Raw genomic sequence first — 134,104 nt, 5'->3', positions numbered from 1 at the left:
TTCTTGTGAGCTTTAATTTGAGAATCTCCCTCTATCAGCTTTTAAACCAGGATTGATGTTTTTCTAAAATATATGCTCTAGTTCAAACAGGAATTATTTGCGGGACGTTCTATGACTTGTGTTATGTAGGAGATCAGACTTTATACACATGTATGTATGTGGGCCAGATCCTCAGCTGGTGTAAATCAGTGAAACCAGCGGAGGTATGGTGATTTACACCAGCTCAGTATATGGTCCATCTATTTTTCAGTGTAAATAATATCTGCCTGATTGCACTGAGGTTTTACTCCAGGAAGCTAGGCTACAATCTTTGAAAATGTCATCATCCATTTTCAAACACTGAAATCCCACAATTCCGCTAGTATGTTTGAAAGCAATTTCCACTTTGGCCCAGTTTCTTTATTGTTACTATTTCACTTCTTTGTAAAAATGAAATATATTTCATCTCACTCTGTGCACTCAATAAAATAAATCTAAAAGGACTTTCTCAAAGTCAAAGGTTTGATGGGCTATATAATAGTAATCTGTCTCTCTCTTTGATTTAATTAGAATGAAAAGAAGCTACATTTAAAAGCAGAAATATACTGCTGGGAAAAATCAGGCATTGGGAGGTGGATGGATGCCATGACCTAATAGTTCCTTTTCTATCTCTAACTGCTCTGATTCTCCAAACGCTCAGAGCACATGATTTAGTTTGCTTTGGTTTCTTGAGCCAGTTGTAATACAGCAAAATATCTATTTGTAACCATAGGATTTACGTTAGAAACAGACAATAGCAACTAGAGGGTGGATACCCACTATCAATTAGAAGTACCATTAGTGGAAAAGGAAGGAACCACTCAGATGTGCATCAATGTGAAATGAAAAATGGCATGGAGAAAAATGCAAGTGATATGATGTTTAGTTCAAGTAGCAATTAATTCCAGGAAGTCCTATGGACTGTGTTATATATGGGGTCGGAGTAGATGATTACAATGTGCCTTCTGGCTTGATAATCTATAAATCTACAAAACCCACCCCCAAGAACTGTGGGGAAGTTAGGTATCAGAGGGGTAGTCTTGTTAGTCTGTATCCACAAAAACATGAGGAGTCCAGTGGCACCTTAAAGAATAACAGATTTATTTGGGCATAAGCTTTCGTGGGTAAAAAACCTACTTCTTCAGCTGCATGGAGTGAAAATTACAGATGCAGGCATTGTTATACTGACACATGAAGAGAAGGGAGTTACCTTACAAGTGGAGAACCAGTGTTGGCAAGGCTAATTCAGTTAAGGTGGATGTGGTCCACTCCCAATAATTGATGAGGAGGTGTGAATACCAAGAGAGGGAAAATTGCTTTTGTAGTGAGCCAGCCACTCCCAGTCCTTATTCAAGCCCAAATTAACGGTATTAAATTTGCAAATGAATTGTAGTTCTGCAGTTTCTCTTTGAAGTCTGTTTTTGAAGTTTTTTTGTTGAAGGATGGCTACTTTTAAATCTGTGCTTGGATGTCCAGGGAAATTGAAGTGTTCTCCTACTGGCTTTTGTATGTTATCATTCCTGAGGTCTGATTTGTGTCCATTTATTCTTTTATGTAGAGAATGTCCAGTTTGGCCAATGTTCACGGCAGAGGGGCATTGCTGGCATATGATGGCATAGTAGATATGCAGGTGAATGAGCCCCTGATGGTGTGGCTGATGTGGTTGGGTCCTCTGATAGTGTCGCTAGAGTAGATATGGGGACAGAGTAGGCAACAGGGTTTGTTACAAGGATTGGTTCCTGGGTTAATGTTTCTGTGGTGTGGTGTGTAGTGGCTGGTGAGCATTTGCTTCAGGTTGGGGGCTGTCTGTAAGCAAGAACTGGCCTGCCTCCCAAGGTCTGTGAGAGTGAGGGATCGTTTTCCCGGATAGGTTGTAGATTGTTGATGATGTGCTGGAAAAGTTTTAGCTGGGGGCTGTACATGATGGCCAGCGGTGTTCTGTTATTTTCCTTGTTGGGCCTGCCCCTGCTTCTTCTCTGCCTCCGCCAGGAGCAGCGAGCACGCTGACTCCACTCCTCCCCAACCCCCTCCCTCGCAAGGGCCATCAGCTGATCAGACAGGATGACAGACAGGAGGAGGAGGAGGGGCAGGAACCCAGCACACTGCGGGAAGAGGCCAGGGAGTTGGAAGGATCAAGATTCTGCCCCCTGCCCCTTACCCTCTGCCCCCGCAGGAGGGGGCGGAGGGGGCGGAGGGTGGAGAAGAGCAGGCCGGGCTGGGCCGGGCTGGGCAGGATTTTTAATGGCACACTGCTGCCTGCCAGAACTCTGGCAGGCAGCAGCGTGCCGTTAAAAATCGATTTGTGTGCCGTCTTTGGCACGCGTGCCATAGGTTGCCGACCCCTGCTGTATACCATAACTAAGGTATATTCTAAATGGTCAGATTGATATTATGTAAAGAAAAAATGGAGAAAAAAAACCATGAAAGAAGATTTTGAAAAGGTCAAGTTTCTGATCCCAGATCTGCAGGGCATATTTCCTCCCAAAACATGCTGTGTGTGCCTGATTCAAAGCCCACTGATGTCAATGGACAGACATCCATTGATTTCAATGTTCTATACTTTGGATAAGGCCTATATGTAAATGAGACAGCTGGGTCTTGTGTCCAGGGAATCACAAGATGAATTGGGATTTCCAACCTCTTTGTCTGAGGGAAGAAAACAGTAACTGTTCCCTGCATTCTAACTGTTGAGAATATTTTGCTAGCTTGGCAGCTGGTAGTGTGGGAAGCTAAGATGTTTAGGTTTTTAGGATGGGTTAATTAGGCTTTGAGCTTTGTTTTGAGAAGTTGGCCTTGGCTAGTTCTATGAAGTTACAGCTGCGGGTGTGTTAATTTTGTTAACCAATTAGCAACTGCTTGCTTGCCTGCTTTAAGAGTATAAAGATGTATGCTGGAGAGAAATAAATGACTTTTGCTGCCAATCAAACTGACTGAAGAGCTTTGTTCATATACGCCTGCGATGCAACAAATGGTGACCCCGACGTGATTGAATGAGGACAGTGTTGGTGGCCTGAACTGAAAAGAAGAAAAGGAGGCGCACCTGAGTCTCAGTGTCGAGCGGCTAGGAGCCGCAGGGCGTCCGAAAAGAGGGGCGCACCTGAGCTCAGTGTCGAGCGGCGGCCGCAGGGCGTCCGAAGAGAAGGGCGCACCTGAGTTCAGTGTCGAGCGGCTAGGAGCCGCAGGGCGTCCGAAAAGAGGGGCGCACCTGAGCTCAGTGTCGAGCGGCAAGCCGCAGGGCGTCTGAAAAGGGAGGCACACCCCAGCCCAGAGGTGAGCAGCTAACATCAATTCAACATGGGAACCGCTGCATCAGCGGAAGAAAGGACGGTGCATGAATATCTGATGCGCATCGCGGAGCGGCAGGGAGAGAAGCTCCCCTCTGATACGTTATCCCGTCTGCTGCGGTGGGGACGGAGAAGGGGACTTTCTGTTCAACCAAGTACAATTTTTGATAAAACTGTTTGGGAGCGGCTAGGCTCCGAGCTTTGGAAGTCGGTGGCTCAGGGCGATAAGGAGGCCTTCTCCCTGAGTCCAGTATGGAATAAGGCGAAGGAGATAGTAGAAACTCTCGCGGCCGAGGCAGGAGTGCAGGCGGCCCTTTCTGAGCTCTGCCGCCCAACGCCCGGAATGCCTTCTGTGTTGCCGGTTGGAGCCAGAGAGTTTTTCGGTGGTGAGGACACGGTGATACCTTTGGCTTCCGACCCCTTCCCCATGGATGATGTTGCCCCTGCTACGGTCCCACTACCCTCCAATGTGGCTATCGGCCCCGACATGATTGATTCTGCTACGGTCCCGTTACCCCCCAATACACCCGAGCCTATGGAGACAGCCTTGCCGTATGCACCCCCTCCAAAGCCATGCCGTGTCCACGGGGCCTGGGGGTGCCACGATTGCGGGGGGACAGAGGAGGCTCGGGTGGAACATGTGCCATCAAACCCATATCCCGATTTGACTACGTTTACTCAGTTTACTCAGTCTGCTGCCTTCTATAAGGAGATGGAGCGCCAGGGTCGACAGCTGCAGCATATATGTGACAAGTTGGACCAATTGGAAGGTTTTCCACCTGGATCATCGCGATCGCACCTTCACAAGTGCTTTCATTCGACTCTCCCCCCCGCCCCGCCTGGCCCTGGGGACCCTCCAACTGGGGACCCTCCGGATCCGGTACAGCGCTGGCATGGGGTTTTAAGAGAAGCCATCCTTGAAGGTCTAACACCTGAGGCCTTTCCGGTGATTACGCCAGACCCTCAACACCCTAATTATAGACGGTGGGCCCCTTTGGACTGGAAGTTGATCCGTGAGGCACAGAAATCGATCATGGCTTATGGACTAGATAATCCGTATGTACAGTCTATCATTGAACAGGTATTTGCTGGCCAAGCAATGTGTCCGTACGATGCGATTAAGCTAGCTGACATGCTTCTTACACCTACACAGAAACTGTTGTGGAAAGATGATTGGGCTAAGAGAGTTGACTTGGCTCTTGTCCGCAATTTGGATTTACCGGATGATGATCCTCGGCGCGTGGCCACTACTGATATGCTTTTGGGAGCCGGCCGCTTTGTTGACCCGCATTTGCAAGCCCGCCTCGATCCCCGGATCCTGCAGCAGTCGCAGGAACTGGCTTTGGCTGCCTTTAAAGCGGTGCCCCAGATGGGAAAGCCGAGCCCTCCCTACGCTAAAATTATGCAAGGCCCATCGGAACCTTATTCCACCTTTTTGGATCGCCTTCGAGAGGCTATTGATAGCTCTCCTAATCTGACGCCAGAGGCCAGAACTGCAGTTGGACTTGATCTTGCAACCCAGAATGCAAATCCCACTTGCCGCCGTATATTAGCCACCTTGCCCAAGACTGCGACCCTGATGGAAATGATTGAGGCATGTGGTAGGGCCGCTATGCTTGAGGAGACGGATAAGGCAGCAATTCATGCTAAGGCACAGGCCTCTGCACTGGCCGTGGCGTTACAACCCCTGCTCGGGCGACAGCGGGGGGCTAGAAAACCGACCCGGCCAGCCGGCCCCTGTTTTGGTTGCGGAAAACCCGGGCATTTCCGGCGGGACTGCCCTATGCAAAATGAGCAGCGGGCCTCTGATGTGTTACCTGAAGCTGCAACTGGCGCTTGCACACGATGTGATAAGTTTGGACATCGCGCCGCCGACTGTTGGGCGCGTTACAAGAAGGATGGAACACCACTGCCGGGAAACAGATCACGGAGCGCCCCTCGGAGGAGCGCGATGACACAAGTGCCTCCAACCAGCAACCCGGCTGCCTGGAACACCTCACCGGAGCAACCCGTGGCAGTGCCGGAGTGGACTTGGCCACAGCGACAGATGTAGTTTTACAGACTGACGAGGTTCAAGTTCTTCCTTCCAACACCGATGGCCCATTAGGATTTGGATTGAGTGCCCTTTTGATTGGCCGTTCGTCAACATCGAAACAAAGTATTTTTGTTTTGCCTGGCCTTATTGATGCCGACCATACGGGGAATATTGAGATAATGGTACGCGCCCTTTGTCCCCCTGTGACTATAACTGCTGGTACACGTCTTGCTCAGTTAATACCTTTCGAGGGATGTGTGCCCCGATCGACCCCGATTGACCGCGGGTCTCGAGGGTTTGGATCCACTGGCCCTCCCCAACCTGCCTTTGCTATGGACATTACTTCGCGTAAGCCCATTCGAACTGTTCGGCTTCAGGGATCCGATGGGCGGCAGATCACTCAGGAAGCTTTTATTGGGGATGCAATGCAGAGTGGGGTAACTGAGGCACCTGGGACGACAGAGGTAGAAGATACTGTGTTTACCTTGGAATCAGCGCCCACTGAAGCGGTTGCAGCTGAGGCCCCCATGCAGAATGATGTAGGAGATGCGCCATCTAACCTAGTATCAGAATGCCCAGGGGCAGTTGTAAATGGGGCCCCTCTACAGAGCGACATGTGTCCTCAAGAACTGCCTGTGTGTGGAAAGGGAGACGAAGAGGAGCAAGAGAATTTAGCTGTGCAGCTGGCAGATACTGGCTCACCCATTTTTAGTATTGAAAGCTCTGGGGCTCAAAAAACATTTGTGCCTGTTACAGCTGCAGCAATTGAAGAACAAATCATTGCAGAAACTGTAACATCTATGGAAACCTCAGCTGAAACTTTAAAGCCTTTAGAAGCAGTGCCTGGAAAACTATTTCCTGAACTAGTCCAAGATATTACCACTGCTCATTCGGGATTTGAGGCTGCAAACAGTAGGACTGAAGAAACTGCAACAGTGTCAGTATTAGAGATGACTGCTGCAATGGTGGATGGAATGACTGAGAAAGCAACAAGATGTACACACCCTGAGCCCCTGGAGGACAACTGCTTGTTAGCTGTGCCAGGATCCTTTTTGTTTGATCCTCCCTGAATGATTTAATTGATTGAGATAATTTTTGCTTTGCCTGAATGTATAGGATGATGTCCTGATAATTTCCCCCGTAGAACTTGAACCACGATGGTGGTGGAACAGGAGAAAAAACACTCACATCATTGATATTGCCAATGTCTAGAAATTCCTGACTAAAAAGACATTGAGAACTGACCCTGGTAAAGAAGCAAAGAATTGCACACTGGCAGGAAAAAATTTGGGACTCCTGCTAAAAACTGTGGTATTGATTGGATTTTGGGGTTTATTTTGCAGGCTGCGCCCTGTGTTGTGGAATTTTTTTTTTAGCATGTATTGCCCTCCCTAATTGGATTGTAAATGATATTACCCCTCCCCATTACTAACCCCTGTTTTTTAGAGCCTATTTGTTTTTTGTTTTTAAAGTTTGAGAAAACTCGGCCTAAAGGTTTGTTGAGTATTCTTAAAGCGGGGAGTTGTAGGCATAAATCTAGGTAATTTGGGAGAATGGCTTTGAATTTATGTGACCCAAAATACCTTTATGTAAAGTGCTTTGGATCGGGCCCAGGCAGGCACGCAATAGATAGAGAACTTGAAGAGGAAAAAAGGATCGGGGCCAGGCGGCGGGCAACAGACAACAAGCTTGGAATACTGGTTGATAACCTTGAGGGTGTAGTTGATAGAAAAGGTAATTAACTACTAGCGAGTAATGTTAGGCAGAGTACAAAGTTAACTCTGTGGTTGCTGGAGGGAATAGCAGTTGAATTTTGTAAAGATGCTAAAGAGAAAAGTTTTTGGTGTTTTTGAAATGTTTGTAAATAAATTTAGGCAAAGAAATTAGTTTGCAATTGTTTGGTTATAAATAATTTTGTTGCATTAGTTGAAGCTTGTATATTGTGCTATGTAATTGTAATTGTATTAGGCTAAGGGTATATAAGTGGTGATTTTTTTGGGGGGGTTTAAAGGTAGAAGTTAATAGTAAGAACCCTTACGCTGTGAATAGCTTTGAATCTAGAAGTAAGTTAGGATGCAATTGTATTACTGTAAATGATTTAATTGATGATGTAATTTTTTTTTGCCTGATGGTACTAAGGGTATTTGTATATTGTATGTAATGATTGCTTGCCCAGTAGGGGTAGTTTTGTTTTGTTTTTTAGATATTAAGAAAATTGGTGTTAGCTGCATAGCATTTTATGTACCATGCATTTATTTATAGAGTTAAATTTATGTTATGTGTCTTATGTTTTGTTTTGTGGTGTTTGTTTGTTTGTTTTTCTGGCCAGAATTGTCTTTTGCGTTTTATGTGGTTTATGTTGTGTTTTTCTAGGACCCCCCCTCCCTCAGTGTCAGTTTGATCACCTGACATCTGAGGGATGATTTGGTAATAGAAGTTTGCCACAAGTTGGTGTGCTATAGAGAAGGGGGGACTCCTGTAGAATTTACACCATTTATTTGTTGTGCTTTGTTTTTGTTTGGTGTTGTTGGGGTTATGTTAAGAATTGCATGGTTATATAGGTTGGCTTTATAAAGTTTTAGTTTTGGCTTGTGATAGATTGTGGTGTTATGCTGTAATAAGTTGGAAATGTTTTGCTTATGTTTTTATTCCTTTTTTCTTTCCCTCCTTTTTGATTTTGGGTAGAGGGGGGAGGTGTTGAGAATATTTTGCTAGCTTGGCAGCTGGTAGTGTGGGAAGCTAAGATGTTTAGGTTTTTAGGATGGGTTAATTAGGCTTTGAGCTTTGTTTTGAGAAGTTGGCCTTGGCTAGTTCTATGAAGTTACAGCTGCGGGTGTGTTAATTTTGTTAACCAATTAGCAACTGCTTGCTTGCCTGCTTTAAGAGTATAAAGATGTATGCTGGAGAGAAATAAATGACTTTTGCTGCCAATCAAACTGACTGAAGAGCTTTGTTCATATACGCCTGCGATGCAACATCTAACAGTGGTGGAATGTGAGTAGGAACATCATGAATAACTACTGCCTAGAGTAATGCTGAACCACTCTTCGGTCCCACCCAGATAAGTTTGTGAAAACAGTTTGAACAACAGGGGGAAAATTATCAGTTTGCACACAATTCATGAACAGAAATCAAAGGATTTTGTTATTTTCCACAAATGTTGATTGAGATGAAGAAATTGTTCACAACGTATAACTCAACCAGTTCTCACCACAGATAGCACTACAATATTCTACCTATGGGATAGTGTGTTAAGCTACTGTTGCTTTGTGAATAACTTTCCTTGCTTTTCTTCCACATAATGGAGGCTGTTTCTTTTCTGCTCCCTTCCACCCCTTTGTACCATTGGAAAAATTGTTGAACCTCTAATTATTGCAGCTAGAAATTCTATTCTCACTAAAAGGATAAAACTAAGATACCCTCATTCTAAATGTACCCCTATACACTGCTGACTTATCGCCATGTCTCATTGATCCTGAAACCTTGAGTCAGCATATCTGTTAATTAATTAGAGAATTCTCATCTTTCTGAGGATTGAGAATCAACTGGCAAAAAGCCAGCACCACCATGTAATATATTTTGCTGCCATCAGATGTCCTTTATAGTTATAAATGGTCTTATTATTTCTGTATGATATATCCATCAGACATTTTAGGCCTATAAACAGAATGCCAGCTCCTATTTTTTCTTGAGGGGGTAAAATTGACTAAAACAAAATGCTAATATCTCCCATGGATCATTTAAAAACATGCATTTTGCAGTCATTGAACCCTTCGCGATCCTCTCCTGACATGATCCAACTTCCATTGACTTCAGTGGAAGCTGGATCAGATCCATAGTGAAACAGCAGCATATCATATATCAGAATAATCAGAAGAAACAGTCTATGTCCAGATTTCTGATGTCAGCCTCTGACATATGGTTCTATGCTCTTCGTGTTCAAGTTGGGAAGAACAGGCACTGGAATTGCCTCTACCCTACTTTACCCAGTTACATTGTCTTTTTTCACCATTGTCCCTTTTTCTCAGACAGCATGCCACTGGCTCACAGCCAGTACATGTGTGCCAATGTACTCTGTGCCAATATACTCTGCCTCGGAATGGCTACTAGGAGCAACCATGTTGCAGTGGCAGTTCCTCGGAGTATCCAGGCTGATACTGTCACAGTTCTGGGCAACTGCACCTGTTTTGCCCCTCTGTGGTCCACCAGGGGCACCCAATTTTATTTTAGGCTCCCCTCCCAGCTCCTCAGCAGTCACCTCTCTTGGGCAGAGACCCATGTCTCTCTGGCTCCTGAACGGGTTTTTTTCCAGGCTGCAGAGTTCCCTGCCTACACTGTGTCATTTCCCAACAGCCAGACTGCCTAAACAGGTCAACATTTATGCACTGTTTTCTGTTCAAAGGCTATAAAGAGCTGCAATTGCCAGCAGTTATGAGTTACCACGCAGCTCTTTCTAAGCAAGCACATGGAGGCAGCCTTATGGAGGTTCCATCAGGCCCCAAGATCAGCATCATTGTATGTGGGCCACTTCCATTCCTGGCAGCAGATACAGATTGGAGTGAAATGCCTCCCCCTGCCCACAGGACTCAATGCCTTTCCTGAACTTTGAATTCAGATTGACACTTGACTTAGTGAGCAGCAAAGGGATAGGAGAGAGGCCCCATTTCACACCCAGGCTATACCTCCAATCCTGCAACCTCTACATGCCTGAGCCCATGAAGGTGGACTTAGAACCAGTCTGGCTAGATCCTTCTGAATGTGAACGTCAATGGCAAGATAATTTTATGCTTTTCTGTGGCAGCATAGGCCACATAGTATCTGCCTAGCTAAAGTCCCCAAACCACGTGGCTTCAGGAAACAGCCCCACCAGCTTCAATAAGGGGGGAAAACCTGGGTAACATAGAAAATCCCAATGGGCAAGCCCTTCCAGTCAAACACCCCACCTCTTTGAGCTCATCCCCTCACCCTACATCTCCAGCTACAACTCTGACTTTAGAACTCCAAACAAGCTGTTTCCCTCCAGTGGGCCTTGATTGACTCCAAGGCAGGGGATAATTTCATGGATGGCACCATAGCCCAAGTACTCTGTCTCCCCATACAGCCCAAGGCCATCCCTGGCCTGGTTGAGACTGTTGATCCCTCACTCCTCACCTCCTAGTCAGGAAAGCATGGTTCTGGAAGTGGTAATCTGGGAACACCATGAATTCCTTCATTTCAGCCTAATCTGGTCTCCACACTTTCCTGTGATACTTTGAATCCCCTGGTTGGCCAAGCATGACCTGAGTATATCCTGGCAGCAGCACCTTGTGATGTTTAGCTTGGAGTACTGCTGAACCAATTGCCTTTTGGCCCCCAGGTCTAAATTCCCAGAATCCATGGCCAGACATCCCACCCAGGCTTCATGTATTGTGAGGGGTGCATGAGGTTGAGCAGCAGAACAGACTTCCTTATTTCTAAGGAAGATACCAAGAGCTCTAAGAAAGACATACCAAAAGTTAGCAGATGTGTTAAAAAAATAGAACACAGACACCTTGTCTGCCCACCATGAATATGACTGCCCAATAGACTTGCTACCTGGTGTCAAGATACTGTATGGGTGAGTATACTCCATGTTGGAGCCTGAACTGGCAGCTCATAAGGAATATATTAATGAGAATCTAAAAAAAAGTTTCATCCAACAGTCCAACTCTTCAGCCAGGGTCTCTTCATAAAGAAGGATGAATCTCTGAGACTGTGCATGCCCTAAAAGAAAATCACTGTGCAAAAATTCACCTGATCCTGGAGCTCCTAGACCAACTAAGCACAGCCTGGATATTCACCAAGTTGGATCTCAGGGATGCCTACAGTCTAGTCAGGATTTAGCCAGGGGATGATTGGAAGCCCACATTTTGAATACCAGGTGATGCCTTTGTCTTATCAGCGTGCCTGCCATCTTTCAGTACCTGATCAAGGACGTTTTGTGGGTTATATTGGACCACTAGATGATATTTTAATCTGTTTCAAGGATCAACCCATGCATGAGCAGCATATGTGATGTAGTAGAAAAAGAGAGCCTGAGACCTGAGCCTTGTATAAGAGGCCTGAGACCTGAACTAAAGTAGTAGTCCTATCAGGCTCTGCTGATATAAAGCAAAGCTAGCAAAAGTAAAGCTATGAGAAGAAGGCAGGCCCTGTTACAAAACATGCCTGCTCGCAAGTTCACAGAACCTGACAAGAACAGGGCTGGTATTGCAAAAACACACACATTCCTAAGAAGTGTTAGGCACACACTCACACAAGCACATTCCAGAAAAGTAGTACCAGAACACCCTGATACAAGTATGGTACAAACACTCCCCAAAGATAACAGGAACACATTGACCCCTCTTAAAGTAAAGGTCAGGATGACAGTGTTATGGGTAGAGATGTTTTGACCAAACCAAAATGTACAAGATAAAGGGTGATAATTAACCACATCAGAAGGGCAATATGTAACTTGTTTGTATCGGTGAATAAAGAGAGGTTTCAGAGGTAGTGTCTTTGTCTGGCCTAAGGGGGAATGGAAAGCCCTGCCATTCACTGAGCTGACCCATTGTTATGGGCATAAATGTGCTAGTGTAACTGTAGAATCTATGGAGACCTAGGATGATGCTTCATCTCCAGTATGGATAATCAAAAATCATTGCTAAGCCCCAGAGAAGGAGTCTCAACTAGCCAATACAGGATGATCCTGCTGTGACGTAGGATATACCCATTCTAGGACTTTACCAGTGAAGAGGCAAATGATCAGGTTTACCTTGGCCTGGTCTATCATAGAATCATAGAACCATAGGGTTAGAAGGGACTGTAAGGGTCATCCAGTCTAACCCCCTGCCAAGATATAGGATGTATTGTGTCTAAACCATCCAAAACAGATGGGTATCCAGCCTCCTTTTGAAAACCTCCAGTGAAGGAGCTTCCACAACCTCCCTAGGCAGTCTGTTCCATTGCCCTACTGTTCTTACAGTTAGGATTTTTTTTCCTGAGATTTAATCTAATCTGCTATGGTGTAGTTTGAACCAGTTGCCTCTTGTGCTGCCCTCTGTGACAAGAGGGAACAACTTTTCTCCATCTTTTTTATGTCCCCGACCCTTAATCTCCTCTTTTCCATACTAAACATACCCAGCTCCTTCAGCATTTGCTCATATGGCTTGCATTCCATCCCTTTGATCATCCCTTTGGATCCTTTCCAGTGTCTCTACAGCCTTTCTATACATTGGTGACCAAAATTGGACACAGTACTCAAGCTGAGGCCTAACTAGCGCCAAATAGAGTGGTACTATCACCTCCCGTGACTTGCATGCTATGCCACTGTTAATGTTGCGTAGACATAAATAGAAGCCTGCACTGATATACAAAACCACAAAACTTGCTGTGGGTACCATCAAAACGCTCCAATAAAGACATGGTGGGCTCAGATCCTCAGGGGGCTGCAGGCTGTGAGGCTAGGGAAGGCATTCCCATTTGTATCCCCCTAATCTGTTCCTGAAGGCTGTGGGTTTCCACATGGGGGCAATCCACTCTGGCCTGGTGTTCCTCTTATGGGAGAGTGATTTGCTCCAGGGGACTCAATGTTGGCCCTGTGGGTTCCATGCCCCTTTCCTTGGAGCAAGGGTGAGACCAGGAGGAGATTGAAAGGTAATCTGAGCGAACTGTAATGCCTGGGAGTCAGGCAGGTCAGAGGGCAGTCCTGATCAGTGGTCAGAATTCATGCAAGGGGTTCAATCGCCAGGAGATCCAACCCAATAGGAAGGTTCAGTGAAACAGCTGGCGGGAACAGGGGAAGGCAGCATGGCAGGATCAGGTGTGTGTGGGGTCAGGTGGAGTGGCAAGGCCAGGTCAGCCAGGGTGACAAGGCAGGGTCAGATGGGCCCAACCAGCAACTAGCCAGCAATGGCTTGTTGCTCAGACAAGACCAGAAGGGAAGCAAGAAATTTATGTATAGAGTCCAGCCAGTTAGGGTGAAGCCCATGTGGCCAATCAGGAAGGAGGTCACGGAACCCTGGAAGTTGTCTCACAGAGGTCTGTGAATTCCCTGGAAATCCAGTGTGCTGGGGTGGCATGATGGCCCTGGCTACTTCCCCGAAAGCCCAGTGGGACTGTGTTTGAGCCCAGGTTCCTGACATGTAGAGTTCTCTCATGATGTCACATCTTAAATGTTCTGGGATTATTGTGTGGTCCCTCTTCACACACACATCTCATCCCTTCCATGGTGGTAGGTAGGGTGCCACTTCCTGTAGCATTTGTTACTTGGAGTCTGGACAACCTGGAGTATGATTTGTTTTACTTCCTTAGAACCTTGTTCTTTTTGGTGCTTTGCTGTATTGCAAAGCCATCCATCAGTAGTGGGAAGGTATTGCAGCATGCTGATAGACTCCCACAGACTCATCTTTGTTGTATCGTGGAAGATATACCCTAATTAGTGTATCAACATGCAGTAGTGACTTTCCTGGGCAGTCTTTTGTCTTTACATCATACCACTGGAGTCTTAGTAACATATGTTGCAGTCGCTTGGGTGCACTCAGCAGTGGCTTTTTCATGATGCTCTCCAGTAGTTTGTGAACAGATGGCACATCCACTGGGTGCCCGGAAAGTGAACTGGTGAAATCGTTCTGTTCAAAGAACATAGCCAGTAGCTCCTTTTCTAGCTGAGCATATAACTGTTCTGTATCGGTCGAAGCTCTACTGATAAATGCTATGGGCTGCTGGCTTTGCATCAGTGATGTTCCTAGGCCTGCTTCGGAGGCATCATGCTGTAGCTCCAGCTGCTCTGCAGGGTTGTAGTACTTTAAGTCTGGTGCCTCCCTTACGATTTTGTTCACTCTTTGAAATGCCAATTTTTGAGCTTCTGACTATTCTCTTGCTGTATCATTTTTGTGTTAACTGTTCCTTTCACAGGTTTCTAATAGAATCGGGAAAGACAGCTGGCTATCACTATAAATTATTTAACTCTTTTCACAGCCTTTGGTCTCGGCATTTCCTTAGTGGCTCTCAGCTTCGCGGCTGCAGGCCAGAGTTCCTCTGCAGTCGACAGATGTCCAATGCAGGGGACCTCTGACTTTTGGGTGCCTCCTCTAAGCTCTTCCCTCCTGCAGTCTGTGCTCCTCCATTCAAATTCCATACAGGTGGAGCCAAGAGGTTTAATTACATGTCTTCCTATTAGACTGGCAAATTTTCTGCCAATCCCTGTTGATACTGAGAAGTCAGAAGGTCTGATTTGGGCCTAAAGATGCTTATACATAAAGGTAAAATGGGTACCTGGAGATATGAGTATTAGCACATAGTGTGCTGTTCACCACTTCTGATAGAGTCCCCAGTTGAACATAAGTTCCTTGCCCATGAAACTGGGGTTCTGGGTTTCCTCATAAACCATAAAGAGAGAAAAATGTGTTACTTCTTTTGCTCAAAATACATCCCCTCAAATACAGTCACACCAAAACATATCCAAGCAGTGGGGACCCAGCTTTCATAGATGCTTCCTCCAAAGTTCACACAAACATGGTTGTGTAGGTATAAGGTGAGGGCTCATAAGTGGCTTCCAATGATAATAATTCCTACACTATTCCTCCAAAAATGTTCCAGTCTGGTGACTTTCACCTAGTCCCAGTGGGTGCAGCTGTGCAAACTGGGGCTCCGCTCTCAAATTTGAGGAACAGGATTTTATTATGTGCAATTAATGATGAAAACAATCAAGCTTTTTAGGACATTCCCACCATCAATCACTTGGATCACAAATAAACATACGAAGGTGGGGGCTTAGTTACAGAACATGGTTTCTCTAAAGGTCACACAGATGTCTTTATATCCTTGACTGGATGTGGAACTGGTAGCCTATGAGTGATATGCAGACAGAAATGCCTCCTAGTCCATTCCTCCTGATATGCCTCATGCCTGTCAGAATGTCACCTCAATATTAGATCTATTGCTAGGATCATCAGTTGAATGAAGTAAGGCTCAGTTCTCATTGCTGAGGAATGCAGTTTCCTCAAAAACAAAAATGTGTATCACAAATGAGAATTCAGATTTTGAAACAAATTCCCATCATTCTGACTCCTGTTCTGTATAGGTTTTTTGCATCGTACTCGACACCAAAGTATCTGTGTGCCTTCCAGTCGTGCATTAAGCAATGTGACTGTTATGTATAGTCTGTTCTCACATCTTCTTCCCAGAGGGAGTTGTGTGTACAGTGGAATGGCTTGTTTTTGTAGGTAAATACACTGGTTGCTATGTGCTTATATTAGAGAAGGCAAGGTCAAAGAAATACGCCTTGCACTTACAGTGGAAAGCGGTGAGGTTTTGGATGGCTCTTAGTGCCTGGGGAAGCACATTCCACAGTCTTGGAACACCCTAAGGAGGAAGTTTTGTCTTCTGTCCAGACGAGCTTCACTCTTCAGAATGCCATTGTGCCAACTGTGGTCTTTGTCCTGGAGCATTAGGTGGTCTTCTAGTTATCCTGGCAATGGAAACGGCAGAATTCTGCCTCAAAGGAGGGGGGCAGGTTTCTGGGGTGCTGTGTAAGGAGTGAGCCCCATTTCCAGGGTGAAGAACTCATTTCTGCAGCAGCTCCTTGCCAGCTTGGAGTGGGTGGCTGGGTAGGGCAGGAGTGGGGACCTAAATCAATCAGTCTTGAAAGTCCCAAATCTAACAACCGTGACTGAAGCCACCACCCTATATGTAGAGGGAAAGTGTTAAGAAACGAAAAGCTAAATAATCCAAACATTAGCCTGAGCATTTTTTGACAATTATAAAATATATGAAAGAGTGGGAAAATGCTTTAGCAATGATAAATGTTAGTTCTCTTTAAAAATCTTCTGGTGATTTAATCCAGTCAGCCGTTTTTTGTAGAATTTTTTAATTTTATTTTATTTTAAATGGTGACTTTTTTCCCCCACAAAAACATTTCCATTTTCAAATAATCAATTGAAAGTTGATTTCAGGATGGTGGCACGTCTGTGAAGATTTGTGTAACAAGGGCATTGGCAACAGAGCTCTAGGTTGTTATAGCAACATGCAGCACATGATGAGGTCAGATGTGGAATGGAGTGACATCAAAACAGCAGTTTAGGCACAGCTTCTGCTGTTGTGAGTTTGGTTTCCAGGAGAGAGGAATATTTTCATTTGGATGAGTGTGGGTTCGTCTAGACTGCATAAAACCTATGGCAGCGAGTCTCAGAGTTCAGGTCGACAGCCTTGGGCTTGCACAGCAGCACAAAAAACATCTGGATAGACATTTGGGCTCAGATTGGCACTTGGGCTCTGACGTCTGCAGAGGGAGTTGCTAGGGAAAGGGGGCAGGGTTGATCCCTGTTATTGTTCCTGTGAAATAATCATAGGGTTAGAAGGGACCACAAGGGTCATCTAGTCTATCCACCTGCCAAGATGCAGGATTTGTTGTGTCTAAACCATCATTGGCAGATGCTATCCAGCTTCCTTTTGAAAGCCTCTAGTGAAGGTGCTCCCACAACCTCCCGAGGCAGTCTGTTCCATTGTCCTACTATTCTCACAGTTAGGAAGTTTTTCCTGAGATTTAATCTCAATCCGCTAGGTTGTAGTTTGAACCCAGATCCTGTTGTGCTGCTCTTTGTGGCAAGAGAGAATAACTTTTCTCTATCTTTTTATGGCAGCCTGTGATGGGGTGTCTGCCCCATACTGGACTAGACAGGGTTAACCTCAGCAGGGAGCAGTGGAGGTGAGTTCTCGGAGCAGCCCAGAGAGGCTATGTGAGGTGCAGCCAATCAGGGGGCAGTTACAAGGAGCCACCCATCCTGGCCAGCAGGCTCAGATAAGCGGAGCTGCAGGGCAGCAGGGTCAGTTGCTGCTGGGAGATGAAAGACCTGTGGCACCTTGGACAGAGCAACTGCAGGCAGAGACTGGGGGAGCAAGAGGGAGCTTCTGGCTGGCTGCTGGGATTGGGTAGTTGCATGCCCTAAGGTAAAGGCAAAGAATGTGCTGAGGCCATCAGGAAGTGGCCCAGGGAGACATAGCAGCATGGTGAGAAGCTAAAGAGTCTCAGCAAGAGACTGCTATCTATATATATAGGGTCCCTGGGCTAGGAACTGGAGTAGTGGTCAGGCCCTGGACGCCCACACTCGCCACTGGGGAAGTGACATGATTACTGGACTGAGACATTAACCCCCAGAAGGGGGGCACACAGATGGTGACACAGCCAGAGGACTGAGTTGCAAAGAGAGTGCTCAGGTTCCTGAGGCAGCATGCAGATGCAGAGACAGACTGCAAGCTGCAGAAAGGGGCCGTTGGCCTTGAGCTAAGAGTGACCAGGAGGAGGCGCCAATCTGGCAGTGAGTGCCAGATCCTGTGATACAGCCTTTCAACTATTTTAAGAATGCTATCATGTCCCCCCTGAATCTCCTCTTTTCCGTACTAAACATACCCAGTTCCTTCAACCTTTGCTCATAGGGCTTGCATTCCATCCCTTTGGTCATCTTTGTCGCTCACCTTTGAATCCTTTCCAGTTTCTCCACATCCTTTCTATACCTCGGTGACCAAAATTGGACAGAATACTCCACTTGAGGCCTACTCAGCACCGAGTACAGCAGTACTATCACCTCCCGTGGCTTGCATGCTATGCCTCTGTTAATGCAACCTAAAATTGCATTTGCTTTTTTTGCAACAGCATCGCATTGCTGACTCATGCTGAGGTTGTGATCCACTACAATGCAACGATCCTTCTCAGCAGTGCTGCTTCCAGTCCACTTATCCCCCTTTCTGTATTTGTGCATTTGTTTTTTCTTTCCTAAGTGTAGTACCTTACATTTGTCTTTTAAATAAATTAAGATAAAATTGCTAGATCAGTTCATTCATGCTCCTGGCAAAGGAATCAGTTCAGTTCTCCTCCATGTGGATGGGAGGCAATATTATGGGGTGGGAGGGGTTTTCAAGGGGTGTGTATCCCCCTCCTGGTGAAGAGCTCATCTCCACAGCAGGAGTTTTTATGCCTGTGTACAATAGGTGATGGGGCAGCGTGTGGAGTCCTAAAACAACTCAAATGCAGAAAATCTTGGGCCTGATAATACAAACTGATGCAGCCCATGTTCAGCTCCTACGTGGGTAGTGAGAAGACAAGAAAAACTAAGTAATAAAAAATGTATCTAAAAATAACTCTGAAAATGTTAAAATATTTAAATGACGAAAAAATCTTTTTAATGGTGAGCGATGTTAATTCCTTTTAAAGCTACCTGCTCAGATTTAATTCTTATTTACTAATCATTCTTTTGAGATAGAAACAGAATTGTTGACATTACTATTTTTTTCTTAACATAGAATTAGAAGATTGACAGCTATAAAAGAGAAGGGAATAGAGCAGAGGTGAAGTCCATTGTTTTTTTTTTTTTGCAAGAATTTGTTTCTAAAAAAGGCGTTTCCCCCAAAAAAATATTGCAAAAGAGACACATTTTAAAAACAAACAATTTTAAGTTAATTTCAAAGCAGTGACACTTCTGTAAGTGCTTGTGTGGAATAAATATTAGCAATAGTGTCAGGTTGTTATAGCAACATGCATCATGTGTTGACTTCAGAAGTGGAATTGAGTGACATCAGAATGGCAGTTTGGGAACAGCTGCTTCTGTTGTGAGTTTGGTTTTGAAGGCAAGGGGAGTGTTTTTGCTGTGATGAAAGTGTGTGAGGATTTGAGATTCGAAAGCTGCAGATTAATGTTGAACTTAAATTTCTTTATTTTTGTCATTCTTGTAGACCTTTGCTGGTTCCTCTCCATGACCTCTCAGCCCAGGGACAGCAAGTTAAACTCAGTCTGAAGTGAGAGGGATTTCCTAGTCATTAACTGACTTGTTATCCTGGTGAGAGAAGGTGGGTGAAGTAATATCTTTTACTGGTCCAACTTCTGTTAGTGAAAGAGAAGCTTTCAAACTTCACAAAGCACTTCTTCTGGTCAGCTTTGTAAAGCTCAAACACTGGTCTTTTTTACCAACAGAAGTTGGTCCAATAAAAGATATTACCTCACCCACCTTGTCCTAGTATCCTGGGATCAACACAGCTACAACACTGCAAACAATATGCTATCTTGGCAACTTTCCTGCAAGCCTGTAGTATTACTTAGGAGACAGAAGGTCTGTTCAGATTGTGATGCCCAAGTTCCATCACTCAGCTCCTCTGGCAGAGAAATTAGTGCAGTTCTGCTACACATGGATGGTAAGCAGGATTTTGCATGACTGCCCAAGGAGTGCTGTCTGTATGGGGCACAGCTCACGTTTGCAGCAGCTCCCTGAATGGCAGTGTGGAGGCGGTGGATGAAAATCAGACGGGTCCTAAATAATTCCTGCACAGAAAGTCCCAGCCTCACTAATGCCAGTTGATGCAGCTCCACTTTCAGCATCCTCAAATGGAAAGAGTATTTTTACTGAAAAAAGCTGCAATAAGAAAAAAAATCAGCCTAAAGTACTGAGAGGAAAGTGCTTTTAATGGTGAAAAAATGTTCAGCTGGCTTTTCTGCAGAAATTTTTCTAAAAAAGGGTGAGGGACATGTTTTGAGAGTGACAAGGTAGATGAGGTAATATAATTTACTGGACCAACTTCTGTTGGTGAGAAAGACACCAGATCTCAGAAGTGCTCTGTGTAAGATAGAAAACTTGTCTCTCTCACCAACAGAAGTTGGTCCAATAAAATAGAGAGATGAGGTGAGTGAGGTAATATATTTTATTGGACCGACTTCTGTTGGTGAGAGAGACAAGTTTTCTATCTTACACAGAGCACTTCTGAGATCTGGTGTCTCTCTCACCAACAGAAGTCGGTCCAATAAAATATATTGCCTCACTCACCTCATCTCTCTAATACTCTGGGACCAACACGGCTACAAGAGCACCACAAACATTTTAAAATAATCAGTTTAAGGTCAGCTTCAAGATGGTGGCACATCTCTAAGCTTTTGTGTGCCATGTGGACCTTTTCAACGGATTGTTAGGTTGTCAGAGCATCAGGCACATGGTGATTCCATGAGCAGAATAGAGTGACATCAGAATGGCAGCTTGGAAAAAGCCACCTCTGTTGAGAGTTTGGTTTTGAAGGTGAGAGATGGGATCTTTCATGGGTGATAGAAACTTAGTCTGGACTTTACTCTCTGACATTCTTCCAGATCTTTCCTTGTTCATCTGACTAAACTGTTGTTTCAGAAGCAGCAAATGTAGCTGAGGTCAAGGTGGAGGGATTTCCTATTCATAACTTGTTAGACTGGCAATTTTCCTGGTAACCCTTTGTGTTACTGAGGATGCAGAAGTGCTGTTATGGGCCTAGTAGCACTTGGAAATAATGGTAAAATGGATTCTTTGTGGGCTTGAGTGTTAGTACAATGATGGTACTCGTGCATAGCTGGAAGCAGATGGAGATGCACACAGTGATGATGGCAATAACGGGAGGAAGGAGCAGAAAGCATTACTCCAAGGCTCCAAAAATAGAAGGCGGCCAAGCAGGGAACAGAGTTAGTCTCAGAAGAAGGAACTCATATTCTTGGCTGTGGGTTCTGGGCTGTTTCCATAAAGGAAAGGGTGAAGGGAGTGGGAAAGGGAAGAAGTGTGGGGGGGCTACAATAAAGGCTTGAGAGTCCCTTTCACATCTCAGCCAGCAAAGAACTCAAGCTGAAAGCCTGGGAAAGGAGGAAAGGAGATGATCCAGAGGAAAGGAGATTGTCTTCACCCTAAAAAGAGAGGCCATTCTCTGAGTTCTGATGAAGCCTCAGGGCCCATGTAGTGTCTGTTCTCTGACTGTTGCAGGCACTTGGTTGAGGTGCTGCTGCTCTGAAGAAAAAAAGGCACCAGGGTTATCACAACCCAGTTTCTAATGAGATGTCATGATTTCCAATGAAGAGTGGCCCCACCCAGCTCCATGAAATCAGATGGTCTCTCTCCTGGGGGGCTGAAATCTCTGCCACCCTTATTCTCTGCCTGTGTCTGAGGCTGCAGTGGGATAGGTGTGTATGGGTGTGCCCTCACACCTGTGGATGCATGCTGGTGAGTGGGTGCTTGGGGCCAGTGTGTCAGTTCAAGTGCCCTTTTAGATAGGCCGCACCTTACTCAATACATCCATGGACAGCTGGATCCCAGGTATGTCTGTATGTTCCTTCCGTTGCCTTCATTGCTGTATCTTCCCTTCCCTGGCAGGACAGAGCGGAGATGGGGAAGGAAAAGATCAGGATGCATAGAGACAATATTGCTTATATTTACCTGCCCCTGGAAATTTCCACTCTTGCATCTGACGAAGTGGGCATTCACCCACGAAAGCTCATGCTGCAAAACGTCTGTTAGTCTATAAGGTGCCACAGGATTCCTTGCTGCTTATAGAGACAATAGTGTTTGTACAGTCATTTCCCTCCGTGGCTGGCTGCCTCAGTGCTAGAGACACAGCAGCTTCCTCAGAGGGACCTGGAGGAAGCATCTCAAAAGGGAAAATTTCTCCTCCCCACAGCAAGTGACCCTTCTTTTGCCTTGAATTATTGGGTATGTTAAATTAATCTGCTGTGTGGGCCCATTTGCCTCCTTGCCTCCAAATGGCAGAAAGAGGCACCTCCCCATGGCAGAGATAAATGAGGGAGGGGCAATAAGTCCTTCATGGGAGGGATGAGGGAAGAGGATAAGAGGTAGAGGATGAGAGGAAAGCCTCTGCACCCTTCCCAAACAAACAAGATAAATGAAAGACAAGACCCTAGGCCTTCTCACTACTGAGAGGGACAAAAAGAACCCTTAATCCCCTCTAGGGAAGAGACAGAAGAGAGATGGTCCTCACCACTTCCACCCCAACTAGGAGTGATTGAAAGAGGAAACACCTCTTGAAGATGCAGAGGGAGAACAAGTCTGATGCTTGCACTGGAAAGATGCAAGGGATAGAGAAAAAACCTGCTCTCTGATCTAGAAGCTACTAGATGGGGCCAGCCAAAGACAGCAGCAAGTCACTGGGCTCCCATCAAAAAGATCCTAGAAAAGGAAGAATGAAAGAGGCTTGGACATCAGGGCCTGCTGGGGGAAGGTGAATCAGGGAGCTGAGATAAATTGGGATAGTTGCACTCTGAGCTTCCAGATTCTTGATTCTTTTTTTTATTCTTTTCCACTGCAAATCCAAAGTTCCAGTATTTCTGAGGCACCACTTCACTGGTTTGATGTGTTTCTTGCAGTATTGCAGGTTTGTTTTGTGCATGGGTTTTGATATAGTTTTCCAGTGTGAATAGGGGAGTTTGCAGGTTTTATTGGGAGTCAGTTCTTTTGAAGAGCAAAGGCTTTAAAATTTGGAATACCTTGGAAAATATTGGGCCTCACTGAGAGTTCCAATCCTTATCCATAACCCCTTTGGTGCACATATATGGTGAGAGGGGTGGGAGTCACTTCAGTGCATGGCTTCTCCAAAGCAGACTGTTATGTCACTCTATGGACTATTTCTTTGGTGGGAAAATGGAAAAAAGGCATATGACCTGCATGCAGCAAAAATGTCTTCTACTTTCTTATGTATGAGGTAGAGAATCAGCTCAGCACTGAGGCAGGGTCACCAGATAAACAAATCAGGGTCTAGATTTAAGGTTGTTGATTTGGGATTGTCTGCAGGCAGATGACTGACGTGTAGCCAACATTGGCTCCATTCCCATCCCTCTCTAATGTGTTGGCAATAGGCTAGGTTGTGACTTCAATCACAGACCTGAGCAAGAGGTAGTGCATAAATTGCACATTCCCAAGAGGCAATGTGACTCAGGGGCACTATTTCCTCTCGGCATATTTCTCTACCCCAAAGGGTTGAAATTGGTTCCTGGCCTCTACAAGCAGCAAATTGCATCAACCCTTCTGATGGCTCAGCTGCAGTGGCTACTGCATTATGGGGACAGATCCAAAACTTGTCCACTTCCAACACTCTCTGCTGTAATTGGCAATAGTGGGTATACAGTGCCAGATAATTTTAGGTTGCAGGAGGAAATGTTTGTAGGTAGCACATGCATGACTATATGTGGGGTTCTAACATGAACTTAACTCCTACAAAGTTCCAAAGTCAAATTCTGCCCAATTGTGTTGTCCCCAGAGAGTCTGCAAAATTGAAGGACATGGATGATGGGTGGGAAACACTGCCATCCTTTCTCGCCCTTCCTTGTATGAACTCTTTCTGATATTATCATGTCCATGCTCAACCTACTGTTATAATATTTAGCTGTTATGATGGGGAGTCAGGTTCTAAAACTGAGCAATAGAGATCCTCATAAAATAACTCCTGAAAATGGGGGAAATTAGGAGAAAAAGATGGCATGCACCTAGCTCTGAGACAACTCTGATTAAAACAAAAATTCACAGGATATTAAGGCATAATCATAGATTTTTGAAAAAGTACGTAATTAGAATTGACAATATTCAAACCCCATACTCTATTCAACTGATAACACACACACACATCCATACAGTATATACACACCATACACAATGTAAAATGTTTGGGTTTATACATTTAAGCCTTCTCTAAACCATTTTTTTCTAGATATTCTTTGTCAGGGTGCATCACTGAAGGTATAAGGATGGTGTGTAGGAGACACCACTCCTTTCGCATCTCTCTTCAATATACGATCCATGACAGAGTCACCTTCTTGTTACACATACTACTGCTAGGATACTGAGCTGCTCCAACCAGATCTCACATTCTATAATTCATGAATTTATTTTCTTCATAAAATAAGTGCTGGAAAATGGGACATTAGGAAGTTCCCAGGCCTAGAATAGTTCAAATCAAAACAAATACAAATCCGCATTGCAGAATGTTGGGACTCAGACCTAGGTTATGTCTACATTTGGAGCTGGGTGTGTGATTCCATGCTCACGTAGACATACTTGCACTAGCTCTCATCACATAGGTGTACATGAGCTGGGAATTACACCCTCAGCTCCAAGTGCAGACATACCAATAGACTGCTATAAAACTCAGGCCTGCATTTTCAGGCCATACTCACAAAACCCTTGGCAGCCTTGGAAGTGGGGAAGGGGAGATCAGAAAGAGTGGCTGGTGCATGAGAGAAAATGCTGCAAAAAGTCATTAGTGACAGGAAAAACAGAGGGCAAGAAATGCTTCCCTCTGAACTGACAGAAGAATAAAAAATGGAGGCCAGGTATATCAGCTACAACAGATGCTGAATATGGAGACAATGGAAATGCAGCAAAAGGAAACCACCCAGTGTGGTGTTTAGATGTGCTTGTAATTATTAGAACTGGGAGCACTGGCTGTGGGGAGTCTGAAAGGACAGGAAACAGGAAGGACGGGGGAGGAGTTGAGGAGGCTGAGTGAGAGTTACAGAGTGTGCAGTAGCAGCTTGGTAAAGAGGTTTCCACTGTAAAAATAAAGTCCTGTTCAAGCTTGTTAGTACCTTGCCTGCTTGATACAACACCCAGCAAGAAGAAAGTCTGCGGCAAACAGCAGCAGCAGCAGAGCTAGGAGTAGTGTAATTGAGACATCATCTCCAGAGCTGCCAGGAGGAGCACATGCTCCACAAGAACAGAGCTGTGATTCTGCAAAGATTTTAAAGGTGACATACAGAGAGCAAAAATAATCCCCATGGCAACAGCATTCCCAGGAAGAGCCCCTGCAAAGTTAGACTGCAAAAACACAGGGAGCCAGGTTAGTCAAGCTGGAAGATAGTGTGATATTTGAATAAGACAGAAGTGGCCCGAGCTGGAATCTCCATTGTCATGGGGGAATCTCTTGACGGTGTAAAACCAGGATGGGAACATTCTGGGGTGGGTTTGGGCTACAGCCAAGAATGGGAAGGGTTGTGCACGGAGCATAGGGGGGATAGTTCCTAAGGGGGCATTAGTTAAAGTAGCCCTGTAGCCACTCTGATTTGTATCAGATAACTCCAAGACTGGGGGGGAAGGGAAGGAGGGCATGGAAAGATGTCCTAAAGCCACTTTTGTCACCCCATTCCTGAGCTTCACCAAACATGGGCTTGGTGCAACTGTGTGTGGATTTCCAACAATCCAAGTAAGGTTTATGCAGTAGGAGAATATGCAGTGGGAGAAGCTGCCAGTGAAATCCTGGAAATGCTCCCGTTATCTGAGGAAGCAAAAAACAATGAGAAGTCAAAGCCGCAAGCCGTTGATGTTGACATTACTGGGACCTACAATGGAAAGTATGAAGTGCAATGGAATCAGAGTTTCTCTGAAGCAAACAGGACTGTCTGTGTAGCCCTTTCAAATAGCTGTATAGAGCCCCTTGGAATTCTGCACATTTTCTCTGTTACACGAAGCAATGAAAAGAGATGAGATTGTCGTGGGTGTAACAGAGACAAGAAACTGCCGGAGTACTTCCAAACTGACATTAGCAAAAAGCAACAAACACCAGTAGACAGAATAACAACCAGTTTCTGATGATACCTCTGTTAGAGCAGCTGGCAATACAGGCACTGCAGTTAGTGGAGAAGCTGGAAAATATCCAAAGATTGAAAGAGATCCAGGCACAATACTCACAAGCTGTCATACAGCTGCAACACTGCCTGGCAAATACAAAAAAGAAACTGCAGAGACCATCCATTTGTACCCACAAGTCTCTAATGGAAAAAACAAGATCTACAACACATGGAAGACACGGGTGTTACATTGTCATGAGAAGAAGTCATGACCAGGACTCGTGAGTTGGTAGTGGTCTCCAAAGCAAGTGGGAGACTTAGTCAGTTGCTGAGTCACAGGCAGTCTGGTCTAATGGTTGGCCTGTCAGTTAGATCTGAATCCAGCCAGGGCAGGGTCCTGAAGCAAAGCCAAATGTCAGAGCCAGAAGTCAGAAGCCAAAGCCAAAGCAGAGGGGTTAACTGGAGACACAGTCAGGAGATGTCACTAAGGGTTGGAGCCAGGGGTCTGAAGCCAGGATTTAGCTGGGTGATGGGGCAGAAACAGATATAGGTACAGGCTGGGACTGGAGCAGGTACAGGCAGGGCTAGAAACAGCAAAGGGAGGGACAGGACCAATCCCAGCTGCAGACCAGAAAGTACACTGAGCAGTCACTGGACTGCTGTTGCTACTAAGCTTATGTATCAGCCTGCTGACTCCTGAAGACAGTCAGGTGGCTCAGTCAATCTGACAGCTTCTATCAGGGCCAGCTGCACTCATTATGTTGCCAGGAGACTGGTTTTCCTGTAGGCTGGCTCCAGACAGTACCCTTCCACTTCAAAGGCACCTCCTAGGGGCTGCGGGACTTGGTTTCAGGGGGTATTTTTGGTGTAAGGCACCTATAAGTTCCTCAGTATGGACATTTTCTAATGGCTCCCATGATTGCTTTTCTGGCCTACAGCCCTCCCAATCCACTAGATAATTGAATTTGCCCCAAACTCATTTGGAGTCTAGGATTTCCCAGATCTCATACTCCTCTTGGCTCTGGGAGGTGGTGGTGAAGCAGAGCATCCAGGAAAGGGATTCTTCTCATGGGGTTTGAGAAGGAAGACATGGAAAACTGGATGAACCTTCAAGGATTCTGGCAATTGGAGCCTACAGGGGTTATTTGTTCCAAGATTTTAAATGGTCCCAGGTACTGGTGATCCAGTATGACCAAAGAAGAGGGGTATCTGAGGTGTTTGGAGGAGAGCCAGACTTTATCTCCTACAGATAGAGTTGGCATTTGCGGTCGGCATAACATTTTTATGCCTCCTTGGTGGCTTTTAGGTGTTTGGTAAGCTCTTGATGAATCTAATGAAAGTGGACAACTAGATCTGCTTCAGGCAGGACTGAGGAGTCTGTAGGTGTGGCCAACTGAAGGCGAGGGTGAAAACTGTAGTTTGCACAGAATGGTTTGTGTTGGGGTATGCGTGGGTGGAGTTGTCGTACGCAAACTCTATGTCAGGCAGGTGCCCCATTCATGTTGATGATAAATGAGAAAGCAATAATGGTATTGTTCATTCAAGGACCTGGTTCACCTGTTATGTCTTCCCATTCGTCTGTGGGTGATAGGCCAAGAAAGTAAGCAGTTCCATTCCCAAGATTTTGCACCAAAAACAGGAAGTGACCTGTGGACCTCGATCTGAGACTATTCTGGTCAGCGGTCCTTGGAGCTGAAAAATATAACCTAGAAAGAGGCAGGCAGTTGGGAGGGAATGAACAGAAATAAATATGCCATCTTAGTGAGGAGATCAACGGTGATGAGAATGATGGTGCAATCCTGGGAGTGAGGTAACTAGCTAATAAAATCCAAGGATGCCAAGGACCAGGCCAAGATGCGGCAGGCTAAGGCTGGAGAAGACCAAGTGGTTTAGCACTAAGTCTTCTATTCACCAGACAAAATAAATCTTTTCAGTCTTTCCTTTCACTTCTGGTGTATAGAGAAATTTACAAGTGATACGAAAGGAGCTTCTACCATGCTATCTTGAGAGATTTTCAGCACCTAGTCACTGGGGGAAAAAGGTCTGCAAATCAAATTTGTGGCACATTTTTTCAGTGCTCAACCTCGATCCAAATAAGAAATAAGGGACCATTGACCTTCCAGTACTCAAAAACATTTCAGGAGTAAAAGTGTTTCCAGCCCTTATATGATATGGGACCAAAGGGCAGAATGTGAAAGGAACAGATGTTTCATAATGTGGTCTAGGGCAGCTTTTATAAATCTTCAATAAGAATGGCAAACAGTTGACTTCATTTGTTAAGGACTAAGAGAGGTAGAGCAGTGGTACATGTATTTCGGGAAAAGAAAGCATTTGCAATTACATAGACATAGTCATGCTTTTACACTTGGCTGATGAGCAGTGAGCTCACTATAAAAACAGACAATACGTCTTTGTTAATGAAAAAAAGTTAGATGAACTTCTGTCCATAACACAAAGATTTCACCTCAGACACACTACTACAAAGATGCTATATGAGCCTAAATGATGCTAACAGCAACAATTACCCTTACCAGGTCCTCATTTAAGCAATCAATATCAGAGGAGTATTAGTGCAACAAACAAGTCCAACTGTGTGTTGCGTCTGACGGTGATCATAGCAAAATCCACCATCCAATCACAGCAAATACTGGCAGTTTGAAAAGTACACGTAGACTTGTGACTCCAACCTTGTAAAACAGTCTGGGGACATAGGACAGAGCTATCCGTGGAGCTGATTTCTCATTGCTAGGAATGTAACCATATTAGAAAGTGTACTGATGATGCAACACTGATTAAAAGTCACAGTCTGCTGGTGACGTTGCTATTGAAAACTCACGGGGGCATAAAGAAGTGCAGTAACTGGCACCGCTCTTAAGTCACTGGTGGATTGGTGTCAGTTCAAAATTTTAAAAATTGCAAAAACTTTAATAATATGATGAAAACTGCAAACAAAACAGAGAAAAGCACTGATGGAAACAGAGACCTTGGCAGCCTGTGACAGTGTATCTATTCTGGAAGGAGAATACAAATCACCTTGTGACAAGTCTTCACATATTCTAGCAACCATCGTGAAGAAAACAACTCACTCTTACATTCAGAAAGTCAGATTCTTTTTTGAGCAACAAGAAATGAGAAACACTGATGCCAGACCATGATCCACAACTGTTTGCAGCAGCATCTATCAGTTTGAACAGAGCTTTTGATTTTAAATCCAGGGCCAGTCATTTATACTTTCCTTGGAATCACAGGGAAGAGGAGAGATATGTCAGGTAATTTCTCAGCTTGTTCCAAAGGCCAAAAATATAATGGTCTCCCTCTCTTTCAATTGGCTGGACCTTCAGTGCCCTCGATAGAAATCATGTTGCCAAAAGGGCAGGAGGAGCACCCAGAGAGGGTAGGGGTAGATGGAGAACAGCCCTAGAGAAGCTGCCCATCAGGGTGGACAGCAGACACCAGGAGCAACTGGAGTTCCTCAGGGCAAGGAAGGAGTCATCTTTTCAGCAGGAGGAGACACTTATGAACTGGTTCATGGACATGGAGACATGTCATAAGGAATGGGAGCATTTCTTAATGAAGACACTAGTTGAACTGGTGGCTGAAAGAGTACAGCGTCCATCACTGAGGTGCCAGAACCGACGCTTCAGCTGTTGCCTCCTTCTCCTCTTCTGGTTGCTACCAAGCATGCTGCTGAACTTGTTGATCTTGTGCCAGTGATCTCCTAATTAAGCAGAAGGAAAACTTTAAGCCTGCAAGAGTCCCAGACAACCACCACATATCGGGCCCTGTAACTCCTCTCAGAAGATGTCCCAATTCTCATCCAGAATCATTTTCCCCTGTAGTTCACCCCTTCTGATGAAGAGGGGAATGAGACTGGTGCAAAGACATTCAGCTGTGGGCAGTGTTCTCAATTGTGAACAGTTAGTATTTTTAAAATGTTGTTCTCTTTTCAAAATCTTTCCATAATGCCTTCTACCTTCATACTTTTAATAAGTGTTATGCTTTTTTTAACTGTGTGTGGCTCCTCTTTCCCAAGTATAATGAACTGAAGGTGTTTATTGGTTCGAGAATGGGCCCCAAGCTTCGTACCACATGTAATCAAATGGGGTGCCATGATAGTGGATATATTTTAGTCTTCCCCCACTATTCCCCTCCCACAAGGTTCAGTAATATCTAAAGTCCTATGGATACACGTGAGGGATGGGGAAAATGCAGCATATGTGTTATGTGCTTTTAAAAAAAATTATTAACTTTCAACATAGCATATATCTAAAAGACAGACAAGGGGTCAATGTCTTCATGGCTTTATTGAACATATTTAATATTAAAAACCAAGAACAATAATAAACCAAGCAATAACAGTGGCTGCCAGTATCCCTTACAGAAATCAGCAGCTCAAGAAGTTTCAATCCCACTTAAGCAGTGTCAAGTAGACCAGGGATTAGTGATCTCTAACAACCATTAATTTCACTGGGCACTGTTGACAATCAAAAAAAAATCACAAAACACAATGGCTGAAATACTCCCCCTTCTCCTGTATAGCAAACCATCATAATCTTGTTTAAAACATTTACATGTTCCCGGTAACAGAGGTTTCAAAAGAAATATGAATAGTGAGGAGAAAAACACTGAACAATGACCACATAATGATTTGGCCACCATCCTCCAGAGCAGACACCCAACCCCATACAATGACATGCCCTGTTATAACTTCCTTCAATGTGTGTAATGTCACACATAAGAATGGCTTATGATCTTCAGCATATCAAAGAGGACCAAAACCCACACAAAGATATGCAGCTCCATATATACAAATGTTCCCCCATATGCATTTCAAGTAGCTTTACAGGATATGAAGGTGTCCCTTGGCACAAGCAAAGGGCAGATGTCTTCTGCCTCCCTCCTGTGTACATACGGAATCCCTAATTTCCCTTGCTCACTGGACCAGTATGCACATGGGGGAGATCCTGCTGCCTGTACAGATTTTGCAAACCAGACTAGTTCTGAGCTCAGTTGGAATGAAAACATTCTCCCCTTTGCCCTCACAAATGTTGCGTAGTGTGGAGTGGTGATGACCATACGAACAACATTTGCCACATTGCAGGCTAGACAAGTGTATAAGCTACGTCAACAAGCTCTTAGTCTACCAGACATGTATTCCATGACCATTCTGCAGGTACTTAGCTTGAAGTTGAATTATCTTTTTCCAGGGATAACCAAAACATCCAAACTGTTCCAAAATAACAAGTTGGCACAGCTATAACACTCAGAACAATATTGTTTCTGGGGAATAAAGTCCCTTATTGCTCCGTCAAGTACAATCCTGATCTACTCAGCACCCATAGTGTGATGAACCTGTCCAGTGTTTCCCCATATTAGCATTCATGAATCTGCCTCTGTAGTCCATTAACCCTTGTGGAACAAGTACACATACTCACTTAACCCTTGTGGTGGCCAAAGTATTGAACTATGAGTGCCATCAGTGGCCCCAGCAGAGTTTGGAAACTCCATCCTCTGAAAAACAGCTATTTTTTCTGGAACTTTTCTTATGCCAACATCCTCACAAATCTGAACATCCATAACTCCAACAGCAGACTTTCCAAATGGTTTGCAATGGACCTATAGCTGTCTGAATTGGTGTGGGTTCCCTAAATTTAGTGTTCCGATGCTACAGGGATGGTGCCAGCTCCTCGTACAGCTCTCCAAAGGCCTGTTTCCTCATGCAGAAGTCATAAAGTCACTGCTAGGCATCCCAGATTTCCAAGATGATGTGATCCAAACACGCTGTGCTGGTTCTCCTGCACCAGAAGCGACAGTCCACCAAAGGATAGACCATGGAATACCAGCATTCAACATATCTGTCCAATGTGACCTGAATAAATTGTCATTGAGTCTTAAAGTCAACCATCTTTGATACATCAAAAAATGATGCCCAAATTCTATCCAGCATTTCTCTGAGTGCTTATGGAACTGCACAATCTACCCTCCGTAAGGAGCAGGAGCATGACCAGATCACCATCCCATTGTTCCATGTTTTTGACCCAGTTTTGCAGAGAACACCAGAGAGTGGGTGATGTGATCATCCAGTGTGAATGCAGGGTGGACAGAAACAAAAACACACAACAAAGCAATTCCTAGAGCATCTCTCTGTGACAAATAGAACCCTGGGATGCCACCTGAGAAATGGTAGCACTAACATTGCGTACCTACTGCTACAGTGTGAACACGGGTATGTGTGTGTACAGAGCATTATACCTGTGTCCAGCACAGCACATGTGGACTCTCAGGTATGGGTATGGGAAGCACGCATGAGTGCAAGCACAATTCAGTAGTCAGGAATGCATGCCAACATAGCCATAGCCTTATTCTCCATATAGACAAGCCCTTAGAGTTCAGGGCATGAAGTCTTGGAAGCAGTCTTGACATCAATCTAAATTAGAACAATGGGATTTGGTGGCCATCTTTACTAGAAGCAGCCTCTCTGACACCTGCACTAAATATAATAAAAGTGTGAGAGTTGACAAAAATAGCAGAAATATTCCAATGGCCTTTCTAGCCCCTGTGAGCAACTTCCGTTCTATATGTACTGTAATCCTCAATGATAGAAAATGCTAGCACCACCAGGCCAACAGAAAATAATCAGAGCTGGTTGGAAAATTTTCATCAAAATCAGGGGAGATCACTATTTCATATGTAAATATAAAATCTACTTTAATTAAAGACAATGGCATCAAATAACCAGTGCTTGGAATATGGAGGCTGGAAAAGCATGGGAACCTGATCTTAAAGTTATTTTGACCAAGAAACATTAAGAATGCAGTTGAGCATGGTGGCTAACAGCTGTCCTTCAAAAAAACTTTCAGACATCTAGGGCAATATATTTTACTCTGTCCCCCTGGATGGGATTATATGTATGTTTTAGATTCAAAGATAGTCTGGGTCTCTCCAATATTCCTCCTCCCCTTCTAAATAGTTTCAAATCTCAGTTGTGCTAAGTTATTAAAGAAAAAATAAACTTTAGGCCAAAGCATCCCCAGGTGTATTAGCTAAGCAACTCGTTATACTCAATCTTTAATGCAAAAATGTTCTGCTTCAAGGAAGGACTGTAAGATTTAAATGAATGATAATCTATTCTCAGTATCATGAAAATGACTCTGAAAACTTGGAAAGACCTTGAGCAACTAGAATAGTTCAATATAATCTGATTAGATGGGCACCAGCACATGCATGTGTTGTATTATGGCTGGCTGCTGGTTAGACTTTGTGTGATACTTCCTGGGAGTATGTGAGGCATATGCTACCAGCTGCCCTTAGAATGAGGAAGCCTTGCCTGTGCCTGACAGGGGATCAGCTCCCTGATTCCACCAGCCATGGGTAAAACAAGCACTCCGCTCTCAACCTCTACAGTCTCTACTATCTTTCTGGAGGTTAGTGATAGGCACATTCCAACCCCTGAGCCATCCCGGCATCTCCCGGAGGTGTCCAGCCCCTGTTACACTGAGCACTCGCAGTATTGACAGATTTGCTGCTCCCAAAGAAACAGTAAATGTCATCTTACCAGTGTCACCTCATGTCACCGCTCCATTTAACACACAACTCTTAGATATATTTATTATGAAAACTAGCAAACATTTATTTAACAAAGAGGAGAAATTCAAATATAGCAAGTAGAAATATTGGCAGCAAATGGTTACATATAAAACAAAATCATAACATGCATTCTAGAACCTAGACTATTTTACTATATATTTTTATGTTTTATGCTCACCCCAAAGCTCACCTGGCATTTTTCAGCCAGACGTGGCTGTGATTTTTTTTCATGAGACAAAATAAACTACCAGCTTTCCCCCTGGTAAAGGATACTGTCAATCTCCTTCCAACCAACACTCCTCAAAACACTCCTTTGATCTTTATTCATAAACTGGACCGCCTAATGCAACGTGTCCCTTCCTGTAGATTTAGCATTCTCTTATTGATTTCACAATCTAGAATATGCAAATAGAGACACACAATACACAATGACCAGACCAGGAGATAAGCATCTACTATCCCCTGCCTGACAGAACCTGTCAGGCATGTCACTTCCTGGGGATCTGCCTTTAATTTCAAGTCTTTAAGCATACAATTTCCAGTATAGACATAACTTCTTAAATCTTATCCATACATACATTTCACAATGATTATGATGACCAGAGGGCCACTACCACTCTTTGGTAAATTGTTGTGCATACTTGCCCCAGGGAGCCCTGCAAAATTTTATGCTCCTCTATGACCTCTATTAATTGGCACAAAAATCCCTGGGTCACAGTTTGCAATGTGTGTGGGAGTTCTATTCTGCTGAAGTCCATTTGTTGAACCAACATACTTACATCTCTGTCTAATTAGGCATTCTACTTGTTGGAAACTGTTAGCTGATCATTTGGATCAATTGAGCAAACCCCTCACTAAAAATGTGCTTCTTTGGGGGCGTTATTTTGCTGAACTGTGTTGGGAACTTAAAATACTTCTTGCCACTATAGCTGCTGTGGAGGACCAACTGTAAGTCACTGCCTTTGACCCTTGACTCGACAGGAGGGAGGGAACCTTTGAGTTAATCTAGGAAAATTTACAACTGTAAATAACTCACTGAACACTGAAAAAGAGTTACAGAAAGTTGTTTTGTTTGCTCTCACAACGAACAATGCAATATTTGGAAACATAAAAACTGGGTAAGCGAGAGATTAGGGGATACATACAAAATTCAGACTCTTCCAAGTGTTAGGTATTAACACTAGAGAACTGTAGCTGTGAAGTCAGTCTTGAAAATCTCCAAATTATTGGTTTTAATGTTGTTTTGAAAAAAATGACCCACCTCTGAGTAAATAAAAAGTATTAGGATTCAGTGTCCACTGTTTCTCAGTTGCAGGTAACCAATATGTAGACAGGTCGGACTCACCCCTGCGGCGCCTCCTGCTGGTGACTCCGGGAATTAGCTCTCTGCAGCGCTGGAGCGCCCTCTGCAGGCCGGTGATCCGCCTGTCCTCAGGCCCCCGTGTCCCTCCCTGGACCCGATGCCCTTTTACATGGGGGTGCTGCCCCCTGGCAGTAACCCCTTTCTCTCAGGGTTTCCCCTCTAAGGGAATCCCCACCCTCTATCCCCACCTTGCCTCAGTGTATGGCTACTGCCAGTCATTGTCTAGCCCCACGTCCTGGGCAGACTGCAGTATCAGCCAACTCATCACAGGCAAGGAGGGTTTGGACCTGCTGCCTTGGCCTACCCCTGGGCTGCCCTCTGCAACCCCCAGTACCTGTTGGCCCACTGATAGGCCACAGCCTGGGGCTTTCCAGGCTGGAGCTCCCCAGCTCCTCATCCTGTCCCCAGCCCTGTTCCACTCAGGTACTCTATCTCAGCTCCCTGCAGCCAAGCTCTTCTCTCTCTGAAGGCAGAGAGAGACTATCTATGCTTCTTGCTTCCCTGGCCTTTTATAGGTGCCAGCTGTGGCCTGATTGGAGCATGGCCACAGCTGAGCCTACTTCCCCAATCAACCCAGGCTAAAGGCTGTTTTCTCCTGCTACAGCCCCTTCCCAGGGCTGTTTTTAAGCCCTTCAGGGAAGGAGCAGGGGTCCACCCTGCTACACAATATAATTGGATCCCCAATCTATGGATAAGTGTCAGACCTTAATTCTCCAATATTTTTCAGCATTTAACTGATGCAGTGTTTTGGACATAAAGAGCAGAATAAAAAGTTGTATTCCTTTAACAGAAATGGTGAGTGTTTCCTGATATCAGGAAGATTCACAGTTTGAGAGATTAATTCTCCCATATTGGGATGCAGACAGTAGTCATAGAATCATAGAATCTCAGGTTTGGCAGGGACCTCAGGAGGTCATCTAGTCCAACCCCCTGCTCAAAGCAGGACCAAACCCAATGAAATCATCCCAGCCAGGGCTTTGTCAAGCCTGACCTTAAAAACCTCTAAGGAAGGCAATTCCACCACCTCCCTAGGGAACCCATTCCAGTTCTTCACCACCCTACTAGTGAAAAAGTTTTTCCTAATGTCCAACCTAAACCTCCCCCTCTGCAACTTGAGACCATTACTCCTTGTTCTGTCATCTTCTACCACTGAGAACAGTCTAGATCCATCCTCTTTGGAACCCCCTTTCAGGTAGTTGAAAGCAGCTATCAAATCCCCCCTCATTCTTCTCTTCTGCAGACTAAACAATCCCAGTTCCCTCAGCCTCTCCTCATAAGTCATGTGCTCCAGCCCCCTAATCATTTTTGTTGCCCTCCGCTGGACTCTCTCCAATTTATCCACATCCTTCTTGTAGTGTGGGGTCCAAAACTGGACACAGTACTCCAAATGAGGCCTCACCAGTGCTGAGTAGAGGGGAATGATCACATCCCTCGATCTGCTGGAAATGCCCCTACTTATACAACCCAAAATGCCATTAGCCTTCTTGGCAACAAAGGCACACTGTTGACTCATATTCAGCTTTTCGTCCACCGTAACCCCTAGGTCCTTTTCTGCAGAACTGCTGCCCAGCCATTCGGTCCCTAGTCTGTAACAGTGCATGGGATTCTTCCGTCCTAAGTGCAGGACTCTGCACTTGTCCTTGTTGAACCTCATCGTATTTCTTTTGGCCCAATCCTCTAATTTGTCTAGGTCCCTCTGTATCCTATCCCTATCCTCCAGCGTATCAACCACTCCTCCCAGTTGAGTGTCATCTGCAAACTTGCTAAGGGTGCAGTCCACACCATCCTCCAGATCGTTAATGAAGATACTGAATAAAACCAGCCCCAGCACCGACCCTTGGGGCACTCCACTTGATACCGGCTGCCAACTAGACATGGAACCATTGATCACTACCTGTTGAGCCCGACCATCTAGCCAGTTTTCTATCCACCTTACCGTCCATTCATCCAGCCCAGACTTCTTTAACTTGCTGGCAAGAATACTGTGGGAGACTGTATCAAAAGCTTTGCTAAAGTCCAGAAATAGCACATCCACTGCTTTCCACTCATCCACAGAGCCGGTTATCTCATCATAGAAGGCAATTAAGTTAGTCAGGCATGACTTGCCCTTGGTGAATCCATGCTGACTGTTCCTGATCACTTTCCCCTCCTTTAAGTGGTTCAGGATTGATTCCTTGAGGACCTGTTCCATGATTTCTCCAGGGACTGAGGTGAGACTGACTGGCCTGTAGTTCCCTGGATCTTCCTTTTTCCCTTTTTTAAAGATGGGCACTACATTAGCCTTTTTCCAGTCACCCGGGACCTCCCGCGATCGCCATGATTTTTCAAAGATAATGGCCAATGGCTCTGCAATCTCATCGGCCAACTCCTTTAGCACCCTCGGATGCAGCGCATCCGGCCCCATGGACTTGTGCTCGTCCAGCTTTTCTAAATAGTCCCGAACTACTTCTTTCCCCACAGAGAGCTGGTCACCTCCTCCCCATACCGTGCTGCAGAGTGCAGCTGTCTGGGAGCTGACCTTGTCTGTGAAGACAGAGGCAAAAAAAGCATTGAGTACACTAGCTTTCTCCACATCCTCTGTCACTAGGTTCCCTCCCTCATTCAGCAAGGGGCCCACACTGTCCTTGAATTTCTTCTTGTTGCTAACATACCTGAAGAAACCTTAGTGATAAGGTGAGGACTAGGTATCCCCAACACAAAGCCATCCCCATCCTTAGACCTTTCTTTGGGTTAATGCTTCAGTTGACCATTCTCCAGTTAATATTGACTGTGCTGTCATCTACTTCTATAGGAATTTACGAAGGAACTTCTATGACAGGCAGGACAATAATGCTACTTAGAGTAGGTCTACAAGTGGGGTGCATGATTGCAGCACGTGTACCCATATCTGGGCTAGCTTTAATCTTGCTAGCTCAGGTACTGATAGCAGTGAAGCTGTGTAACCCACACACCTCCTGGGTGTGGTGTTCTGTCCCATCCAGTGGCACCGAGACCACTTAGAGAGTGGGAGATTAATGAGTTTGCTCTATAGCTTTAGCTAACAGCCAGTTGGCTTTTAGCTTGTGTGGTAGAGGCTCATGCACTAAACTCCAGAGGTCTCAGGTTTGATCCCGTCCACCAACAACCAGGCTCTGTCGGTGTTACAGCTACAGCAGCACAGGTTCTAGCATGGGCTGTATAAGCTCTCCCAGGACCCTGGGACATGCTGAAACCCATGCTGAAGTCTGTGCTGCTGCAGCTTTACTGCTAGCTAGATTAAAGCCAGCTCAGGTATGTCTACACATGCAGCAATTATGCACCCGATTGCAGTGTGGACACACCATAGAGTTCCAGTCTTCTATTCCACTTCCCTTGGCTGGGTCATGCCCCTATAAAATCACTGTAAATCCAACCATGCACTGTTTGTGCAGCACAACCACTGCATATTTGGGGGAGATTGAGTTGCTTAAATTATTCTCTCATGCTTCAAACTGACCGGGCAGCTTTGGCTTCTATTTTATGTCTGTGTGACATAGTGCGTTATACTTTCTGTCTGTGTCATACTTTAAATATCATTTTGTTACCTAATGAAAAAGTATTTTGAATGTGTATTTACTTACCCCTAAGTCTCTTATGCTTTATTTAACACATTGTTATAGCAGATTATTACGTTTGCATCCTTTTGTATTCATACATTGCGATGTTCATTGCTGATATTTCTTCCATTGATTTTGTTCTTTCTTTGAACTTGATACCTAATTTTGGTCAAAGACAGACTCCTTAGATATAGCCATATAACACCTAGTTATTGGTTTGCAACTGCATCCTGGAATCCTCTTGATTATATTTTTATCTTCAATTTCTTTTTTCCATTCTGCATATATATTGCAGGATTTATATACTTTGGAACTTTATCCTCCCCCACACACTCCCGGCCATTTTACAAAAGTAGTCACCTTCCTACAACTGAAAACGGTGGGATTCCTCCTGCTCTGATATACTACTATCTATTGTTCACTGGGCACAGTGGCAAGTGGCAAGGAACCAGTTACACTTACCTGACTCTCTGCCTGGCCTCCGCCTGGTGTACATTAAACCAGTCTGGGGGTAATGGTCCTCAAAGCACCATCCACCAGTTGAAAATAAGCAGTATGTGTTTACTCTGGTCATGCCTCTTCCCTGCCTTCCAACACAAGCTGGTGGCCATCACGTAAGTGTAGCGGTACCAAATCCATATCCTCTGGGGATGGGGCATCTGTAAAACACACTGATCACTAGATTATATACAAATCCCAATAAGAGGAGCAAAGAGTCAAATTTCATCCCCTCTGCACATCTACAGTGACAGAAAATGGCCAGAGTGGAGCAGAAAATCTGGCCCATAACATCTTACCCAGCTAGGGTGACCAGACGTCCCAAGTTTATAGGGACAGTCCAGATTTTTGGGTCTTTTTCTTATATAGGCTCCTATTTCTCCCCCACCCCCATCTCAACTTTTCATATTTGCTGTCTGGTAACCCTATACCCAGCAAACTGAAAAGTAACATTAACTTTTTAATTATATGTTCAACTATTCAAAAAAAAATCCATACAAAACCAATATCAACTTAAAATAGTGCCTCAAAAAAGGTCCTTCATCTCTAATTTGTCTTTTATTATAGTTAGATGGATTTAACTTTATGAATATAACTTTCTTAAAACACAAACTTACATTACAGTTCCCTAGGTTACAGTACCTCTTTATAATTATCTATAATATTAAATAGACACGTTTTTGTCATTGATTTTAATCCTCTGACACTTACTATAGTGAACTATAAAACAGTGTCAGGGTACTTTTCATGTTATCACTGCTATCGTTACTGTATTTTTTAAAATAATTGTGTGTATAATTATCCATTTTTATCCTTTTTCACTCATGATTCTTGTATTCTAAAGCCAATAAAAATTGGATGAACTGAAAGAGAGAGACTATTTAAATTGAGTTTATAAATTAGATTCTAATCCTGATAGATTCACTTTCCTTCAAACATGAAACTCATGAAAAAGAAGCAGTCAGAAATGCAAATAAGGTATCTCTCCCTAACTATATTTGATCGAAGAATAGTTCTTTGCCTCGCCTTAGAATTTCTGTAGGCAGTATGGTCTTTTAATTTTTATTTTCTTTTAAAAGTATGATTCAAGTTAATTTATGTATAGGGAAACTGAGGCAGAAAGGGCATGCTCTTGCAACACTGAAGTCAGTGAGAGCAGATTCGGTACAGAGACTCAGATTTCTAAAGGTATTTAGGGGCCTAGAGATGCAAGTAAACACCTAGTGGGACTTTCAAAACTGCGTAGGTGCCTAACTCCCCTCCATGGAAGTAATATGTCCAGGCGCTTTTGAAAATCACACAGATATCGATCTGAATCTTTAGGTGCCTAAATACCTTTGAAAATCTGGCCCAGAGTGATTAACCGCATCGCTGAGCCCATAATAGACTCCCTGATTCACTGGCCCCCTCAAACATGATTATATAGAGGATAATTAGCAAGCAACTGTGAATTACAGGGCAAGTCATCTGATGACAACATAAACCACAAAAGCAACCTGAGTGCTTTCAGATTCTGTCCATTTAATTCCCCTTAGAAGGAACCACTTCTGTTGTGCTGACTACAGTGCATGGTGTTGACTTGTATGTAAATTGCCTATTGTTGTTCATCTTCATCTAATCTGTTTACTTGCTGTCTGCCCTAGACTGGGCTCTCAGAGCAGGAAGTGTCTTTTCTTGAGTGTTTGGAAAGCACATAATGGGTGCTACCATAAATGAAACAAATAAATACATGCAGCGATTACTATTAAAAATAAATGGTGTATTTTAAATAACCCAAGATGGGACTATGGGGCATTAATTGGTTTGCACTCATTTCTCAAGTGTGACATCATATCCATGAATACGATTTCCTGATTTTCATAATTAGCAGGCATGATATCATGCTCATTAATTAGGATACACTTGCAAGGGTTGCAGCCAGCATGGGTAACTATTGTAGTGGGTTTGAAGCAATGCCCTGCATCAATCCACTTAAAACATTTGGAGAAGTTTGATCCCAGATTTGAATGTTGTCTCCCCAATTCTGCTTATCTCTGCAGTCCATTTGTGGTTCCTCATACTTAAAGCTGGCTGAATAGTTTAAAAAGAACCTTTCATAAAAAATTGCATCAAGGTTGGTTTGCTATGATCCATTAAGTTATATTCTTCATTAGCATATGGACAACTGCGGGGTACCCTGGAAAACATTTGCAATTGTTTCAAACATTTTAATGTCAATAACTACTAGAGTTGGGTGATTTTTTTTTGCGGGGGGGGGGGGGATAATCAACCAAAATGCATTTTTTCAGTGAATAGTTTCAGCTGAAACAAACAAACAAACAAACATTTTTAAACAAACCATTTCAAAGAATCTCATTTTGAATTGGCATTCAGAACATTTTGTTTGATCTAAACAATTTTTTGGTTTTTTTTCATTTCAGCAAGAAAAAAAAATCACCTTCACTTAGCTCTAATAACCACATATATACACAGCACATTATTTGCCAAACATCCAGTTTTAAAAATATTTGAAGCAGGAATCAGAAACAATATCATGTGACTTAATCACACTACAAATACTGAGTAGAGGAAGCAAACATATTACAAACAGTCCAGGGATCTGAAAATTATTGGTCCATCTGTTTGATGAATACTTACAAATAAGGAAATGAAAAATCAGCAAATACTACTCAGTCAGAAAAAGGAGACATCTGTACTGAATATGATCAGGAAGGAAGAGCTCAGCCAGCTCTTTACATACTATTTGAGATCTAATTTGTTTTTCAAAGGAGTAATGTTTATTTAACACATTAACATTTTACTATATGCAGTGCTAATAGAGGTTAAGTAAAAGACACAAGGGCAGCAAAATCACTTACTTATTCTTAACACAAGGACAAAACTGTTATGTGAGCAAAATGCAAAGTAACTTTTCAATCCTCACAGCATTTTTTACACCTTAGGCTAAGGGCTGCCTCTTAAGTATTTGAAGATTTTAGCAGGGCTGACTGATTTAGATTTGGATAGGTTTAAATCATACTTGTCAGAGTCCTATTAATTTTTAAACACAGTCATTTTTTCCCCTGGACTTGTTAATATGCCAGAAGTCCCATGCAGCATCAAACTTTGACCCATACTCTCCAATATTTGCATATAGCACTTTCCCAACATGCTACATTCAAGAATCAGGATTCTAATTATCTTCTCAACAGCATGCAGATATAGGCATCTATAGACTTCTGAATGAGAGGACAACCGACCTAGTCATATGATTATCAGATATACACTCTCTGTTGTTTGCCGTTCTTTTCAAATTCAGTTCAGAGAAAATATAAGTAACTTCGGTTGGCCATTTAACATGGAGAGCACTGTTCCTTCTTGAATGGTGCCGGTTGGTGGAATAGGATATTGCCTTGCAATCTGCTAATTACTTCAATGTCTCTTCTTGACCTTGAGCTTTCCTTTGAAAACCACATCAGTTGGAAAAATGTAGTAAGGCTGAAATCACTGCTGTTTAAGCAGGATGCAACACTTTTGATTTATGCCTTTATTATAACCAGTTTGGGAACCAGTACAATTCCATGTTGTAGGCATCCTAGATAGATAGCTATATAACTCCAGGTTGTCTAGAATTCTCAAGTAGTGGGAACTTTGCAGGAACAAAACTGAACTCGCACTAGAAGCATTTCATTCATTTTGGGTCTAATATTGAATTGTTTTTAAAATGTTTGCTTGAATTCACTTGCAGCTTCTGAAAACTACTTATTTCTTGCAACCTCCTCTGGAAAAATCAATACATTTTAGGCTAAAAATTATTAAACAAATAACAATGAACTGGATGTATAAATTTCACTGTTCACAGTGACTGTCTGCACAGACTTCCCAGGCAACAGTAGGGTATAATCAAGGCCTTCCCCTCCAGAAGCACAGGTCTCTATCACTTGAGCTAAAAAGGGACTTCTATATTGTATCACAGCATTAGGTTTTTGTTAGCCATTCAATATAGAGCAGTGTTTCTCAAACTGGGGTCGCCGCTTCTGTAGGGAAAGCCCCTGGCAGGCTGGGCTGGTTTGTTTACCTGCCCCGTCCACAGGTCCGTCCGATTGCGGCTCCCACTGGCCACGGTTTGCTGCTCCGGACCAATGGGAGCTGCTGGACGTGGCGTCCAGTAAGTCCCTTGGCCCACACCGCTTCCAGCAGGTCACATACCTAATCTCTCTGATCTGCCCAAAGAAAAGATCAGTGTGTCCTCATCTCTCCTCTGAAGCACCAAAAGCATCTAATGAAGTATCAAAATAAATAGGAACAATAACTAACAATAAAATGTGAATTTCAGAAACAATTATTAATCATTTGAAAATTCACCCCTTAAAGTGCATTACCACAACCATAAAAATTCTTACTGGTGTCCTCATACCCAAGATACAGAATTTGCTTATCATATGTGTATAAATTAATACTGTCTCTGATGCTATTGAGTTATCTGGGCTAGTGTTATATATTTCTCAAAGTGCACCTTCTATATGTAAAAATAATAATCTTAGTAAAAGGTCAATTTCTCTGTGGCTCAGTTCCCCATTTGTAAAATGAGGAGAATGCGGCTTCCTTTCCCCCATCGTTTGTCTTTTTGCAGACTATAAACTCTCTGGAGCAGGGACTGTCTCTCACTACATATTTCTGCAGTGCCTAGCATAATGAGGTGCCAATCTTATTTTTGACCTGTATTATTAATTATCGTTATGTCTTTTTTGACAGTTATCATGACAAGGTACTTCAGATTATATCTATCTCAAAAGTAAGGCATTTGCAATGAAATCCCACAGAAAAATAATATTACTGCCACTGTTAATAATACAAAAATAACCACCTCTGTTGCTAACATGTTCAGTCTTTTATCTGTAGCAGCTAAAAATCAAAAGGCTTAGTCTGGTAGAAGATAAATGATTCAAGGAGTTTGGGGAAATAGCAAAAGCTTCTGAAAAATGGCACTAGATCTGTTCTTTGAAAGACTGGAGAGGACATGACATTCTTTAAGTGGGGAGGGTGACACTTTCTTTGCCAGTAGTGTATGATTAGACAATGTAACAGATAATGTGAGAGAGAACATTAGAATCTGACAGGATACTTTCCAAGAGGCAATTGAACCATAAGTTTTGACAGTCATCTTTTGGGCACCTTATCACATTTACCCTAAAAACCTCTTGAAACCCTTAAAACCTCCTTTGTAAGAGCTTTATTCCAGCGGAGAATTATCATAAATTCTTAGTGAAATATTTGTTGCAAAGACATTTTTGTTAACTCAGGAATGCTGCAGCAGTGTAACAAATGTTGTCTTGAACCTCAGTCCTCAAAGCTGCTCTGTGAAGAGCCCATTGACTTCATAAGGGCTCCGCATGAGTGGAGTTAAAGGTCATGAAATCAATGGTGCTACACACAAAGCACCGTGAAGGGTCAGGACCTTGATTGGAAGATGGTTTTAGGCTTTCTGGCTTGAGCTGAAGAATACAGATAAATGCATCAGAGTAAGAAGGAAATTTACTTTGTGAAAGTGCACACACCGAAGGCTAGACTGGGATCTACCATTGCATAGGACAGGTGACTTATATTTCATGTCATACAAACACAGAAGTTAAATAAAAACATGAAATACTCTTGCTGGAAGTTTGCAGCATAACATTACTTTATTTCTTAGAATTCAGAATAACACACAAGAATTCAAAAAAACAGAAAAGACAAAGCAGGCTGCTCCCTAAAACAGAAAGGCACAACTCATCCTGGCTCTAGACTAGCAATCTGCTAACTGACTTACTTGATCCAAATCATATGGCTTCTCTCACAGCACCATAGCCTGCAGGCAAGAGCAGGACCACACAAGGAGACTTTCCTCAGCTAAACTCTGTTTTCTTTTCCGATGTAGGTGTGAAACTTCCATGGAAACATATTATATTTATGTATGTGCAAAACTAGGCCCATTAAGATATATATTTAAAAGCATAAATATCCTATACTTCCAGTTCTGCCTTCAGATATACTGAAAACTATAACTTACTTCAATTGGAGCTGTAAATATGAAGCCAAATTATGTTCTCTATTGCACCCAAGAAACAGCATGAAGCAAGGATCAGAGGTTGCATGGGAGTTTAAAACAGCAGAATTAGTCCATTATAGTAGGTATGTATAAAAACATAACTAGTAATCAAAGATAATCTAAGACATCCAATTCTGTCCTTATTTTAATGGGGGGTGCAGAAGAATGTGGAATGATGCACTGAGGCTGAGTTTAGATTACTATGACAGAATGAATACTTTTAAATTTTCTGACTTTTGATTGTTTAAAAATTTAGTCAATGTTAAAACAGACTTGAAAAAACCTACTGTGACAAAGTTCCTCCTCTACCTTGGTGGGTCCTGCGCTTATTGGCAGATTTGCTCACCCCAGTGATCTTCCCCACAGCCTGGATCAACTCCTCCTGTGTCTGATCAGGAGTTGGGAGGTTTGGGGGAACCCGGGCCCACCCTCTACTCTGGGTTCCAGCCCAGGGCCCTGTGGATTGCAGCTGTCTATAGTGCCTCTTGTAACAGCCGCATGACAGCTACAACTCCCTGGGCTACTTCCCCATGGCCTCCTCCAAACACCTTCTTTATCCTCACCACAGGACCTTCCTCCTGGTGTCTGATAATGTTTGTAGTCCTTAGTCCTCCAGCAGCACGCCCTCTCACTCTCAGCTCCTTGTGCCTCTTGCTCCCAGCTCCTCACACGCACTTCCTCTCCTCTGGCTCCTCCCCGCCTGACTGGAGTGAGCTCCTTTTTAAACCCAGGTGCCCTGATTAGCCTGCCTTAATTGGCTGCAGGTGATCTAATCAGCCTGTTTGCCTTAATTGGTTCTAGCAGGTTCCTGATTACTCTAGTGCAGCCCCTGCTCTGGTCACTCAGGGAACAGAAAACTACTCATCCAGTGACCAGTATATTTGGCCTCTACCAGACTCTTGTACCCCACTGGTCTAGGTCTGTCACACTACTTACCCAACTTTAGCTATTATCATTGATGGCAATGAAACAACTAATAATATTTTACTCACCCCAATAAAACAAGAACAAATCTCTCCTTCTGCAAATGGTTGTGTAGAATTTTGCCATGCTGAATCAAGCTAAGTTTTGTTCTGTTCTATTCTATTTAGATTCTTATTCCATGATCACCACAGTATCTGAACGCTTTCCAGTAACTCATTTAGCAACATGACTACAGAGTTGTCATGTGTTGTTCGCTCATTCTCTCCACAGAGGGAGAAGTGTGTGCAGTAGACTGTCCTGGGCCTGGTCTACACTTGCGGGGGGGAGGGAAGAGACAGGCGAGCTAAGTCGGTTTAAGTTATGCAACTTCAGCTACAAAAATAGTGTAGCTGAAGTTAATGTACTTAGAGCTACTTACCGCGGTGTCTTCATTGTGGTAGGTCAACTGCTGATGCTCCCCCATCGACTCCGCTTACGCTTCTTGCTCCGGTGGAGTACTGGGAGAATGCTCGGTGGTTGATTTATTGCGTCTTCACTACACACGATAAATTGACCCCCCGCTGGATCGATCGCTCTAGAGATAAGTGTAGACATACCCTTGGTTTGGTAGTGTGAGGCTTGTTTGTTTTTGGTTTTTGGTTAATATGACTATATCTGTTGGTGTGCGTTTACATTACAGAAGTGAAGGTCAAAGAAATGTGCCTTGCAGTTGGAGTGGAAAGTGGTGAAATTTGTGGTGGTCTCTAGTTCTTGGGGGAGTTAATTCCACAACTGTGAAGCCAAATTATGTTCTCTATGGCATCTATGCAACAAGTTGCAGCAGGAATCACAAGCTGCCCATGAAACAAAGAAGATAAGTATTTAATTTGGAAAAGTGGTTTAAATCCTCACTCTGCAACTTATTGCATTTGGGCAGGCACTGGGGTCTCTCTGTGCTCAACAAGTTGCAAGATTCCAGCCTTAATTACCCATCTGAGTACTCTGGGTATTTACACAGTAATACTTACACAAAAACAAAATACAACTGCCGTAACCCTGATCCCATTAAATTCAAAATATCAACATTCCTGTTGATTTCAATTGGAGCAAAATGGGACCTCAGTATGGAACTCCACAGTGAAACTGCAGCACAAAAATCACATCAATATAACTAATATTTAGGTTTTATATTATCTATCTATATATTATATATAGACCTGCAATTAGTATCATAACTTTAGTCACAAGGCTAGCTAAATTTATCATTTAAATTGGCATAGCTCCATTACTCTAGCTCAGGCGCTGCCCCATATTGTCTATTTCATTTTATTTGTTTGAAAATTATTTGTTCAATCACTTATAAACTTATAACTCCACTATTGTATAACAATATTTTGTTTTTGCAAACAGGGCTACAATTAGCCTTTTAAAAGAACGAGCCAACAGGACAGCCTCAACTTCTTAGGCCTGGTCTACACTGGGGGGGGGAGGGGTCGAACTAAGGTACGCAACTTCAGCTATGAGTCGAACTACCTTAGTTTGAACTACTTACCCGTCCTCACGGCATAGGATCGACGTCCGTGGCTCCCCCGTCGACTCCGCCACCGCCGTTCGCGGTGGTGGAGTTCCGGAGTCGACGGGAGCGCGTTCGGAATTCGATATATCGCGTCTAGATGAGACACGATATATCGAACTCCGAGAAGTCAATTGCTACCCGCCGATCCAGGCGGGTAGTATGGACGTACCCTTAATTCAGTCATTTCTGTGTTATGTCAATTTCACAGTCTAGATTCTCTAGAAGGATTTATGGTGGAGGTTTTTTTCTCTCTTACTGTCACATATTTAAACAATAAGTTAAATAGATTTTCCTTGAAGTTAAAAAAATAACCCTTTCAGGAGAAGACTAAGCATGGGATAATTCAGATAAAATTGTGGTGGGGGGGGAATATTCGATGCCTTCGATGCCAACTCTGCCCACATATCTACACCAGCGACACCATCACAGGACACCATCACAGGACCTATCCAGATCAGCCACACCATCACTGGTTCATTCACCTGCACGTCCACCAATGTAATATACGCCATCATATGCCAGCAATGCCCCTCTGCTATGTACATCGGCCAAACTGGACAGTCTCTAAGGAAAAGGATAAATGGACACAAATCAGATATTAGGAATGGCAATATACAAAAACCTGTAGGAGAACACTTCAGTCTCCCTGGCCACACAATAGCAGATCTTAAGGTGACCATCCTACAGCAAAAAAACTTCAGGACCAGACTTCAGAGAGAAACTGCTGAGCTTCAGTTCATCTGCAAATTTGACACCATCAGCTCAGGATTAAACAAAGACTGTGAATGGCTTGCCAACTACAGAACCAGTTTCTCCTCCCTTGGTTTTCACACCTCTACTGCTAGAACAGGGCCTCATCCTCCCTGATTGAACTAACCTCGTTATCTCTAGCTTGCTTCTTGCTTGCTTATATATACCTGCCCCTGGAAATTTCCACTACTTGCATCCGACGAAGTGGGTATTCACCCACGAAAGCTCATGCTGCAAAACGTCTGTTAGTCCAGAAAATTACAAGCATATGAAAACAGTGGATTGTAAGGGAAGTCTCAAGTTAAAGTTAACTATAGCATTTGTTACAAGTGAAATCTGTAATAATACAAATCATTGTTAACTTTCCATTTGTGACCATCATCCCAAGATATTTCAGTGAGATGTTTGGAGTCACTCTGTCTTGCAGAACATTGAGACACTAGTGTTTCTAAGTGAAAGAGGCAATGAAAAGAAGAGATGAGCTTAAATCAGAACCTCATTTCTGAACCCCTTCAGATTCTGAATGGCATATGGAGTCAGATCACCAAATAAAACCCAACCTCTACACTTCTAGTTACAAGCATATTGCAGAAGGGGTCTGGAATTACATGGTTCAGGTTTGGAAATGGCCAAAATCACATAAAAAAGCTAATGTTGTGAGATTTCCATAATTCAATCTCACAAAATATTATTTTGATGCCACTGAATTTACCCCAAAATCAAGCCCTTACAAAGATTCAACCTCAGATAATGAATCCAAAGGTAAATTTGATCTAGATCCAGATGATGCCTCTTTGGTCCATCTCAAGAGATAAAGATGCTTATGTAGAAATAGGTACATTAAAGTAAGAAATTGAGTCTGCCCCTAAATTTTACCCATTCCCAAAGACAAGATACTATTTTATTTAGTTTACAGTATTGTTGTAGCCATGTTGGTCCCAGGATATTAGAGACAAAAGATGGATGAAGTAATAGCTTTTTTTGGACCAACCTCTGCTGGTGAAACAGACATGCTTTTGAGGTTACATAGAGCTCTGTTTTTTGACCTAAAGAAGAGTTCTGTGTAAATTTGAAAGTGTGTATGTTCACCAACAGAAATTGGTCCAATAAAAAAAATACTACCTCATCCACCTTGTACCTCTAATATTCAGTTTAGTGTTTAGTGAATAATAGGCAAATAAACTCTGACTACAATAGTTTTATCAAATGTATCTCAATAATACGAATACTGTCATTTTTTCTAAATAGTCATATAGGCTTGGATTCCAGGAACAGGATAGTTTTCTGCTAGGTTGATAAATTAGTTTACAAGTATATAGGATAATTTATGTAGCCCAACTGATTTACAGTAGATGAAATACTACAGTATACTTTTAAACAGAGATACAATTTTAGGTGGCAAAAGCATGTGGGTTTGCAGTCGATACGCTTTGCTGGGTTCCTAATCTGGAGAAACCAAACAAGAGGAGAGTCCTGTGTTTTCAGGTTTCACTACAAATCTTTTGCATAGCTCCAAATTTTGCTCTCCATTTCACAAATAGATAAGTGTGACACACTGGCCCAGATTGTGAATGGCCCACTTTGGTCACACAATAATGGTCTCTGTAAAGCAAAGTGATAACATATACAATATTAAAGAGATAGCAATGTGTAAGTTGAGCTACAAGTCTATTGGACAAGGCCATAAACAAAAACAATAAACAGCACTGTAATTTTACAAGGTCACAGTAATCTGATAACTATTGGACGTGAATTCATTATTATTCATTTCACTTCAATGCTAAATGTCAGTTCTCATGACCCAGTAAATGGAGTGTAATTACTAAAAGTGCATAAATGACATAACTAGAAAAATGCTACTCCAGCTGATATTCAAGAAGCTTTTTTCCATACATCTGGGTGATTTAAAAATTGAACTCCTGGGCAGTGAGATCAGTCAAATTACCTTCCAGTCTCCTGACAGACAATATATACATTGAGGGGTCTCATTAAGCAACCTATCTCTATAGAGATCATTAGGTTCTAGACAGCTAATAAGAATTTAATAGAATCTTGGACGTCCTTTGTAACATAATCTTGGTTTAAGACAAAGCTGTGCAGTTCCTATCTGACATACCCAGGCTGTCAACAAGTCATCTTGCTTTTTTCTCTGCATTATTCACCTCTTTAGGTAAGAGCTCTGTATAAGAAGTCAGTTGCTATGCACAACAAGTTTTATTGGTCCTACAAAACCCAGGAACTATGCCATATGTTCTTGAGTGTCTTCTACTGGGACCTAATCTATTAACATATATATATAGCATGTATGTGTGCACACAAACATACTGTCCTGTAACACCTTTTTCACTGTCCTGTTAGCTAACTGTGACACTTTGAGTCAAATCCCATACACCCAAGTTCTTAACTACCAGACACTGACGTTTCCCCTATGCTTCATCACCCCAGAAAGTGTGACACCAGCCCTCCTGACACCAACTTGCTTTGGGACACACACTCCACATAGTTTGCACACCAGGGGCCTGCTTGGAGTAAAAATAAACAAAAATGTTATTTATAAAAAAGCCACAAATTCAAAGATGAAATACTAAAGGAAGCAAACACATACAAGTTACACAGAAAATAAACATACAGATGCACACACTTCTATAGTTGTGAAAATCCCTTCTCTAATACCAGTTACTTACTGCCTTTGAGTAGTTTCCCATCATATCCCCTATCTGAAGGGGGATCCAGCATTTAACAGATGGCTTCTTTTCTGGCATGGTGACACGGTTATTCAGGGTGGGAAAATTCTAACATAGATGTTTCAGTGTCTATTTATTAACTCTAATGGTCCATCATTTGTCTTTTACCATGTTGTACAGTGCTAGTGCTTGGAGCTAGTCTCATCTGGTTGGGAAAGCCCCTCCCTGCCTGACTACCTACCATCCTGTTGTGTGGCAGTGATGAAGCTGCATCATACAGAGTATGAGCAGTTTTCTATATATACACAATACACACATTCATAGCCATAGTCTGTGCACATATCTCACAATGATGACTATCTTTAGAACATCACAATGTTTCATAAAAGACCTTACTCTATATATTTTGATTCACAATAATATTGAATACAATCAGTTGATTCAACTGCTTATTCTGTGGTGTTCAGAGCCCCCGTTCTGCCCTGGCGGCATCTGGACCCTGACTGTCACATTAAACATGCCTTGGTTATCTCCCAACTTGACTATTGCAGTCTCATTCTCTCTGGACTACCTCTTTCACATCTTGCTCCACGTGGGTCCATCCAGGACCTAACAGCCCTAATCCAATTTCTGAGATGCATCATGGTACTCCCCGTGTCAAATCCCACCTTTAGCTCCCCGTCTCCTAACAAATCAAGTTTGAGATTTTAGTCCTCACCTTCAAGGATTTGAATTACCTCACCCTTGATTCCCCTCCTCCCCATCTTCCTCCATTACATTTCATTTTGCTTCTGGTCTGCCAAAACCCCCAGCCTTACTGCTCCCTTTGTCCTTCTTCCCCTGCTACTTGGAATGACCTCCCTATCCTATTGCAAGGGATACACATCCTGTCTTTATTCAAATTCTTGCTAGACCCTCATTTAATCTGCAATACCTACAAATTCCACCCCATTTTGCAGTAATGCTGTCACAAGCCCTAATATAATCAATACAAACTAAATTATCTTCATCTGGGCCTTCCATTGTGTGTTGTCTGATCTTTGTATTTCAGATTGTAATTTCTTCAGAACATGACTGTAATCCTCCCTCCTCACCATGCACTTTGTATAGAGGACTGTACTCTCAGGACTTGTCTTCACCTTATTGTTAGCTTTAGTTATAACTTGAGTTTTGCTCCTAACGTGACTACTGTCCATACACAAATCTCTGGATAAAGTTAGGTGGTGCATTAAACTCCAGCTATTAACCTACTGGAGATGAGAGGCAGGGAGAGAAGCTGAAATGCTTCCACTGCTGCAGCTAGTAATGCAGTGGAGATGCAGCAACTCAAGTTACTACTCATCAAATGCTACTCTCATTTCTCTGTACTGCTAATCCAATCACACTGTGTAGTTCATGTGTTGTTTTGCAGCATGGTAGCTCTCAGTTTGCTCCCATTCCAACTAGGCAGGGCTAGCGCTAGTGGATTAACTCGAGTGTTCTAACTTAAACTGAAGACAAGCCCCACAGAGCCCAAGGCAGTAAAAGTCCAGCTCAGCCTGTGACATGTGAGCGAAAGTTAGAGACAAATTAATAGAAACTGGATTCTTTGCATAAGAGAACTCTGATAAGAGAACAAGGCTCCCATGGTAACCTAAGAGGCTGGCATAACAATGAGCTGAAAGATTTTATAAATGAGAGCAAATGTATATAGTTCTAATCACTGAAAAGTGTCTTGATTTTAATGGGGTGAGATTTCTACCCCTTCTTGGGCATTGTTTATCTTGGGGTCACTGAATGGGAACAAGTGGAAAAGGTACTGGAAGGAACAAGCTTTACCATCATAGCTCACACCCTAACCATCTCACCACTGGGCCTTCATCATCCTGAAAGACATACTGGCTAGACAAGGAGAGGGAATGGGAACCAGATGACACCACCACCTCCACCAACATCAGCTAACTCCTGAACAACACCTTGAATAAGAAACTTGAATTCCTGAGGTGCTCCCTGCCTCCCCCATGCATCATTTTCCTTTGCCACCTTATTTCTCCTTTCCCATCTCTCTGTTTTTGCCTTCTGTCTAGTAAGAGGCTGTTGAGCTGGGCAAGAGAACTCCACCTTCTGTAACTCCCTTGAGAGTCTTGCTTTGTTCACAAAGCAAATAAGTAAATGCAGCTTAAGCTGAATGAGTGAAACTTTATTAACCTCTGTGGACTCCTCATGTGGTTGATTTGCTTCCACCCTTCACTAAACTGGTGGCGGGGTTTTCCTATGTACCAAAAATGCTAACAAGGGGTCTGAACTAGAAGAACCAACCTTGTGTAAAAGTCCTTTGCAGCAGATTACACCTCACCATTACTCTAGGGGTATGCTAGCAAGGAGGTGCAGTGCGGTGGTCAAACTCCCATTTTCATGCAGATTGTTTTAATTCTTCCGAGGCAAATTGGGGTCCATTGTCAGTGAATACTGTTTCTGGAATGCCATACTTGTAAAGTGGTCTCTCAGTTTGCCAAGCATTGATTTGCTTCTTGTATCAGGCAGGGCATCGACTTCCTAAAATTTTGAATAGTAGTCCACTGTAATAGGGACCACTTAGGGATCTGGGGCAAAAATTGGTCCTGCTAGTGAAGGCAGGGGGCTGGACTCGATGACCTTTCAAGGTCCCTTCCAGTTCTAGGAGATTGATATATCTCCAATTATTACTTTACTAATCAAACACTGCTTTCCCTTGATGGTAAATAAATCAAATCCCACCTTTTCCCGTGGTCAAGTGGGCAGCTCATGTAGTAAGAATCTCTTTCTGCTGGTGGCAATCACATGACTGGCAGGTGTCACAACCTTCTCTCAAGGAGTAGAGTTGTGTGTTCGTTCCCAGCCAGTAAACACACCCTAGAGTCCATCTAAGACAGCTGTAAGGCATGTATTTTTTGTATGACATCCTTACATAATAAGGTGGGGACAACAGCTCTCTGTCCTTGGAATGTGATTCCATCCTGCACACTCAGCTTATCTTCAATTTGGAATTGGTTCTGCTCCTACTGGTACTTGGCTTTTGTCTTCTGGCCACCCTGCTAGTACCACTCTTCCCATCAGCTTAACTGTTGAAACTTGGAGACTGAATCTATTAAAGTGCTGCACTACATCCTAATCTTCTTCCCCCAACTCACTAATACATAGGGTGTCAGATAACACCAGTAATTGTCCTGGACAAAATATCTAATCTCTATCTGGTAGCTCTGGAGATACATAAACGCATGCTGACATCTCTTTGGCACCAAGAAGGGGCTTTGCTACGATTGTCTACAGGGGTTTGTGGTCCAATTGCACTATTATGGGATAGCCATACATGTACTGCTGGAATCACTTCACTCCCAATACCACAGCCATAGCCTCTTTTCTATTTGGATGTACTCCTGTTCAGTTTCTGACTGGGCTTTCCTGGCATAAGTGAACAGCTGCTTCTGCAAAAGAGCTACACCTGATTCTTCATTTGAAACATCACATGAAGTGTCAGCGACTCTCCTGATTGGTAGTACTTCAGGATAGGTCCATCCATTATAATTTGTTTCAATGTGTCAAAGGCTTGCTGCTGGGGATCTGCCCAGTCCCACTCAACATCATGCCTTGTGTGTTGACATGCGGGTTCCACTACCACAGCCAGGAATGGACAGAACTTGGACAGAATATTTATCATTCCTATGAAGCACTGTACCCCTTTCACATCCACTGGAGCTGTCATGTCTCTAACTGCCTTGATCTTGTTAGGATCTGTTTTCAATCCCAAGCAAATGTCCAATATGTTTCACCTCACTGTGTCTGAACTGCATTATTTTGGATGTTGTGTTATGTTCTTGTCCTTGTATCTCTGTAGAAAAGCTTATAGTTTTTTGTCACTGTCTCATTTAGCTTCTGTCTCATTGCTCGCTTCACCTACAATGAGGATATCAACTGCAATTATTTTCACTCCAGACAGTCCTTCCAGTGATTGTGTAAGTCTTCTCTGAACACTTCTGGTGCTGGCCTTATGCCCATCAGCATGCATAACCATCTGTAGCGATCAAATGGTGATGCAAACATTGTCAGCATGCTGGATTCTTATCTAGGCTTATGTGCCAAACCCTGTTCCTCACGTCGCAGACCATAAAGATTCTGGCTTTGGAAAGTTCTGGCAAGATGACATCAGTTGTGGGCAATGGCATCTTTTCAGTCCTCAGTTCTGTGGCTTTAGGTGTATTCAAATGTGTACTTTTCCTGATGGTGTTTTAACCACCACTACCACCACCACAGTCCTTCCCCAGGCTGTACTGGGCTTTCCGCATACCACGATACCCCTGCTCTGCTGACTTCCAAGCTCCTTGCATACTGAATTACATAGTGCAACTGGAATATTCCTTTGTGGTAAGCACACAGTTTCCACTGTGGGGTTTACTTCCAGTCACAGCTTTCTTCAAGGCATCCATTACCTTTGAAAACATCCCCTTTTTGCTTCTTGTACTGCATCTATAAAGTTCTGATGCTGCACCCTGAACTTATCAATCGCTTCTATGGTTGTATTCCCCCAAAAGGGTTTGTGATGCTGTCCATTTTTTTGCGGGGGAAGGGGTTGTTACTATGAGGTTACTCTGACAATGAGGTCACTATGACGCTCTCCTCAGGACACCTATAACTATAAGCCAGTGCATTACCCCTCTGCCTCAGCAACGGAGCATTTTCTCAGGGCTTAAATTATGTGTCAGCTCCCGGCTATATCAATCTGTCTGCCTCACCAGCAAACTCCTCATGACTCTGCCAGTCTTAGCCTTGTCTTGCAGGCAAGAGTCAGTGACATCAGTTCCCAAGTTCTCCAGTGACATCTCTCTGTAGTGTCCAGCCCCTCTCACTTCACACTCACAGAAATTATGAAAGTCACTGCCTCCAAAGAGACAGTACACACACCAGTTTGTTAGTACAGCTGGGGTCTCACTCTTGACTTCAGTATAGCAGAACTGAGATGGTTTATCATAAAACTAAGAATAAATAACAGATATTTAAGTGATACTAATCAAGAGAGAGAAAGACAGTTCTGGTTACAAACAAAAATAACATGAATTCTAGCTCCTAAAATGAAATTTTTGTAAGTTATATCTTTGCCTAAACAGTTCTCTCACTTACAGCATCTCCAGCCCTTCCTGGCAGGAGAATCCAGTATTCACAGAATCAGAGGGTGCTGTCCTCTTCATTCCCTAAGTGATGGATAACTAGATTGTCTTTTTGCTCTCATTTTTCCCACACTCCATTTTCTTTACTTCAGGAGCTAGGAAGACATCTTGGTATTGGAGACTCTGTCCCTCGGTGTGCTCACTAATCTGTTTTCTCCACCACTTGTTAGCTTGATTTCTTTGTTTACCTTATATGTAAATGTACTTTTATTGTCCTGGACCTGTAATCAAGCCAGACAGGTAAATCCACATTCCTTTGTAACGAAATACACTTAATATGGAAAAAAAAGGAGTGGGAAATCTCTGGGACTCTTTTTTAAACTACTTAGATCATGTTCCATTTCATTGGTATTGCTATTACAAAATTACCATATGATGCTCCACATGTAACCATTCATTTTCATCAATGATTTAAATCAGCATTTGCTACTTTTGACTACACTAATTTATTTCCATTCCATGTGCTCCTTGCAGAAAATGAAAGATGTACTGGACTCCTACCACTTGGTTGTCATCCAGCACAAAAATAGTAAGAATAGCTTCTGCTTTTGTTTGTTTTTTCTCTGAATAATCAGTTTGCTGTCATTAGAGGGGAAAAAATTGGTTCTTGTCAACAGCTGTTCTTTCAATAAAAAAGCATCAGTCTATTCCTGAAACGTTATTTATCTATATATACAGAGATAAAAATATATAATTTGCCATGCAATATCTTTGCCTCCTAATACAATGCACTGTGCCCCTTGATGTGTGACTAGATATTGTGAACAGCCTCATGTGATGTTACATGATGTACCATATCAGCCATGCTGCCTGAAGCATCAAACTGTATATGATTTAGATGGCGTAAAAACTAAAAAAAAACCACAAAAGCTGAAAGGTACAAACCAAAGTGTTTCTATTATCTTGTCATTAACTGAGCTGAAGTATATGATAATTCTGGCAAATCATAACACACCTTTTCTCCACTTAAAATGACAATTTAACAGGATTATGCAGCTCAGTTTGTTTGCCTTATATGAAATGGACCCTGCAGGGTACATCTACGTAGATGGGCAATGGCCACCATAGTTCACTTGGATTGTTCACTGTGGGGTTCACTTCTTCAGATCCTGTAATTCCCAGGGAGCAACACTTCTGCTCCCATGTCGGGTTAGTTGGTTGTCAATAGAGCAGAGTGAAATTTCAACTATTTTTTTCCCCATAGAAATATGCAGATTCAAGTCAATTGAAACATTTCATGAATTTATGTCAATTTCAGCAAATTATTTTGGTCAAAAAAATTCTGCAGTGTTGTGCTAGATTTTCAGATGTGCTTAGTGCCCATAAGTAAGATTTCAGCTACCATTAAATAACAAAATCAAGGGCAAGGATTACAAAAATGCTCATCAGACTTGGTGTCAGTTGCTTGCACATCTAGTACAATGGAGCACTAATCCCTGATGGTTGCTTTCAAGTACTACTATAATAGAATTTAATACATAAAATAATAAGGGGGAGCAGAAATGCAAAAACACAATTACTCCTTGGAATAAAAAGTGTTTTTAGGTGAATGTTAAGAAACTGATTTTATGAATCTAACTTTATGAAAGTCCTATTATACATGTTATTAATTTTATTTCTAAGTCAAAATTTTAAGGTGGTTGCAGAACTTAACATGAATCAAAGTTAAAGCCTTGTTTATTAAAAACTAAGCCTGGGATTGTCAAAGGTGTCACCCAATTCCCATTGAATTTCAATGAAATTTGGGTACATAATTTCCTTAGATTCCTTCCTGGAAACCCCAGTTTAAAGATTTGTTTCATCTCATTTACAATTGACATTCTGGGTCATGTAGATACACTATCCCATCTCCATCATTGTGTATTTTGGATGAGGCTGAAGTGAAATAGTATTATGCAGTTGTTGCGTGTCTGAGTTAACGACTTGAGATTGGAGATTGTCAGAATAACCGGCTCAACTGAAATTATTTAATCTAAGATTATTAATCAGAGATTAGTACAGCACTATACAGAATACAGAAATAAATAGATACATTAGCATGTCTAGTTGGCAGCCGGTATCAAGTGGAGTGCCCCAAGGGTTGGTGCTGGGGCCAGTTTTGTTCAATATCTTCATTAACGATCTGGAGGATGGTGTGGACTGCACCCTTAGCAAGTTTGCAGATGACACTAAACTGGGAGGAGTGGTTGATACGCTGAAGGGTAGGGATAGGATACAGAGGGACCTAGACAAATTAGAGGATTGGGCCAAAAGAAATATGATGAGGTTCAACAAGGACAAGTGCAGAGTCCTGCACTTAGGATGGAAGAATCCCATGCACTGCTACAGACTAGGGACCGAATGGCTGGGCAGCAGTTCTGCAGAAAAGGACCTAGGGGTTACGGTGGACGAAAAGCTGAATATGAGTCAACAGTGTGCCCTTGTTGCCAAGAAGGCTAATGGCATTTTGGGTTGTATAAGTAGGGGCATTTCCAGCAGATCGAGGGATGTGATCATTCCCCTCTATTCAGCACTGGTGAAGCCTCATTTGGAGTACTGTGTCCAGTTTTGGGCCCCACACTACAAGAAGGATGTGGATAAATTGGAGAGAGTCCAGCAGAGGGCAACAAAAATGATTAGGGGGCTGGAGCACATGACTTACGAGGAGAGGCTGAGGGAACTGAGATTGTTTAGCCTGCAGAAGAGAAGAATGAGGGGGGATTTGATAGCTGCTTTCAACTACCTGAAAGGGGGTTCCAAAGAGGATGGCTCTAGACTGTTCTCAGTGGTAGAAGATGACAGAACAAGGAGTAATGGCCTAAGGTTGCAGAGGGGGAGGTTTAGGTTGGACATTAGGAAAAACTTTTTCACTAGTAGGGTGGTGAAGAACTGGAATGGGTTACCTAGGGAGGTGGTGGAATCTCCTTCCTTAGAGGTTTTTAAGGTCAGGCTTGGCAGAGGCCCTGGCTGGGATGATTTAGTTGGGTTTGGTCCTGCTTTGAGCAGGGGGTTGGACTAGATGACCTCCTGAGGTCCCTTCCAACCCTGAGATTCTATAATTCTATGATTCTTTGTTGTCAGACTAAGAGCTGGATATGTGTCTGACCTGCATCTGAGAGGGACGTGCAGTTTTCATTCCCCCAACCTAAGTTATCATAGCACTATCTTTATATAGGGTTTCAGACAAAGGAAACCTAACTGCCAAAAATATTAACCCAGAAACATATGTTGTGATGTCATTTCTATACAGTCTCAGTTTACCTAACTCGTGTGAGAAGGCATGATTATTTACAGCTGAGAGGGCTAACAAGTCTTCAAGTTAATATTTCTCAGTGGGACTTTCTTACCCTACAATCATTCTTCCATATTGATTTCCCCAACAGAAAACATCCGCTATAACTATAATCTCTTATTAGTTTCCCTAGTCTATATATGCTTATGTTAGCATTTTATATATATATTAAGGAGATGGTTTCCAAGAATCTCTGGAGTTTTATAGACATGAAGGCACCCTAGAGTTATTAAATACAGCATAATGAATAAATTCCTGAATAGGGTTACACATTGATCAAGACCAGTGTTCTGGGCCTTAGACTTCAGATATAATCTTTGTTGAAGATAAAGATTCTAAAGAATAATTAATATGTATAAATGAATCAAATACACAGAAAGAAAGAACTAAAGGTATTACTAAATACTAGCAGGTACACTAACACAGTGTTGTTGTAGCTGTGACAGTCAGGATATTAGAGAGATAAGGCAGGTGAGGGTAATATCTTTTATTGTACCAACTTCTGTTGGGTAACACAGACAAGCTTTCAAGATTACAGAGCTCTTCTTCAGGTCTGGGAAAGTAACTCAGCGTCTCTCAGGGTATTTGGGTGGCCTGTTCCATGATGCGATCTACTTCTTAAATGCACCACAAAAATCAATGATATGCCTGAGATACACTGATATTTTTATCCTCTCGACAGACGACAAACTCCCTCATAGATTTCTGTCACAACTTCAGAAGCCACCACCCATCCATTAAACTCTTTCTGGAACACTCCCACACCAGCATCAACTTCCTGGACACCACAATCAGCTTCAGCAATGGACCTCTACAGACAATAATATACAAGATCATCACACCTACCTTCATAGATCCAGTAGCCATGCCAAATACACCAAGAAATCTGTTAGCTACATCCAGACACTCAGGTACCACATAATATGCTTGAAGGAGATATTCTGGGATATACACCTTAACGGACTCAAAACTGTCTTCACGAGACAAGGACACTCCACCAGACAGAAGTAGATCACATCATGGAATGGGCCACTCAAATACTCTGAGAGAACCTGCTTCAATACAGAAAAAACCCTCCAACTGCATACCTCTAGTTGTCTCCTACCACCCCACACTGCAACCCATGCGGAGTATCTTCAAACAACTACAACCCATACTCAGTGGGGAACCTATCTTGAAAGAAATCTTTCCTGAATCCCCGCTTCTGGCCTTCAAACACCACCCCAACCTCTCCAAGCTCATCATCAACAGATCAGGACAAACCAACTCAAAGAAGCACCAGACCCTGCCAGAACAACAGATGCAAAACCTGCAGACATATTCCCTGCTACAATGATCAACACCACCACAGCACACCTTTCAAAATCCATGGATCCAACACATGCCTATCACAACATTATATGGTGTACCTCATCCCATGCACTAAATGCTCCAATAGCAACTTATGTGGGTGGAACCAGACAAATCACTATGCTCTCCAATTAACTCACACAGGAAAATGATAAAAGATAAAAACACCACTCCACCGCTTCATGAACACTTTTCATGAAGCGATCACTGTATCTGACCAATCATTCCTCATCCTCAAAGAAAAGCTGCACAACACTTTTGCAACAACCTGAGATCTTAAATTCATAACTTTGCTAGACACTAAAAATCACAAATAGAGAGACTGGATTTATGGTTTATTGCAACTATAAACCCACCAACAACATCCCCCCACCAGCTTCTTTTCCCCACTATGACTAGAGGGGTGTTAACAGGCCACTTCACCTTGAATGGTCCCTTGAAATATGTATTAACCACTTTTTCTCAACAATCTGTTGCACCTCGTGACACTGAGTTAGTTCCCCAACCTGAAGAGCTCTGTGAAATAGTATTCTAATTCATCAATGATTACTTGTACTTTAATTAAACACAATCTAATTGAGCCTTATAATCTATTGGCACAAGATGATCCATGGTTTTTACCACCCAGTACTAACATATTTTAGCATCAATAGGTTCATATTATAACAGAGGTGGATGGAAAATGGAATTTCCATTCTGAATCGGAACAGAAAGCTGGAATCTTTGGATTTTGACTTTGGATTGGATTTTGGATTTTGTCGAATCATTGCATTTAAAATATGATCAGAATGGTTTGTTTTGATAAGGTTGAAAGTTTCCTTCCAACTTTGTTTCAACTTTAATTTAATATTATAAATTACATTCTAAAAATTAAATATTAAAATGAAATGACATTATCAAAATATTTCATTTCTATATATAATATTCCTATAAAATAAATTAAATTAATATAGTCCCAGAAAACATTTTGATTTTGTCAAATCAGAATTTTCTGATGGAAAATTGTTGTGGCAGGAAAATTTCAACTGGCTCTAGTTAATAGATACTGACGATTAAAACATTTTGCCCTAATAGATCTGTTTTTATCTCTTTTTCATTTCAAGCTGCTTTCGTGTGGTGGCCTTATCTCTGCTCCTGTTAGCTGAACAGCCTATTGGAATTCAGTTACCTCCTTATTTCTGGTTATCACCTATCAGTCAGCCAGCAGGGAGTACGAAAGTTGGAATGACCAGAACATCTTTTATCTTTGCTTATTGAATCCTCGAAAGGTAAATTTAGTGGTAGTGAAAAGGGCCAGATCAACAACCTGGGACTGAAATTCTCCCTTCATCCTGAGCACAAGGATAGCATGCACCATGCAAGCTTCCCCATAATACCCACCAATTTGATTCTACCCTTTCCTGGAGGACCTGGCTATTAAGGTAAAAGAGTAACTCATTAAGTCCAGGATACATGTATTTCACTGGAATGCAGAAGGCAGTAACATCAGCTATGGTTACTGACAATGACTAATATATCCCTCAGCCATGCATCAAAGCTAAATTTTGGTCATTGGCTAATGGTTAGTGAATATGGTAGCTGTGCTACATTCCAATATATTTTCTAACTCCTCCATTTTGCTTCCTGTCCTATTTACAAGGCTGTCTTTCCCTCCTCACTGAAGAGTTGACAACTTCTGCTTCTTGACGGATGGGGTTTTCCCACATGCTAACGTGTCTTTAGGTAGGAGCAGCAGTTATGGAGGCAGAGAAGGAGATGGAGTAAAGGAGCACACTGAAAGTCTAAAGTAACTTGTGCAGTTATCTGCAGAATATGGAAAACTCACCAGGTATATTTTGAATAATCAATTTTATTTTTATTAAGTATAGGAGCTGCAGCATTCCAATAATAAATTACATTTAATCCGCCTGTCCCTTTTTTTACAGTAAGTGGCATATTAACATCAAATAAAAATAGATATAATTATCATTCCAGTGAAATAAAGTAAAACTAATTTCTGAAATCAAAATTCCTTGTTCAGCTGTAATAAGACAAGACTATGTATACGCCTGTGCATTGGGAGGGGAGCTGGGGGTGGAGTAATGTCAATCAATTTTATTCATAAGCACACATTAGAGACAATCTATGCATAATTTAGATTCTCTCCTGGCTTGTTGAGTCTACAGGCAACCATGCTTTATGTTGCATTACCATTTTGATTGAATAATCAGGGTCAATACCATCACTTTTTCTCATCTAGGGAAAGAAAATTATTCTGAAGCCAATCATCAATCAATGTATGCAATCAGCCTTTATAAAGTAGTTTGGGGTTTTCACATAACTGGCTCTTTGGTGTAACAAAATCTAAACATCAACATTTTTGTTTCACTTGGTAGTCCTCCCATATAGACTATAAAGTGTATAAAGGCCAACCTTTTTGCTATTAAAAAGATTGTTGCAATGGATTTATTCCAGAGGTTACACCATTCCCACTCTCTGACCTTTGGTATCTGAATTCATTTGCATATAATTGTTTATCCATGACTGTAACACATCAGATAGCTTTGCTACTTCTATTTAATTTCTTTGGGTTAATGTTTTTTTAAATAAATTCAATAAAGCCAACAAAAATGACACTAAAATCAAGCAAGGATGCTTTTCAATATACTGTAATAGCAGCTGACAATCTGTATGTCATAAAAATATTATGCAAATATATTTTAGTAAGTTGTTGTTTTTCAATAAACCAAAAAGCAGCAGTCTTGGGGCATTTCTCCACTTTGAGCTGAAGGTGTAAATTCCAGCTTAAGAAGACACACTTGTGCTAGATTCGATTGAGCTAGCATGCTAAAAATAGAATTGTAGCTGCAATGGCACAAACAGTGCTAGCCATTGGAGTTCAGGCCTAGAATCTTGGACGGGACTATACTCAGGGTGGCTAGTCCCTCCCACTGCATATACCACGCTCTGAAGCTACACTTCAAATTTTAACATGAGAGCTTGATCAGAACTAGCGTGAGTATGTCTTCTCAAGCCCAAAGTGGACACATGCCCTAAAACCACTGGTTGCCAGCTTAAGTCTGTTGTTTTAATGCAATCTCATCCTCCCAGCCTATCCCTATCTTGTTTATCTCTTTTGTGCAACTGTTGTAACTGTCTGATATGTAGACTATAAGCTGCCAGGAGCAGGGTCTGTCTTGGTTACTTGTCCATCTGGTAGGCCCAGCCCAAGGGATCCTATCACATCATTGGGGATCATAGGTATTAATGTAATACAAATAAACAATATTCCAGGCCTCCTAATGCCTAATGTTCTGTATCCAGTGGACCAGACACTGCCTCTCAGACCACCTCCACAGGACTGCATCATTGCTTCCCTACAGTAATTAAACTTCATCTAACACCTCACAGGTATAGAAAACTCTCTTACAAGCTAGATAGCCAACATGCAAAGTCAAGGGTTTAGTATCAACTTACACAGGTCTGAATATCACCCACCTGTAAGTCTATATAGAGTATAATCAGCCCAAGCCAGTAACATTAAGGTCTTCAAGGCTCGTTGGACAGACTGTATATTTTTTCGTTGAACTTTGTGCTAAATGGTTCTAAAAACAGAGAACAAGCTGTTCTCTGGTACCAATCACCCAACTGCTGAGTGGTGTTACAATGAACATCTCTCTGGCTGTAACAGCAAACCAGAGAATTTGCCTTCTACGTCCTTACTGAATCTCTTGGTCTTGCTCCAGACCCAGGATCAGCAATTAGGCCCCTGGATGCTGCTATGCAGATCTTGGACCCAAATCTGAGCTTTCACTCATTCATAGTTCAAAGATGCAATTTTAATTAACTAAAAACCCTTTCAATATTTAAAAGCCAATGGTAAGTGTAGGACCCTATCCTATTATCTTTGTCAGGTGAATAGCTATATCCTTGGAAAGTTGACAGAATCATTACTTGGCTATTCAGGGCAGTAATCAGATTTTCTGAGCATCAATCAGCAATCACGAACTTAGAAATACAGAGGGTTTCCATAAGCTAATCAGCAGGCATTAAACAGACAATCAATCTAATTAGTAGCTCATATTTGCATGGCAATCACAGCTGCCAAACCTAAATGACAGACTTCATTAGTAATGATATCTGAGAACTATGATTTGTGAAAACTGTCATCAGATTGGAATTGTGGTTGTTTAAAAAGAAGAAACCCTCATTTATTGGGGTAGTTTTGGGCATTAAATTGGGAATTGAAACTGTACAAGGATTTCATTTGTTACTCTTTGTCCTCAGGGTACATCTAGATACAGCACCAGAATTTCCAAAAGTTCTGACAAGTGGGGCCTGATTTTCAAAAGAGTGCAGCACCCAACATCCGGCCACTTATTTTGCTGACTAAAATATATTCTGGGCTCTTATGAAAATCTGGCCCTGAATTTGAGTGTTGAGATAAAAATCTCAGCCAGAGCTAATAATGGCAATAGTAATGACCATGACTATGTAAAAATTTCTACAACTGGAAATTTAAATGTATCTCTCTCACACACACCACTGTATGAAGGGAATAAAAGCAAAAATATTCCGAGAGGGAAAAAATACCTCCAAATATTATGGTGTATTGCCCAATACCAAAGAGAAGGATAATAAAAAATGATCAAGGAAACCATAGAATCATAGAATATTAGGGTTGGAAGAAACCTCAGGAGGTCATCTAGTCCAATCCCCTGCTCAAAGCAGGACCTACACCAACTAAATCATCCCAGCCAGGGCTTTGTCAAGCCAGGCCTTAAAAACCTCTAAGGATGGAGATTCCACCACCTCTGTAGGTAACCCATTGCAGTGCTTCACCACCCTCCCATCTTTCATGAGGGGATGGGCAATTATTTACTACTTTTGCCCTATCAGCCACCTAATAATCATTTTAACATGTCTCTCAACTTCTTTCTCTCCTTTCTTTCCTCCTTGTCCCTTGTCTCTCTTCCAAAGTATCTTTCCCCCTCTTGTCCTCCTAAATCTTTGCCTCTATGGCTACCTTCCCACGGTTCTGTGGGCTGAACCAAGCAATTGAGAATTGTCCACTTTGCCTCACTCCATAGTGTCCTTGTAGCAAGAGTCAGGAGTTTTCCCCTCATTGCTGATATGGCATGTTGAGAATATGCACCCATAGTGAAGGAGTGAATGATAAGAGGGCAGGCTGCCACAGACATGTAGTGCCACTACTGACACTATTTTATTTAGTTGAGGGCAAGTAGCACAATTCCATCAGATGACCAATTAATTTATAACCAATGAATTATATATGTAATTTTAGAGTTTTGTTGCACAGGTACAGATTCTGATGTAATAAAACGTAATTAAGCCAGAGTAAGGGCATTGGAATCATGCCCATAGTACATGGATAAAAAGATTCACATTAGGACCACTCTATTAAATGCAGTGGACAAAGCCACTTTATCTGAACACTGTTCGGCCACAGTGTTTCACTCCTTCACTTATCTTAACTATAACAATCCTCCAATTCTAAAATACTAGTGGTGCTGCTGCTGTAGAATACCATAAGGATCATTGTCATAAGCACAATGCCATCTGTCCCCACAATGCTTTAGGAGGAATAGAAAGGTATATATTGTTTAATTTAATCTGATATCATTGTTAAAATTATAATTTTAATGCAGCAGGTCAGATTTTCAGATTTTTAATTAGCAGTATCTAAGCATTAAAATGAGACTTTTGTGTTTAAATCAGATTTAAATGGATGGAGGCCAGTGGCAGGCTCCAGAGATTTGAGCTTATCCAAGTTTTCCTAGGAAAATTTAGGAGAAATCTTGAATCATTAACTTGCATTTTTTCTCATTTTGTAGTTTAATTTTTGTGACATCAGATTACAATCCTGCTTTTCAACATCCTTACCGAACCACTGCTCAATGTTAACGAAGTGGCAGAAATACAAAATATTAAGTAAAGGGATCCATTAAATTTGATATATTATATGTTTATATAAACTAAAAAGTCATGCTGTGAATTGAATTTAATGCCAACAATAGCATTAACAGTTTCAAATGAACAGTTGAAATTACCAGGTGCTATAGCATATGTTATATTTAACTGCCAAGTATTTCACACCTTCATTAAAACCTTTCACATCAATTTTAAGGCAATGTTAAAATAAAGATGAACAGAAAAGCTTTTAAAATGAGTAATTAACTGTGCACATTCCAAAATCAGTAACAGAATATGTGGTGACTGAGACATTATAAATACATTTTGGCTAGGCAGGATGGACTATTGGATAGGATACTAAACTAAACTAAACTAGCATTTACGAGACCTGGGTCCAACTCACAGCACAACTGCAGATTTCCTATATCACACTTGGCAACTCATTTAATCTACCTTTTGCTTTCATTCCCCATCTAAGTCTGTTGATGACATCACATAGCCACCTGAAGAAGTGCTTCCTATCTCAAGAAGAAATGGTTTCTCCTAGTTTAAAACATACTTCTATTAGCTAATTTAACTTTCAGGTTGCATGTCCCCAGTAAAGGAAGTCCATTTGCAGAGGGACACAGCTGTGAATATATATGATCCAAATTTTCGATCCGTACAACCGTCTCCATACTTTCCGCCATACTTATATATGAAACACCCTTCCTGAGATGGTTCACAAAGCTGCTCTCCTCTCATCATGTACATCTCTCCTCAAGTGCCACTTCTTCCATGATGCCTGCAAGAAGCCTACTTATTTAATACATTTACCCTACACGTGAACTGATAATTTAAATGTAGGAAAGGCATAAATGTTGGAAGAAAGGTGTGTAAGGACACTGGAATTGAATCTAGGGTGGACAACTTAGTACAACTTAAAAAGAAGTACACCTATACTTATAACTAATCAGACATATACCACTATCACAACAACTGCACCAAGTGACCCACACACTTCATTTTTCTTTTCTTACTGAACTGCCTTTGAAGCAGGGACTGTGACTTCCACTGTATTAAATGAGCAAAGCACTTCAACATCTGCTTAAGTGCCATTGACATCAATGGGACTTAAGCGATCAAAGATCAACATGCTGAAGTGTTTTGCTAAATTGGGGTCCAGGAAAAAAACCTGGCACATTGAATTAATAAATAGACTTTATGAAACTTCAAGACATAATAGGATTTTTTCTAAGCACCTTCCTACATAGATCATTATAGTTATTAGAATAGCTCATACTTTCAGTGTTGATGTTTTTATATCTGTGCTTGCTAATCTTAATTGGAACTTTCTACAAACTGATTTTCAGTGTTAATTGAATACGGAGGGTTTTTTTTTCTGAGCTTGAAAAGGCAATGTAACTTTATATGCTTAATAAAAACATGCTTAGCATTTAAAATGTATATGAACAGGATTGTTACATATTTGTACTGCAGCAGCACCTAGAGGACAGAACCCATTGTGCTAGGCACTGTACAGAGATAACAAAAAGATGTTCCCAGTCTAAAAGAGTTGACAGTCTAAGTTTTAGACAAGAGACAATACTTGGGAATGACGAACAGATGGGAGGGGTACAACAGAACAGTGAGACATTTATGAATTGCGGAACAAGCAGCCATCACAGCACATCAGCTGTCTAACCACTGTCAAGTATTTTGTAGGCATTATTTCATAAGTGACTTGGGCGCCCATGATGCTGGGTGCTGAACACACACATTTGAAGATACCCACATGATATGGCAGGGACTAGTATGGCAATTCAGTTTTAAAAGAGTTAATTCCTATTATTCCTATAGGCTCTTAGATATGGCAGTGATGAGTATAAGAACTTATACAGTACAAAATAGAACACAACCATGATTAGAAAAATGGCATGTATGTTATTCTGCATTTTGAAAGCTAATGGTATGTCTACACCAGAAATGATACAGCGGCACAACTGCAGCACTGCAATTGCACCACTGTAGTATAAACACTTATACAGTGACAGAAGGAGTTCTTCCATTGCTGTACTAAATCTATCTCCCTGAGAAGCAGTTGCTAGGTCAATGGAAGAATTCTTCTGTCAACAAGGCCTGTCTACACTGGGGCTTACATCAACTTAACTGTGTCTCTCAAGGGGGTAAATTTTTCACACTCCTGAGTGATGTAACTGAGTTGACCTAACTTTTCAAATGTAGACCAGCCCTCACAGTTCACCATACAGACCCTTTATCTCAAAGGGTGAACCTCAAAGGTCCAAATGCTCATCACAGGATATTCAGCCAAAATGTGTGTGTATATTTGGACTATTTCAGTGAAACCAAATTTTTTGCAACATTTTCACCAAAAAAAAATCCCTTTTTTCCCCTTTAATGAACATAGGAGCACAAGAATGGCCATATTGGATCAGACCATAAGGCCACCTAGTCCAGCATTCTGTCTTCCGACATTGGCTAAAGCCAGGTACTTCAGAAGGAATTAACAGAATAGGTAATTATCAAGTGATCCACAAGTAATCATCAAGTGATCTAACGAACCTTAGAGCTGGTTAAAAAATTGATTTTTTTAAAAAAATTGTTAATTCCCCACTCCCATTTATTTTTTTAAAACCAACTATATAGATCTCCTGAGGTTGCAATATTGGGTGGTATATCTTGCAGGTGGAACATAGCAGCTCCTGTAAAGTACAGAGTACAAGGTACAAAAAGATACATTTCTCAACTCAGTCAAGTTGTTGTTGTTTCACAAAAGGCAATTTTTCAACAAGATATTTTCACGTATTTCGTTGTTTTTCTTAAAATTTTCCATTTTTTCAGTGAAAATGGTAAACAAAAAAATAGTCTATTTTTTAGCTTATTGTTTTTCCTCCACTGTCCTGCCTTTTTCCTTCTCATTTTCCTTCATGTTTTTCATGGCAAAATTAAAAAAAAATGAGAGGAGTGGGAAAAGTGACAGACAAGAAAAACTGAATAACTGAAAAACAAATTAAAAAAACAAAATTGAAAATTTTCTAACATTTTTTTTAAAAGTGTTGAATAAATGAAAAAACTATTCCTTATCCAAACCTGTGGAATGAATATGACTTTGAAATGTTTCATAACTTCCCCATCCCCTTTTTGACTAACTGTTCATTTTTCTGTTTCTTTCCTGCAGTCAGGTGGGTCTGGACTTTATTTTTAAGATATTATTTTTGTCCCCTATTGTTCAACAATTGTAATGCACTTTTATTTTTTCCCCAAAGGTGCTCTTATAAAACAGATGATTCAGCTGTATAGGGTATATATTTTAAGTAAACATGGGGATGGATTGAGTGAGAATATCAGGAATGACAAATAGCTTTTCATCTCTAGGTCATTGGCTCGAATCCAGCCCATTGACTAAAAGTCATAGAGTCACAGAATGTAGGACTCGAAGGGACCTCAGTAGGTCATCTAGTCCAGTCCCCTGCACTCATAGCAGGACTACGTAATGACCATTCCTGACAGGTGTTTGGCTAACCTGATCTTAAAAACCCCCAATGACAGAGATTCCACACCCTCCCTAGGCAATTTGTTCCCCTGTTTAACTACCCTGACAGGTAGATTATTTTCCTTAATGTCCAACCTAAACATCCTTTGTTGTAATTTAACTCCACTGCTTCTTGTCCTGTCCTCAGAGGTTAAGTAGAACAAGTTTTCTCTCTTCTCTTTTTACAACCTTTTATATACTTGAAAACGTATCATTTCCCCCCACCCCAGTCTCCTCCTCTTCCGATTAAACAACCCCTTTTTTTTCAATCTTTCCTCATAGGTCATGTTTTCTAGATGTTTAGTCATGTTTGTTGCACTTTTCTGGACTTTCTCCACATCTTTCCTAAAATGTTCCACCCTGAATTGGACACAATACTCCAGTTCAGGTCTTAGGGTGGAGTAGAGCAGAACAATTAGTTCTCATGTCTTGATTACAATACTCCTGCTAATACATCCCAGAATGACATTCACTTTTTACTGTTGACTCATATTTAGCTTGTGATCCACAATAACCCCAGATCCCTTTTCACAGGGCTCCTTTCTAGGCAGTCATTTCCCATTTTTTATGTGTCCATTGATTGTTCCTTCTTAAGTTGAGTACTTTGCATTTGTCCTTTTTGAATGTCATCCTATTTACTTCAGACCATTTCTCCAGTTTGTCCAGATCATTTTGAACTTTAATCCTATCCTCCAAAGCACTTGCAACCCCTCCCAGCTTGATATCGTCCACAAACTTTGTGAGTGTACTCTCTATGCCATTATCTAAATCACTGATGAAGACATTGAACGGAACCAGACTCAGGACCGATCCCTCTGGGACTTCACTTGACATGCCCTTCCAGCTTGACTGTGGACAACTGATAACTACTCTCTGGGAATGGTTTTCCAACCAGTTATGCACCCACTTTATAGTAGCTCCATCTGAGCTATATTTCCCTAGTTTGTTTATGAGGTGGTCATGTGAGATAGTATCAAAAGCCTTACTAAAATCTTGCTATACCACATCTACTGCTTCCCCCTATCAACAAGGTTTGTTATCCTGTCTAAGAAAGCAGTTAGGTTTGTTTGACTTTATTTGTCTTGAAAAACCCATGTTGACTGTTACTTATCAGCTTATTAACTAGGTGTTCACAGACTGATTGCTTGATTACTTGCTCCATTATCTTTCCGGGTACAGAAGTTAGACTGACTAGACTGTAATTCACCAGATTGACACTATATTCATCCTTTTCCAGTCCTCCGGAATCTCTCTTGTCATTCATGATTTTTTGAAGATAACCACTAAGGGCTCAGATATCTCTTCAGTCAGCTCATTGAGTTTTCTTGGATGTATTTCAGCAGGTCCTGGTGACTTGAAGACATCTAACTTGTCTAAGTAATTTTTAACTTGTTCTTTTCCTATTTTAACTTCAGATCCTACCTCATTTTTGCAGGCATTCACCATGTTAGATGTTCAATCTTGACTAACCTTTTTGGTGAAAACTGAAACAAAAGAGGCATTTAGCACTTCTACTATTTCTACATTTTCTGTTATTGTCTTTTCCCCCTCACTGAGTAACAGGCCTATCCTGTCCTTGGTCTTCCTTTTGTTTTTAATGTATTTGTAAAATGTTTTCTTGTTACCCTTTATGTCTCTAGATAGTTTAGTCTCATTGTGTGCCTTGGTTTTTTAATTTTGTCGCTACATCTCTGTAATTTGGCCTAGTTTTCACTTTCTGTAGGACTCCTTTTTGAGTTTCAGATCATTGAAGATCTCCCGTTAAGCCCAGGTGGTCTTTCAGCATACTTTCCTATACAGTGGGATAGTTTGCACTTGTGCCCATAATAATGTCTCTTTGAAAAATGGCCAGCTTTCTCAAACTGCTTTTCCCCTTAGACTTGCTTCCCATTGGATTTTACCTACCAGCTCCCTGAGTTTGCTAAAGTCTGTCTTCCTGAAATCCATTATCTTTATTGTGCTGTTTTCCTTCCTGCCATTCCTTAGAATCATGAACTCTACCATTTAATGATCACTTTCACCTAGTTTCCTTCCTCTTTCAAATTCTCCCTATTTGTCAAAAATCAAATTCAGAATTCTCCCCTAGCAGCTTTCTCCACCTTCTGAAATAAAAAAATGTCTCCAGTACATTCCAATAACTTGTTGGATAATCTGTGCCCTGCTGTGTTATTTTCCCAACAGATGTGTGGGTAGTTGAAGTCACCCATCACCACCAACTCCTGTGCTTTGGATGATTTTATTTGTTTAAAAGAGTCATCCACCTCTTTTTTCTCTTTAGGTGATATATAGTAGACCCCCTACCATGACATCACCCTTGGTTTTTACCCCTTTTTCCCCACAGACTGTCAACAACTCTGTTTCCTATTTCCATATCAGTCTCAGCCCATCCTTCCTAAGCAATCTGTACCCTTCTATACCAATATTCCAGTCATGTGTATTATCCCACCAAATCTCATGCATTCACTTCCAGGATGCATCTGTCTTTGCCTGGACCCCTACCCTTGACCAGAAGGATCAAAGAGAACACTACCTGCACCCCCAACTCCTTCACCTTAACTCCCAGATCTTGGAAGTCACTTCTGATCTTTTCAATCTGATGGCTATATGGCAGCGTAACTTAACTGACTTGGTGGTCTCTCTCTATTTCTTAGTAGACAAACTCCCATATCACAACCACTACCCCAAGGATTAAATTATCCTAGAGGTTGAGCTATTCTCTCCTCTCTACAGATGGGCCCTCCTGGTCACATCTAAGGCACATTATATATTTGAAAGATTTCATTGCCTGTGTTCTGTGGATTAAGAAATGAACTTCACTCTGCACAGGTACTAGATACGAATCACCAACACAAACAACACTTTGAAATATTTAAAGAAAAGAATATAAATAACTACTCTCAGGTTTGTTTGTTTGTTTGTTTCAAGGTAAAAGCAGATGTAATTAATCTTCTTTGGCATCAATCCTGCAATCTGAGCCATATAGTTAGGCAACCAAGCAGAGACCCATTAACTCCATTGGGACTCTGCATAGGTGTAGGAGTCTGCTTGTGTGGATCAGAATGTAGGGTCAAGGTCTTCGTTAATACCTGGGCGGATTATATTATTTTTCATCCCTGCTACGAGCAAAAGTTGAAAGAGAAAACTTACTACAATAAAACACCAACAATCAATTAATGTAAATTCATCACCTCAACCCTATTGTTTAATTCATATTTTTAAAAGCAATTAAAGCAGAGCATGGACAACCACCATTCTGTAAAAGCCTGACTTAGTATAATTAACATACTGAATTACCCTGTTTTTTAAAATGATTTGGATATGGCTTCTGCTGAAGAGATGCATATGAAAAAATAATTGCAAATAAACATCTTAATATGACTCAGCAACATGTTTTGACCTGTGGGTGACCTTGGACAATCACAAAATATATTGCCTTGTGAATGAAAGGCACACCAGAAAAGCATCCTCTGCGATACAAAAAATGAGTCACAGGCAAGTCACAGCTGGGTAGTTTTGTGCTGCCAATTTTTTAAAGTGTAATTAGATTCTACTTAGATGCTGGAAACATTGCAATTTTTTCCCAGCTTTTGTGTATAAATTATACATTTTCTAAAATATCAGCATTTTCTATTTCAGGTTTGAATGGATACCCTGTGTTTTGCACAGTGGGCAGACCTCATGCTGTCAAGAGCTGAAACATGCTTGCTTCACACGCCTTTCAAGAAAGGAACATTTACCCAAATGCCCTCAAGGAACATCTAAATCTGTAAAAGAGTCGACACAGTTCTCTTTCCCTGACAAAGTAGGATTGTTCCTTATGTAACCCATGAGAGGGTTTCGCTCTTTACAGATGATTCTTAAATGTGTTCTATGAACTTTATGGATAATCCCTAAGCCTTTACACTAAAGGGGGGGGGGAAGTCTGCACACAGAGCAGCCATTTTGTTTAACTGAGTGCCATAGAAAAGATCAGAAAGGAAAAGAACTTCCCATCATAGTATTCGGGGTGGGGGAGGAACCCAAATAAATTTAAATTGTGTTAAATTTGGTTGTTTCGCACTCGGTTTTTCTTTTTAATAAAGAGGTGGATGGAAAAGAACCACCAGCAAAGGGTGAATCTTCTCCCTCTGACATCCTTGGGGAACAGACGACATGAAAAAGGGAAGAGAGTCACCCCAGGTAGACAGATTAACCTTTTGCAGAGGCATTTTGTATATAAAACACTTCCCCTTCCCTGATTCTCAGGGCAGAACTTGTTAATTTCAAATGGAAAATTACAATCATGCCTATTGCTTTACTGTTAGTGTAAATTCATGTACTGTTGTTCTTAACTTTTCTCTGAAACAGGTGAAGCCCACAACCTGGACAGGAATCCTACTTCCTTCCAGCCTTAGCATTAGAGAGGGACTATAGCCCTGGTGGAGAGTAAAGAAGGGTTCATGCTTCCAGCAAGGCTGTACATTGCACCGAGCAGTCACAGTCCTAATTTGTTGGCAATATAAAGAATTCAAGGGATATCTACAAAACTGCAGCTTGGCTTTTCAACTGGCTCTGTGGGCTTTTAAAGCCCTTAGTGGAAAGGGAAGGGTCAATATTCAGAACCGGCTCGGATGCTTGTCCTGAGTATCCCAGTGTACAGGAATTCCACCACAGCACTTTAGATTGGTGAGTGCCTGTGGGATTGCTTTAGCATGTAGGAAGCCGCATGCCCCAGAGTCTATTCTACCTGGCAGTCATTTTTTAACACCGTTCAGTCTCCAGCTTCCTTCCCGGTTGGGGGTGTAACAGAAAGCCATAGTGGTCCTTCCTAAGGGTTCAATCAACCACCCATTACAATCAACTGGACTTTTTCTATTGACTGCAATGAAGGTTGGATTCAGCCATAAAGGAACAAAGAGTGCTGCTGTACCCTGCCTACACACCATAGGGTATGTTTACATCACACACTAAGCCCAGGCTCCAGCTCAGGTTTCATCCCAAGCCCCCTTTCGTCGATACACAAAAATCAGTCTGATTTGGGTCAGCAAGCAATAAGGACTGGAGTCCTAGGAGCCTGTTCCAGGGGTGAGTGAGTCAGAGCCAGAGTCCCGCCGAGACACAGATCCAAGCCATGTCAGTATGAATGCAGCTCAAGTGGCAGACCTAAGTCAGACGCTCTGCATAGCACAATATGGACATGTTAGCATGGCTGTGAGACCCAGATCTAGCAATTATAAACCCAGGGCTACAATGCAGCAAGGACGCTCACGCCTAGGCTTGGAAACACCGAGTCCATAAGCCTAGGTCCACAGAATGGGGTTTACCATGCAGCACAGACACATCCTTAGATGGCGAATACTTTATAAATGCATGTATTACTAGCACTGTGGTTTTCTGAGATCACTGGCAGAGTTTCTGAATTTCTCTGACACATCTGCTGCCATTCATCACTCCTGGTTAAATCATTTACATCCAATATCTGATACTTTTTTATAAAAATCCTCATACCACTGGCAACTGTTTTCCAGCTCTTGTTTTTTTACCTTTGAATTGAAGATGCTTGCCCTTGTGAAAGGGCCAAGAACTGTTTTATATTGTAGGGGCACCCGGGCAATGGAGCATCATTGTTCAGAAGCTATTCAGATGCAAGTCACAGCTGTGTAGCTTTGTGTTGTCTATATTTTAAAAAATTGTAATTAGATTCTACTTCTTCAACACCAAAAAAGAGAGCAGCCCCCCCCCAGCCTTTGTGTATAAATTATACATTTTCTTAAATATCTGCATTCTCTATTTCAGGTTTGAATGGATAACCTGTGTTTTTGCACAGTAGGCAAACCTCATTCTGTCACAAACTGGAGCGAGATAGCCTCACATTTCCACTTTGCCTCGTTTCAATAGCGAGCCCTTTGCTATTATGCTATTAGAGATAATGTGACACTTTGAGTTTAACACAATATACAACAGTGAGGCATGTCAACCTTTCCAGCCAGTGAAATGCAATTGCATCATTTAAGCCCTTCCAGTCATGCTGGCCCTAGTTAACAGCAGTCTTTAATTTCCAGAGAGAGCAATGACAAGCATCATCAACATTAGCTTTGTTATACTGAGGGAACAATATGGTTGTCTTCTGAAAAGACTGAAATTAACAGGAGCCCATGTGTCAAACTCCTTACATGCCGTTAAACTTCATAATACGTATTTCCTGCAACTGCACAGTGTGTGAGTGATAGACAGGGAGAGAGAGAATGTGTGTGTGAAAGACAGAGAGACTCAACTAGATCAAACATAGAGCTGGGGCCCTTCTACTGCTTGCGTTATATGCCAAAAAATAAAAGATTTGGGACATAGATATTTGTAACCAAGTTTCCAAACTTTTGGCCTGATCCAGTGCCCACTGAAATCAATGGAAAGACTCCCACTGACTTTTACGCTACCCTACCCTCTTAATCTCATAAGATGGTGGCAAATTCTATAACTAAGGGGATGCTCTTTTGATGAGTCAACCAGATGACAGGGCCTCCTTGAACAGTACGCAAATATGAAGTAGTATTTTTGAAGAGTCACTCTGAGGTTAGATTAATTACCTCAATTTGAGAGGCACAGTTCTTCATTCTAGTATGCCCCCCTTTGTCACATTCACTCATACAGAAGGGCCAGAAAGCTTGTGAATCGTACCAGCTAGGAATGTCCTCTGTGTAGATCATGGGCAGTGTTCCTAGATCTCTTGTCTTTTTCCACATTATGAATTCCCTACCTACATCCTGTATTCATAGCTGTCTTCTTGGGTGGACAGTTACTTTGTGTTGATTGTTGTTGAACTGTGCAAGAGGTCACAATGGTGTCCCTTCTTCTAGCAGTTTCTGCAAATAAGTGCCTGGCAATCCTTCTCAGCCTGCACAGTTTTGCATGCAATGACCACATGGAAATTTCTTACAGGTCTTTGTTCCTCTGTCCAACCAATTCAGAAGGTGAACTTCTTGGTTCACAATGAATTCCAGAGAATCCTTCCCTGGGGTCTCCATTACAACTGTTACTTCAACAGCCTTTTGGAATGTAAGCACTGATACAGTCAGTAGATCCTTCCAGACCTGGTCATTGAGTAATTCAGAGACTAACTGGCCACATGAGGCATCACTTAATTTTTGTCCAAACAATAATCTGACAGCTTCCTTAGAGCAGCAACAAACTGTGCTACCAACTCTCCATTTCCCTGATGTGGCTGATGAAACCGATATCATTCCACTCTCATTGATGAGGTAGGAGTAAAACATTTCTGCATTACTGCAGCCATTGCTAGGCACAGTTGGAAGCAACAGATCATGCAGCAGTCCATGCCGCTTTGGACCCATTACTGTCAGCAAGATTGAAATTCTTTGTCCGTGTGGAATGATGTTGCAGGTTACAAATGGCTCAAAACACAACCCACGGTTCGCAGTTGTCATAAAATTCTGCCCACAAAAGTTGCCATTTTTCAGCTCTCCTGTTGGATTTCATGCCTCCTGGAAATTTGCTCTGCCACAGGGAAACTGTCTTTTTTGTTACTGCACTATCTCCACTCAGTCACTCTCTCCTGGCTGTGTGTGTACACTGCAAACTACAGAATTCTTCCTTTGACTGTACTTGGGTGCTCTCAGTGCAGGCTAAGCTGTTTCTGCCTGCCTTCTTACAAGTGGTCAGTCAATATGGCTGCTTGCTTTTTCCTCACTGCTTGAACAGCTCCACCCAGGGCCAGATTTAGGGCCAGGCAACCCAGGTGACTGCCAGCAGTGCTGTGTTTGGGGGGTGCTGGTCTTGGGGGGTACCAGGATCGGGGGGCTATTTTTGTTGTTTGCAACAAAAGGGAAAATAGAATGTTTGAAGTAAAATGTTTCTAGTATTCTGTATGTGGATTCATTTTTCACTAATTTCCTAGAATGTCCTGGACCTTTGTAGACATTCTGAGAACTACATTTTCCTTGAACCTCCTAGAATGTTGTCAACCATGCCCTCATGGGCATATAAGGGGTGGGGTATTGCCAGTCAGTCAGTGAGATATAAGAATGAAGTGAAGTGGAGAGCCCAGCTGCAATATTGTGAACTTTGTTTTACTGTGTAATTGTGAAACTGTACTTGTGTTTTAAGACTTGAAGAGTGTAAGTAGAAAGTAATAAAAGAACATATTTAATGAGATGCCAGAGATATCTATCAAACCCCTATCTACGCGACAAAATAAAACAAACACTTACTTATTTTGCCATACTTAAAATGTAATGTTTGATGACTGTTTAATGGAGGGGAGAAGCCAAAGACACGCTTCGCCTGAGGTGCCATTTGGTCTAGGGCCCGCCCTGGCTCCAGCAGTAATTGCAGTACCCTTTTCCTTTGTTCTAGCTTCCCTTTCTCTAGATAGCTAGCTCATACTGTCCCAGCTGCAAATGCAGCAGTCTGTCACCTTGTGCCTCAAGGTGAACTTTCCCCCTTTTCACAGCAACTGTTTGCTCAGTTTTTCTGCTTCAGGCAGAGACAGCAGTGGACACTTATGGAATTTGAATCCTGTGGCCAAATGTTATATTTGGACCCAACAGAGAAAGAGATAGACCCAGACACAGAGGGAGCTGATGGACACGCAGCTGTCCTCTGTGGTAAACTTTATTGTACTGGCTGCAAAAAAAACTGAAACTAACAGGAAAAGGAGCCTCTGCACAAGGGTGGGGGGAGTGCTCAAACATTTTAAAGGAACAGGACATCACATTCCACAACTTTGAGTATGTCTACACAGCATAGTAATCCTCAGTCTGTGTGAACCATGCCTGCAGACTCAGTACTTCCAAGCCCATGCTTGAGAGTCCACACAGCATTGGATACCTGGGCCTCACAACCGTGCTGGCACATCCATACTTCACTAAGCAGACCTGAGTAAGAACTTCAGCTTTGGTGGGCGTATACCATCATATCCCAGGGTTCTTAATGCCCTCATTATCTGTAGCCATTCTAGGGCTTGATTCATAGTGAGTTGTGGGAGAGTTTATCCGTCATTCCCATGGGAGTTGACTGGAAGTGTTTTGAGTGGTTTTAGCCCAATAATACATTCAGCCAAGCCATTTTGTGTTTGCATGCCCCCAGCAGCCGGAGCCATCAACATGGTTCCTGACCCAATGGAAAAACTTCTCCATCTCATGCTCTCAGCTCTATTTGGGAGTCAGGCAGAGCATCTGTGAGACAGGGTGCACATTTTGGCACCAGTTTTTGACTTGCCGAAGGCTCCTTTTGGAGGGGGGTACTGACATGCCAGCAGCAACCCAGCTAATGCTGCTTGTGCATGTTGTCTTTGTCATGGATTCCCCATATGTTGACCAGTATTTCTGCAGCATAGCCACTAAGCACAGATTGGTGGGATCACATCATCAAGTGGACCTGGGATGACTAGCAGCGGGTCCAGAGCTTTTGTATGAGAGAACGAGCTTATAGTTTTCCCTCCACAACTAGAACATGCACCGCAAAGAGTACTACACCATCAGGGCCAGATTCATGGACCCTAATAAGGGGATGCACTGGCAGGGTTCATAATGCCAGGGTGTTTGTAAGAGCAGGACTTTACCTTCTTGGATAAGCTGGTATATAAGTCCCGCCAAATGACATTGTTATAAATGGAGTCACAGTCCCCAGTTATTCTAGAGGACCCTGCTTAGCCCCCATTGCCACTGCTTATGAAGCCATATCCTGATTTCAGAGGACCTGGCAAAAGAAGGTTCAGCTACACACTCTGTAGCTGTTGTCAGGATACTGGGTTGTAAGCTGTCGTGCCTAGTGCCTGGAGCAGGAGTCAGGTCTAGTGGATGGATTCCAAATGCCGGAGCCCAGAATCAAGGCAGAGTCACAGTAAGGGATCAGAGCTGAAGATCCGAACCATAGAGTCTAAATACCAGAGCCAAGGGTTGAGATGGAGTCAGAGCCAGGAACCAAGGCTGACGCGGTCAGAACAGGATTACTTGGAGTCAACAAAGGCAGGATCAGGGCTGGTTCCAAGGCAAGAGCAAGGCTGGGAGAGGACTGGATAAAGACCAGGTGCAGGGCACAGTCTAGGCTGGAACGAGGCTGAATGAAGGATTTGGAATGAAGCAAGCACAGGAAGGCAGAGAATCTGCAGGCACATGCATTGAGATCTGAAGCTTAAAAGCAAACTGCCTGAATGCCTTAGCCAATCAGGTGGTTCTGCTGTGGCCCAGCTGAACTCATTGGCTGCCTAGCAACTGGGCAGCTACAGGGCCTCATTCCTGACAGCTGTAGGACAGTGGAGGAATGTACACCCATTGGTGGTGCCTTCAGGACCATTTGGACGCCAACATCATCAATGCAGTCTGCATTACTGTGGCCTGCTGTATTCTGCACTATATCTGTAAAGAGAAACAGGAACCTTTATCACCAGAAGTAGACTCAAGACAGTGCTGAATTTCTGAACTGATACACAGCTAGAGAGCACAACAGTTTTGACTGATGCTGGATCCACAGGTGCAATGGAAATCAGGGATGCTTTGTGCACCCACATAATGGGTTTGCATTCCAGGCAGGAAGGGGAATGAAACGGTATTTGAAGCTGGGCTAGCTTTTGACATGTGGCAGCTGTGAGATTTTTTTTTAAAGATGCGTTGGTATTATGTATATTTTAAAAATCTTCCTGAAATGTATGGAGATGTGTTATTAATTTTATAAATACTCGCTGTGTACTTCAACACACGGTTTATAGAATACTGTCATAACAAACATGGTGGCAGATATTTACCAGATTCTGGCTACAGTGCTTGCTTTCCAGGGCTGTTGCCAAAAAGCTCAATTTGATGACTGGCCTCAACAGCAGGGTCATTTTTTGTCCTTCGCCCAGCAGATAGCTCTCCTCTGGTGGAGTCTATAGCTGGGGGGGTTATCTGGGTCCCATCCCTGCTCAGCAGATTGTCATGCACCACTGTGGTCCCAGTGCTTGCTATAGCAACAGTACTCAGCCTAATTTCTCATAAAAGAAGCAGGAACACAAGTCCAGAGGGGTTCCTGGCCTGAGTCAGCCTAAGTTCTCTGAATGGAAGTGGGCCTTGGGCTTAAATCTGAGTCAGAGCAGAGGCTTAGTGTGCTGTATAGATATACCTTTTATGCTCCAGCCATTTTCAGCTGTTGAAACAGACCCTTGATGTCACAGTTAGCTAGGCATAAATAGAAGCAGCCCTTGGGCTGCTCTAACTTATGCTACAGTCCAAACTGTTTGTGTTTAAGTTCATGTACTGTGCCACCATCCAATACCTCCAACCTCCAGCATTGAATTAAGTATCATTTATGCAATCAAGATGTTTTGGGGTGAAATCCTGGCCGCACTGAAATCAATGGTAACATTCTCATTGGCTTCAATAAGATCAGAATATTACCTTTCATCGCTGATTTAATCATAACCACACCCTGAATTCTCTTTTATATGAAAAATAAACTTCTAGCTTTTAAGCCAAGAGGTGAAACAATATGAGTTACATGTTTTGTCTGTTTCCTCATCAAGTGCCTCAGCATTGAGTCTTTAGCCTAGCTTTTAAAGACACTGGATCTACAACAACAGTCTTAAATTTAGTCGTTGTGAGGGTCTCTTAGCTCAATAGATATCTCTATTAAGCTATTGGTTGAATACCTTTACCAATTTTGCTACTGCTTGTTTGAAAGGAGATGAGGTGATTGTGATTCACACTGAGCCTTAATCTCAGGACAGAGAAGGAATCTGCTATTTTTGGACATTTATGAACTCTTTTCCCCTCTGTGCAAGTTTACATTTACAAGACTGGGCAACAACACTGCAAGAAGTAAAACAGGGAGAAACCAAGCAAGAGACATATATTGGAGTGCAAGAGTTGTGGTTGGGTGGCAGGTCACCCCTATGCCTCAGAGATCCCTGGCGGCTGGAATGGACTTCTTAGAGCTATGGGCAACTGGTGTAGAGAAGAACAGATTCTAGGTTGCTGATCTTTACACCAGTGTCTAGCCTAGTAGCCAGACAGGGCTGTGAAAGGATACAGCTCACGCTGTATGATATAACTGTTATGCTTAAGAGGCTAAACATGAAGCAACATGGAAATGCTAATGATGTAATAGCTAATTCATAAATACCATTTCCAGCTTGCTTCATATTTTGAGACTAAAATGAGTTTGAATTGGTGGTTCAAACTGTGTTTGCTTGCATTACAGTATTATAAAAATAATATTACTCAGTGAGTGTGGGAGACTTTTAGGATGGGCTGACCTACTCTGCAAGTAATTATGTTCATTGCCAGAAATGATGAGTTGGTATATTTTATTTTACAAAAACTCATTCTCTAATATTTGCCTTGGTTTGTTACAGTTTAGTAACTGAACCCAGAAACATATTGCTTATGGAGCAAAGATCCAGCTAGCCATACCAATTGCTTTTTGTGTTCTTTAGACCTTATCTTTCTGTCCTTACACAGGCAAAATTCCCATTTGACTAATAGGGATTTTGTCTGAGAGGGGAGAACAGGGTTGGGCAGTGTACTTATTTAATGTTATCAGCTGTCAGTACTTAAAAACATTTCAGGAATCAGTGTCTAATCCATGCAGATTTGCTGAATTGAAATTGCTGACAGAGAGCCTTGATCCAACTCCCTTGGAAGTTATTTCAATTAATTACTGTTTTGGAGTAGCTAGTCCTGGAACCCACAAGGGCAGAGGCAATTCTTGATTCGGTCCTACGTGGTGCACAGGATTAAGTCCAAGAGGTGAATATATCTGAACAGCTTGGTAACAGCAACCAAAATTTAATTAAATTTAACATTCTTGCAGGGGGGAAGTGCCAAAAAACCCCACCACAGTAGCATTTAACTTCAGAAAAGGGAATTACACAAAAATGAGGATGCTAGTTAAGCACAAATAAAAGGAACAGTCGCAAGAGTAAAATGCCTGCAACTCCTTGGAAACTTTTTTTAAAAGTCATAATAGAGGTTCAAACTAAATGCATACCACAAAAAAAAAAGCAGTAAGAGGACCCCTCAAAAATGGCACAATGGCTAAACAACAGTGTAAGAGAGGCAGTTAGAGACAAAAATACATCCTTTAAAAATTGGAAGGCAAATCCCAATGAAGAAAACAGTAAAGAACGTAAATTCTGGCAAGTCAAATGTAAAAGTATAATTAGGCAGACCAAAAAGATTTTAAAGCACAACTAGCAAAAGACAAAACTAACAGCATTTTCTCAGTACATCAGAAGCAGGAAGCATGTCAAACAACTCAGTAGGGCCACTGCACAAATGAGGTGCTGAAAGAGGACTCAAGGAAGACATGGCCATTGCAGAGAAGCTAAATTAATTCTTGGCGTTGATCTTCACTGCAGAGGGTGTGATGGAGATTCCTACATTTGAGTCATTCTTTTATGTGACAAATTTGAGGAACTGACTGAGGTGTCAATAAAAGAGGTTTTGGAAATAATTGAAAAATAAAAAAATAATAAATCGCAAGGACCAGATGGCATTCACTCAAGAGTTCTGAAGGAACTTAATGAAACTGTAGAATGACTAACTCTGGCATGTACCCTATCACTTAAAATCAGCATCTGTATCAATGACTGGCGGACAGCTAATGTGATGCCAATTTTTAAAAAATGCTCCACAGGCAATCCTGGCAATTACAGGTTGGCAAGCCTAACTTCAGTACCAGGCAAATTAGTTGAAACTATAGTAAAGAACAGTATTATCAGACACATAGATGAACACTACATGTTGGAGAAGAGTCAACACTGCTTTTGTAAAGGGAAATCTTGCCTCACCACCGAGCTAGTAGAATTCTTTGACGGTGTCAAACACATGGACAAGGGTGATCCAGTGCATATAGTGTACATGGACTTTCAGAAAGCCTTTGGCATGCCCTTCATCAAAGGCTCTGAAGCAAAATAAGGAGTCATGGGATAAGAGGGAAGATCTTCTCATGGGATCCTCTCATGGTTAAATGCTAAGAAACAAAGGGTAGGGATAAACAATCAGTTTTCCCAGTGGAAAGAGGTAAATAGTGGGGTCCCCCAAGGATCTGTACTGGTACCAGTGCTTTTTAACATGTTCGTAAATGATCTGGAAAAAGGGGTAAACAATGAGATGGCAAAGTTTTCAGATGATGCAAAATTACTCAACATAGTTAAGTACAAAGCACACTGGAAGAGATACAAAGGAATCTCACAAAATTGGCTGACTGGGCAACAAAATGGCAGATGAAATTCAATGATGAAAAATGCAAAGTAATGCACATTGGAAAAAATAATCCCAACTATACATACAAAATGATGGCATCTAAACTAGCTGTTACCACTCAAGAAAAAGATCTTGGAGTAATTGTGGATAGGTCTCTGAAAAGATCTGCTCAAAACACATAGTGGAAGTCAAAAAAGCTAATGATGTTAAGAAACATTAGTGGAACCCTTCTGCCAGTCAGAATTGGCAGCAGCTAGGGCCGGATTCAGTATCTAGGGGTTACTATTCAACAATACAACACAAAACCAGCTTGAGCCCCCACCCAGTGACCTGGGACCATTACATACCACCACCTGGGTGCCTCTAAGAGGCAATGCTTCCCCTCTCGCAAGCACAGAGTCTCAGTGTAGCAAAAACTTTTAATAAAAGGAGGGAAGTAAGTCTGCATTAATTTGGGAAAACACCACAAACAGGGTTCATAAACATAAATCATGAGCAAAACACCCAACCCCCAAGTAAGTTCCCTCAGGTTCTTAAGTCCAGCCACTGAAGGTCTCTTTAATGGGCCCCTCCCTTCTCTGAACCCCACTCACAGTTGCCATCCTTGGTCAGTGCAGACCCAAAGTTCAGAGGTGCATCTGCAGAGTTCACCTCCCAGCCTGGGCAGAAGGGGGGTAAGAAGACACCTTACTCATTCCACTACCCAGGCATTTGCTCGCTGCGCCTCTCCACCAGCCGCCCTGCTAGCTGATCACCATGCCTCTCCAAGGGGCTACGCTCTGGCCCTCTCCATCAGCTGCCTGGTCAGCCAATTGCTGCACCTCTCCTCCAGCCACCTGGCTGGTCGATTGCTGCACCTCTCCACTGGCCACCCTGCCAGCCGATTGTCGAGATATCTTCAGGTCCCACCACTTAACACAGCTCTCAGTGATTTCAGCTGTTAGTGGGGCAGCCTCACTGCTGATGCACACTAGGCAGTCTCTTGCATAAGAGACACTGTCCCAAAGCAGATCTAATATTTAAACCTAGGAATCAGTAATTTCAGCTCTGCAGCATGTAACAAGACTCTCAATTAAGTCTAAATTAGCTATTTTATTACACAGAGGAGAGAGGAAGGGTCAAATGGTGTCTAAGACCCTTAAGCAAGGCCCACACTGCCCAATACAAGTACCTGTCCCCATCCTCTCTCAACTCACTGGGCTTTGGAAACCATGTCCCCTGGCTAGCGAGTGCTGTTCAGTTGAGGGTGAGTCCCTCCATTGGGGTATGCCAGGTACAGTTCTGCTGCCCTTGGTTCACACAAGGATAACAACCCTTTATTACTCCTGCCCCCATAACAAGGAGACTGGGGATCCAACACCAGCCAAAAGTGATCATTTAGGCAAGCAATCCCATCATGCTGAGCACCAAGGCAGGGTGGGTGTGCCCATGCAAATGAGATCAGCTCTGAAGTCTTCTTCCACAGCTCATCATAAGATGTCAGAGGAGAGCTCATTCACAAAGAAATGATTACATTAAGAAATGCTTACATTAAGAAAAGGCTAGATTAGACAGACAATATCATAAGGCCACTATATAAATCTGAATGTGAATTTGTAGGCCACCCACACATTCACTACCGCATGCAGTTTTGGTTACCCAATCTCAAAAAGAGATATATTAGAATTGGAACAAGTACAGAGAATGGCAACAAAAATTATTAGGGGTATGGAACAGCTTCCATATGAGATGATATTTAAAAGACTGGGACTTTCAGTTCAGCATGAAAAAAAAAGACAACTGAGGAGAGATGAGACAAGTCTATAAAATCATGACTGCTGTGGGAAGAGTGTTCCACTCTGTACCTCAGGGGAACACCCTGCACCCCCATGTTCATCCTTATAATATGATTGTGTGGTATCTAATGCAAAGTGTGTCATGTCAGGTGTCTTCGGAAGGCTCATGATGCATTGAGCATTGTTGTTATAGTAATGTTATAGGTTGTAATTTCATGTATATAGTTATGAGGCTGGTAATGTGTCCTCCTGGCTTAAAACAAACCCAGGCAAAATTCTCCAGGAGAAGAGGGGAAGTTCACACCTCATCAGAACATGTATGGGACAAACCCAGCCCAGCCTCACAGAAACAAAGAACACTGGCCTAGGCAGGAACAAAGGATCTGTTGGACTCTCGAATGAGTCACCCCGATTCCCTTGGTCAGTTTGGGACTACAATGAGGTAATGCTCATCTGACTCTGAAGAGGTGGGCAAAGCCAGGAGGGAAGAAAGAACATGATAAAAGAGAGAGACATTTGCCATGCTCTCTCTCTTCCACCACCAAGTGACTGAAGTGCTGATCAAAGGGGAGAGCCTGGCTGAAGAGCAACCAGCCAGCCTGTGGTGAGAAGCATCTCAGTTTATAAGGGCACTGAAAGTGTTAAGACCAGCTTAGAATACATTTTGCTTTTATTTCATTTGGCCAAATCTGACTTCTTGTGCTTTGACTTATAATCACTTAAAATCTACCTTTTGTAGTTTATAAATGTGTTTGTTTATTCTACCTGAAGCTGTGCGTTTGGTTTGAAGCATGCCAGAGACTCCCCTTGGGATAACAAGTCTGGTACATGTACATTTCTTTGTTAAATTGACGATCTCATATAAGCTTGCAGTGTTCAGCGGGCATAACTGGACACTGCAATATGGAGGTTCCTACGGTTGTGTCTGGGACTAGAGATATTGGCTAGTGTCATTCAGTTGCACAATCCAAGCAGTGTCTGGCCAAAAGTGCTCACTCACATAGCTGGGAGAAGCTTACATGCTAGAGGCTGTGCATGAACAGCCCGGGAGTGGGGGTTCTCACAGCAGAGCAGGGTAAGGCTGGCTTCCAGAGTCAAGGATTGGAGTGACCTAGCAGATCACTGGTCTGGATAACACCAGGGGAACATGACAAAGAGTGAATAAGGAAATGTTATTTACCCCTTCCCATAACACAGGAACCAGGAGTCACCCAATTAAATGAATAGGCAACAAATTTTAAAACAAAAACAGAAAATACCACTTCACACAACACACAGTCAACCTGTGGAACTCATTGCCAGAGGATGTTGTGAAGACCAAAAGTTTAACAGGGCTCAGAAAAGAATTAGATACGGTCATGCAGGATAGATCCATCACTGTCTATTAGCCTAGATGGTCAGGGATGCAACCCCATGTTCTGGATGTCCCTAAACCTCTGACTGCTAGAAGCTGGGACTGGATCACGGGATGGATCACTTGATAAACTGCCCTGTTCTGTTCATTCCCTCTGAAGCATCTGGCACCGGCCACTGTTGGAAGACAGAATACTGGAGTAGACAGACCATTGGTGTGACCCAGTATGTCCATTCTTATGTTCAATGGGAGCTGGATCAGCTCCATAATGAATTGACCATACAAAATTGTTTTGCAGATGTGACTATTGTTGAATCTTTCCGTATGTACATAACAGACACAATGAGGAATAGGCTATAATGGGGTAGAAGGATTATATACTTCATATATACAGCACTTCATTAACACATCAGCCTGTATTTTCATAAAGCATTGTTCAAATTACACATAGGAGATTTGAAAACTTACACAACTACCCCAGCTGTTTTATATACTGTACCGTCTTGCATCCGAAGAAGTGGGTATTCACCCACAAAAGCTCATGCTGCAAAACGTCTGTTAGTCTATAAGGTGCCACAGGATTCTTTGTTGCTTTTACAGATCCAGACTAACACGGCTACCCCTCTGATACTTGTACCGTACTGTAGTTCTCACTTTGTGTAGTCACATTTAATTAACCTAAAGAGCATTATATTTCATTGCCAAATGTTAAATGTCAGCATTACAAATATCCTAATATAAACAACAAGTTTAGCAACAGTGGGAGGGAGAGAGATGAAGCATGATTTGAAAAGGTATTATTGAGGGACTGAATGGCCCAGGCAATTGATGCTAAATGCCTTAAAGTCATCTCTTCAATTTCTCTTGTGTCTGAAAAAAATCAGTAGTTTCCTACTGTGCCGGAAGGTATTATAAGGCTTAATACTATAGATCTTACCGCCTTCAGAAGCAGAACTGACTTTTCTTTGTCACACAGAGACATTGCTCATGAAGAGCCACATTCTGGCCCTGGTTCACATTGTTCTCATCTTCCTTCCTGTGTAGCCTCATTGATTTTCATAGATCTGGGAAGTTAGTACTCACCATAAGCAAGGCTATCATAATCAGGTCTAAACACTCTGACTGCACCCAGTACATGACTGAGGCTTTACAGTTGCCAGCGACAAACCTTCTGAGGTGTCTGACCAAAAGAGGATTTTTTTTTATAAAAAGGTTTCTCACTCCGGTCCAGAAACAGAATGTTTAGTCAGCCCCTCTGGGAACCCTTAAGCTAAAGGATAAGGCAAGGCAAGGCAAGGCAAAGAAAGAAAGGGCAAGTCTAGAAAACAAGAAAATGAAGATCCACAAAAGAAAGCCAAGAAGTGCTGTGGTGTCATTTTGAGATTTGGGAAAGGTGGAAGATCAACTGGAATAACAAGTACTTGAACAAGTAATATTAATCCACACACATGGTGTTTCACATTCACATATGTATATATCTCCTGGGGGGACAGAAGATTTGAATGTCTTTACCAGTCCAATCAATCTGATAATACACTAGGACAGAGTTTCAATCCTTTAACTGGAAAAACCCCATTGTCACAACATATGACCCTTCTCTCAGTGAAGTCAATTGAAATTTTGCCAGGGACCATAATGGAGCAGAACTGAGTCCATGATCTCTCACCCCTCATATGCACTAATAGCCATTATATGGTTATACATGGCTTTTTAGAGAAAAGATTCATACCCTGAAGCTAAGACTCACCACAATCTCCCTTTCCACAGCTTTTGGGGCACAGAAAACATCACTGACTTAGATGCCTTAAAAATGAGGGAACAATTCAAAGTCTTGCTTTGTGACTTTTTGGGGGCAGAGGGGGTGTATTAAAATTCCTATATACAGTTAGGAATTTGAAAATGAGGATCCTGGATAGTGACAACACATGTAATTATTACTGTAAATCTTCCATTGGAAAAAAATACAAATGTGTTGCTTTGTATTTATTCATCTGCAGAAGAAGCTTTAGATATTTTCAAGACCATTACTTAAGAGACAAAAAATGTCTAATGCTTCGTTTCATTTCTCCAACTGTCAGATCACTCCACTGTCTCCTTATCTGTCCCATATATACTGAAAGCATCTAGAATAGCCACTGTGTCTGTGCTGTATATCACAGATGGAAAAATGGATTACATTTCATGTATTTGGAAAAATCTGAAACTGCTGACTAACTCATCATCTGTAATGTTTCTGGTAAGTTTAGTACATGGTTTTCATCTAAAAGATACCATAGAGTTTCACTGTAGACAAATAACTATTGGCAAGAATACTTCCTTGACAAAGGGTGTAAACAAATGTTTACGGGATTAGTTTTTTTAATTAAGGAGATAATGCAATAGTGTGCAGGGTTTAATAACATGCAAGGAGTTTCCAATTTTGTTAACTACATGGAAATTTATTAGCATCCAAGACTATATATTTATAGCTAATTTTAACTGGAAAAGAAAAAAGAAATTAACTAATGAACTGCAAGTTTTTAATTAAACAGTTGAATAATTATGAATATTCACTTAAACTTTGACTAATGTATTTAGTAAATTTAATCTTTCTAGGCTTAAACCTAACTAATTTCTATACAACTCTGACAAATAACTGAAGCTATAGACACAGTGTTGAATATTAAGGCCTCCATTGTGGAAACCTGCTTGTATAAGCCATCTTTATTCATGCATAACTGATATTGCCTGCCTGAATCCCGACCTGTGCAAAAGACTGCAGAAAAGGAGAGGAAAAAACTAAAGGCTTCAAGCAGCAAAGCACTTCTTGTAATCTGCTGAGTGCACTCCGCTCCTACCAAGGAATTTGAGGGCTGCAATAGTACATGTACTTGTGGTATATCAGTAGCTGTCTGGCAGAATGTGGTAGTTGGTAAACAAGGGAAACAAAGATGGGACTTATGCCATATAGAAGCTTGTTTGTCAACACACTCAGATTTTAAGGTCCGAAGGGACCATTGTGATCATCTAGTTCAGTGGTTCTCAACCAGGAGTATGTGTAACCCTGGGGAATGCAGAGGTCTTTCAGGGGGTACATCAACTCATCTAGATATTTGCCTAGTTTTACAAGAGGCTACTTAAATAGAACTAGTGAAGTCGATACAATTAAACTAAACTATAATGTCATTCAATGACTTGTTTATACTACTCTAGATACTATACACTGAAATGCAAGTACAATATTTATATTCCAACTGATTTAATTTATAATTATATGGTAAAAATGAGAAAGTCAGCAATTTGTCAGTAATAGTGTGCTGTGACACTGTTATATTTTTATGTCTGATATAAGCAATTAGTTATTAAGTGAGGTGAAACTTGTGGGTACGCAAGACAAATCAGACTCCTGAAAGGGGTACAGAAGTCTGGAAAGGTTGAGAGCCACTGATGTAGTCTGCCCTTCTGCACATGACAGGCCACAGAACCTAACCCACTCCTGAAATAGACCCCTAACCTCTGGCTGAGTTACTGAAGCCCTCAATCATGGTTTAAAGACTCCAAGTTACAGAAAATGCACCATTTACACTAGTTTAAACCTGCAAGTGACCTGGGCACCATGCTGCATAGGAAGGCAACACCCCACTCTACCTCTCCCTCGCCCCCGCCGGACACGGCCAGTCTGACCTGGGGGAAAATTACTTCTTGACCCCAAATATGGCAGTCAGTTAGATCCTGAGCATGTGGGCAAGACCCACCAGATACCTGGGCAAGAATTTTTATGTAGTAACTTAGAGCCCTCTCCAGCTAGTGTCCCATCAGCGGCCACTGTGGATTTTTGCTACTGTAGCTGTTTTTTGGGGTGGGGGAGAGTAGTTTTGTTTAAGAAGAGCTGTAATTCCGTATATCAAACCTTCATTGTTAATAACATGGCTTTTTCCTGGACTGATCCAGAACCAACCAGCTAGACCCCGTAGTTCTGACCCTGTTAAAAACTAATGGCTATCCCATTTTAGCGTAAGAAGTAGGGGTCTATGCTTAGAGGATTTAATTTCTATTGCCATTGGTGTCATGAAGTTTTGACTTTCCCTGGTGTTTCATAATGAGAAACATGTACTAGGTAGCTACTGATTTGATAAATAGACATGTAGGGTTAATTTTCAAAGGCACAAAGGGGAGTTAGGTGTCTGACTCCCACTGACTTTCAATGGGACTTGGATAATTTAACTGCCCTTTGTGCCTTTGACAATGCCCCCCTTACTGACTCATTACTGGACTATATAACAGAAAACAAGGCTTTTTCCCCTTCAACTGTGAAAAATGCAGTATATTGCTCCTTGAGCACATGCTTAGATTTTCTTACATGAGTAAAACTTGCTGTAATACTTTTTAGGATTATTGTAAAATTACTGAGCAAACAGCCAAGCTTGTGGATATTAATGCATTCATTTCCTGAGAGTGACCAATTTATCTGGGATAATCCCTGATTGAGTGGCCATTTTTTTTCCATTGTGCATACATAAAAAAATACCACAATGGCAAGATGCAGAGAGGTGTGTGTTTTGTTTTTTAAAAAGAAAATGAAATCCCTTTAGGAACATCTATTTTATTTTCTCTCTACTTTAAAATGTTTAATCACAAGTAGTAGCTATGTGAGTCAAGTTATGTACATGCTTCAAGTCTTTAGATTGGGGGCTTGCCCACCACCTCAGTTTTTAACCTAAGACTAAATATAGGCACCTCTGAAACATTCAGGAAAAGAAAAGTTGGAATTAACAGGGTTCCTTGCTTTCATGCTGCATATATTTATGCTGGAACGTAGGCACTGACATTTCATTCTTACTTGTTTTCACACAATACTGCATAACAGATCAAACGTAGCAATTAAAAAATGTTTTGAAAATGCAACTTCTGCTCCATAAATTACCACAATCTTTTGTTACAGAACCATCAAGTCAACTTCCTGTTTGTGCTTAAACTATTCACAGCTTCAGATGATCTCCTGCAGTGTCTTCTCCAAAGGTCACACCACAGTTTTCGATTCACACATTTGATTAAAAATATAAGAATCGTGGTGCCCTTGGAAAGGATCTGCAGTAAAAATAGATCAAACTACCTGCTGTTTCCAGAATAGACCACGTTAATGCTTCTTTATCCCATTTTGTTAGCATTGCAAAGCGAGGAAGAGATGTGCATTTTACAGATTCCCTGGCTGAACACCTAAGAATTATCTAATGTGAACCTTTTATTCTTAAAGCACAGCATCTATAACTAACAACAGATACAGTCAGGTAACATTCAGGTTATGACAGACTGTGGGAACTATTTATCCTTTTGTACTTAGATATTACACTATTAAAGGCTAAACTCCGACCTTATTCATGCCCCTGCATCACTGTTTTGTGCCACTTAGACCCAGATAATCATAACCTTCCTTACATTGACTGGTTCACAGGAAATCCTTGTATTATACAGAATAATGGTGTAAGGTACTAGCTACAGTTTGAGATAAGATGTCACAACCTGGTCCTTTCTTGGGAGTAAGACCGGGTTCCAAATATACATGGCAGGAGAATTAAATTTCCATACTTATAACTGTTACTTTTCTGTATAATATCCAGAAGCTGATTAGAAAAACATTATCATATCTAGTCTAAATTCATTATATACGGTGAGTGAAATGCAAGTAGTAAATGTGACAGCATGAGATATGTCTGCGTCAAACTGTGAACTCCATTTTGAATTGAATTGTAACCTCCATTTTGTATTAGGACTCTATATTGTGCTATGTGCTGAACTCATGTCTAACCATGCCTAAGGCAAGGTTATTATGATGTATTCCAGACAGCTAACTTGTCCAAGAATGGTGCTCAACACCTGGTTGAAAAAAGTATGGCTGCGAAGCCATCACAGAGCAATCTAGGGCCATGAGCTTTGATTGTCTCTTAACTGCTGGCCCAACCCCAAGGAAATAATAGGATTTTCTTCTTGAAGTACTAGCATAGCTGGTGAATCTCCTGTTTCTGAGTCTGGGCACACAAGTAAAAGGAGATAAACTGTATTTAAGTGAGGGTGCTGCTCTCAGAAAAGGAGGCCATCCATCGTCACATGCAAGAAGAACTGGATGAAGATAAAACAGGTGGGAGGACTTTGCCTAGTGGACTCACAGAAGGATGAAATCAGATTAAGGGTGGAGTATGTTTTAGGATTATTTTTTTCAAAAAAACACCCTAACTTTCTAGCATTTAAGAGTAAAGTGACTGGGTGAGAAATGCCTTTGCTAAACCAGGGTTTTCTTGCTTTCCTGCCACATTGTCATCGAGGGGATTAAATTAAAAACCAAAGTGCTCTCAGGTAGATGGAACTCTGAGGGAATTTACATAAGCAACTGAGGTGCTCAAGAACTCTGAGGCACTGATTTTGGGTGTCTGCACTACAGAGCCACACATCCTAAGGAAAGGCTTAGACAAGATGTTTGAGCACAGAAGTGCACCTTAGGAACCCAGAGCTAGAAACAGTGACTAGACTACTCAGACCCAGTGGGCTTAGAAGCATGTGGTATCCAGCAGATGTGTTTACTTACAACTGACTGGTGACTGTCCAGAGGGCAACTAGTCCAGGCTGAAACAGTAAACCTACAGCATGCACTAGGGTGTCTAGATGTTAAGGGGAAAATATCGTGACCACTGCGGGGGGAGCGTTTTGGTTTTTTTTTACACTCACCCATTCAGTTGCGGACGGTCTTCAGTGGTATTTTGGCGGTGGGTAATAAACCTTGCTGCCAAAGACAGAAGCAACCGCCACCAAAATACCACCAAAGACTGAAGGACTCTCTGCTGAATTGCCGCCGAAGACCAGGAAACAAAATATCAGGACAAATGGCGTCCTGGCCATACTCTGGTGGGGACGCAGGACAAACTCCTCAAAATTGGAACAGTCCCGATTTTATTGGGACGGCTGGTCACCCTAGCATGCACCCTTAACTGTAAGTTGGATTTTAAAATGTGTTCAGTTTTAATTATGCAACTGTGAGGTGATGTTCTAGGTTATTAGAAATGTAGGTAGTGCCTTAAAAATAAAGTACAATTTTTATCTTAACCATCACTCTGTGCTGAACTCTACATTTGTTTGATGATTTTTATTACAGGTTTAACTGCATTAAAAGATTTCATGTGCATAGAACATAAAATGCATCTTTCAAGTGTATGTAAAAGTTGTCAAAACAGGCCGCAATCCCTCTTTCAGAGCTTTACTTGTAACTGTGTTGGGACTATTTAATAAGGACAATACATATAGGATCAGGATTCAAAAATAATGGCTCTGATCTAGTAGACATTGTGGGTGGGATTTTCAAAAGCACTCAGCAGTTGCCTAACTCTACTCCAATTGAGGTTACAGTCACATTCCATTAAATTACAGGCACTGATCCTGAAATGGCACCTTGCAAGCATGAACTTCTGCAGTCTATAGGCAGGGGCATTGCTGGGCTTGTTGGAGGAAGGTGTTTACCTCCTTAGGGGGGTAGAGAGGCATGGAGTGACTTTTACGGCAGCTGCAGAGCTGATCTGGGTGGGGACACTGACCTATCTCTCCCCCGAGGTGACCAGAAGAAAGGGTGTACTATATAGGTCCATGCCAGGCAGGGAAACCCCTCTTACCTGGACCAGATGGAGCAGTACCCACCCTCCTACCTCTGGAAGTGATGAAATACCAGGTTGTCAGGTTCCCCTGTGGGCATTGTGCTAGTTGCTCCTTTCTCAGGGGATCTGGGAAGGAATATTTTCCTCACCGCCAGATTGGCCAAGGCAAAGTGTGTGGGGAGTTTCGCCTTCCCACAGCGGGTTGTGGGGGCTTAGTTGGGGAGAACATGGAGCAGAGCTTGGCTATGATGTCGCAGCTCATTATGTAAATGTGGGGCAGATGTCCAGTGCAGATACTCCATAAAGAAGAGAAACAGTTGTCAGATACAACGGATTGCTAAAGGATTTAAAAGGTAGTATTTGTTAAAGGAGCAGAAACAAGGTGGGGGTTTAGGGCTCCTATGACTGGCACGGCAGGGAGCCACGCCCACCTCCTTTATCACCCACCCCCAACCCTCATTCGAGAGGGAGGTGAGGTCCCAACAGCAGGTTGGCTGGTGTCAAGGATGGGTAAGGGGGAGGATTGTTGGAAGCCTGCTGAGTATATATGAAAATGATCATGGAATTACCTGCACTGTACACTTATCTGCCGGGTATTCCCAAACAGTTAAGAATAAAGTTGCGGCCTAATTAAACCACATCCAGTACCTCCTGTCTTTGTTCTGGCATAACTGGACACTGTGTACTTGAGGGTGTTTATATGTGCATTATTGAGACTAGATGTTCACAGCATCATTTTCATAGGGATATGATGAAACAAATGAAGGCTATTGACTATAATGGACCCAACTATTTATTGTGCTAATTTGGCAGCTGAGTATTGGCAATGTCTGCATTGTTACCATAAGAGATTTTCTTCCTTTAAATATAATCTCTGCGCTAACTGATTTTCCAGTTTAGAAAACTATTATTGTGTTTTTCCCCAGAAAAATACTCAGATTATGGTTCTTAAATATATTTACACTAGAGCTGTGAATTAATCGCAGTTAACTTAAGTGATTAACTCAAAATGTATTTACTCAATTAAAAAAATTAATCATCATTAACCAAAGTTTTAATCACATTGTTAAACAAAGTCTCAATTGGTATTCTATTCATTATAGATATTTTGGATGTTTTTCTACATTTTCAAATATATTGATTTAAATAACAATACCGAATACAAAGTGTGCAGTGCTTACTTAATTTTTTTTTGACAAATATTTTTAACAAAAGAAATAGTTTACATTAAACAAACTTGTTTGAGTGATTGGCTTAAAAAGTTGGACTGAGTGGACTTGTAGGCTCTAAAGTTTAACATTGTTTATTTTTGAATGCAGTTATGTAAAAGAATTCTACATTTGTAAATTGCACTTTCACGATAACGAGATTGCCCTACAGTACTTGTATGAGATGAACTGAAAAATGCCATTTCTTTTGTTTATCTTTTTTACAGTGCAAATATTTGTAATCAAAACTATAAAGTGAGCACTTTACACTTTGTATTCTGTATTGTAACTGAGATCAATATATTTGAAAATGTAGAAAACATCCGAAAATATTTTTAAAAATGGTATTCTATTGTTTAACAGTGCAATTAAAACTGTGATTAATCACAATACATTTTTTAAATCATTGACAGCCCTAATTTACACTGGTCAACACAAAAATCTCAAATTGTAAGACTTACAAAAAAAGCAAGCCAACAAACAAAATCAAAATCTCTGAAACCTCTATTTTTGTGCTCTTACAACTTAAAAATAGCCACAGCAATTATTGTCCCCACTATGCTTTCTGAAAACTATACAATATAACAGCACTACACCATTTTGATAGTTCACAATTGCAAGTCTGCTTTCCTGATCCAATTTCAGCTTGATATTTCAGCAATAGATCATATCACAAAAACCTAGCAGTCAGCAGAATCAGCATAATTCCCATATTTAGGGCCCTGTCAACAGACAAACAAAATATTAAGAAAATATTTTGAAAATCGAAGTGCTGTTAAATGAATATTTGCTATCACGTCGGAAAGTATGGTTGACTACAGGGGCTGCTGGCAACTGCATATATTATTGTCCCTGAACTGTGGCTATGAAAGGCACTAATATACAACAACACTGCCCACATAAATACATTAGGTATAAAGTAACCTACTTCTTTCCTTCAAAACAGCATTAACATTTTGCTTTTGTCAGATTAATATGCCTTAGCATGAAAAAATACAACAAAACCAAAACTTTTGTTTGTGCTCCAGCTTTTTATCATGTTGCTGCCTCTTTTCAAATCACTCTTATGTATGTTTATTTTTCTAAGGAAATTTAATGCATGGATTGACAGTTCTGGAAACACAACAGGAACAGCATAAGCATCAGTTTTGCAAGCCTTTGCAGACTGCCTTGCAGTGGGATTAAGTCTATTAAAAATCTTAACTTCTGTCTTGAGAATGCCAATTATTACATACCTGTCCGTTAAGACCACCGAGTTGTGTCAAAATGGCCTCTGAAATTCAATTTCATGGGAGCCATTTACATATGTGGATGGAGTTTTTACCACTAATTTCCCACTGAGGAAAAATGGTCCTGTTACCCAGCCAATCATTTATCTATCAGTCAGTGTCTGCACAGTGTTCTGAAAATACAGAGCATTATTATTAGGCCTGTCAAGCAATTAATTTTTTTTAAAATTGCGATTAATCACACTGATAAAGAATAATAGACTACCATTTATTTAAATACTTTTGGATGTTTTCTACATTTTCAAATATATTGATTTCAATTACAACACAGAATACAAAGTGTACAGTGTTCACTTTATATTATTATTTTTATTATAAATATTTGCACTGTAAAACACAAAAGATAGTATTTTTCAATTCACCTAATACAAATAATGTAGTGCAATCTCTTTATCATGAAAATTGAACTTACAAATTATGTACAAAATGTAACTGCACTCAAAAATAAAACAATGTAAAACTTTAGCACCTACAAGTCCACTCAGTCCTACTTTGTGTTCAGCCAATCACTCAAACAAGTTTGTTTACATTAGCAGGAGATAATGCTGCCCGCTTCTTGTCTACAATGTCACCTGAAAGTGACAACAGGTGTTTGCATGGCACTATCGTAGCTGGTATCGCAAGATATTTACATGCCAGATGTGCTAAAGATTCATATGTCCCTTCATGCTTCAACCACCATTCCAGAGGACATGCGTCCATGTCGATGATGGGTTCTGCTCAATAATGATCCAAAGCAGTGTGGACCGATGCATATTTATTTTCATCATCTGAGTTAGATGCCATCAGCAGAATGTTGATTTTCTTTTTTGGTGGTTCAGTTCTGTAGTTTCCACATCAGAGTATTGCTATTTTAAGCCTTCTGAAAGCATGCTCGACACCTCGTTCCTCTCAGATTTTGGAAGGCACTTCAGATTCTTAAAACTTGGGTCAAGTGATGTAGCTATCTTTAGAAATATCACATTGGTACCTTCTTTGTGTTTTATCTAATCTGCAGTGAAAGTGTTCTTAAAATTAACAACATGTGCTGGGTCATTATCCGTGCTTACTGATAATGGCAGAATGTGGGTAAAACAGAGCAGGAGACATACAATTCTCACCCAAGGAGTTCAGTCACAAATTTAATTAACACTTTTTTTTTAAACGAGTGTCATCAGCATGGACGCATGTCCTCTGGAATGGTGGCTGATACATAAAGGGGCATATGAATGTTTAGAATATCTGGCATGTAAATACCTTGCTATGCCGGCTACAAAAGTGCCATGCAAACACCTGTTCTCACTGTTAGGTGACATTGTAAATAAGAAGCTGGCAGCATTATCTCCTGCAAATGAAAACAAACTTGTTTGTCTTAGCGATTGGCTGAACAAGAAATAGGACTGAGTGGACTTGTAGGCTCTAAAGTTTTATATTGTTTTGTTTTTTGAGTGCAGTTATGTAACAAAAAATTTTCTACATTCGTAAGTTGCACTTTCATCATAAAGTGATTGCACTTCAGTACTTGTATTAGGAGAATTGAAAAATACTATGTCTGTTAATCTTTTTATAGTGCAAATATTTGTAATAAAAATAATAATATAAAATGAGCACTGTACACTTTGTATTCTGTGTTGTAATTGAAATCAATATATTTGAAAATGTAGAAAAACATCCAAAATTATTTTATACATTTCAATTGGTATTCTGTTGTTTAACAGTGTGATTAAAAGTGTGATTAATTGTGATTTTTTTTATGTTAATCGACAGCCCTAATTATTATACAAGTGGTTGGAAAATAAAAATTTCCATTCTGTGAGACATTCCACCATTTCAGAATTTGTCACAGAGTCCAAATTCAATTGTTTTTCATTGTTCAAACATCTTGTTTCTATAATGTTGAATAATTTCATTTTGATAAGGCAAAAACATTTAATTTGAAGAATGTGAAAACAGAATATAAATGCATAGGTGAAATATAAAATAAATATAAATATTAAAAATAGAAATCAAAATAAAATGAAATAAGATCAAAATAATTCATTTGGACACTTTTCCTTTGAAAATTTTGTCAAAATTGACATGTCTCAGCAAAACATTTTCTGATGGAACTCTGTTTAATGAAAAAACGTTTCAGCCAGCTCTAATTATTATTATTCCACATGAGAATTTGGCTGTTACTCATGAAGGTTCATGGGTTAATGCACAGGGAAGCAGAGTTACAAAGGACTGGCATATCTCTGCAATAATGGAATTTCCCCAATTGGTTTGCAGACCTTTTCACATATTTACATTTTAATATCTCTTCCCCACCCCCCAAGCTTTCTCAGGGTTCTGTCCTTGTTACGGGGCTAGATTGTGCTTAGTGCTGTGTGCCTGCCCAAGGAGCCAGTCCCTCAGCCCAATGCACTCCTTTGTGGATTTAGGGCAAACATTCAGTCTTTATGCAGGTGGTACTCGAGGACTAGGAGTCTTTCATTCTGACAAGAGATGTCTAAACTACATAGAAGAGAAGAATCAAGGGTAAGGCCATGATCTGTCCTCTCCTACAGTGGCCGGAGGAACTGGACTGTCTCAGTGGGAGAAGTGTAACCCACACACCTCCTGGGTGTGGTGCTCTGTCTCCCTCTAGTGGCACAGAGACCAATTAGAAAATAATTAGTGTGCTACTGCCTTAACTAAGTGTCCCATGGATTTTAGCTCATGCAGTAGAGACTCATGCATTTAGCTCCAGAAGTCCCAGATTCGATCCGGCCCGCTGATGACCGGGGTCTGTCGGTGTTACAAGCATACTTCCCCTAGCTGAGGAAGTGCATCCAGAGCTTCAGAGACTTCCCAGTCGATATCCTGGATGAGCCCTCACTTGTAACGCTGACAGACTCTGGTCATCAGCGGGCGGGATTAAACCTGGGATGGCTGGAGCTAATTGCATGAGCCTCTACTGCTCACTGCTCAATCCCTGGCTCTGCCCCCACTCCACACCTTCCTGCCCTCTTCCCTGAGCCTGCAATGCCCTCACTCCTCCCCCTTCCCCTCCGAGCATCCTGCACGGCAGGAAACAGCTGATTGGGAGGTGAGGGAGGGAGGGGGAGGTGCTGATCGGTGTAGCTGCCAGTGGGCAGGAGGTGCTGGGAGTGGGGGGTGGAGCTAATGGAGGGGGAGTCCTGCTGACATATTACTGTGTCTCTTTGGCAATGTACATTGGTAAATTCTGGCTCCTTCTCAGGTTCAGGTTGGCCACTCCTGCAGTAAAGACTCATGCATTTAGCTCCAAAGGTCCCAGGTTCGATCCTGTCCACCGAGCTTAAAGCCACGGTCTAGCCCATAACCTTGAAAAGAATAAGGCCTGGTCTACACTACGCGTTTAAACTGATTTTAGCAGCGTTAAACCGATTTAACGCCGCACCCGTCCACACTACGAGGCCCTTTATATCGATATTAAGGCCTCTTTAAACCGGTTTCTGTACTCCTCCCCGATGAGAGGAGTAGCGCTAATATCAGTATTACCATATCGGATTAGGGTTAGTGTGGCCGCAAATCGACGTTATTGGCCTCCGGGCGGTATCCCACAGTGCACCACTGTGACCGCTCTGGACAGCAATCTGAACTCGGATGCACTGGCCAGGTACACAGGAAAAGCCCCGCGAACTTTTGAAATTCATTTCCTGCTTCCCCAGCGTGGAGAGCTCATCAGCACAGGTGACCGCGCAGAGCTCATCAGCACAGGTAACAATGCAGTCTCCTGAGAATCGAAAAAGAGCCCCAGCATGGACTGCACGGGAGGTACTGGATCTGATCGCTATCTGGGGAGATGATTCAGTGCTAACAGAACTGCATTCCAAAAGATGAAATGAAAAAGTATTTGAAAGAATTTCCAAGGCTATGATGGAAAAAGGCCACAGCAGGGACTCAGTGCAGTGCAGAGTGAAAGTTAAGGAGCTCAGACAAGCCTACCAGAAAACCAAAGAAACAAACGGAAGGTCCGGTGCAGGGCCAAAAACATGCTGCTTCTACGCTGAGCTGCATGCTATTTTAGGAGGCTGCGCCACAACTACCCCACCCCTGTCCGTGGATTCCGAGGTGGGGGTTGTAATCTTAGCCATGGCTGAGGATTATGCGGACGGGGAAGATGACAATGAAGAAGAAGAGGACGAGCTTGCAGAGAACACACAGCACTCCGTGAGCCCCAACAGCCAGGAGCTTTTTCTGACCCAGACGGAATTACCCTCCCAGCCCTTCCAGGCCACTGTCCCAGACAATGAAACCATGGAAGGGACCTCTGATGAGTGTACCTTTGTAAATATAAAACGTGGTTTAAAAGCAAGTGTTTTTTAATGATTGATTTGCCCTGAGGACTTGGGATGCATTCGCGGCCAGTAAAGTTACTTAGAAAAGTTTGTTAACATGTCTGGGGATTGAGTGGAAATCCTCCAGGGACATCTCCATGAAGCGCTCCTGGAGGTACTCCAAAAGCCTTTACAGAAGGTTTCTGGGCAAGGCAGCCTTGTTCCATCCACCATGGTAGGACACTTTACCACGCCATGCATGTAGCAAGTAATCGGGTATCATTGCATGACAAAGTATAGCTGTGTATGGTCCCGGTGATTGCTGGCATTCAAGAAAAATCCGTTCTTTATCTCGCTGTGTTATCCTCAGCAGAGTGATATCGTTCAGGGTAACCTGGTTGAAAATCAAGAATTTAATTAAGGGAACAGAGATGCCCATTTTCCTACTGGGTTTGTAGGCTGCTGCTTAAAAAAAAATCCTTCCTTGCACGTAGCCAAGCGGTGGGAGGGGAGAAGTGAAATAGCGATGAGTTTTTTCGCGTTTGGCTAGCAGGGATCTTCCCAGCTACCAGCCATGCGGTGGGGGGAGGGAATGGGGGTGATTATCAGTGAGCTTTCATGATACCAGCCATGCGGCGGTGGGAGGGGTAAAGCACTGTATATATGAAGGCTGCAGAAGCCAAAAGACAGTGGCTTACCATGGCCGCATGCAAGCTGAAATCTGATGCCCGGACCTGCGACTGTGAGATCTGTAACACCAGAGCCGCAGGCACTCAATATTAAGATGCAAAATGCGACCTTGTAGTGAAATCACATGTGCTATGTAAGGTGAATAGTGCTGTTCACTGTGAAAGAGTATAACCATTGTTCTGTAAAAGGTATCTTTTTAAATACTTCTCTCCCTTTTTTCCCTCCCTCATGCAGCTGCAAATTTTTCAAGCATCCCTACTCCGTCCCGAAGGCTATCTCAGATAAGGCGGCGGAAAAAAAAGACGCGAGAAGAAATGTTTTCCGAAATCATGGAAGTGACCCGCAATGAAAGAGCGCATGTGAATGAGTGGAAGGACGTGGTAGCAAAGTACAGGAAAGATGCCAGTGACCATGAGGACAGGAGGGACCAACGTGAGGATAGGAGGGATGAACGTGAGGACAGGAGAGACGCTCGAGATGAGAGGAGAGATGCTCAAGATGAGAGATGGCGGCACGAAGACCAGCGGTGGCGGGATGCAACTCGGGCTGCTGCGTGATCAAACTGACATGCTCCGGCGTCTGGTGGAGCTTCAGGAATGGCAGCAGGATCACAGAGTGCCGCTGCAGCCCCTGTATAACCACCCTCACCATGTTCCACATCCTCCTCACCCAGACGTGTAAGAACGCGTGGGGGGAGGCTCCGTGCACCCGCCCACTCCACCCCCGTGGACAGCCCAACCATAAGGCTGTCATTACTGTGAAATTTTTTTAGTGGCCTTTTCCTTCCCTCCTATCCTCCTCCCAAACCACACCCGGGCTACCTTCTCAGTTCTCTCCCTTTTTTTATAATGAATTAATAAAGAATACATGATTTTTAAACGATAGTAACTTTATTTCCTTAAGCAAGCTGTAATCGAAGGGGGAGGGTGGGTTGCTTACAGGGAATGAGTCAATCAAGGGGGGGTGGGGGTTCATCAAGGGGAAACAAACACAGCAGTCACACCCTACCCTGGCCAGTGATGAAGCTCGTTTTCAAAGCTTCTCTGATGCGCACCGCTTCCTGGTGTGCTCTTCTAATCTCCCTGGTGTCTGGCTGCGCGTAATCAGTGGCCAGGTGATTTGCCTCAGCCTCCCACCCCGCCATAAAGGTCTCCCCCTTACTCTCACAGAGATTGTGGAGAACATAGCAAGCAGCAATAACATAGGGGACATTGGTTTGGCTGAGGTCTGAGCGAGTCAGTAATGTGCACCAGCGCGCCTTTAAACGGCCAAAGGCACATTCTACCACCATTCTGCACTTGGTCAGCCTGTAGTTGAACAGCTCCTGACCACTGTCCAGGCTGCCTGTGTATGGCTTCATGAGCCATGGCATCAAGGGGTATGCTGGGTCCCCCAGGTTAACGACAGGCATTTCAACATCCCCAACTATTATTTTCTGGTCTGGGAAGTAATTCCCTTGCTACAGCCGTTTAAACAGAGTAGTGCTTCTGAAGACACGAGTGTCATGAACCCTTCCCGGCCATCCCACGTGGATGTTGATGAAACGTCCCTTGTGATCCACCAGTGCTTGCAGCACCATTGAAAAGTACCCCTTGCGGTTTACGTACTGGGTGCCCTGGTGCTCCGGTGCCAAGATAGGGATATGGGTTCCATCTATCGCCCCCCCACAGTTAGGGAATCCCATTGCAGCAAAGCCATCCACTATGGCCTGCACGTTTCCCAGAGTAACAACCTTTCGTAGCAGCAGCTTAATGATTGCTTTGGCTACTTGCATCACAGCAGCCCCCACAGTAGATTTTCCAACTCCAAATTGATTCCCGACTGACCGGTAGCTGTCTGGCGTTGCAAGCTTCCAGAGGGCTATTGCCACTTGCTTCTCCACTGTGAGGGCTGCTCTCATCTTGGTATTCTGGCGTTTCAGGGCAGGGGAAAGCAAGTCACAAAGTTCCATGAAAGTGCCCTTACGCATGCGAAAGTTTCACAGCCACTGTGAATCGTCCCACACCTGCAAAACTATGCGGTCCCACCAGTCTGTGCTTGTTTCCCGGGCCCAAAATCGGCGTTCAATGGCTAGAACCTGCCCCATTACCATCAGGATCTCCAAAGCGCAGGGGCCCGCGGTTTGAGAGAATTCTGTGTCCATGTCCTCATCACTCTCATCGCCACGCTGCCGTAGCCGCCTCCTCCTCGCCTGGCTTTGCAGGTCCTGGTTCAGCATAGACTGCACGAGAATGCGTGAGGTGTTTACAACGTCCAAGATTGCGGTATTGAGCTGAGCAGGGTCCGTGCTTGCTGTGCTATGGCGTCTGCACAGTTCACCCAGGAAAAAAGGCGCGAAACGGTTGTCTGCTGCTTTCACGGAGGGAGGGGTGAGGCTGTACCCAGAACCACCCGCGACAATGATTTTTGCCCCATCAGGCACTGGTACCTCAACCCAGAATTCCAAGGGGTGGGGGAGACTGCAGGAACTATGGGATAGCTACGGGATAGCTACTCACAGTGCAACGCTCCAGAAATCGACGCTAGCCTCGGACCATGGACGCACACCGCCGAATTAATGTGCGTTGTGTGGCCGTGTGCACTCAACTTTATACAATCTGTTTTACAAAACAGGTTTCTGTAAAATCGGAATAATCCTGTAGTGTAGATGTACCCTAAGAAAGATGCTACATAGCTGATACAGACAGTAGCAATTCAGAAGGATGAGGGGTACCCCCCTAAAGATAGCAGTCAGATATGGATCAGCTGCACTGTTCAGTGAATCAGAGTTCACCTGGGATAGTAAACAAAAAGGTTCATGAATTTCATCCACCTTTTTGAAGGATTAACAGTTTGCACCACCACCATTGTGAAATATAGCCTGAGAAAGTAGATTTTCTCTCTTCAACCCTTTCAATGGATTGTGTTATTCCATGGCTCTGGAGGTATTTGAGGTATCTTCTTTCTGCCTAGACATCATCATTGGCCTCCATGATTATCTATATATTATCTAATTTTATTATTAAAAATTATTTAAAAAATTATCCTGTCATCTCTCCCTGCTAACGTGGGCATCATTGCAGATTGAGAAGGGCAGCGGATAGCAAAAACTTTAAGGCTAAGTGGCTAAGTGAGAATGCATGGGAAAGGACAGTTAACTGAACTTGACGTTGTAGGTGACATTTCTAATTTCCAAAAGCCTTTCAGCCTTTATGAAATGCAAAGAATGACTGTTTCTATGAAAGACTGGCAGACCCATCTGCCTTACAATAAATGCTAACAAATTAAATCCATAATGAAGGTCAAAGAAAGGCAGGGTAGCGTTTGTCAGAGTTTGTTACAGGTCTATACAATCATGACGGGTGTGGAGAAAGTAAATAAGAAAGTGTTATTTATTCCTTCTCCGACCACAAGAACTAGGGGTCATCCAATGAAGTTAATAGGCAGCAGATTTAAAACAAACAAAAGGAAATATTTCTTCACATAATGCACAGTCAACCTGTAGAACTCTTTATTGTGAAGACCAAGACTGTAACAGGGCTCAGAAAAGAACTAGATATGCTCACGGAGGATAGGTCCATCAATGGCTATTAGCCAGGGTGGGCAAGGATGCAAAACCATGCTCTGAAGTGTCCCTAGCCTTTGTTTGCCAGAAGCTGGGAATGGGCGACAGGGGATGGATCATTTGATGATTACCTGTTCTGTTCATTCCCTCTGGGACACCTGGCTTTGGCCACTGTCAGAAGACATGTTACTGGGCTAGATGGACCATTGGTTTGAACCAATATGGCTGTTCTTACATTATGTTCTTAGAAGAACAAACTGAAATAAGTGGGAAGATACCTCCATGCATAGGACCTAAATTTTGCTGGGTCCTGTGTGTCTGTGGAAGGGATTCCAGGGCCCGTTACCCTCTTTCATTCCCATGCAGGAACTGGGGTCACGCAGTCCTTGTGAGACCCAATGCTCAGTGTCCTTTGCATGTCTCCCAGTGTTCTAGATCCACAGAGGATTGAGTATATTGGTAGGCTGGAGACAATCCTTTAACTCGGGCTGCAAAAGTTCTACTTTCTCTCTCAGGTTTGATACCCTCTTTTGTGACAACCAACAAGATGGTTGTTACACTTGCAAAGAAGATGGGTGTCTACTTGTACAATGCAGCTAGAAGTGTGATTACAGAACATGTAGACATGCCTCAGTTAGTCTTAATCTCACTAGTTTGGGCACCAATAGCAGTGAAGCTACTGCATCATGGGATAAACTGCTAGAGTATGTACCTAGGCTCCCTGACATGCTTGTAATGGAGCAGCTAGCCTGTACTGCCATGGTTTCGCTGCTGTTGATACCCAAGCTACCCAGATTAAAACTATTTTAGGTATATCACACCTCTGATTCGAGGGTATTTACCCTATCTGCGGCTAGTGCTGCTAGCCACCTCAAAGGGGACGGGACCCCGTCAGCACACTCCATAGGCTGGACTCAGATTACAGCACATTCTGTACCCTCTCCAGAATCCTTAAAAATCCCCAATCTGCAAGTATTGTTACTGCATATAAACTCACTGGAACATAATTTGACTCCAATTTTGTACTTTCTTGTTTACAGGTGAAAAAACAATCTTCCTGCCATCTTTCAACCACTTTTAATAGTGAAGATAATAGCCAGCGGTAGGATCCAACAAAACACACTCCACCTTTAACTTTCTATTATTATTATTGTATGGAATAACCATTCAATGTAGGAATGCTTTTTCTTTGGCAATTCCCACCACTTTGCCAAATAATCTTGAGTGCGCATTTTCAATTATATATGCCATTTAAACAAGATTGAGCAGGAATAGCTAATTTGTTTGTTTTGAATGACTGTTGCAATCATTCGCTAAACAAGATCAAAGTATTATACCAAACTCATGAAGACGACAGTGTCATCGGAGCTGAATTGTGGTGTGTGGAATTTCTGTTTTCTCTACCAGAGATATCCCAGATGAAATGCACAGATATTAAAATATCCTTCCAAGCTCAAGAGCCTTAAAACAAATTATAAATCAAGAGCTACCACTGGATGGAAGGGGACTCCTGTTCTATATGGCACATAGCAATAGTAGACAGTCAGTTTGCCCACGTGGGCTGTGTAAGAGGGGAGGGCAGGGAGCAGCTCCTTTTGACTCACCACACAGCCCACGTGGGGAAACTGACCTGCAGGCACAGAGTGCCTGGTGTTGCTGCTTGTCCCCCTCCCCATCAGCCCTCTGGGGGGGCAGCCAGGTGTTCTCTGCTAGCAGGTCAGTTTCCCTCTAATGGTAAGTTCCCCCCTGGTGGGCAGGAAAGCAGTGACCCATAGATCCAGGAGGGTGCGCTGCTTTCCCAGCTCTGTGCCGTGTACAGCCCAGGTGAGTGACAGTGAATTCCTCATGCGGGAATTGGAATTCTGTGCCTGGCTCAGCCTCTTGGGGGAGGAGGGGGAAAACGGGACTTCCTCTTCCCCTGGAGCAGCTGGGGCCAAGTCAGACCCGCCAGAAACCTCCTCAGATGCAGGAAGCGCCACACCCCTCCCCTGCTTCCCGCTCCCATCACTCCTCAGCCGCAGGGGGGAAGGGTCACTGTATAGCAAGCTGCCCCCGCGTCCACCAAACCACCCTGCATTTGGGCCCCTCCTACACACACAGAATCTCCCCCACTGAGCCCTCCACACCTGGACCCACCCGTTTACCGCCCCCCGCTTCCCCCGGCACCTGAATCCCTACCCAGCCAAGTCCCCCTGCTGAGCCCAAACCCCAACCCCCAGATACCCTGCCGAGTTTCACACCCCCACGCCCCTTGCCCCCTCCAAATATAGAAGTCAAACTATGCTATGAAGGGAGGGTATAAAAGAATATCAAACTGGGAGGATATACAGGGGATATAATTGCTAGACTACAGTAAATTCACAATCTTTGTTTAAAGAAATTTCCCACCACATCTACCCCCACTTTTAAAATTGTCATTCTTTCCCCAATTCCTCTCTAGCTTCCCAATTTTACTTTATCTGCAAAAATGGCTTTCCCCTCCACACTCAAGAACTTATGCAAACATTAATTTGCATATGTTTTCAATGTGAAAGCCTTCTTCGCTTAAAAAAGGGCCCTCTTTCACTCAGAAATGCAAATGTGCTTGAAAACTCATTTTCATTAGAAAATGGGTCTATTTTTGCTTGGAAAACGTGTTGCAATTTCTGGTCAAATGAGCCCATTTTGGTGCATGTAATAAAGTGTCCCAAACCTTGAATTGTCACCAGCTTCGCATTTCATTAAGATTGCTTTGCTAATAATTAGCCAATTTGGATTTTACCCAGAATACTGGGTCTAATGCTTTTCATCTCTCAAAAATAGTGGCTAGTGATCTTCATTAACAATATACAGGCCAGGACTCTGCTTTTACATCTAAGATATTGTACCTCTAATTAAACAGTGCTTTATAGAGCAATGCTTGAGTGATGATTTAATACCTGATTCGAAAAGACGACTGCTTTTTGCTGTCCCGCATGAATGGAGTATTGGTTACAAATGTCCCATCTATAGGCCTGATTCAAGGCCCCCTGAAATCAATGGAAAGACTCTCATCGACTTCAGTAATTATTATTATGATTCTGGCAGCACCTAGAGGTCACAAACAAAATCAGGACCCCACTGTGTTAGGCACTAAAGCTGGTTGGGAACATGCTGAATACACCTTTTTGTCAAAATTGCTGACTAATGAAAATGTATTGATTTTGATCAAACTTTGGAAGGGATGGTTTTTCAGGTCCAGCATGGAGTTTCTGGTCAAAAACAGGAACATCTACCTGCACCAGGATAGCTAATAGCCTGGTGGTTAGGGCATGTCTCCAGGGTGTGGAGACCTAGGTTCCAGTCCCTGCTCTGCCTGATTCAGACAAGAGATTTGGTCTTCCACAAGCCAGACATGTGTCCTAATCAGTGGACTAGTCTAGGGTGGGTGACCAGATGTCCTGATTTTATAGGGACAGTCCTGATTTTTGGGTCTTTTTCTTATATAGGCTCCTATTACCCTCCACCCCCTGTCCTGATTTTTCACATTTGCTGTCTGGTCACCCTAGGGTGACCTCACCTTTGAATGTTGTATTCCGTCCAGCCCTTCTCAGCACTGAACACATACCTAACCAGAGACAGTCCTTGCTCCAACGAGTTTACAATCTAAACAGACAAAACAAAGAATGATAGGGTGAACAAAGGCACACAGAGATTAAGGGAATCTCAAGGTCACAGAGTGGGTCAGTTGTACAGTTGGGAAATAACACCCAGGTCTCCAGAAATTCAGTCCAGTGTCCTATCCACCAGATCACACTGCCAATCCAAAGACCCTTCCATCCCCAAGCAGGTTGAATGTGTACTTCTGAGGCCATAGCTCTCCCCGCCCCCGGAGTGCTAGGCACTGCACAAATGTAGAGTAAATAAGTGACAGAGTAAGACCCCAGATAATTTTTTTTGTTGAAGATACAAATAAATAGGCAAGTGGACTGAGCATAAGGAGGACAGAGTAACAAAAATAATAAGATGTTTTATCACAGCCTAGCTGTATGCCCAATTCTTTCCCAGCCAGTAGCAGTAATGAATATTTGCCACCTGCCTGGTTGCTATCAGATACAGAGACAATTTTCCATGCACATTTATTATTGCAGAGGTAAGAGTCTTCACTGAGGTTTGGGTCTGATCCTAAGTACTGATAAATAATCGATTCTGCTTGTTAGACATAACAAGATCATAAACTAAGGTGGCATAGCTGTAAGGGGACTGACTTCTTGGTACCAGGAAATCAAGCTTTGGACCTGTAACTTACGGAAAGCCAATGCTTTTAGGGGTGATACCTGAAATACTGTGGCTTCCACTTGTAAATGTAAATTTGCAGTCATCATGACTATTCCACTTAGCATGTACTGAGCATGTCCATGTACAGTCATAGTCAAATCCTTGGGGAGTACTTGAGACTAGTACTAAATTAATTCTTTTGACCAAAACTTTTTTTTTTTGGTGCAAAATATGCAGATTCAGTGCCATCAAAAACTTGTGAACAAACTTGTTTGTCTGAGAGATTGGCTCAACAAGAAGTAGGACTGAGTGGACTTGTAGGCTCCAAAGTTGTACATTGTTTTATTTTTGAATGCAGTTATTTTTTGTACATAATTCTATATTTGTAAGTTCAACTTTCATGATAAAGAGATTGCACAACAGTATTTGTATTAGGTGAATTGAAAATACTATTTCTTTTGTTTTTTACAGTGCAAATATTTGTAATAAAAATAATATAAAGTGAGCACTGTACATTTTGTATTCTGTGTGGTAACTGAAATCAATATATTTGAAAATATAGAAAACATCCAAAATATTTAAATAAATTGTATTCTATTATTGTTTAACAGCACGATTAATCGTGTGATTAATCACGATTAATTTTTTAATCGCTTGAGAGCCCTAGGTGGCTAATTTGTATAGATTGGAAGGGCAGGTGTTAGAGAGGACAGAGAAGAGGCTATTGTAATCAAGGCACAAAACAAGGAGACCTTTGATTAGACAGAGAGGAACAAGGTTAAATTCATACAGATGTTGTGCGGTGTGGAAAGGAGAGGGGAGAGTCCAAGATAACTACTGGGAGACAGGGAAGATGGTGGTGGTGTCAATATTGACAAAAAATGGGGTGGTGGAAGAGATGTACTAGGAAAGATTCCCAGAGAAGATTATGAGTTTAGTCTTTACCACGTTAAGTCAGATTCCATGGTGGGATGTCCAGGAGATGTCTTCAGAGAAATAGGCTTGGTTTGAGACGAGAGAACCACAGCAAGAGAAGAAATGCAGATTTGTGAGAGGTGATAATTAGGGCTCTGAATCGGGCAAAGAAGGGACTTAAGCTGGGTTTCTTACATCCCACACATGTGCCCTAACCATTGGGATATTGGCTATTCTTGGGTGGATGGATCTCTCAATTCCATCCTGGACTCAATAAACCAATATGTTTATGAAAAAAAAATTTGGTTTTAACAAATGAACATTTTCCAAGATTTTTTTTTGAAAATTCCTAATTATATTATTAGTCATAATAAATATGGTAGCTGAAGCTGTACGAGCAGATGAGATCACCCAAAGAAAGAGTGTAAATATATATTCTTATCCCCTTTCTCCAAATGGTGAACTAACTTAAAACACCGTCCACAATAATGCCATCTGGTGAGTCACAGCCATGTCATAGAACGACCCACCCAAGCAAATTGTTGTTAATGCCATGATTAGAATTCAGGCATTTTTATCTCCTAGCCCTGTGCTCACTACTTTAGACCAAGGCAATATTTTATGTATCAAATTCTAAAAGATTAATTAGAACTCACAGGGGGGAAATGCTGGAACAAGCACATAGCTGAGCATTTGATTTAAATAAAGCAAACTAGTAGCAAATTATGCACAGAAGGTTCACATGAAAAATCCTACTCATGCTATCAGCATGGAAAGATGCAATGTACAGTTTAGAGCTTTACATGAAAGAGTATATTGGGAATATTTATATAAATGTTTAACAAACTGTACATAAACCTTCATTCCAAAGTATAAAATAATATTTAGCAGTAAGTAGTAAAGGCGGATTCAATAAGTAGGGCTCTTTGTTTTAAGAGTTGTTCCCAAATTTACTTTATGCCCAGTAAATTTGTCTTATAATCTTTGTAACTAAAGCAACCCAGTACTTCCTCTTCTGATGAAAAAAACCAATCCCTCAGAGCCATTTGCAGAACATTTACCTTTGTTATTTTCATTCTCTTCAAAGCACAGGAAGAGAGTATAAGTTCCAATGAGTGCTGCTGTTTTTTCCCGATCGCTAGGGGATGCCATTGTTTTTTCCATCGGTTTTGGGTCTGTGTGGCCTAATGGGCCGTTTGGGGCTATTACAATGTTTCATGCTCAAGACTGGATAGAAGTAATCTTTTGGGAAATGCCACACACATTGTTTGCTAAGGAGCAAATTCTGATACCAGTTATGCCAGTGCACATCTGGTTGAACTCCACTGTCTGAAGTGGAGAACTAGGTTCTTAACACTAGTAAGCCACACAGAAAAATAATAATGCTTAGCTCTTATAAAACACTTTTCATGTGTAGCTCTTCAAGTGCATTGCTAACATAAGTGGCATTTTATAGATAGAGAAACTCAGGCACAGACAGGTGAAGTGCCCAGGGCCACCCAGAGGATTCAGGGGGCCTGGGGCAAAGCAGGGGAGCTGCGGCGCTTGTACTCACCCAACGGCGGTCCAGTCTTTGGTGGCATTTCGGCAGCGGGAGGTCTTCAGTCCTTCGACCTTCAGTCGCTCCCCGTCTTTGGCATCACCGAAGGGCTCCCCACCATTGAAATGCCACCGAAGACCTGGAGCAACTGATGGGCCACCTGCTGCCAAAATGCCACCGAAGACCTGGACCGCTGCTGGGCTGGACTTGCGGGGCATTTCGGCAGCAGGGGACCCTTCAGTCGCTCCATGTCTTTGGCAGCACTGAAGGGCCCCCCGCTGCTGAAATGCCGGCCGAAGACCCGGACTGCCGCCAGGCCAGGGCACGCGGAGCCCTTGCAGGGCCCGGGGCAAATTGCCCCACTTACCCCCCCACCCCACCCTCCGGGTGGCCATGGAAGCGCCTGGCCTAAAGTCACACAGAAGGTCCATGTCAGAGGCAGTGATAGTAAGTACCCAGCTCTCCTTATTCCCAAGCCAGTGCCCTATATGCTAGAGCACTGTTCTCAACTGGGGGCCCTGAGCAGGTTTCAGGGGGTCCGCCAAGGACTGGGCTTCAGCCAGGTGGTGAAGCTTAGGCTCAGGAAGGGAGCACCACCTCCACCCCTGACTCACCTCAGTGGGCCACCCAGCCTGTCTGGGTTGAGGAAACCAAAAATTGCAGCACCACTGCAGAAAAGAGAGTTCCCTTCCCTCTCCCTGGATACTCTCAGAAATTATCCAGTCCACTACCTCCAAAGAGACAGTACACATGCCAGTCTGTCAGTTTAGCTGAGAACTCACTTTCCTTTATGTTTATAAATATACTTGTCCTAGACAAAGGAATGTGGATTTGCCAGTCTGCCTGGGTCCAGCTTTGTAAACCAGAGACAATGACATCTGAGGTAAACACCAGTTATCAGAAGGATGGGAAGTCAGCATGGCATCCGTTCCCTGGAGCACATGCAGCAGGGGAGAATACACTTCAAAAGAATACATTTCTATAGACCTATAGGAAAGAAAGGAAGAAAACCCCTTCGAAATGGCTCACTTAGGGGACAAAGAACAGCACTTTCTGACTCTGAGGAGCGGAGGGGATCAGGATGCTGATAACTTGATGTAAGTGAGAAAGCTGCTTAGGCAAAGATTGTAGCTTGCCAAAGTTACCTGTTAGTTACAAGAAGTGCGTTATTTTTATTTGGGGTGTTTTTTGTAACCAGACTGGTCACTTTTTCCTCTGGCTTAGTATCACTCAAATCTCTGTTCTTTATTAATAAACTTATGCTTAGTTTTACTACAGACCCTCTCCGTGCCACAATATTAAAGTAAAGTGTGGGTCCTCGCTAAACTAACAGGCTGGTCTGTACACAGTCCCTTTGGAGGCAGCAGACTCGATAATTTCTGTGAGTAACCAGACAGAGGTCTCTGGGGAACTCGGAAACTGGGGTCACTTTGAAGGCAAGGTTTAGACAAGCAGAGTCTGGAGGAGTTTGCTGGTGAGACAGATAGACTAGTGTAGCAGGGAGCTGACACACTTAAGCTCCAGCAAAGCTCTCTTGTCCAGGCAGAGGGGCAACATAGTGTCTTTTGGTTCTGGGTGCTCTGAGGAAAGTGTCACATACATATCTATATTTCCCCCAAATTTCCTTCATTCTTTTTGCACTAGTGTTTTAGCGCCAATCCTGGCCCTGTTTTACATAGGAGTAACTTGGCCATGTGCAAGTACAACTACTGGATTTGTGCATAGATTTTGGGGATTTCCACTTGGAAGATAGATGTGTTCATATTATGTGTGCAATTGCATGTATTGAATATTGAAAATTCAATCCCTCCCGCCCACATTTTGAAGTTCAATCAATACAATTACAGGGTTTAAGTTGGGAGAGGGGGGAGAAATGTTTGCAAATTCTACACAAACCCAAAGTAGAATTGGAGAGGTTCACTAATTATGTTGCATCAACACTTTCCGTGGAACAGCAGCATGCTCTCTTTTTATCACCTCAGAAACACTGCTGGAGAGTCTCCTTTTTGCCTTTGTAAGATCTAGATAGTCTGTTATCCAATTTTATGTTCATTCTTTTGAGCAATTGCAATGAACTATTATAGAATCATAGACATTTAAGGGGGGGGGAGAGAAACTGTAGCCTCTCTCAATCCATCCCACTGTGAGTGAAAGATTATTCCTGCAGTATGTAGACTAATGCTTTGCTCAGCCACTTTTCACTGTCCCAGAATATCTACAGACCTTCCTTATAAATGTTGTCTCATTTAACAATTATTCAAACTGCAACTGCTCATATGATTTCTAAAAGAAAGTTCAATCACATTAAACCCTTTGTTCTGGCATGCCATTTTAGTGATGCTTTTCTATATGCTTTGCAGGTGTGCCCTATTGTGCAGGGAGCTGGACAAATAGAGGTAAGAATAAACCCTGCCCAAAGAGCATGTGAACTGATTTCAGATTAAAAATAATGCATCAATTTTATCTGTGAGAGTAATTAACCACTGGAACAATTACCAAGAGTTGTGGTGGAGAAATGAAGATTGGATGTTTTTTTTTAACAGATATGGACTAGGAACTATTTTTTTAAGTTCTATGCATTGGTGCCGGAACTGGCTTGGGGTGGGAGGAATGGAACGGTCCATGGCCCCCCTCTTTTTAACAAAAGAATCATATGCACTGTGGGAAAAACATGATTGTATTGCTAAAGGCCAAGACACACTATGACATCGGATTGGATGCATTCCTATATATCCACTGCAATCTTAGATAATCGTGTAATCACGTGATCAAAATGGCATTAAGTTTACTTTTTTTTTGCTTAATAGATATTGTATTGCTTCCATCTGCCACAGCCTGTTGATGGTGTTTGTTAGGTTTTCTAAAAATATAAATATATACTTTGATTTTATTTTTATAAAACATTAGAAAAAATCATTGTATATGATAGCTCTTATATGGGGACTCGTTTACCTCCCTTCAAAGTTGTTTGTTATTATTATTTCCAAGGAGATTTACAATTTACGGTTACAATTGTTAAAATATGCATTATATATAAACAGGGATGATTAGACTGTAATGTTACAGAATTGCAAGCTCCAGTTTAATAAATAATACTAATAGTGCAGTATTAATAGTGGAGTATATGCAGTAAAATGATAAACACAAGTGAAGTATAATACATGAAGTGGAAAAATAAAATGCAGTCCTGATGTTTAGAATTAAATTTCTTATTTTTTAATTTTATTGTACTATACTTATACCGTAAATATTATAATGTGGCTACATTTTGTATTCTGGTTGTTTATGTTACTATTTATCCTGCAAAGTACAACTTCTACAAACATTCCAGCGCCCTTGGTCCTATGGCCTGTGTTATACAGGAGGTGGTGACGCTAGATGATCACAATGGCAGTAGCAGTGTCTAGTTTTTTCTTTATCTTTGCTGAAATATTTAAAATTATAATAAGCAAAAAGCTTTTCTGGGAGCTATATTTCTGTATTGTCCTGTTTCTCCCTATTGACCTGGCAGGAGAATGAGCTGCATTCATAACTCCTGAACTATACTCAAGTTAATTATCCAGTCCTGCAAGGCAATTAAACACACATGTAATTTTGCTTTCCTGAACAACCCCCACTCACAAATCGCACCCCAAGAATTCTGTCTGAGTAGGGAATTTAACTCTAGTTCCAGCCTAGCAGTCTAACTGCTAGACTACCTTTCCCCTCACTGTTGGCTCTTACAGATTCTACTGCCCCCACTCACACTTCCTCACCGTCACACACACTACTGGTGTTTAATCACAGGGTAAGTGGGATTTTTTTTTCTTTTCGTTGAACCACTGGCAGATCCATCACTGCTTCTTAACTCTTACTATATTTCAGTGAAATAGATTCCTATTTGCTGATAAATCAATGTATAAATAAATGCAAAGAAGATCTCAGACAATACTGTCTTCCAAAACATCATTTCCAGGTACCTGGGAATGGAATTTGAGGAATAAGAATTTTATGAAATGTTAAGCTATCTAGGCAGCAATGAGCAAGAACCAATTTCATAAATTCAATCTTACAGATCAAAGATGTGTTAACTTCATTTTTTTTAAAAAACAGAAAAAGACACTTTGTTTTCTCTATGTAATCCTGTCTTCCTCCCAGTTGGAAAATAAAGCTATAACAGCCTGGTTGTCAGCTGTGAGTTAAGACAGAGGTTGTGTTCTTGAGTGACACAGTACTGCCAACCCAAGCATTCAAAAAGCTAAGAGCCAGGCCCACCCACAGATACGAGAGTTACTTTAAAAAAAAATCATGAAATTTTACAAATAGTCACGGAGAAAGGGCATATTTTTGTTCTGGTTTCTGAGCCTTTTGGATGCACTCATAAGACATTTTCAAGCTCTCTCTGCATCCATGAGGTCTGGAAGCTTACTTAAAAAAAAAAAAAAGTAAAGCTGACATTCTCATGCAATCATGAGATTCCAGGAGCTAGTGCTTTAGCTAAAAACAGAAACCATTAAAACAGACATGATATAACTGTAAGAAATGGCAATACTATGATAAAACATGCTGCAGAGGGATTTGTAGAGTCAATGACAATTCAAACATAAATTCTTTTGTCCTTGTTTCTTGATAGATTCTTAAGAACGTATGACAGAGATCTCTGTCTGGATCCTTACTATTATTTATATTACAGTAGCAATTACAGGACCCAGCTGAGATTGAGGCGCCCTATACCAGACTCTGTATAAACACATAAGCAGAGATTGCAAACTCTTCAACCCAGTGACTATCTAAATAGATACAAAAAGGGGGAAGGAAGGTAAGGTTATTTTTTTTAATTTCACAGATGGGGAACAGAGGCAAAGAAAAATTAAATGATTCATATGAAGGAAATCTATGTCAGAGCCAGAACTGAACCCAAATCTTCTGAGTTCCATTGCAAGGCCCTGTATAGGAGATCATCCTCTATCTCAGTCCTTATTCAAAATTTTTGGAAGCTTATCCATACTCTATTTTCAAACTTCTTGGTTGTCCACCATGAGTCTGAAATACTAGGAAACATCTCCCTAATTTTTCAACTCATGATGAAATCCATAATGGATTTCCTTATAGATGAAATTTATGATGTAATTTCCACTATGGTTTATGGCATTTTATCTAAGGAAATCTCTTAAGGATTTCCTTTAGCTTTGTTTTACATCTGCTCTTTAACAGTGCATTACTGGTATGTCTTAAAGTCCACTTTCCATCTAAATCAAAAGCACTCAAATTGCTGTTGTATTTTTTATAATGCTAGGAGTATGAGATTCAACTGAGTGGGCTAGATCCACTGAAGCCAACAAAGTGAAACCAGAGATGAATTTGGCCCTGTTCCTATATGCAATGGAAAATATATATTAGGATAGTAAAAAAAAATATGGTGGAATTATGGGCTTATAAGGGGGAAAATGTGAAATTAAACAGCAATCAAAATCCATAGGTTTTGAAAATTGGCTGAATAAACCGCATACATGTATAGCACTGCCTAAGAAAGCACTTTAAAAGAATCAGTGCTGAAGTCTGACTACATTATCCCTGAGAATGCAGAGGTAATGCAACTACATCCTTGAATGCAATATGCTATTTATGTATCTGATTCAACTTGTCTAGACCATGCAGTAGACTCTAGAGACTAAGCCGCAGACATTCTTTCACTGAATGCAGTTAATGTACATTTATTACAATAAAGGGCATTGGGATAGAATTTTATGATTACATTCAGTGGTGCATTTTGGAGCAGAACAACATATATCTTAAAATAAAGATCACCAGGTATCAGTTACATAATTTTGTTTTCTTTCTAAGGTTCAGCTGTGAGCTCATCCCTTTAGTAGCTGATTCACTTGTGAAATTCATAGCAAATCCTAATTTCTACCATGGAGTTCTCAAATTCAACTCTTTTTAGTCTCAAATTAAAAAAATTTCAGACACACTAAAATGCACTGGGCACCTTATAAACAAGAGAAACCAAAGCTGTCTTGAAGAAGAAGATCTATCTTGATGCGACATGCCGTTAACAGGAGAAGGTCATAAACAAAGATGGACAAATAACCATGAGATCAGTTATTCAGTAAGGCCCTGATCATACAAGCACTTACGCACATGCTTAACTTGAAGTATGTGAGTAGTCCCAGTGGAGTCAATAGGATTACTCTCATGTTTAAGATTAGGCATGGAGATTAGTGTTTTCAAGACCTAATCAAAGGGACTAGTCACACGATTAAAGGTAAGCACATGCCCAAATGTTTGGATGATCAGGGCCTTATGGTTCAGTTCTCTTTCTCAACCTTTGCTTCTTATAGACTTGCAGCATAAGTAAGTTTTGAGGAGGGATTTGAATGTAGCAAGGAAGTGGCCTGGCCAATAGACTCAGTGGGGGTGTTCCAAGCACAAAGTTGCATGGAAGAAGGTACAGATATACCTGTGAGAGATTGCGATGAGGCAGTCATTACTGACAGCACAGAGACATTGTATGAAATGGGAAGTAAGAATTCAAAATGTAGATTTTGAATCTCTAGGGGAAAAAAAGAGTTAAACTAAATATTAACAAACGTTCACTGGATAAGGGGCAAGCAGGTGACAGGGTTTCACTGGTGGTCTCTGGTGGTTTACATGAGGGAGTAATTTTCACTGTAAACTAATCTTTACCTTGTCAGAATCTCAGTGTCAGTTTCATCAGTGTGTCTTGCTACCACTACTATTTTCCTCAGCAGCAGTAGCACTAGCCCTGCTATTAGCCACTGCTGGGCTTTCCCTCTGAAGTGCCTGATGTCTCATTGCTTGACAGGTTACTGAAGAGTAAGGTATTAATAACAGAGCTAAAACAAGGTAAAATACATTGTCAGCAGAGTACAAGGTGGGCTAGCTGGCCACTGCCACACTTGTCCATTTAGACTAGAGAAGGATCCAACCCGTAACACTGGGCCTGAAGCTCCCTAAACTCTAGATTCACATGCCAATCTGAGTTTTGCAATTGGAGCCCGTCTCTAGTTTTAACCTATTAATTCACATCATAAATAGAGTCCTCCCAACTCCTTCTGTGTCTCTCTTCTCTGCAGCATCCGCCACCCTTGCCATGTAGAGTGCTCCTTTTCAGGATCCTATGTAAAGAGGCTCAAACTATGCAAGCCCTTCTGCTAAACCAGTCACAATGAACTCAGTTCTGCCCATCAGTTAAACAAATACAATTCCCATTGAAATTTCTATGAGAGTTCAGATGAACAACTGGGTCCTATTATTAATTAATTATTATTATTATAACATCGAGGACCCAAGGCAACACACATAGTAAAAGACAATCCCTGCCCCCAAGCAGCTTCAATATAAATAAATATTACCAGCAAAGGAAATATTATCATCCCCATTTTACATATGGAGCACTGAAACAGAGAGAAATTAAGTGACATATGCAAGCTCATACAGGAAGTTATTGGCAGAGCCAGGAACAGAACTCTGACCTCAGACAAGACCATTCTTCCCCTCTGATTCATGCATGACCAGGATCTGCAGTGTATTCTGAAATTCACAGGCCAACAGAGACATCATTCTCCAATGTTTTAAAGAGGAGGGGGAACAAAGGCTTAAAAAAAAAGGAAACTGCAGCAAATTTTTGTTTTGTGGGTTGTATGTAGACCACAATTTTTTTATAATCATTAAGAGGAGAGGAAATATAAACATGTTTGTGTGTCCTTTTCCTGGAATTCAGGAGATCTGATTTCCATTGTTCATTCTGGCACTGGTTCCCTGAGCCTGTCTCTTAATATTTTTCTGTATCTGTAAATGGTGACACTTATTTTTCTGTATCTTACAGGGTCCCTAATGTTTGTAAAGCACATTGAGATCCTTGAATGGAAGGTGCTATATAAGTGGACAATATTCTATTGTACTATATCTATTACTATTTTATTTTCCTAAATGATGTTACTATGCAGAATACTGTAATATACATTAAAGTGCCACACATTATACTATACTAAAATACTATCATATAAAAGTATAGAAAAGGAAAGGTATAACCAAAGCAAGTAGCATCACAGAAGAAAAAATAAAAACTTACCTACCCCACCATCATTCAGACTGATAATTCTGTGAGAGATCTTCAAAGAGATCCGCTCTGCACCCTATTGAATTCAAGAGACCATTGTTTTTCTATTTAAAAATCCTTTGGCTTCATCATAATCAACACAATATATTTGCAATCATAAAAAGTAGCCCGAAGCTTTGCTAGATGAAGCACATCAGCTTATTCTCCAATTTTAGAAAATTCTGTTTTATGGATATCACAACTCCAGTGAGGAAGCAGAGTTGCCCAAGAGAAGCTGGCTGAAAAATATGCATAGCACTATCCTGAAGAAAAGACTAAATGATGACAAAACATGGCCCTTATCAAATAATTCACCAACAAATAAAAAGATGTACTAAGTGACATGATTCACCAAGGAAGCACTCAGACCCTAAGGTGATGGGGGCCATGTAAGTAACTAAATAAGTAACTTCATAGAGAAATAAATAGCCTCTGATATACTCCAGAACATGAAACATTTTTTCATCACATAAAAGCAGATTTTTGCCTTACACATAGCCTCAAGAAGTGAGTAAACATGACAGATAGGGCCTGATCTCTCATTCTTTAATCCCCAGACTTGCAAATTTCCTGCTCTAGTGTTATTCTGCAAAATGTTGAATTAGCGTTGCTAAGAATATATTGTCTTTGATAATAAACAGCTTTCGGATTCTCCATCTCTGTTTTCATTGCCTCAGATCCTTATTTATAGATTGTCAAGTCTCCTGGCAAGTAAAGGCTTCGACTTTTACAAGCCTAGAAGACAAAAAATCCAGGTGGTCTACACTTCTAATACCATGAATGAAATAAAATCATTATAGCTCTCCCAAGGGAAATCCCTCCTTGCCAGAATGGGGTCCTTTAAATGAGGAAGTGGGGATTAATGAACAGTAGATGAGACCAAATTCCAGATATATTTCCCCCATACTGCCAGCTCCTGTTTTAAAAGTCAGGCTACACCTACACTACAGCACTTACAGAGAGGTACAGCTGCACTGATGGAGCTGCGCTGCTGTAGCACTTATGGCAAAAACACTCTAAGCCAATGGGAGAGAGCTCTCCCATCAGTTTAATAACTCCTGCCTCTGTGAAGCTCTCCTGCCAACACAGTGCTGTCTATACCAGCGCTTAGGTCAGTATAATGTACATTGCTCGGGGTGCAGATTATTTACACCCCTAAATGACGTAGGTTATGCCAAAGTAACCTGTAGTGTAGGCAAGGTCTTAGTCTGTTATTCTGCAGAAGTTGCTGTTTCTTAGGGCATAAAGAAATGAGTAAAAAACCAAAAACAAATATAAAACAATTACTAAGGTGTGCGTGTGTCGGGGGAAATGGTCTAGAAAAGCATTGAACTAAAGAGCACATGGGCCTGAAACAAACCACAACGAAGTCAATGGAAGGACTCCTGTTGGCTTCAACAAGCCTGGGATCAGGCCCTGACAACATAAATTACTTGCAAGGATTTGAAGCAGCAACACCTTCAAAAGGCAAGTCTGAGAACTTCAGTTAATGACATTACTAGATATTAAAAACCATAGACTTAACAGGGACACTGGTTCATGGCTCAATACAACAATTCATAAAAGACACCTGCCTGCTAACCCTTAATGGCTCGCTTAAAACCCCTTTTGCATAGCAATCGAACCCTTATTGCACAGTCACTTTCAAGCGGCCTCCTTCAGTGTGTTACCCTGTGTGCTTAACAGTCTATCCCAGTGTTTCTCAACCTTTTTGATACCAGGGACCAGCTTGCTGCCCTCCTAAACTGTGTCAGGGAAATCTCAGGGACTGGCAAGGAGGCTGTCACGGACTGGCACTGGTCCATGGACCAGTTATTGAGAAACACTGATATCCCAATTTGTTTGCAGTATTGCTGTAGCCCTGTTGGCCCCAGTACATGAGAGAGACAAGGTGTGTGAGGTAATATCGTTTATTGGACCATCTAGTCTGTCCCAACTTGTATTTAGCTCAGACATCCTGATTTCCTTTCTTTCCCCACATGCAACGATGAGCTCTAGGTAGCTCAAAAGCTTGGTACCTTCAGCCAACAGAAGTTGGTCCAATAAAAGGTATTATTGTCTCTCATATCTTGGGACCAACACAGCGACACCACCACCACAAACAAGTGTCAGCTTTGTCAATCAAGGAAAGCTGATCCTCCAGCCCGTGAAAATGTGTCATCACAAGCAGGATTTATTCTCTGACCTTCAGTTCTCTCCTCTGCTGTGACAAACAAGTTTCATTTGCCACTCAGAGAAATCAGTTTATTTCCAGCAAAAGAAAAAAATAGCTTCTCGCTTCCTAGGGAAAAAAATATTTTGTACCCAGCTGGAGGAAATGCCATAATTTGCTAGTTTCACTTTACAGGAATACTTTCTGTTCAGTTCCAGATAGAACTTCCTTTGACACAGGTAAAACCTGAACATGTCATTAAAGTTTAAACTGGAATTCTATCCTTAGGTTACTCATCATCTACTATGTGCTGATTTTTTAAAACAAGAATTAAAGAAGTAGAACTGGTAAAAAAAATTTAAAAATGGATTCATGAAGGTTTTTTTTTTTTTAAATAAAACCACTATTTGCTTTGCTAGGATTTTGCAGTGTCATGTTATTTGTTATTCAGGAGTATTCAGATGACAGCTGGGTATCTGGGAAAATGTCACCAAAACTGTGACTTTTATGGTAAATTAATAGTTGTCTCAAAACTTCTATTGAAAATCATTATTTGCTATCCTCTATTCATTATTCTCCTGTATATGAAGCATCAGAGTAATTTTTTTTTCCAAAAGCACCAAGAGATTCAGGAGTCAGAGTCCCATTTGTAGAAGTGACTTAAGAATTTAAAAGCATAGGTCCGATTGATATTCAATGAGACTTTTGACTCTCATATGTTGACATCCCTTCTGAAAATGGGACTTAGGAGCTTTTGAAAATTTTACTCTTGTTCACTGGCAATTGTGAACCATGGTGCAAACTATGGACAATGATGTGTTTTCAAAAGACTTCAGTAGTTTCTCATCCTCCCCACCTTTCCTATTAATGTCTCCTTCTTGTTATTGACTACGCTCTCACTCACAGAATTGTCCTATGGCAACAGATGCTTGTTTGTGTTAATGTCAACGCTTGTTAACATTAATAAGGGTGAGCTTCTCTATGTTCCCCCTGGACAAGCAAGTTTATTTGCCATTCTCATTTGTACTTTCTCTGCAAAACACTCAGGAGCAGGGATTGATGGGTAAGGAGCTTAAATGAACCACAGCATGTTATGATAGCACTAGCCACAAATCCTTCCTCATCTGTCATTTTGAGTAGTAGCTGTGTGAACACATGATAAACCAAAGGTGTCAAAATTAACTTATCATCTGGAGATCCCTGGTCTAAGTGGCACCACATCAGTCCGAACCCCTGCAATTATTGCAGAGGTGTGACCTTGCCTGTCAGAGATCAGTGTCTACAATCTCCACTGGTTTGGGGTTTGATATGTATCGTATGCAGGGGGTGAAAATGAGCCAGTACTCCGTACTAGTAAGAACCTGCACCGGCCCATACCCAGCCCACATTAAGGCGCTGTTGCGGCAGTGCTTTAATGTCCCTGTCCCTACCGTCCGTACAGTCCGTACCAGCAGGGCTGCCGATGGGGCGGGGGAGGGGGGAGGGATGGGCTGCGACGTTAAAGCGCTGCTGCTTTAAGGATGATCCTTTGCTGCAGCGGCGATTTAAGGATCCTCAAATCCTTTAACGTCGCACCCCGTTCCCCATGTCGGTGGCCCTGCTGGTAGGGTCCATACCGGCAGGGCTGCTGACAGGGGAGGCAAAAGGGTTAGGGAAATTAAAGCACTGCCGCGGCGTTCCTGCAGCCCCCCGTCGGCGAGGGGCACAGCAACATTAAAGCGCTGATGCAGCAAAGGGCCCTGCAGTGCTTTAATAGGAATTTTGCATGTTCAGGATCTCTGAAAATCAGACCGAAGCTTGTTGAAGTGTCTGAATATGAGCATAGGTACCTAACGTTAGCCACCCACACCTACACATCTTGGCCTAAACATATTGTGGGTTGAGAACCACAGTTTAGCCTCTGTGTGTGTGCGTGTATGTGTACAAATTTCAGATTGCTAAAACTCTGATGTCTCCAGCACTTGCTGGTATTAATTCAAAGATACAACAATTACTGGTAATTGCAGCGTGTTGAAAATATTCCTCAGCATTAATATTTGTACAAGTCATCTAAACGCCAGGGTGATATGCTCCAGCTTGCCTTAGTTAGCTTCCAGCTGTTTACACATTCCAGTCTGTTGTTTCCTGACTTAATGATAATCTCTTTTTTCTTTCATTTTTTTTTTTTTTTTTTGGTGTTCTGATTAGATAACTGTTAAAAGCAAGAGTAAAACGTTAGGTTCACTAATGTTAGATACTATGGTCTCAGTTTTCAGGAATTAGCTCTCTCGCTGCTTGTCACCAGCTGCACAATAAACAGCGTTTGTGTTAGGAGTCAGAGATTACTTTTATTTGTGACAGCTATGCTCATTATAACTCCTACCTGAGGAGCCTTCTTGAAGATTTTACAGCAAAGCCCAAGCTAAGGCTAAGTATACGGTTGGCATCTTAGTAATGGATTTAAAACAAACAGAAGAAAAGAGACCCCTCTTTTGTCTTCAGAAATGACTGAAAGTAGAAAAAAATTGAAGTGGATAATTTACTGAATTGCATTTCCCTTTCCTTAAATATAGTACATGAGATACAAGCACGATAGGTTTTGGGTTCAGTAACAATGCAAGATCAATGAGTGTATGTTCTGTATTTTGGCAGCTTTTGATGGTCATGGAAATTCTAAAGGAATTTCTATTATGTGACTCTGGAGACTGTAGTGTAGGTAGATATGAGCACTTGGGCTTCAGGCCAAAAACGATGAAGAGATATGCAATGGTATGAGTATTGTCTTTGGCAAGGAAAGTGCTGCTTGCAATATGGCATGTACAAATACTTGCCCCTCCTGACACATATAAGATACAATGGCATTGGGCAGTATTCAGAGTTGAGCAATAAGTTTATTAGTGAATATAGTTTGTCAGCCAGTGAAAGTACAAGATGAAACAATATGATCGGGGTTAAAGTAAGTTAGGCCACTTACCGGTACAGGCCGGGGTGGAGGGCTCTGGCCCCCGGAAGGGGCGGGGGCTCGGGTGGAACGGGCAGGGCTGAGGTTCAGCATCCCCCAACCAGCCCTTTCAGGCCACTTGGCCCGCTCTGCCCAGGGTTCCCGTGTTGATTTAAAGGGCCCGGGGCTCCGTAAGCCACTGCTGCGCAAGCGGCAGCAATGTCCAGAGCCCCGGGCCCTTTTAAATAGCCGGCCCCAGGGCAACTGATCCCTTTGCCTCCCCTGCCCGTCAGAGACTGCGGGGGAGCAGGGGCCAATGGAGCAGGGACATTAAAGCCATCCAGGACCAGGCTACTTGATTTAGGTATCTGGACATGGATTTAGAGTCTAACTTTAGGCACCCAAATTTGAAAATTATTTAATTTTCCTGCAGAAGGTTTGCCTTTGTGTTCCATGATCAGCATGGGGCCCATGATCAGCATTACAGCTAAATTTCATCATTATTATTTTTTTAAAAACCAACCAACCAACCAAACTCTGTCACTTGCTAAGCCCATAAGAAAAGTCACTACAAACCTTCCCCCTATCCCTTTGGCTCTAGAAATTAAGGGCAAGCTTTTGCAAGCCTCACTCACTTGAATAATGGCTTACTCATGGCAGCCATCTTAATGAAGTCAAACTCTGTTGCGCTGGGGGGAGGGAAAATGGGGCCCAGCCAGGGCCACACCTTCCTCCCAGCAACCCCTGGACCCAGAACTGTATGGGGGAAATGCACCTGACTTTGGCCATAAGGCCCCAGGTCTTGTCTCCCTTCTACCCCACCATGTGGACTTAGAAGAAAGCTGCAAAGAGGATCTAGCCAGAGACTCCAGCCAGTAACAGTAAAAGCAGCCAAGCAGAGACCTTTGATCCTTCGGAGAATTTTTTACAGTTTTGACTGGAGTTTCTCTGCCCTCTGCTAATTGGCTGTGTGCATCAACCCTCCCCTTCCTCTTACCCTCTTCTCCCCTTCCTTGTCCCTCTCACCTCTTTTTCCCTTTAGCGGCTCCTCTCCATTCTCTTTACCAGATCCCCTCCTAACTAAACCCAAAAGGAAAATAAAATAAAATAAAATAAAATAAAAACCTTACATGACATTTGCTGCTATCACATTGTTCACTCTGCTGGTGTTATACCCTTTCCCCCAACCAGTGAGTGTCTTGTCTATGTACATTGTAAGATCTTTTGGACAGATCTTTTTGTCTGTATTCGTATAGCACCTAGTACCATGATCCTCGGCTAATGCTCCTAAAAGCTACACTACCATCAGTAATAATTTTCTTCATTGTGTTATTCCCATCAAATGGGGTCCACTCTACAAAGCCTGTCCTTCCAAAGTGCTCTGTGCCAATGCTGAATCCTCTGTCACACTACATGTCAACATGTCTTCCTTTATGACCTACCACCACCACTTCCTGGGTCAGCCTCTCTGTCTTTTTCCTTCAATGTTGATCTGTTGGATTCTCTTACCACACAGTTGCCAGGGCTGCACTTTAAATGACAAAACCGTCTGAACCTTCACTCCCTTTTTTTTGTCCCTGGGATATGGGTGTTACTTTGAGCATGTCTCTAACATACACATTCCTCATGTGGTCTTTCTTGCTTACTCCACTCATCTATCTCAACATTGACATTTCTGTGGAACAGATCATTTGTTCATGTTTCTTCTTTGTTCCCCAACACTCAGTACTACACATTAAAAGTGTCTGGACCACTGTTTTATAGACTTTCTGTTTTAACTTTACTGGTATCTTCCTGTCACACTACACCATTTATCCCTCTTCCTTTAAGCTAGGTATATATTATCCAAGCTCTAATTTCTATTCTCCATTTCCTCAGACTCTGGAACCCAGATACTTAAAACTTTGCATTTTCAGTATTGTGTCCCCATCTAGTTTCAAAGATCATTCTTCAATGGTCACATTAGTGAAATTCCATACCATATATTCGGCTTTTCCTCTGTTTATTTTAAGCCCATGCCTCTCTATCACATCTCTCCACTTATCAAGATCCTCTTCTAGACTATCGTTTTCCTTATTGCATGTAATGATATGGTTAGCAAACAACATTAATCATGGTGCCTCCTTCTGTCTGTTCCTTTTGAGGGTATCCAGGATGAAGAGAAACAGAAACGAGCTCAGTGCTGACCTCTGGTGCACACCCGCCTTTACTGATAGTTTATCTGTTTCACCACTAAATGTCCTGACTGTTGACACGGCACCTACAATAATAATCATAATCATGGTGGTGTACTGAAAGCTGTGTAAAAATTACAAGCTATCACTTTAAACTGTAAGGGGTTTCCTCGTCCTGCTTGCAAGTTAAGGGGCTCTGAAGGAAGTTGTGTGAACAGGGTCCTCAATGGGCAGTCTGTAAGGAGCTAGTTGGGAGTAAAGCAAATTGAGTTTTGCCTTGGGTAGCAGCCTGCTTTGTCTCCCTCTATATTTCATAGTTGTGTGTTAGAGTTCTGTATTCTAAAAAATAACATTGTTACATTGCAAACTTTCAGAAAGAGTATTGTGTGGGGTTTCTAATTCTCTGTGTGTATGCAATGAACAGCAGTAAGTAAGTGCTACTCAAGTTGAGGAAGGCTGGCACAATCAGGTTTGCTTGCCAACAATCATGGGAGACAAGATAATAGACTTTATGGACCAGGGGGGGCAGTTTTGGCATGACAAATTCTATGTGCCTCTAAGGAAAATCTAGTAGAATTGAATTTTGACATTTATATTTTCAAAATTTCAGCTTTCCAAGTTTTTAAATGAATCTTTGATTTTAAGTGTGAATAAAAGGGAGAATGTTTCATACTAAAACTTAGATAAATCCTAAGCAAACAGGTAACTGAAAATTAAATATTCATACAATGACCATACTTTTTGTATTAGTTGTTAGTATCATAACCATTAACAGCCTGGGGATAGAAAGGTATATATCACTTTTATACATTAGCCACCTCTATCTCAGCCCATACAGTTGTGACTAAGTCTAAACAAAATGATTATACTATATATATTAAACAGGAATTATTTAAATATATATCTGATTCCTCACTGGGAACACTGATGCAAGTGGACTAGAAAATTAAGCTTTTTATATTTGCTTCCCAGTGGAAGCTAGGTAAAATAGAATAATAAATTATTGTCAGTTCATTTCAGAACATAAAATTAATCTCAGAAAACAGAAAAGTCATGAACAATATTTCAGCTGTATTTCATGGTTCTCTGGTTATTATCACTTGCTAACATTAAGGTCACAAAAGGAACATTTCTCATTTGTTGCCTAGAGTTTCTGTCACTTTGTGACTATTGTCAAATGTAACCTTTATAAGAACCACAGAGGGGGAAAAAACTATTTTCGAGTGTAGTTTCTTTTGTTGCAATATGTGTAAAAAATTAAAATTAAAAGCCTCAGGCTGTTGAAAATGGAGCAGGTCACAAACTTTGTGTGCGGTCCCTCTTGGGAGGAAAGCATAAGCCAGTGGGCCCTTGCAGCACCTCCTCCAGGAATTCCTATGCATCCTAGAACATAAATTGCTTGAGTGTTCAAAAGCAATCATGTTTCTCAGTGAATATATGATTGGGGGTGGGGGAAGGGAGAAGGAGACAACAAAATAAGGTTAGGAACGTAAAAGAAAGAAAATGTAGAGGACTAAGTGGTTTGGGGGAAGAATTGTGTCCCTCTGTTCCCAGGTGGTAGCCTTTTCAAAAGCGAGTAGCTGTTATCAGGCCAACATCTAGTGTTAAGTGTCCACATCACAAAAACCACTATCACATTTATCACTAATCGGTCTATTTTGGGGGCGCCAACATCTGATTAAGCCTGTAAAAGCTATCCTCTGATCCCTATTGTCCAGAGGATATGAAGAGCCAGAAAAAGGAAACCATTTGCAGTTCACAACAAGTTTTATTGGTCCAATAAACCCCCCAAAGTAACACTACATGTTCTTGAGAACCATCTGTGATGCTGGATGCTTAGGCCAACTCTAGCTTATGTATCAACCGAGAGTCTGTCAGGTTTAATGCTGGTGGAACTTTATTAAAATTAAGTCATTAAAATTGCAGAAAATATGTAGTTTGGACTTTCCTAAATGCTGGTGAACAGATGACAAATATTCATATGCTAATCTCTGTATTTCTCATGTTAAGAGTAATGTCTGTACATATGTTACATAGCTCACAGGGCTTGGACAGATCCCATAACAAGATCCATTAATCATTGCTGAGTTTTGCCCACAGAAACAGCTAGGCTATCTCTATACTACAGCCTAGGTAGGCAGAACTTATGTCACTCGGTGTGAATAAACCATCCCCCTGAGCGACATAAGTTCCGCCAGCATAGCGCTGTGCACATGAGCACTTATGTCAGTGTGAAAGCTTCTTCCGTCGTCATAGAGCGTCTTCACCAGACACGCTGCAGCAGAGCAGCTGCATTGGTACAGCTGCACTGCTGCAGCACTGTACATATAGACATGTGCCGATACCCCTCAGGGGAGATAAAGTGATCAATCGATACCCATTAAGAAGCAACATGTCTAAAGAAAATTCCTGGATTCTCAATACAATAGGTAAAAAGCAGTACATGGACAAGGGGAAAACTCCCACCCACGGATGTATCATACAGGATGACTTGATCAAAGAATTACCTTGAAGTGTTGTTGTAGCCATGTCGGTCCCAGGATATTAGAAAGACAAGGCGGGTGAGGTAATACCTTTTGGTGAAAGAGACAAATTTTCAGGCCACACAGACCCGAGGAAGAGCTCAGAGTAGCTCAAAAACTTGTCTCTTTCACCAACAGAATATAAAAGATATTACCTCACTCACCTGGTCTCTAAAGAATTCTCACAGACTCTTCACCCACCAACCTTTTGCATCTGTGAGCCCTGGAGTATCAACAGTTGCATGGCAGGGTTTTCAGATCAAAGCTGCCTAGTGGAAGAAAACAGGATTTTTAGGATCCAGTGTTTTTTTTTAAAGGCAAGATCAAGGACCCCTAGCTGCCATAAGCCTCAGAAGTTGAACCTATAAGACTGTTACGTTGAACAGAAGTTTTATAAGATAATAACCTAAGTTTATTTCTTTGTCTGTGTCTTCAGTACTCTTATCATTGTGCATATATCTCTTTTGCTTCATTTTCATTTAATTAATAAAGCCTAAATAAGTTTATTACATGATCAGATTGAGCATTACCTTATTGGATAAAGGAGGGTGATCTAAGGAGAAACTGACCTGTGGGGTGTCTGGTCATTTGGAAACAAAGGAACTTGTATTTTCTGTGATATTACAGTGAAAAAGGCTCAGTATCACAGGGGTCTCCTTACTTGGTGTCAAGTGGGGCTGGGGTTTCCAAGAGAACTGTTTAATTTTTTTATTAAAACTGGTAAAAGCATAGGGAGTTAACAGGCAGTGCAGATAGCTGGTGTGTCTAAGGCGTTAGAGTCACAACTGGCACTGGGTTAGCTTCCCTCTTATTGAACAGCCTGCCCTGAAGTGAAACCCATGGACTTGAGATATGAAGGGGAATGACACCATCGACAGACACCATATCTGTTACCTATTTTCATACTCACAGAGCACTCTCATAACAAGAGGCACTAAGACAATGCAGAATGGTGGAGCCATTATGGCTATGTTTACATTACACACCAATGGTGGCAGCATGTAGCTACATGCCACAGTGAAAAGCAGGCTGCATCCACGCTGTGTTGGATAGTTATTTGTGCCAGTCAAAGGCTCTGGCAATGGAGGAGGGAGGGAAGTTGCAGAGAACGGTTTCAACAGCTCCCCTTTCATTGTGGCAAGGAAATGCTTTGGCAGGGGGAGGATGTGGGGAAAGGCTGAGCTTTTCCCAGTTTCCTCCCCCTTGCCAGAGCCTGCCCCATCCCCACCCCACCTTCTGGAGGCTTTCACCATCGCAGAGAAAGGCTCTGGCTGCAGGGAGTTAGTGGGGCCTTTCCCCACTGCCTCCACCTTGCCAGACCCTTTCCCTGCTATCAAATCTTTCACTGTGGCAGGGAAAGCTTCAGCACCCGGGAGGCAGCTGGACACTACAGAGCTAAAGTTGGGAAGGCACTTCTCAGGCAACTAGAGAGCCATGTAGGGTATGTACTTGGGTGTCTTTATGCTAGTTTGCCTAAGCCAGGCCTCATCATCTATTCTGCTATTTATACACATACTGGGGGGGAGGGGTGCTACATGACTATATACTGTGACAAAGCTCCTCCTCTGCCTTGGTGGGTCCTGCACTTATTGGCAGATTTGCTTGCCTCAGAGATTCACAGCAGCCCTCAGTTTGGCCACTTTTGCTAGTGGCTCAAACCTGCCATTCACTCAGCTAACCTCATCACTGGCCAGCATGGGGAAAAGGAAGGAGAACAATCCCTGCAGTCCCTGCTGATCCACCTAGTGGGTTCGGGGACAGGCCAGGGACCTTCCCTTCTGGTGGGACCCACAGTCCAGGTCAAGTCCTTTTATATCCAATAGGGGAGAAGGGGGGGAACCTGGATCCACCCTCTAGTCCAGGTTCCAGCCCAGGGCCCTGTGGATCACAGCTGTCTACAGTGTTTCTTGTAACAGCTGTGTGGCAGATACAACTCCCTAGACTACTCCCCCATGGCCTCCTCCAAACACCGTCTGTATCCTCACCACAGGACTTTCCTCCTCATGCCAACTAGCATTTGTATTCCTCAGTCCTCCAGCAGCACACCCTCTCACTCTCAGCTCCTTCTGCGCCCCTCACTGCCTGAAGTGGGGTCCTTTTTAAACCAGGAGCCCTGATTAACCTGCCTGTCTTAATTGATTCTAGCAGCTTCTTAATTGTCTCCAAGTGCCCTAATTAGCCTGCCTGCCTTAATTGGCTCCAGCATGTTCCTCATTGTTCTGGAACCACCCCTGTTACCTTACCCAGGGAAAAGGGACCTGCTTAATCTGGGGCTAATATTTCTGCCTTCTATCGCTCTCCTGTAGTCCTGCCCCGATACGAAGTGGCGGGACCTCCTGCCACCTTTCGATGGTGAGGCACCCTAGTGGGCCAGTCTATACTCCACCCTGGTCCCGAGGCCTGCCGGGGATATCTGTTGGTGGCTCCTTTATGGGGCTGTGAGCACGGGCATGTATCTGGCGTGGTTTACCCCCATCCTGGACACCTGCCCCTTCTGCGGCGTGAGGGAGACCCTGGCGCACGTTTACCTGGACTGCACCAGGTTGCACCCTCTATTCCGGCTCCTCTTAGACATCCTGTTACATTTTTGGTTGCACCTTTCCCCTCACCTTCTTATTTATGCACTCCCTATCCGTGGCCCCATGAAGTCACGGGACCTCCTAGTCAACCTCCTCTTGGCCCTGGCTAAAATGACCATCTATAAAACCAGGGAGAGGTGGTTGGCCGATGGGGTCTCCTGTGACTGTGGGGCCTATTTCCGATCCTCTGTCCATTCACGCATCTGGGCAGAGTTCCTCTGGGCAGCGTCCACTGGCTCCCTTGTCACCTTTGAGGAGCAGTAGGCGCTGTCCAGGGTTCTCTGCTCTGTGTCCCAGTCAGGTTCCCTTTGTTTGACCCTTTGACCGCATTCCAGTTCCTGTTATTTCATTAGTTGTCCCCTGGAATCATTTGGTTTCCAGCCCAGGCCCAGTGGATCCTCCCCTTAGGCTGGGGGGAGGTCCTTTAGCAGTGGGCGGGCTCCACCCACCCACTTCCTGGATCCCAATAGGATCACTCTCCTGTAGCCATCTGGCCCGACCCTGTCACAATACTCTAAATGCTGCCAAAAAAGCATGTAGTGGAGACACCATGCCTGTGCTATAACTATTCTGGAAAGAAGGAAGACTTCTGTCTCAGGGGGCTTTCAATTCAGCTCCTTTCACAACCATTAGTATATTTTATAAATAAATAAAAATCCTATAGACACTAAACCAAGTTGAGTACCAGCAAATGAGTTATTCATGTTCTGTATATTTTACAAGAAGCAAATAATTCTTTAAATATTAGGGGACCACATTTTAGTTTGTGGTGTTGGAACATCACCAAGAGAATAGGGTTATAAGGAATAGCCAGCATGGGCTTGTCAAGCACAAATCTTGCCAAACCAACCTAATTTCCTTCTTTGACTGGTTACTGGCCTAGTGGATGGCAGGAGTGAGGAGAGGTGAGGAAGAAATGTAGATGTGATATATCTTAATTCTAGCAAGGCTTTTGACACAGTCTCACATGACATTCTCATAAGCAAACTAGAGAAATTTGTTCTAGATGAAATTACTATAAAGTGGGTGCACAACTGCTTCTAAGACCATACTCAAAAAATAGTTATCAATAGGGTTGTTGATTAATCGCAGTTAACACGTGCGATTAACTCAAAAAAAT

General features: G+C 42.2%; 1 long non-coding RNA gene across 12 annotated transcripts; it reads left to right on the top strand.

The window, feature by feature from the left end:
* Nucleotides 1-18,919: 18,919 nt before the first annotated feature.
* LOC120402359 lies at nt 18,920-89,454 on the top strand. Of its 12 annotated transcripts, XR_005597170.1 has the most exons (10): nt 18,929-18,942; nt 19,066-19,179; nt 21,096-21,425; nt 56,339-56,393; nt 61,589-61,753; nt 62,125-62,313; nt 68,806-68,913; nt 73,567-73,732; nt 74,013-74,109; nt 74,278-74,530. It is a non-coding gene; the product is annotated as an uncharacterized LOC120402359 (long non-coding RNA). The 12 variants fall into 12 exon arrangements; XR_005597167.1 differs by lacking the exon at nt 74,278-74,530 and adding an exon at nt 89,315-89,454 and having other exon boundaries at nt 73,567-74,109; XR_005597169.1 differs by having other exon boundaries at nt 74,013-74,530.
* Nucleotides 89,455-134,104: the final 44,650 nt, after the last annotated feature.

This window comes from Mauremys reevesii, linkage group 3 (assembly GCF_016161935.1).
Source record: "Mauremys reevesii isolate NIE-2019 linkage group 3, ASM1616193v1, whole genome shotgun sequence".
Lineage (NCBI taxonomy): Eukaryota > Metazoa > Chordata > Testudines > Geoemydidae > Mauremys > Mauremys reevesii.
This window is presented reverse-complemented; position numbering and strand designations above follow the sequence as displayed.